Source organism: Artemia sp. Qi Xiang Cuo, chromosome 2 (genome assembly GCF_049724085.1).
Source record: "Artemia sp. Qi Xiang Cuo chromosome 2, ASM4972408v1, whole genome shotgun sequence".
In the NCBI taxonomy this organism is placed as follows: domain Eukaryota; kingdom Metazoa; phylum Arthropoda; class Branchiopoda; order Anostraca; family Artemiidae; genus Artemia; species Artemia sp. Qi Xiang Cuo.
In genome coordinates, this window is record NC_142795.1 from 51,808,872 (window position 1) to 51,936,566 (window position 127,695).

At 36.4% G+C, this 127,695-nt stretch overlaps 1 protein-coding gene across 1 annotated transcript; it reads right to left on the reverse strand.

Annotated features, from left to right (window-relative positions):
• Positions 1–50,116: 50,116 nt before the first annotated feature.
• On the reverse strand, positions 50,117–119,334 carry LOC148955357 (sodium- and chloride-dependent glycine transporter 2-like). The gene is made up of 9 exons (XM_089107077.1): positions 119,274–119,334; positions 115,191–115,347; positions 98,993–99,125; positions 96,555–96,689; positions 66,796–67,024; positions 62,889–63,075; positions 54,103–54,227; positions 52,083–52,225; positions 50,117–50,436 (listed from the first exon to the last, which is right to left on the reverse strand). Exons 1-9 carry the CDS (start codon positions 119,332–119,334, stop codon positions 50,140–50,142), a joined length of 1,467 nt encoding a protein of 488 aa, XP_088963203.1. The 3' UTR covers positions 50,117–50,139.
• Positions 119,335–127,695: the final 8,361 nt, after the last annotated feature.

Consider the following 127,695-nt stretch of genomic DNA (forward strand, 5'->3'; position numbering starts at 1 on the left):
TGTATAATGTTAAAGAGATTCTCAATTTTTATTCTTCCGGAGTGACAAACTTATTTTGTCTGTTTTTCTCACTTTCTGCTTTCTTCCTTCTTTTCCAAAATATATCTAGAAGCAACAAATAAATAAAATGTTCTGTTATGCCACCATTATTGAAAAAAATAAATATTATGGATTTTTGACATAGCTGGAAATTCGAACATTTTCTTCTTGGTTTCTTCTTGGTTTGCAGTTAATATGGGCCGTACATAGTAAGATAGGGGGGGGTAAAGACTAGCAGTAAAATTGATAGTTTTTTAACAGAAATAATTTTTTTCTTCAGAAAACCGAACTAGTTGACTTGAGAAAATTTAGTTAAAGCGACACTATTATCTTCTTAAAAGTGACCTGAAATAACTGTTTTTCATGGAGAAGTAGAGGTGGAGATCTAAGGCATTGCATTGTGGTAGGCACTTTGACTTCTCTTGTATTTCGAAAGGAAAGATAAAATACGAATTAATCAAGATTGGCAATGTTCAAAGGAGAAAGTACTTTTTATGTCTCCAGTTTGGAAAATCCAAAATTATAACGTATTTGGTAAATATAAACTTCTCACCCTACCCTAATTTTTCTCATTTTTATAACTCAATCTCTGCCAAATCTAGGATGTCCTAGTATTCTCTTTACATTCTGCAAGAATGCGGACCCCATAAACAACATTGTATATTACGATAGATTACGGTCTGGGCGAAGAGATGTGAGTAGCCCACATCCGAGGCCAGCCTTCTTCTTTCATAGATCCTTCCTCTATGCCCAAATTATTGTGCTCGTAGAGTTACTTCGGGTGCCTCATTTTTCTTAATTTTTTAGAGTACAACGTTCCAGTTATTTTTATGAACTCATCTTTTCTTCTTGTTTTTTCTTTTTAGCGCTTTATTGAACAGGTAAATGAAAAAATAAGTGAATAATAAGTTGATTGTATTACCCGTCAGCCCGACGAGACGAAAAGTCCTTAGGATTAAAAAGAAGAAAAATAATGTTTTACTTGTCCGCTTTTCAAGCCCTCGCGGCAATGCTCGTTAACATTTTTGGCAACACATGACACTAATCTTACCAGAAAAACGAGTCTGGTTCTCTTACTCTTAATTTGTGTCAGTATAAATCCTGACACAATATTCGTCCTCTACGAATTAAAAAAACAACAACTTTGCGATAGAGAATTCCTTGTCTATAACGGGGTAAACCATAAGTAAACTACTTACATGTCATTAATCTCAAGTCTAAAGACAATATTTGGATCCTTCTGCTCTAGCATGAATTTCTGATTTGAGCCAAAAGTTCTGATTTGAAATTTTATAATGGTTTTCTTATGGCATCAATGTAGCGTCTAAAGGCTGCTTCTAGCTTGAGTCATGGGCACTATTGCCCAAAGAAAGAAAACTGCTACTTCGATCGTTTGGTCATCTATCTATATAACACCTTGCGTGACTTCTCAAATGCTTTATCTTAGGCAGCGCAATATCGCTGCCTAAGTAAAGAACAATGTTGGCACCAATGCATTGTTTATTACGGCCCGTGCCATAGGAGGCACGGACCAAGGGGGGATCTTGTCCCTTGGGGTCCATTTTAGAAACTGGGACACCCTTGCCTGGGGCCTGAATACAGATGGAGGAGGAAGAAGCTCCCTCATATGTACACTCAAAGGGACCCACCGGCGTGTGCACACGTTCCGTGAGCTACAAACCTTCTTCCAGTAATGGTTTAAATTGCACGGTGATGCAGAAATCCATCGTGGGAGGATTCTCTATTCCCACACCATCGTGGGAATAGAGATGCGCTCATCTCTATTCCCACTTGAGGAGTGGTGCCCCTCGAGGAATTTATAGCCTAGTAAACGACACAGCATTCGCACAGTATTTTGATTAATGGATAATTCTTCTGGGCATGATCTGTTTTGGTAGACGTTTTCGGGCTGAGTAGCATAATATTTATAGGCATGAATGTATAATGAGTTGAAGGTAGTAGGCTTGAGACTATTTGTGCAGGATTTCGACTCTTGTTGATAGAAGAGCATCGCCAAGTGCTGAAAACCATGTTGTGACCAAGATGGGCCCAGGATTGCACAAAGCCTCCATTCATACTGGAGGTCCCAGGGACTTCTTGCTGTCCGGTTCTAAGCGGTTAAGCGTTTCGGTGTTGACTTGAGGAGACGTGTTGGTCCCCTCCTGAACTGGCATCCGGGAGCATTGTTTTTCCTGTGGGCAATTTTGCGATGAAGAATTAGTGACAATACTAAAAGGATTAAAAAATAATAAGGCTCCAGGTGCTGATAGTGTGGTAAATGAGTTTCTTAAATATGGCGGTTCTGAGGTTAGAAATAAGTTACTGAAGATTATGAACATAGTTGTTGAAAAAATGGAAGTACCTCGTGATTTTAGAGAAACCTTAATTAAACCATTGTGTAAGAAAAGTGATAAGAGCGTGGTAATTATCAAGGCATTATAGTCTGGTCTCTGTAGGTAGCAAATTACTTAGTAATATGAAACTTTTTAGACTGAGAGATGCTGTAGACAAAGATTTAAGACAAGAACAGTGCGGTTTTAGAAAAAGTAGAAGATGAGTCGACCAAATTTTCACTCTTAGGTTAATAATTGAGAAGTGCCTTAGTTATCAAACATCTTTGGTCCTCAGTTGCATATATGAGCAAGCGTTCGATGTTGTTGATAGAAGAGTTCTAGCAAAGGTTTTATACTTGTATGGTATACCAGACAAATACATTAAAGTGATTAGTGCTATATACGAGAATAACACTGCTGTAGTTAAGGTAGGACATGAGGTTAGCAGCTGGTTCCATATTAAATAAGGAGTTAAGCAGGATTGTGTTCTATCTCCCTTAATATGAATCATTTTTGATGGATTTTGTCTTAAGAAGCACAGGAAAGGCAATGGGAGACCACGAATTCAAATCGGGAGGAAAAACTCTCCTGGACTTAGGTTATGCTGATATTTGAGCATCCTAGATGAAAGTGTGAGCAAAATGAATGAACTTTTAGAGATTTTGCGAGTTTATGGTGCTAAAATAGGTTTGAAAATAAACATTGAGAAGATTAAGTCACTAAGGCTAGGAATAAGTAAAGATTAAATGGTTACATTGGGCAACGAAATGAATAATCAGGTGGACAGTTTCACTTACTTGGTAGTATTATTAGTAAAGAAGGTGGGATCAGTGAAGATGTTAAAAGTGGAATAGCCAAGTCTAAGGGTGTTTTTTCACAGTTGAAAGGGCTATTGAAAGGGCTAGTGCTTTTTTTAATAGTCAAAACTGATTAGAGGGCAACTAACCCTACTCCAACGCCCACCATTTCCCCAAACACAGCCAATCTAATTTTGAGATAGCTTTTTTGTTCAGCGTCATTAAAAGGTCCGGGAATTATGTCTTTGAGGATGACAACCCCACACAGACCTCAGGGCAAAGGTTGTAAGCTATGCCCTGGGAGAATATAAGGTTTTTATAGAAAGTACTGTCGTAGAAACTTCAAAAAGTGATCATTCGATTGGAAATTGAGAGCTAGTGCCCTTTTTAATAGTCGAAAGCGATCGGAGGGCAAAAGGCCCCCCCACTCCCATCATTTCCCCAGACACTCCCGATCAAAATTTTGATATAGCCATTTTTTCAACGTATTTGAAAGGTCCGGAGATTATGTCTTTGAGGATGACAACCCCCCCCCGCCAGTCCTCAGGGCAAGGATTGTAAGTTAGGTCCTGGGGGCTTACAAGGTTTTTTTTTTATAGAAAGCGTTGTCACAAAAACTTCAAAAAGGGCTCATTCGATTGGAAATTGAAAGAACTAGTTGCCTTTTTAATAGTCAAAAGTGGTAGCAGGGCGAATACCCCCCCCCCCCCCCTCGCCCATCGTTTCCCCAAACACTTCCAGTCAAAATTTTGAGATAGCCATTTTGTTCAACGTAGTTGAAAGGTCAAAAATTATGTCCTTGAGGATGACGACCCCCACAGCCCCCAAGGGAAGGGTTGTAAGTTGTGCTCTGGGGGCATATAAGCTTTTTTTGGTAGAAATTGTGGTGATATAAACTTCAGAGAGGTCTCATTATACTGGTAATCAGGAACTCTAGTGCCCTTTTTAAGAGTCAAAGTGATTGGAGGGCAGCTAACCCCCCCCCCCAACACGCACACGTCGTATTGTCCTGAAATGCATCTAATAGAAATTTTGAGATAGCCATTTTATTTAAAGTAGTCCAAATATCGTATAACATGGTTTTTGGGGTTGAAACAAACCCCTCAGAGCCGGGGCAAAGTTTGTAAGTTATGCCCCCGGGGGCATTTAAGGTCTTCATGGAAGGGATGGTTGTCTAAACTTTTGAGGAGGCTCATTTGGTTGAAAACTGGAAGTTGTAGTTCCATTTTAAGGGTCAAAAGTGATAGAGGGCAGGTAGCTCCCATTACCCCTCTTTTCACCAAATAAATCTGATTGAAATTGTGAGATATCGATTTTGCTCAAAATAGCTCAAAGAATATATAACAATGCCTCTAGGGTTGAGACAACCCTTAGTGCCCTGACGATAGGGTTGTAAGTCATACCCTGGGAGCATATAAAAACTCAGCTCTAAAAACATAAATATCGCGCAAAGTGGAGTTAGTTAAGTAAAACTCAGGTAAAACAGGGGGTGAGCCGCTTCCAATTTATCTTGCTTCCCCCATATCACTATCATTTTTCCGGGGTGTACTTTTTCGACCTCGCTTGCTGCTAGCTGGTCAACCCATTCATGGTCCTTATCGAGGCCAAGATCCCACACGAAACTACCTAAATCAAACATAGGGGGAGCTACGTTATCTGGGCTCACCCCCACAATTAAAACCCCCTCGTGTTCACAAGCCACGGGGCCCATACTTAGACTGTCACAGAATTCCGAAGGTGGCGACAATACATTAGTAGAAGGGCCTTATTGACTCCCACGAGTACACCACCCCTTCGAATCCCGATCCGGACACATTTTTTTAAAACTCCCACGATCACCACGTGGTTTATGGTCCTAATAAGGGCATAGCCTCCCTAGGGAGAATGATTGCGTAATCGGTCAATGACCTCTTTTTCCCAGGTCGATTTATTTGATGTTTCTATGCTGACGGGACATAATTTATTCAAGGATTATCGATCGAGTCTAATGGGGGTTAAGGTCAATCGATCTGTTGTTGTTGTTTGGCCACGTGTAATGGCATGAGGGGTGTTTTACATAATCGATGGGGGAATTATTGATTCACGTCTGGGTGGAATTATGAAACAATATGGTCATAGAGTCCCTAGGGAGAAAGATTACGTAATCGCTCAATGACCTCTTTTTCCAAGGTCGATTTATTTGATGTTTTTCTCGGATGTCAACATCAAATTATGGATGTTTTATGGTTTTTTTCAGTGATAATTTGAAAAACATGAACTTTCTCACTTGGAAAACCATAAACCACGTGGTCCTGTCACGAGTAGCACCTGTGAATTTGATTTACATAATCGCTAGGGGAAATTATTGATTCACGAAGGGGAGAATTAAGAAACATTAAGGCTTCTTTAATCTTAGGTCTGAGGGATAAACATTCTTTAGGTCAGAGAGAAAAATTAATATTCTATTTTTAAATAGGGCTTGATTGATCTTTAGTTTCATGAATTATAATTTACATCAATTGTTATATTGTAATAATGAGTTATTATAAAGAGATATAAATTATATTTTTAAATACGTCTTCACGGAGCTTTAAGTCTTAGAGATAAATTTATATTCTAACTAAACCCTAATAGTTTAGCTAGTAAAATTTATGATATGAAGAGATTTACGTAGGAAAGGGTTTCCTAGAAATTTGAAATGCGTTAGCGCAGAGATGCCAAACAAAAGGAACACGCTGAAATTACGTTTAGGGATTATTTGGGCGAAACCGTTTTATCCATTTTATGGGATTATTTCGGCGAAACAGTTTGAGACATTTTGAAAGAAGATTTTAGGAAAGGTTTTTGAAGAGAATTTGAGGGTGAAACTCTGTGGTCGTTATAATACACAAGTTCCATTTGAACAGTGTTGTGAGGTCTTCTACCCCAATCCCAAAGGGTTCCGATCCCCCACCCCAACCCCGAAGGAAGCCCCCGGTACTCAAAGGTCCCCCAAGCTCCCAAAGAGCCCCAGCCCCCCAAACGCCCTCCTCAGACCCTCAAAGGCCCTCCTCTGGTCCTCAAAGGGCCCCGGACCCCCAAAGGGCCCCCGGACCCCAGAGGCCCTCCCCCGGTCCTCAATGGTCCCCCGGGCTCCCAAAGAGCCACCGGCGCCCCAAAGGCCCACCCAGACCCCCAAAGGCCATCCCCGGGCCCCCAAAGGCCCATCGAGCTCCCAAAGGACCAACGGGGTCCCAAAGGCCCTACACCGGTCCCCAAATGTCCCCCAGGCCACCAACTGTCCCCCCGGACCCCCAAAGGCCCCCCCGGCCCCCAAAGGGCCAACCGGCTCCCAAAGGACCACCGGGGTCCCAAAGGCCTTCACCCGGTCTCCAAATGTCCACCAGGCTCTCAACCGGCCCCCAGGACCCCCAAAGGCCCTCCACCGGCACCCAAAGGTCCCCCAGGCTCCCAAAGGGCCCCCACCCTCCCTCTCCTCCCCACTCCTCACCGTCACCTCCCCCTCCCCAAACCCTCCTCCCCCCAACCCCCTCCCCCCAACCCCCTCCCCTCCTCCTCCCTCCTCCTCCTCCCCTCTCCTCCCTCCTCCCCTCCCCCTCCCCTCCTCCTCCCCTCCCCTCCCCTCCCCATTTTTTAAATATTTTTTGTGCATTGAGACACAGAAGGGACACCCTCCCCCAAGGGTCCCCCAAACACCCTCCCCCGGCCCCCCCCAAACAGTCCCCGCTCCAATTTTTTAATACTTTTTTATGGCTTTATTATATCTTCTGAACAAGTTCCAATAATAATGTCATTCCTAAACCCAATTTACAACCACAAAGAGTCCCCTCCCCAATTTGTAAATACTTTCTTGAATTTTTTAACATGGTATTTTTTAACTTTTTGCGTTCCGACCTGTCTCAAAGAGTCAAATTTAAAGTTCTATTCCAAATATTTTCCCGGAACAAGAAAAGTCCCAAGACATAAAAAATTTAAAGTTCACTTCTAAATTTTTCCGTAGAAGATAGGAAAAGTTATACTATGATTGTGATTATTTTCTATGAAGATAAAAAGTTCTAGTTCAATTTAAAATTTTCTCAATGAAGTGAAGAAGAATTCAAGTTCTCTTCTGAATTTTACCAAAGAACACAATTCATTTCTAATTTCCCCAGAGAAAATTAAAATCTTCCACTTCAGTTTTAAGTTTACCAAGACATAAAGAAATTTAAAGTTCAATTCTAAATTTTTCTGTAGAAGATAGAAAAAGTAATACTATACTAGTGAATATTTTCATGGAAGATAAAAAGTTCTAGTTCAATTTAAAATTTTCTCATCGAAGTGAAGGAAAATTCAAGTTCTCTTCTGAATTTTCTCAATGAAAAAGAAATTAGTCATTGATCATTTCTATTTTTCCAAATAATATAAAAATTTTCCACTTTAGTTCAGATCTGACTCGAAGAGATGAAAAATATAAAATACTGTTCCAAATTTTTCACTGAAGATATAAAAAAGTTCAATCTGGCTCGAAGAGATGAAAAATTTAAAATACTGTTCCAAATTTTTCACTGAAGATAAAAAAGTTCAAGTTCTCTTCGGAATTTTACCAAAGAACACAATTCAATTCTAATTTCTCCAGAAAAAATAAAAATCTTCCACTTCAGTTCTTTATTTCATAAGGACAAAGAAATTTAAAGTTCTTTTCTAAATTTTTCGGTGGAAGATAGAAAAAGTAATACCATACTTGTGAATATTTTCACGGAAGATAAAAAGTTCTAGTTCAATTTAAAATTTTCTCAAAGAAGTGAAGAAAAGTTCAAGTTCTCTTCTGAACTTTACCAAAGAACACACTTCGATTCTAATTTCTCCAGAGAAAACAAAAATCTTCCACTTCAGTTCTTTATTTCACAAAGACGTGAAGAAATTTAAAGTTCAATTCTAATTTTTCGGTGGAAGATAGAAAAAGTAATACCATACTTGTGAATATTTTCACGGATGATAAAAAGTTCTAGTTCAATTTAAAATTTTCTCAACGATGTCAAGGAAAGTTCAAGTTCTCTTCTGAACTTTACCAAAGAACACACTTCAATTCTAATTTCTCCAGAGAAAACAAAAATCTTCCACTTCAGTTCTTTATTTCACAAAGACATAAAGAAATTTAAAGTTCAATTCTAAATTTTTCGGTGGAAGTTAGAAAAATTAATACCATACTTGTGAATGTTTTCACAGAAGATAAAAAGTTCTAGTTCAATTTAAAATTTTCTCAACGATGTCAAGGAAAGTTCAAGTTCTCTTCTGAACTTTACCAAAGAACACACTTCAATTTTAATTTCTCCAGAGAAAACAAAAAGCTGCCACTTCAGTTCTTTATTTCACAAAGACATAAAGAAATTTAAAGTTCAATTCTAAATTTTTCGGTGGGAGATAGAAAAATTAATACCATACTTGTGAGACTAAAAATGAAGATATTTATGCAGAGTTTCAACTAGCTATGGCTAAGTTTGCTAAAGACAAGCTATTTTCTTGTGAAAACACACAAACTCAGAAAAAATGTTCAATGTTCCTTTAGTACCTACGCAATTAGACTAAAAAGGAAGAAATTATGCAGAGTTTCAACTAGCTATGGCTAAGTTTGCTAAAGACAAGCTATTTTCGTGCGAAAACACACAAAATCAGAAAAAATGTTCAATGTTCCTTTAGTACCTATGCAATTAGGCTTAAATGAAGATATATATTCAGAGCTTCAACTACCTATGGATATGTTTGCTAAGGACAATCCATTTTCGCCCGCAAAAAAACACACTCATACGTAATCTGTTCATTTGTACTTCCGGACCTACTTAATTAGGGATAATGGATTTTGTATATGCAGAATTCAAACTACATATTTCTCAGTTTGATAAAAAAAAACTATTTTCTTGAAAAAACACACAAACTCAGAACAAATTTTCAATGTTCCTTTAGTACCTACACAATTATACTAAAAATGAAGATATTTATGCAGAGTTTCAACTAGCTATGGCTAAGTTTGCTAAAGACAAGCTATTTTCGTGCGAAAACACACAAAATCAGAAAAAATGTTCAATGTTCCTTTAGTACCTATTCAATTAGGATTAAATGAAGATATTTATGGAGAGTTTCAACTAGCTATGGCTATGTTTGCTAAAGACAAGCCATTTTCGTGCAAAAACACACAACATCAGAAGTAAAATGTTCTATGTTCCTATATTACCTACGCAATTAGTCTTAAATTAAGATATTTATGATGAGTTTCAACTATCTATAGATAAGTTTGATAAAGACAAGCTATTTTCTTGCGAAAACACACAAAATCACAAAAAATGTTCAATGTTCCTTTAGTACCTACGCAATTGGACTTAAATGAAGATATTTAAGCAGAGTTTCAACTAGCTATGGCTAAGTTTTCTAAAGACAATCTATTTTCTTGCGAAAACACACACAAAATCAGAAAAAAGTTCAATGTTCCATGAGTACCTACTCAATTAGACTATAAATGAAGATATTTATGCAGAGTTTCAACTATCTATGGCTAAGTTTTCTAAAGACAAGCTATTTTCTTGCGAAAACACAAACAAAATCAGAAAAAATTTTCAATGTTCATTTAGTACCTACGAAATTAGGTTCAAATTTTTTATATTTATGCAGAGTTTCAACTAGATATGGCTAAGTTTGCTAAAGACAAGCTATTTTCTTGCGAAAACACACAAAATCAAAAAAAAATATTCAATTTTCCTTTAGTACCTACGAAATTAGGATGAAATGAATATATTTATGCAGAATTTCAACTATCTATGGCTAAGTTTGCTAAAGCCAAAGCTATTTTCTTGCGAAAACACACAAAATCATAACAAATGTTCAATGTTCCTTTAGTACCTACACAATTAGGCTTAAATGAAGATATTTATGCAGAGTTTCAACTAGCTATGGCTAAGTTTGCTAAAGACAATCTATTTTCTTGCGAAAACATACAAAATCAGAAAAAATGTTCATTGTTCCTTTAGTACATACACAATTAGGCTAAAAATGAAGATATTTATGCACAGTTTCAACTAGCTATGGTTAAGTTTGCTAAAGATAAGCTATTTTCTTGCGAAAACACACAAAATCAGAAAAAATGTTCAATGTTCCTTTAGTACCTACGCAATTAGGCTGAAATGAAGATATTTATGCAGAGTTTCAACTATCTATGGTTAAGTTTGCTAAAGACAAGCTATTTTCTTGCGAAAACACACAAAATCAGAAAAAATGTTCAATGTTCCTTTAGTACCTACGCAATAAGGCTTAAATGAAGATATTTATGCAGAGTTTCAACTAACTATGGCTAAGTTTGCTAAAGACAAGCTATTTTCTTGCGAAAACACAAACAAAATCAGAAAAAATGTTCAATGTTCCTTTATTAACTACGCAATTAGGATAAAAATTAAGATATTTATGCAGATTTTCAACTAGCTATGGCTAAGTTTGCTAAATACAAGCTATTTTCTTGCAAAAACACAAACAAAATCAGAAAAAATGTTCAATGTTCCTTTAGTACCTACGCAATTAGGATAAAAATGAAGATATTTATGCACTGTTTCAACTAGCTATGGCTAAGTTTGCTAACCTAACCTATATGCCCGTGTACGTAGGTTAACCTAACCTAATCTAACTTAACCTAACCTAACAATATTTTTTCTGATTTTGTGTGTTTTCGCAAGAAAATAGCTTGTCTTTAGCAAACTTAGCCATACCTAGTTGAAACAGTGCATAAATATCTTCATTTTTATCCTAATTGCGTAGGTACTAAAGGTACATTGAACATTTTTTCTGATTTTGTTTGTTTTCGCCAGAAAAAGAGCTTGTCTTTAGCAAACTTAGCCATAGCTAGTTGAAACTCTGCATAAATATCTTCATTTTTATACTAATTGCGTAGGTACTAAAGTATCATTGAACATTTTTTCTGATTTTGTTTGTGTTTTCGCGAGAAAATAGCTTGTCTTTAGCAAACTTAGCCATAGTTAGTTGAAACTCTGCATAAATATCTTCATTTAAGCCTAATTGCGTAGGTACTAAAGGAACATTGAACATTTTTTCTGATTTTGTGTGTTTTCGCAAGAAAATAGCTTGTCTTTAGCAAACCTAACCATAGATAGTTGAAACTCTGCATAAATATCTTCATTTCAGCCTAATTGCGTAGGTACTAAAGGAACATTGAACATTTTTTCTGATTTTGTGTGTTTTCGCAAGAAAATAGCTTGTCTTTAGCAAACTTAGCCATAGCTAGTTGAAACTGTGCATAAATATCTTAATTTTTAGCCTAATTGTGTATGTACTAAAGGAACATTGAACATTTTTTCTGATTTTGTGTGTTTTCGCAAGAAAATAGCTTGTCTTTAGCAAACTTAGCCATAGCTAGTTGAAACTGCATAAATATCTTCATTTAAGCCTAATTGCGTAGGTACTAAAGGAACATTGAACTTTTTTTCTGATTTTGTGTGTTTTCGCAAGAAAATAGCTTGTCTTTAGCAAACTTAGCCATAGATAGTTGAAACCCTTCATAAATATCTTCATTTAAGCCTAATTGTGTATGTACTAAAGGAAAATTGAACATTTTTTTAAGATTTTGTTTGTTTTCGCTAGAAAATAGCTTGTCTTTAGAAAACTTAGCCATAGCTAGTTGACACTGTTCATAAATATATTCATTTTTAGAATATTTGTGTTGGGAATACAGTAACACTTATCTTTTTTTCTTATTTTGTGTGTTTTCGCAAGAAAATAGCTTGTCTTTAGCAAACTTAGCCATAGCTAGTTGAAACTCTGCTTAAATATCTTCATTTTTAGTCTAATTGAGTAGTTACTAAAGGAACAGTGAACATATTTTCTGTTTTTGTTTGTGTTTTCGCAAGAAAATAGCTTGTCTTTAGCAAACTTAGCCATAGCTAGTTGAAACTCTGTATAAATATCTTCATTTAAGTCTAATTGCGTAGGTACTAAAGGAACATTGAACCTTTTTTCTGATTTTGTGTGTTTTCGCAAGAAAATAGCTCGTCTTTAGCAAACTTAGCCATAGATAGTTGAAACTCTGCATAAATATCTTCATTTAATCCTAATTTCGTATGTACTAGATGAACATTGAACATTTTACTTCTGATTTTGTGTTTTTTTGGAAGAAAATAGCTTGTCTTTAGCAAACTTAGCCATAGATAGTTGAAACTCTGCATATATATCTTAATTTTAGTCTAATTGCATAGGTACTAAAGGAACATTGAACATTTTTTCTGATTTTGTGTGTTTTCGCACGAAAATAGCTTGTCTTTAGCAAACTTAGCCATAGCTAGTTGAAACTCTGCATAAATATCTTCATTTTGAGTCTAATTGCGTAGTTACTAAAGGAACATTGAACATTTTTTCTGAGTTTGTGTGTTTTCGCAAGAAAATAGCTTGTCTTTAGCAAACTTAGCCATAGATAGTTGAAACTCTGCATAAATATCTTCATTTAAGCCTAATTACGTAGGTACTATAGGAACACTGAACATTTTACTTATGAGTTTGTGTGTTTTCGCAAGAAAATAGCTTGTGTTTAGCAAACTTAGCCATAGTTAGTTGAAACTCTGCATAAATATCTTCATTTAAGCCTAATTGCGTAGGTACTAAAGGAACATTGAACATTTTTTCTGATTTTGTGTATTTTCGGAAGAAAATAGCTTGTCTTTAGCAAACTTAGCCATAGCTAGTTGAAACTCTGCATAAATATCTTCATTTTTAGTCTAATTGCGTAGGTACTAAAGGAACATTGAACATTTTTTCTGAGTTTGTGTGTTTTGACAAGAAAATAGCTTGTCTTTAGCAAACTTAGCCATAGCTAGTTGAAACTCTGCATAAATATCTTCATTTTTAGTCTCACAAGTATGGTATTAATTTTTCTATCTCCCACCTAAAAATTTAGAATTGAACTTTAAATTTCTTTATGTCTTTGTGAAATAAAGAACTGAAGTGGCAGCTTTTTGTTTTCTCTGGAGAAATTAGAATTGAAGTGTGTTCTTTGGTAAAGTTCAGAAGAGAACTTGAACTTTCCTTCACATCGTTGAGAAAATTTTAAATTGAACTAGAACTTTTTATATTCTGTGAAAATATTCACAAGTATGGTATTACTTTTTCTAACTTCCACCGAAAAATTTAGAATTGAACTTTAAATTTCTTTATGTGTTTGTGATATAAAGAACTGAAGTTGAAGATTTCTGTTTTCTCTAGAGAAATTAGAATTGAAGTGTGTACTTTGGTGAAGTTCAGAAGAGAACTTGAATTTTCCTTGACTTCGTTGAGAAAATTTTAAATTGAACTAGAACTTTTTATCTTCCGTGAAAATATTCACAAGTATGGTATTACTTTTTCTATCTTCCACCGAAAAATTAGAATTGAACTTTAAATTTCTTTACGTCTTTGTGAAATAAAGAACTGAAGTGGAAGATTTTTGTTTTCTCTGGAGAAATTAGAATCGAAGTGTGTTCTTTGGTAAAGTTCAGAAGAGAACTTGAACTTTTCTTCACTTCGTTGAGAAAATTTTAAATTGAACTAGAACTTTTTATCTTCCGAGAAAATATTCACAAGTATGTTATTAATTTTTCTATCTTCCACAGAAAAATTTAGAAATGAACTTTAAATTTCTTTGTCTTTGTGAAATAAAGAACTGAAGTGGAAGATTTTTATTTTCTCTGGAGAAATTAGAATTGAATTGTGTTCTTTGGTAAAATTCCGAAGAGAACTTGAACTTTTTTATCTTCATTGAAAAATTTGTAACAGTATTTTAAATTTTTCATCTCTTCGAGCCAGATTGAACTTTTTTATCTTCAGTGAAAAATTTGGAACAGTATTTTAAATTTTTCATCTCTTCGAGTCAGATCTGAACTATAGTGGAAAATTTTTATATTATTTGGAAAAATAGAAATGATCAATGACTAATTTCTTTTTCTTTGAGAAAATTCAGAAGAGAACTTGAACTTTTCTTCACTTCGTTGAGAAAATTTTAAATTGAACTAGAACTTTTTATCTTCCATGAAAATATTCACAAGTATGGTATTACTTTTTCTATCTTCCACCGAAAAATTTAGAATTGAACTTTAAATTTCTTTATGTCTTGGTAAACTTAAAACTGAAGTGGAATATTTTAATTTTCTCTGGGGAAATTAGAAATGAATTGTGTTCTTTGGTAAAATTCAGAAGAGAACTTGAATTCTTCTTCACTTCATTGAGAAAATTTTAAATTGAACTAGAACTTTTTATCTTCATAGAAAATAATCACAATCATAGTATAACTTTTCCTATCTTCTACGGAAAAATTTAGAAGTGAACTTTAAATTTTTTATGTCTTGGGACTTTTCTTGTTCCGGGAAAATATTTGGAATAGAACTTTAAATTTGACTCTTTGAGAAAGGTCGGAACGTAAAAAGTTAAAAAATACCATGTTAAAAAATTCAAGAAAGTATTTACAAATTGGGGAGGGGACTCTTTGAGGTTGGAAAATGGGTTTAGTAATGACATTATTAATGGAACTTGTTCAGAAGATATAATAACGCAATAAAAAAGTATTAAAAAAATGGCGCGGGGACTGTTTGGGGGGGCCCGGGGCGGGTGTTTGGGGGACCCTTGGGGGAGGGTGTCCCTTCTGTGTCTCAATGCACAAAAAATATTAAAAAAATTGGGAGGGGAGGGGGAGGGGAGGGGGGAGGGGAGGGGGAGGAGGGGGAGAGGGGGAGGGGGTTGGGGGGAGGGGGTTGGGGGGAGGGGTGTTGGGGGAGGGGGAGGTGACGGTGAGGAGTGGGGAGGAGAGGGAGGGTGGGGGCCCTTTGGGAGCCTGGGGGACCTTTGGGTGCCGGTGGAGGGCCTTTGAAGGTCCTGGGGGCCGGTTGAGAGCCTGGTGGACATTTGGAGACCGGGTGAAGGCCTTTGGGACCCCGGTGGTCCTTTGGGAGCCGGTTGGCCCTTTGGGGGCCGGGGGGGCCTTTGCGGGGCCGGGGGGACAGTTGGTGGCCTGGGGGACATTTGGGGACCGGTGTAGGGCCTTTGGGACCCCGTTGGTCCTTTGGGAGCTCGATGGGCCTTTGGGGGCCCGGGGATGGCCTTTGGGGGTCTGGGTGGGCCTTTGGGGCGCCGGTGGCTCTTTGGGAGCCCGGGGGAACATTGAGGACCGGGGGGAGGGCCTCTGGGGTCCGGGGGGCCGTTTGGGGGTCGGGGGGACCTTTGGGGACCTGAGGTGGGCCTTTGAGGGTCTGAGGTGGGCGTTTGGGGGGCTGGGGCTCTTTGGGAGCTTGGGGGACCTTTGAGTACCGGGGGCTTCCTTCGGGGTTGGGGTGGGGGATCGGAACCCTTTGGGGTTGGGGTAGAGGACCTCACAACACTCTTCAAATGGAACTTGTGTATTATAACGACCACAGAGTTTCACCCTCAAATTCTCTTCTAAAACCTTTCCTAAAATCTTCTTTCAAAATGTCTCAAACTGTTTCGCCGAAATAATCCCATAAAATGGATAAAACGGTTTCGCCCAAATAATCCCTAAACGTAATTTCAGCGTGTTCCTTTTGTTTGGCATCTCTGCGCTAACGCATTTCAAATTTCTAGGAAACCCTTTCCTACGTTAATCTCTTCATCTCATAAATTTTCCTAGCTAAACTATTAGGGTTTCGTTAGAATATCAATTTATCTCTCCGACTTAAAGCTCCGTGAAGCCGTATTTAAAAATATAATTTCTATCTCTTTAGACTCCCGCATAAGTCCAAGATAACAAGTGATGTCAATTATAATTCCTGACACTAAAGATCAATGAAGCCCTATTTGAAAATAGAATATTAATTTTTCTCTCTGACCTAAAGAATGTTTATCCCTCAGACCTAAGATTAAAGAAGCCTTAATGTTTCTTAATTCTCCCCTTCATGAATCAATAATTTCCCCTAGCGATTATGTAAATCAAGTTCACAGGTGCTACTCGTGACAGGACCACGTGGTTTATGGTTTTCCAAGTGAGAAAGTTCCTGTTTTTCAAATTCTCACTGACAAAAACCATAAAACATCCATAATTTTATGTTGACATCCGAGAAAAACATCAAATAAATCGACCTTGGAAAAAGAGGTCATTGAGCGATTACGTAATCTTTCTCCCTAGGGACTCTATGACCATATTGTTTCATAATTCCACCCAGACGTGAATCAATAATTCCCCCATCGATTATGTAAAACACCCCTCATGCCATTACACGTGGCCAAACAACAACAACAGATCGATTGACCTTGACCCCCATTAGACTCGATCGATAATCCTTGAATAAATTATGTCCCGTCAGCATAGAAACATCAAATAAATCGACCTTGGAAAAAGAGGTCATTGACCGATTACGCAATCATTCTCCCTAGGGAGGCTATGCCCTTATTAGGACCATAAACCACGTGGTGATCGTGGGAGTTTTAAAAATAAGTGTCCGGATCGGGATTCGAAGGGGTGGTGTAATCGTGGGAGTCAATAAGGCCCTTCTACTTACATTGTTAATCTAGGGCCCTGGTGTACCTGGTAATGCTTGTATGTGAACCTAGAAAATAATAAGAGCTTATTAGCCCATTGAAACACACTTGATTTCATTTTGTGAAATAAAGTATAATAGGCTGAAAGAGCACAGAATATTAGTCTGAAATTTTTTTGAGTGGGAAATGTGGCCTTTTGAATGTATTGAGACCACGCTACCACTTAAAGGTTTAATGACCATACATGGACCCTCAAAGTGACCCTTCGGGTACGTAGGTCCCACACCACAAGTTGACCCCCTGTTTACGTTTCAGGTATTACAATGTTCTAAATAATCTTAAAATTTACGGAGGCGATATTGACATCCATTGGTGAAGCTTCTTCGCCACAGAAATCCGTCAGCAGATCCTTTAATCCATGCAGGCATTTCTGGCCCGGCCTGAAAAAGTACAAAATGTTTGTTCCCTTGAAGTACTTATGATTTTAAGCTGTGAAAAGAGGATGCTATTATGCTGAAAAAGAAAGTTAATCTAAGGACCAGAGGCTCCTCGAATCCCCCTTCTTAGAGGGAACAGTAAAACGCTAAGTTTTCATCACTAGAATGCATTATTTTTAGAAGTATGAAGATCATATTTATCTTTCTTTTATTAACCCGAAAAGAATGTCTTAGTTTTAGATATTGTTCTTTAAGGGGGTCTTCAACCCCCTCAAAACTATCGACAGGGGCCCCTATAGTACACTAAAAGGAATTTGTTATTAATCTGAGGAGCAGTGGCTCCTCAAAGCCCTCAGAACTAATGAATAAGGCCCTAGATAGCCCCTTTTTTAACCTGAAAAGAATACAAGGGTCAGAAGCCTTTGTTTAGGATGGGGCAATGCCTCTCCTCCCCCTCTAATAGGCATTGAGCATGGTCCCCTACATGCTACTTATTTTCCCTTTGTTAACCTCTAAAAGAATGGATTCATCGTGCTGAAAAAACATTACATTTTTAGCGCTAATAAATATTTTTTTCGAAAAATATCGATGATTTGTCAAAGAATTTACACTTACTTGTAGGCTGATATTATCGGTGTCGCCTTGCGCAGAAGGTCCGGGACACAGAAGGTCATGGAACATAGGTCTCGATGGGCTGGCAACTTCACTGCCATGGGGCTTGGGGGCTGAAGGGGTAGCATCATGGCCTTGCATGGGGAGCACAGGCCCCGATGGGGTGGCAGCTTCACTGGCATGGGGCTTGAGGGGCACAGATGGGTCCAAATCTTCGCCTTGCATAGGTAGATAAACCACCGTCCTCGTCTTCGTTTGGGAGGGGGGCTTCTTGCTCTAAATTTTCCTTAAAAAGAAATAAAATTATACTTTTTCATGTTGAAAAAATGTATCTTATTTGATCATTTAGGAAAATTAGTTTTTATAAAAAGAACATATATGCCTAAAATGTATCTTACTTTTTTTTATCCTTCAGAAATAACCCCATTGCTTATGGGGCTAAGCTACAAATATGGTACTCAACAGAATTAGCAAATTATGGTACTTAGCAGAATTAGTGAATTAGCGAATATTACAGACCGCAATTAAATTTTCGCGTTTTTATTCTTTCTATAATACAGTAAAAAGAAAACACTATTCACATTTGAGCTACAAATGTTTTATACAAGTGTGTTTAAATGAAACAGAAGAAAATTAAGAAGAAAATAAATCCCCCCCCCCTTTGCCCTCATACCCCAGGTGTCTGGTTACTTTCCCTCCTCCCCTTCTTTATCATTGTCAGAAACCTATATTTAAATCTGTATCTGCTCTCCAGCTTAAATTTCCAACTTTATATGCAAGTATCTAAGCTTAGAAGTAGTTTGGACGCCGTGCGAGAATAAAAGAAACTTTTCAAAGAAAAGTATAGAAAATGGGTTTAAAAAATTTGCCATCATCCGCTGCCTGAGAATTTTAGTGCTTCAATTCCAGGCCAAGAATTCGAAATCTGTACCACAATACGGCAATCAATTGAGGATACAGGGCTTCGCACTTATTTATTTAAAGAGATGATAAAATAGGTTGGGTACATGCCTCAAAGTACCCACCCAGGCCATACGTTACCCAGTAGACTCGTCTCATTTTCCTAACCTAACCCCTTTCTAAGATACGAAAAGACGTCGAAACTTGAATTTTTGGGGGGATATAGACAACTCTTTGTGTGAAATATGTATAATAATAGGGCACTCTAGAGGAAACAAAAGGCAGAGAATCACTGAACTTTTGTCCTAGTTTAACCGAGGATTACATCTGACCTTATGAAGGGTGAGGGGGCTCACATAATAACTCGTGATTGTAGTCATATTTTCCCTGATTTACCTATTTTGATTTAGTATAAGGAAAGAATATTATCCGCGCCCTCATTTAATACCTAAATAAGTTACATTTATGTAAACGTTTTGCACTAGAATTCAAGTTGTTTAGGCGGATATTTTCCAGTTGAACGGCAATGCATCAGTTTTACATCTGGAACGAATTGTTTTCACAATGTGTGTCACCAAGGCATGACTTACAAAAAGAAATACACAATATTCATGTACTGTTGTAATGAATGTAATCAAGGACCTAAAATATAAAAGTTAAACAAAAAGTATTTCCATCATCACAAAATACAAATAGGTATTATACATAAGATGCAATTTTGGAAATGTGTCAAGAATACTGGTAAACAAACAACTTTGACCCTCTTTTTCTTCTCTGTTATTATTATTCATATTGAAACTAATCAAGTATCAAGCCATGCGCTATTCATCCTATTTTTAGTCCATACGTTTAGCGAAATTTAACATCAAGATTCAATCCCTTAATCTGTGGATTTAGTCAATCCTGACAACGCTAAAAAAAAAAAAAAATCCTAATATACGTTGAAATGCACATCTAGCGAACCTCGCCTCACTGAAGCCGACAATTAAAAAACGGATTTTTAAAACTGTAAAAATTGTAAAAGAATCATCACTTTGACACTGATTCAGAAAGGGCTACTAATATCCATGATAAACTTGAGAGTGAATAGTGTTGCCTGAGAGTGGCAGCGCAATAGTGTTGCCTAAGAAAAGAGCGATGTATGCACAATGTAATATTTATTTTCATTTTTGTTTTAGACCAGAGAACTTTGTGTAGAAAGAGTTTTCGTAGAAACTTCAAAAGGGGCTAATTCGATTGGAAATCGAAAGGGCTAGTACCCTTTTTAATACTCGAAAGTGATTGGAGGACAACCAGCCGCCCCCATGCCCATCATTTCCTCAAACACATCCGATCAAAATTTTGAGATAGCCATTTTGTTCAGCGTAGTTGAAAAATACAGAAATTATGTCTTTGAGGATGACAACACCCCTACAGCCCTGAGAGTAAGGATTGTAATTTTTGCCCTGGGGGCATACAAGGTCCTTATAAGAAAAGGTGGTCGTGTAAACTTCGTGGGGGGCTCATTGGACTGGTAATCAGGAATTCAAGGGCTGTTTTTAAGATTTAAAGTGATTGAAGAGCAGCTAGCCCCCCCCCCCCCCGCTTCTTTTGGTTTTAGACCAGGGCACTTCGCATAGAAGGAGGTGTCGTAGAAACTGCAAAAGGGGCTCATTCGATTAGAAATTGCAATGTCTAGTGCCCTTTTTAACAGTAGAAATCGATTGGAGGGCAACCAGCCCCCCTTCCCCCGCTACGCCTATCATTTCTTCAAATACATCCAATCAAAATTTTGAGACATTCATTTTGGTCAGCAAAGTTGAAAGGTCCAGTAATTATGTCTTTGAAGGTGACAACCCTCTCACAGCTTTAAAGGGCAAGGGTTGTAAGTTATACCCCGGGGACATATAACGTTTTTACGCAAAGGATGGCCTTTTAAACTTTGGAGGGGGCTCATTGGATTGGAAAATCAGAAGTTCTTGTGTCCATTTTAAGAGTCAAAGTGTTGGAGGGCAACTACCCCTCCTTTCTAACGGTCTATTTTCCCCAAATGCATCTGATAGAAATTTTAGATAGCCTTTTGTTTAAAAACAGTCCAAAGATCTCATAATAAGGCCTTTGGGATTGACACAGCCCCCCCCCCCAGAGCCTGGAGCAAGGATTTTAAGTTGTGCCCTGGGGGCACCTTTTTATGGACACCTTTTACAACCTTTTTATGGAAGAAGTGGCTGTTGGAACTTCAGAGGAGGCTTATTTGATTTAAATTTTAAAGCTCTAGGTCTCTTTTAAGAGTCGAAAGTGTCGAGGGGCACATAGCCTCCACCCTTACGGTCCATTTTCCCCATATGAATCCGATGAAAATTTTGAGATAGCCATTTGTTCGTTCAAAAACAGTCCGTAGATCACATAACAAGGCCTCTGGGGTTGAAGCAACCCTTCAGAGTCTGAGGGCAAGGATTATATGTTGTACCATGGGGACATATCAGTTTCTTTTATGGAAGGGGTGGTTGTGTGAACTTTAGAGGAGGCTCATTTGATTGGAATTTTAAAGTTCTAGTTCCCCTTTAAGAGTTAAAAGTGATGGAGGGGCCCTTTTCCCCAAACGCATCCGATCAAAACTGTGAGATATCCATTTTGTTCACAATAGTCCAAAGAACATATAACAATGCCTTCAGGGTGGGCACAACCCTCCAAGGCTTAGAATCAAGGGTTGTAAGCTATGCCCCGGGCATATAAGTTTTTTTTGGGGAACGGATGGTCGCATACATTTCGAATCTGATTGGGCTTATTTGATTGGAAGTCGGAAGATCTAGTGCCCTTTTTATGTGCCAAAAGTTAATGGAGGGTGATCAGCCGCTCCCCTACAAGCCTATCATTCCCTAAAACACATCCTATCAAAATTTTAAGAGAACTATTTTGTTCAGCAGTGTTGAAAGGTCCAGTAATTATGTCCTTGGGGATGTCAACCTCCTGCAGTCCTCAGGTTAAGATCTGTAAGTTAGACAATTTGTTCATTGTTTATATATAATATATGTTATTGAGAAAGGTATGTATGTTTCAACTTTATTTTCCAAAAAGACGAAGGGAATTTTGGTAAGCCTTTCACAGAATATTGAGGGGAGTGTTGAACTAAATCAAAATACGTAATGTGTATACGGATTGTCAAAAGAGCGTAACTCATGAATGACGGGATTCATTAATTTGGAACTTTCAGGAAATGATAAGGAAGATGATCAAAAAGGGAATATTTGCACGCTATCACTGGTACTACAACTACCACCACTACTACTACTACCACTACTACTACCAGACTACTCAGTTAACAATATTGAGGGAAAGCTTAAACTAAACCAAAAGACGCTATGTGCATGTACTTCGTCTAAAAAGCGTATCTCAAGAATTGATTTGGTTATTAAGTTAGAACTTTCATAGAATGAAAAAGGGGAAAATCCTCTGACGAAAAAGGATTATGTGCACGCTACTACAAATATCTCTATCACTACTAAATTTACTAATACTACTACTTCAACTACTAGTTCTGTTGCAACTCCTTGTAAAGGCAAAACATTAATACTACTGCTGCTACAATTACTACAGCTATTACTATTAATACTATAACTAGTCACACTAATACTACTACTATGACTACTATTAAAACTACGCCTAAGGGTATGAAGATGAAATTTTCAAGGGTATTTTTTTTGGGGGGCGGGAGGTGAACTAAATTACAACACTCCGTCTGAATGCAGGTTGTCAAAAGGGCTTAAGTGCAATATATTAGGAACAGTTTGGTTTGTGAAGTTGAAACTAACATGGCTTGTTGTGGGGGATGTTGAACTAATCAAAAGAAAATGTTTGCATCCTATTGCTACTGCTTCTATTCATACAACTACTACTGCTACTATTATTACTGATTCTACTACTACTACTGCCACTAAAGCTAAGGCTACTACTGTTGATTCTGTGGCTGCTACTACTACTACTGCTACTAATACTAAGGGCAAAAAGGCGAAAAATTTGGGGAAAATTGAAACTGTATGGAACTAAATTGAAACACACTATGCCCACTCCCACACAAGTTGTTAAGGGGACGCATCAGAAATGCTTCAGGAACAGTTCAAGGTATTAAGGTTTAACTTTCAGCGTGTGTTGAAGGGGATCTTGAAGAAACCAAAGGTGCTATGCTTATCCTTTTACTAATACTACTACAACTATTGCTACTACGCAAGCTAAGAGTATTAAGGTGAAGCTTTTAAGGAGTATTTAGGCGGGTGTTGAACTAAATCAAAAAGTCATAGTGCTAAAAAAGGTTCCAAAAAGCTATAGTGCCAGAAGAGTCAAAAGAGATCGGAGGGCAAGCAGCCCTCCTCCCAAGCTCATTCATTTTCCAAGCACATCCATTCAAAATTTTTAGACAGTCATTTTGTTCAGCATAGTAGAATTGTCCAGTAACTATGTCTTTAGGGATATTGGGTATGTCAGCCCCCCACAATTATGTAATCGGCCCATTTCAGATGGAGGGCTGAATAAACCAGTTTAGACTTTACAATAATAAAATAATTTGCGCTTTACTGAAAACAGAATACATTTGAATATTTTATCTTTTTTTACTTTAATAAATAAAAAAATCTTGAAACTTTAAGGAATAAATATTAGTACATTTATATCAAACTGACAATCCACGGTCATTTGTTTTTGTTTTCAGTAAAGCGCATATTATGTTCTAGTCTTGAGAAGGCATAGGGGTTGTCAGCACTACTCATATTAGATTTTTCTCGTTTTGAGTTTGACTCGGTTATTTATTGTAATTTTCATTTGTTTTGGGTGTCGTTGATTTATCTATGGTGGTTTGTGGTATTTTTACGCTTGGAAAATTATTTGACTTCATTCTTGCTCGCTTTTGGTTTAATGGAGCTCTTTACTTTTCATTAAAAAAATTTGTTTTGTGGAAAAAGTTTTTTTAATTAATTCCTGTTTGTTTTTAACTGAAATAGTCTTTTCGTGGAAAAAAATATTTTATATCTTTACGGTTTTTTCTATAAGAATCCATAGTTTGGCTTGCTATTTGCATATTGGAGAAACTTTTTCACCAGTGTTTAATCCTGACACAAATAGTACTGTTTAATTTAATTTTATTTCTCCTCAAGTAGACCAGAAAAATAAAACATAATATCATTCCCAAAAAATCTTTTTATACTCTTTGACAACTTGGATACTTTTACGCTCTTTTGATTAGTTAAATCGTAAGAGCAGAGGTAGCAATAGTAGTACCCCGAAAGTTTCAAATTAATATCCCCAGTCGTTCTTAATATACACAGTGCCTTTTTATTAAGTTTCAAACCAACATTTAGTTTGAAGCATGAATATTGAAGTTGGAATATTTCAGCAGTGTTTTGTTGGGGTTTACCTTGTCACAGTTACATTCTCTTGATTTTTCAAAGTTCATTTTGAATTTCTTTCATTGAAATGCAAGAGTTGGAATATTTCAGTAGTTTTTTGTCATGTTTTACCTTGTCACAGTTACATTTTCTTGATTTTTCAAAGTTCATTTGGAGTTTCTTTCATTGAAATGAAAGAGTTGGAATATTTCAGTAGTGTTTTGTTGTGGTTTACCTTATCACAGTTACATTCTCTTGATTTTTCAAAGTTCATTTTGAATTTCTTTCATTGTAATGCAAGAGTTGGACTATTTCAGTAGTGTTTTGTTGTGCTTTACATTGTCACCGCTACATTCTCTTGATTTTTCAAAGTTCATTTTGGATTTCTTTTGTTGAAATGCAAGAGTTGGAATATTTCAATAGTGTTTTGTCGTGGTTTACTTTGGCACAGTTACATTCTCTTGATTTTTTCAAAGTTCATTTGGATTTCTTTCATTGAAATGCAAGAGTTGGGATATTTCAGTAGTGTTTTGTTGTGGTTTACCTTGTCACACTTACAGTTTCTTGATTTTTCTAAGTTAATTTTGGATTTATTTCGTTGAAATGCAAGAGTTGGAATATTTCAGTAGTGTTCTGTTGTGGTTTATCTTATCACATTTACATTCTCTTAATTTTTCAAAGTTCATTTTGAATTTCTTTCGTTGAAATGCAAGAGTTGGAATATTTCAGTAGTGTTTTGATGTGGTTTACCTAGTCCCAGTTACATTCTCTTGTTTTTTTCAATGTTCATTTTAGATTTCTTTAATTGAAATGCAAGAGTTGGAATATTTCAGTAGTGTTTTGTTGTGCTTTACCTTGTCACCGCTACATTCTCTTGATTTTTCAAAGTTCATTTTGGATTTCTTTTGTTGAAATGCAAGAGTTGGAATATTTCAATAGTGTTTTGTCGTGGTTTACTTTGGCACAGTTACATTCTCTTGATTTTTTCAAAGTTCATTTGGATTTCTTTCATTGAAATGCAAGAGTTGGGATATTTCAGTAGTGTTTTGTTGTGGTTTACCTTGTCACACTTACAGTTTCTTGATTTTTCTAAGTTTATTTTGGATTTACTTCGTTGAAATGCAAGAGTTGGAATATTTCAGTAGTGTTTTCTCGTGGTTTACCTTGTCACACTTACATTCTCTTGATTTTTCAAAGATCATTTTGGATTTCTTTCGTTGAAATGCAAGAGTTGGAATATTTCAGTAGTGTTTTGATGTGGTTTCCCTAGTCACAGTTACATTCTCTTGAATTTTTCAAAGTTCATTTTAGATTTCTTTCGTTGAAATGCAAGAGTTGGAATATTTCAGTAGTGTTTCGTTGTGGTTTACCTTGTCACTGTTACATTCTCTTGATTTTTCAAAGTTCATTTTGAATTTCTTTCGTTGAAATGTAAGAGTTGGAAATATTTCAATAGTGTTTTGTTGTGGTTTACCTTGTCACTGTTACATTCTCTTGATTTTTCAAAAATCATTTTGAATTTCTTTCGTTGAAATGCAAGAGTTGGAATATTTCAGTAGTGTTTTGTCGTGGTTTTACCTTGTCACAGTTACATTCTCTTGATTTTTCAAAGTTCATTTGGAATGTCTTTCGTGAAATGCATGAGTTGGAATATTTCAGTAGTGTTTCGTCGTGGTTTTACCCTGTCACAGTTACATTCTCTTGATTTTTCAAAGTTCATTTTGAATTTCTTTCGTTGAAATGCAAGAGTTGGAATATTAAAGTAGTGTTTTGTCGTGGTTTACTTTGTCACAGTTACATTCCCATGATTTTTCAAAGTTTATTTTAGATTTCTTTCGTTGAAATGCAAGAGTTGGAATATTTCAGTAGTGTTTTGTCGTGGTTAACGTGTCACAGTTACATTCTCTTGATTTTTCAAAGTTCATTGTGGATTTCTTTCGTTGAAATATGTTTTGCTGTGCTTTACCTTGACAATTTAACATTTCTTGATTTTTCAAAGTTCATTTGGATTTCTTTTGTTGAAATGCAAGAGTTGGAATATTTCAGTAGTGTTTTGATGTGGTTTACCTTGTCTAACTTACATTCTCTTGATTTTTCAAAGTTCATTTTGGATTTCTGTCGTTAAAATGCAAGAGTTGGAATATTTCATAAGTGTTTCGTCGTGGTTTACGTTGTAACAATTACATTCTATTGATTTTTAAGAGTTCATTTTGTATTTGTTTCGTTGAAATACAAGAGTTGGATTATTTCAGTAGTGTTTGGTCGTGTTTTACCATGACACATTTACATTCTCTTGATTTTTCAAAGTTAATTTTCGATTTCATTCGTTGAAATGCAAGAGTTGGAATATTTCAGTAGTGTTTTATCATGGTTTACCTTGTCACAGTTACATTCTCTTAATTTCTCAAAGTTTATTTTGAATTTATATCATTGAAATGCAAGAGTTGGAATATTTCAGTAGTGTTTTGTTGTGGTTTACCTTGTCAGAGTTACATTATCTTGATTTTTCAAAGTTCATTTTGAATTTCTTTTCATGAAATACAAGAGTTGGAATATTTCAGTAGTGTTTTGTTGCGGTTTACCTTGTCACAGTTACATTCTCTTGATTTTTCTAAGTTCATTTTGGATTTCTTTCATTGAAATGCAAGAGTTGGAATATTTCAGTAGTGTTTTCTCGTGGTTTACCTTGTCACACTTACATTCTCTTGATTTTTCAAAGATCATTTTGGATTTCTTTCGTTGAAATGCAAGAGTTGGAATATTTCAGTAGTGTTTTGATGTGGTTTCCCTAGTCACAGTTACATTCTCTTGAATTTTTCAAAGTTCATTTTAGATTTCTTTCGTTGAAATGCAAGAGTTGGAATATTTCAGTAGTGTTTTGTTGTGGTTTACCTTGTCACTGTTAAATTCTCTTGATTTTTCAAAGTTCATTATGAATTTCATTCGTTGAAATGTAAGAGTTGGAAATATTTCAATAGTGTTTTGTTGTGGTTTACCTTGTCACTGTTACATTCTTTTGATTTTTCAAAAATCATTTTGAATTTCTTTCGTTGAAATGCAAGAGTTGGAATATTTCAGTAGTGTTTTGTCGTGGTTTTACCTTGTCACAGTTACATTCTCTTGATTTTTCAAAGTTCATTTGGAATGTCTTTCGTGAAATGCATGAGTTGGAATATTTCAGTAGTGTTTCGTCGTGGTTTTACCCTGTCACAGTTACATTCTCTTGATTTTTCAAAGTTCATTTTGAATTTCTTTCGTTGAAATGCAAGAGTTGGAATATTAAAGTAGTGTTTTGTCGTGGTTTACTTTGTCACAGTTACATTCCCATGATTTTTCAAAGTTTATATTAGATTTCTTTCGTTGAAATGCAAGAGTTGGAATATTTCAGTAGTGTTTTGTCGTGGTTAACGTGTCACAGTTACATTCTCTTGATTTTTCAAAGTTCATTGTGGATTTCTTTCGTTGAAATATGTTTTGCTGTGCTTTACCTTGACAATTTTACATTTCTTGATTTTTCAAAGTTCATTTGGATTTCTTTTGTTGAAATGCAAGAGTTGGAATATTTCAGTAGTGTTTTGATGTGGTTTACCTTGTCACAGTTACATTCTCTTGATTTTTCAAAGTTCATTTTGGAATTTCTTTCGTTGAAATGCATGAGTTGGAATATTTCAGTAGTGTTTTTTCGTGGTTTAAATTGTAACAGTTACATTCTCTTGATTTTTCAAAGTTCATTTTGAATTTCTTTCTTTGAAATGCAAGAGTTGGATTATTTCAGTAGTGTTTGGTCGTGGTTTACCATGACACAGTTACATTCTCTTGATTTTTCAAAGTTAATTTTCGATTTCATTCGTTGAAATGCAAGAGTTGGAATATTTCAGTAGTGTTTTATCATGGTTTACCTTGTCACAGTTACATTCTCTTAGTTTCTCAAAGTTCATTTTGAATTTATATCATTGAAATGCAAGAGTTGGAATATTTCAGTAGTGTTTTGTTATGGTTTACCTTGTCACAGTTACATTTTCTTGATATTTCAAAGTTCATTTTGAATTTCTTTCGTTGAAATGCAAGAGTTGGAATATTTCAGTAGTGTTTTGTTAGGGTTTACCTTGTCACAGTTACATTCTCATAATTTTTCAAAGTTCATTTTGAATTTCTTTCATTGAAATGCAAGAGTTGGAATATTTCAGTAGTTTTTTGTCATGGTTTACCTTGTCACAGTTACATTCTCTTGATTTTTCAAAGTTAGTTTTGGAATTTCCTTCATTGAAATGCAAGAGTTGGAATATTTTAGTAGTGTTTTGTTGTGGTTTATCTTGTCACAGTTACATTCTCTGGATTTTGCAAAGTTCATTTTGAATTTCTTTCATTGAAATGCAAGAGTTGGAATATTTCAGTAGTGTTTTGTTGTGCTTTACCTTGTCACAGCTACATTCTCTATATTTTTCAAAGTTCATTTTGAATTTCTTTCGTTGAAATGTAAGAGTTGGAAATATTTCAATAGTGTTTTGTTGTGTTTTACCTTGTCACTGTTACATTCTCTTGATTTTTCAAAGTTCATTTTAAATTTCTTTCGTTGAAATGCAAGAGTTGGAATATTTCAGTAGTGTTTTGTCGTGGTTTACCTTGTCACAGTTACATTCTCTTTATTTTTAAAAGTACATTTTGAATTTCTTTCATTAAAATGCAAGAGTTGGAATATTTTAGTAGTGTTTTGTTATGGTTTACCTAGTCACTGTTACATTCTCTTGATTTTTCAAATTTTATTTTGGATTTCTTTCATTGAAATGCAAGACTTGGATTATTTCAGTAGTGTTTGGTCGTGGTTTACCATGACACAGTTACATTCTCTTGATTTTTCAAAGTTCATTTTCGATTTCATTCGTTGAAATGCAAGAGTTGGAATATTTCAGTAGTGTTTTGTCATGGTTTACCTTGTCAAAGTTACATTCTCTTAATTTTTCAAAGTTTATTTTGAATTTCTATCATTGAAATGCAAGAGTTGGAATATTTGAGTAGTGTTTTGTCGTGGTTTACCTTGTCACTGTTAAATTCTCTTGATTTTTCCAAGTTCATTTTGGATTTCTTTCGTTCAAATGCAAGAGTTGGAATATTTCAGTAGTGTTTTGTTGGGGTTTACCTTGTCACAGTTACATTCTCTTGATTTTTCAAAGTTCATTTTGAATTTCTTTCATTGAAATGCAAGAGTTGGAATATTTCAGTAGTTTTTTGTCATGTTTTACCTTGTCACAGTTACATTCTCTTGATTTTTCAAAGTTCATTTGGAATTTCCTTCATTGAAATGCAAGAGTTGGAATATTTCAGTAGTGTATTTTTGTGCTTTACCTTGTCACAGCTACATTCTCTTGATTTTTCAAAGTTCATTTTGGATTTCTTTCGTTGAAATGCAAGAGTTGGAATATTTCAATAGTGTTTTGTCGTGGTTTACTTTGGCACAGTAACATTCTCTTGATTTTTTAAAGTTCATTTGGATTTGTTTCATTGAAATGCAAGAGTTGGGATATTTCAGTAGTGTTTTGTTGTGGTTTACCTTGTCACACTTACATTTTATTGATTTTTCTAAGTTCATTTTGGATTTCTTTAATTGAAATGCAAGAGTTGGAATTTTTCAGTAGTGTTTTGTTGTGGTTTACTTAGTCATAGTTACATTTTCTTGATTTTTCAAAGTTCATTATGGATTTCTTTCGTTGAAATGCAAGAATTGGAATATTTCAGTCGTGTTTTGTCCTGGTTTACATTGTCGCACTTACAATCTCTTGATTTTTCGATGTTCATTTTGGATTTCTTTCATTGAAATGCAAGAGTTGGAATATTTCAGTAGTGTTTTCTCATGGTTTACCTTGTCACACTTACATCCTCTTGATTTTTCAAAGTCCATTTTGGATTTCTTTCAACGAAATAGATAAAGACATGCACTTTAGACATTCAAACCAACAAAGACAAATTCTTAGACTTGTAAAAAACCAACCCAGATACAAAACACTAGTGAAATATTCCAACTTTTGCATTTCAACGAAAAAAATCCAAAATCAAATTCAAAAATTCACTAGAATGTAACTGTGACAAGGTAAACCATGACAAACACTACTGAAATATTCCAACTCTTGCATTTCAATGAAAGAAATCCAAAATAAACTTTGAAAAATCAAGAGAATGTAACAGTGACTAGGTAAACCATAACAAAACACTACTGAAATATTCCAAATCTTGCATTTCAATGAAAGAAATTCAAATGTACTTTTAAAAATAAAGAGAATGTAACTGTGACAAGGTAAACCACGACAGAACACTACTGAAATATTCCAACTCTTGCATTTCAACGAAAGAAATTAAAAATGAACTTTGAAAAATCAAGAGAATGTAACAGTGACAAGGTAAATTAACAACAAAACACTATTGAAATATTTCCAACTCTTACATTTCAACGAAAGAAATTCAAAATGAACTTTGAAAAATCAAGAGAATGTAACAGTGACAAGGTTAACCACAACAAAACACTACTGAAATATTCCAACTCTTGCATTTCAATGAAATAAATCCAAAATGAACTTTGAAAAAATCAAGAGAATATAACTGTGACTAGGTAAACCACATTAGCAGGTTCTCTTGATTGGAAGTCAAGTATAATATCAAAACACTACTGAAATATTCCAACTCTTGCATTTCAACGAAATAAATCCAAAATGATCTTTGAAAAATCAAGAGAATGTAAGTGTTAGAAGGTAAACCACAACAAAACACTACTGAAATATTCCAACTCTTGCATGTCAATGAAAGAAATCCAAAATGGACTTTGAAAACTCAAGAGAATGTAACTGTGACAAGGTAAACCATCACAAAACACTACTGAAATATTCCAACTCTTGCATTTCAACAAAATAAATCCAAAATGATCTTTGAAAAATCAAGAGAATGTAACTTTGACAAGGTAAACCACGACAAAACACCACTGAAAAATTCCAACTCTTGCATTTCAATGTTCATTTTGGAATTTCTATCGTTGAAATGCTCTTGCATTTCAACGAAAGAAATTCAAAATGAACTTTAAAAAATCAAGAAAATGTAACTGTGACAAGGTAAACCACGACAAAACGCTACTGAAATAATCCAACTCTTGCATTTCAATGAAAGAAATCCAAAATGAACTTTGAAAATCATGAGAATGTAACTGTGACAAGGTAAACCACGACAAAACACTACTGAAATATTCCAACTCTTGCATTTCAATGAAAGAAATTCAAAATGAACTTTTAAAAATCAAGGAAATGTCAGTGTGAAAAGGTAAACCTCAACAAAACACTACTGAAATATTCCAACTCTTGCATTTCAAAGAAAGAAATCCAAATGAACTTTGAAAAATCAAGAAAATGTAAATGTGTCAAGGTAAAGCACAACAAAACACATTTCAACGAAATAAATCCACAATGAACTTTGAAAAATCAAGAGAATGTAACTGTGACACGGTAAACCACGACGAAACACTAGTGAAATATTCCAACTCTTGCATTTCAATGAAAGAAATCCAAAATAAACTTTGAAAAATCAAGAGAATGTAACTGTGACAAGGTAAACAACAACAAAACACTACTTAAATATACCAAATCTTGCATTTCAATGAAAGAAATTCAAAATGAACTTTGAAAAATCAAGAGAATGTAACTGTGACAAGGTAAAACCACGACAAAACACTACTGAAATATTCCAACTCATGCATCTCACGAAAGAAATTCAAAATGAACTTTGAAAAACCAAATGAATATAAGTATTACATGATAAACCACAACAAAACACTACTGAAAGATTTCAACTCTTTCATTTAAACGCAAGAAATTCAAAAGGAACTTTGAAAAAACAAGAGAATTTAACTGTGACATGGTAAACAATGATACAACACTACTGAAATATTCCAACTCTTGCATTTCAACGCAAGAAATTCAAAATGAAATTTGAAAAAACAAGAGAATGTAACTGTGACACGGTAAACCACCACAAAACACTATTGAAATATTCCAACTCTTGCATTTCAAGGAAAGAAATCCAAAATGAACTTTGAAAAATCATGAGAATGTAAGTGTGACAAGGTAAACCACGACAAAACACTACTGAAATATTCCAACTCTTGCATTTCAACGAAAGAAATTCAAAATGAACTTTGAAAAATCAAGAGAATGTAACTGTGACAAGGTAAACCACGACAAAACACTTGAAATAATCCAACTCTTGCATTTCAACGAAAAAAATTCAAAATGAACTTTGAAAAATCAAGAGAATGTAACTCTGACAAGGTAAACCACAACAAAACACTACTGAAATGTTCCAACTCTTGCATTTCAACGAAAGAAATTCAAAACGAACTTTGAAAAATTAAGAGAATGTAACTGTGACAAGGTAAACCACAACAAAACACTACGGAAATATTCAAACTCTTACATTTCAACGAAAGAAATTCAAAATGAACTTTGAAAAATCACGAGAATGTAATTGTGACAAGGTAAACCACAACAAAACCCTACTGAAATAATCCAACTCTTGCATTTCAACGAAAGAAATCCAAAATGAACTTTGAAACATCAAGGGAATGTATCTGTGACAAGGTAAACCACAACAAAACACTAATGGTGGGATGGGGAGCCAAAAGTGGGGGGGGGGATGGGGCCCTTCTGTGTCTCAAATGCGCAAATAAAAAAGTATTAAAAAAAGGGGGGCAAAAAAGTTGGGGGGCTCTTTGGGGCCACGGTGGGCCTTTGGGGGCCCAGGGGCCCTTTTGAGGCCCGGGGGGCCATAAGGGGACCGGGGGCCTTTGGGGGGCTGGGGGATTCCTTCGGGGTTGGGGTAGGGGGTCGGGGCCCTTTGGGGTTGGGTTATGGGGGGTTGTTGAGGTAGGGGACCTCACAACACTGTTCAAATGGAACTTGTGTATTATAATGACCACAGAGTTTCACACTCAAATCATCTTCTAATTCATCTTCTAAAATCATCTTCTAAAATACCTCAAACAGTTTCGCTTAAATCATATTCTAAAATGTCTCAAAATGGTTTTGCCCAAATAATCCCTAAACGTAATTTCTGCGTGTTCCTTTTGTTTTGGCATCCCTGCGCTGTCACATTTGAAATTCCTAGGAAACCATTTCCCGCGTTAATCTCTTCATCTCTAAGATGTTCTTGGTTACACTATTATGGCTTCGATAGAATACCAATTTATCGGTAAGTCTAATGACCTGAGAAGCCGTATTTAAAAACAGAATATGAATTTATCTCTTTAGAGTTCCGCATAATTCCTAGGAAACAAGTGATGTCATTTCTAATTCCCTTTCGTGAATCAATAATTCCCCTTAGAAACAACAAATAAATTCCCCTTTCTTGAATCAATAATTCCCCTTAGAAACAACAAATAAATTCTCCTTTCATGGATCAATAATTCCCCTTAGAAACAACAAATAAATTCCCCTCGAGTCGATCAATACATTCCCCTCGATTATGCAAATCAAGTTCTCAGAAATTCTCTCCCCTTCATGTCCTAGATCAATACATCTCTTCCCCTTAGTGCGCAAGTGCAAACTTTGTCCCGGAGACAATACACCTGGACGAACAACAACAACAAATCAATTGACCTTGAAAACACATCAAAATGAGAAAAATCATGTTTTTTCATTCTCAGTGACAAAAACCATAAAAACATGCATAAATTATGTACTGTCAGCGTTAGACTTAATTGTAGATGGCAGCACGCAGTGTTCTCTTGGGAGTCTATGCCCATATATGGTGTGGAGTCACAAGCTCATGAGGTTATGTTAGGTTACGCAATCAATTTCTCGGAAATCCTCTTTCCTTCGATTACGCAATCAATTTCACGGAAATCCTGTCCCCTCGAGGGATTCTATCCCCATATAAGGTGTGGGGTCACAAGTTAGACTAAATTGTAGATGGCAGCAGAGGTGCCCCGTCAGTATTCTATGCCCATATATGGTGCCCCATCACGAGTTATTGGGGCCTTTCTATTCCTGGACAATTACCCATAACAAATTCATCCGTAAAATTGAGTCGGTAAAAAGAAAGTAAGACAAAGTAAAAAGAATTTCACACAGGAATTCTGACCGATTTCCCTAGTGTAAAATTTCCCCTCCCGAAACTTTCCTCCCCATGAAAAATTCTCCCTGTAAAAAATCCATCCCAGCAGAAAATTTACCCCCCCCCCTCCACCCGAAAAATGCAGCCATATTTCCCAATAACAAATAATATACGTAAACAATGGGCAAATTTAGTAACTTAAAGACCTCTTCCCAGGGCCTATGGGGGGTCATCTTCAATGGCATAGTTATTTGGCCTATCAACTATGCTGAACAAAATGGCTATCTAGAAATTTTAATCGGATGATTTTGGAAAAAAAGGTGCGTCGGAGGGGGCCTAGTTGCCCTCCAATTTTTCGGTCACCTAAAAATGGCACTAGAGTTTTTAATATCCGTTTAAATGATACCTATCCCGATACTATAGGATCATTGGGTCGATACGATCATTCCTGGGAAAAAAAGAAGAAGAAGAAACAAATAAACACACATTCGTGATATTTCTTCTGGCAAACAATACAAAATTTCACATTTTGCAGATAGGAGCTTGAAACCACTATAGTACGGTTCTTTGATACCCTGAATTTGATTGTTATTTTCATTAGGATTTTTTACTTTTAGGGGTGTTTCTCGCCTTTTTCGAAAAATAATTAAAAAAACTTTCCGAAAAATAAGTTTTTCAAAGAAAATTGAAGGCCATTTTAAACTTAAGCTCAGTAGATACAAATATCGGTTAAAATTCAAACTCAAAACGACCAGAAATTACTATTAAAGAAAAAATGAAACCCAAAACGAACAGAAATTAAATAAACAATCATAGCAAAAAACATGCAACAAGTAATAATATTAATGAATAAATAGATCTTAAAGCGAGTAATTCTTAGATTGAATATGAAAATCAAGCTTAAAACGGAAACAAATATTTTGCTATTAAATTATAAATGGAACTTAAAACGAACAGAAAATCAATAGACAATCAATGCGAACAAACATACAATATATATTAATGTAAATGAATATACAAATCTTAAAACAAGTGAAACTTAAATTGAATATGCAAATCAAGTTTGAATCTAATAAAAATAACTACAAACAAGAATTTTGGTGTCGCCTCACTACAGAATCCTAAAACCTACTGCGTCATCGGCACCTTACTGAAAACTATATGAGTCTTGAACTGTCTTGGAAAGTATAAACAAAATCAAATTGAATATTAGATATGTAATGATATTAATTGTTGAAAGATCCATCAGTTCAAGATTTTTTTTTTCACTGTAATTTTTATTTTCATTTTCAACGCTGTAAGAACTGGAAAAGAATAAATTTGGAATATACGAGTAATTCGTTTTCAGTGAAGCGCCAATGACGCAAAAGGCTTTAGGTTTTTATAGTTAAAGAAGGGTGCAGTATCCAAATTTTGTTTGTAATGAAACTATATTTGTCTTGACCAATCTTGGAAAGAACTAATAAATTAAACTGAATATTTTATGTATAAGGATATTAATTGCTGAAAGCTCATCAGTTCAAAATTTTACTGTAATTTCAATATTTATCTTCAATATTAAGTACAAAAGAAAACACTTGTAATATAATTCGTTTTCAGTAAAGCGCCAATGACGCAGTAGGTTTTAGGCTTTTGCAGTGAGGCGATACCCAAACTCTAGTTTGTAGTTATTTTTATTCGATTCAAACTTGATTTGCATACTCAATTTAAGTTTCACTTCTTTTAAGATTTATTTATTCATTTATATTAATATATATTGTATGTTTGTTTGCATTGATTGTTTATTTAATTTCTGTTCGTTTTAAGTTTCATTTATACTTTAATAGCAAACTATTTTTTTTCGTTTTAAGGTTGATTTTCATATTCAATCTAAGCATTACTCGCTTTAAGATCTATTTATTCATTTATATTATTACTTTTTGTAGTTTTTTCCTATGATTGTTTATTTAATTTCTGTTCGTTTTGGGTTTCATTTATTCTTTAATTGTAATTTCTGGTCGGGTTGAGTTTGAATTTTAACAGGTATTTGTATCTCCTGAGCTTAAGTTTAAAACTGCCTTTACTTTTTTTGGAAAAAAATTATTTTTTGGAAAGTTTTTTTAATTAATTTTTGTTCGTTTTTGATTGCAAAAAGTTTCTGATTGTAAGTTTTTATGATTGCAAGTTTTTATGGCATGGGGGGGGGGGGGGGTTTGCTTACTGTCCGATTATTCTTGACTTTAAAAACGGATCTAGAACCTTCAATTGAAATCGAATGAGTCTTTTTTCAAAGTCTATACGATTACCTCTTTGATAAAAACCTTATATATGAACAATAGACAGCTTGCATAACTTGTGAACAGCGATTGACAACAATGAATGGATTGAAAAAATAGCAAGTTTAATTAACGCAATCTTGCGTTAATTAAGTAAATTACATTAATTTAGATTACATTAGGGGGGGGCGCCCCCTTCGCCCCTCCCCTGGATACGCCACTGCCTTACACTCTCTGTTTCTTTCCTTGTTAGGGAGGAGAGCAGATGCCTAATAGGTGTGTGTTAATACCAAAACATTCTAACTCTCATTGGGCCTTCAGGTATAAACAGAATTAGTTCCAAGGAAGGGGGGGGTAATAAGGGCGTGGGGGGGGGGTATTTGCCCTTCGATCAATTTTGACTCTTAAGAGCTGGACTAGAACTTCCAATTTCCAATCAAATGAGCCCTCTCTGAAGTTTATACGAGAATCCCTTCCTGCCCCCGGGCCTGGGGGGGTTTGTCGACGCCAGAGTTTTGTTGCTTAACCTTCCAACTATTTTTAACAAAACGGTATTATTAACCCTTGCATATAAAGCAGCTCTGGGGGGAAAATAATAAAAAATATTGAAGCTATATAAGATTTATGCCTTTATTTATATTTGCACAGGTTATCTTTATATTTGTAAGATAGTTAATTTTAATTTCTGTTCGTTCGGGGTTTTCTTTATTCTTTAACAGTAATTTCTGGTCTACTTAAGTTTTAACTATAATAGGAATCAATTTCTGCTGATCCTGAGTTCAATATGGCTCTTTACTCTTCTTAGAAAACTTATTTATATGTAAGGTTTTTTTTTATTAATAATAATAAAAGATTGAAGTCTTATGGCCTCTGCTATAGATAGCTTAATTACATGCCTCTGAAAAATCAAACCTTATTTTTTCACGCAACAATGAATGGATCGAAATAATAGCTTCTAAAAACAGTAGCTAGGTTATTCCATTTGTCGATGCAGAAAGAACAGGATCATTTTGATTAGACCATTTTTCGGATTTTTTGTGCCACAATAATTTAGTATTTATCGCAAAGTATGTATTTTAACCTTATTTTAAGTATGGGTGTAATTTTTAGTATTTTTTAATAGATTTACTATGTGTTCTTTGCTTACAAAATTTTACCTTATTAAAGTCTTTGGAGCGGGGGCAGCGTAGCTGGCATAAAGAAGAGAACTTTAGCGTAGACAGTAGGAGAGGGGGAGGGTGATGTTGTAGAATCATCAAATACGGGGCGTAACTTCACTTACCTCCTCCGTTCCCGATTTAGAAGATTAGAGAGACTCTTTGGAATGTAGAATGTTGGACCGTTTGAGGTGTGGAAGACGTCAGAATACTCAAAAATAATTCATATTTTTAGTTATTGTAGGATTGCTTTCATAGAATGTGGAATGGTGATCCCCCTGGCCCAAGATTTGGGGAAGCCTCAACTCATAATATGCAATTTTGATTAATTGTTCCGTGTTATGTGCATATATTATTCTATATATATATTATTTTGAGTTATACTTTTATCGCATTACGTTCATTTTTAAGCCTTGAGATAAAAACTGAAACCTTGGCGTAAACAGTGGTGGGGGGAAGTCTCCCCCCTCACATGCATAATTGAGCAGCCACAGAGAAAGTAATACAAATGAAAATAATCTGTCTTTTAAAAATTTCTTTTTTCAAAAGACACGAAAATAATTGTCTAAAGGAACCTTGAAGTGCTGTCTCTGACATTTCCGTTGATTCTTTATTCCCGTTACTCTCAGATATAAAATTTAGAATATTATCGAATGGTTTTAGTCGTCCCCTCCCTGAATAATTCACATTTGGAAAACTCACCCCCTGGGAAATTCCTCCCCCCTCAGATATTCCACTCAGATAATTTCGGATATTCATAAAAATGGAAGCTGAAATTTCTACTCAACTTTTTAGGTCAGAAGCAATGCTATAGCGTTACCTAAGTAAAGAGCCATAAGGGTTCAATGAATTAATACTTATTTATTATTCCAGGGGCACTTTATGTGGAAGAGGTGGTCGCATAAAATTTGGAACGGGGTTCATTGAATTACAAATTAAAAATTATAGTGTCCTTACACCAGGGGCGGATCCCGGATTTTTTTAGGGGGGGGGGGGGGCAAAATAGGTTGGTCCGAAACTTACATTACTTTAGACTACGTTAGGGGGGTGGGGTTAGTTGCCCTCCAATCTCTTTTGACTCTTGAAAAGTGAACAAGAACTTTCAATTTTCAATCAAATGAGCCCTCTCTAAAGTTTATACGAGCATCCTTCCATAAGAAATAATATGAAGGATTTTGAGAATCCTTAAATTACAACCCTTGCCCTGAGGGCTTTGGGGGAGTTTTCATCCTCAAAGACCTAATGTCAAGAATTTAAAACTACGATTCATAAAATGGCTGTCTCAAGATTGGATGTGTTTGGGGAAAAGTGGGCGTTAGAGGGGGGTTAGTTGCTCTTAAATCACTTTCGACTATTAAAAAGCGCACTAGCCCTTTGAATTTCCAATCGAATGAGCCTTTTTTGAAGTTTCTATGACACCGCCTTCTATAAAAACCTTATATGCCCACAGGGCATAACTTAAAACCCTTGCCTTGAGCGTTTTGGGGGAGTGTCTCCTCAAAAACATATTTTCTATCTGAAAATCAACTACGCTGAACAAAATGGCTATCTCAAAGTTTTGATTGGATGTATTTGGGGGATTGCTGGGCGTGGGGGGAGGGGGCTAGGTGCCCTCCAATCACTTTCGACTATTAAAAAGGGCACTAGCTCTGTGTATGTCAAATCTAGTGAGCATGTTTTGATGTTTTTACGGCAACGCCTTCTATAAAAACCTTATATGTCCCAAGGAAATAACTTATAACCTTTACCCTGAAGACTGTGGGAGAGTGTCCTCCTCAAAAACACATTTTCTATCTGGAAATAAACTACGCTGAACAAAATGGCTATCTCAAAATTTTGATTGGACATGTTTGGAGAAATGATGGGCGTGGGAGGGGGGGGGGGCTAGTTGCCCTTCAATCACTTTCGACTATTAGAAAGGGCAGCAGCTATTTTAATATCCAATCGAATGAGCCTGTTTTGAAGTTTCTACGACAACGCCTTCTATAAAACCTTATATGCCCCCAGGGCATAATTTAAAACTCTTGCCCTGAGGGTTGTGGGAGAGTGTCCTCCTCAAAAGTATATTTTCTATCTGGAAATCAACTGCGCTGAACAAAATGGCTATCTCAAAATTTTGAGTGTTTGGGGGAATGATGGGCGTGGGGGGGGGGCTAGTTGTCCTCCAATCATTTTAGACTATTAAAAAGGGCACTAGAACTCTCGATTTCCAATCGAATGAGCCCCCTTTGAAGTTTCTACGACGACCCCTTCCGTATGAAGTGCCTCTGGGGAAAAAAATAAATAATAAATAAATAATAAAACATTGGAGCCGTATGGCCTTTACTATAGGCACGCTACAGCGTTGCCTCGATCAGGCAAGTTTTCTCAGTCTCGTAGCCTTTGATTGGTAACACTAAACTTAATGAATCTTATGTATTTGGAATCCGCATAATAAGCCAATTCTTTTGATATATCTCTTGGTACCAGAAGAAATGTTTCCTTCTTAATTGCCCCTACTCCAGACATTTACCTGGATAACGAATTTTGGTGACTATGTTGAAACATGACAGTCTGTGATGTTTTGACTAAACAGTCAAGATTTTGTACAAAATTATCATTAGAATCTAACATTTTCATTCTTAAACAGAAAATTTGAAGAATAGGACGCTACCAATTAATTTAAAATTATTAGTATATACAAATTAACGGCAAGAATTTGGGAGCTTACGGGCTGATAGCCCGTGTCATATTTGGGTTAGACCTAGGCATGGTTTTAAAAACTATCAAATATTTAATTAAAAAAAAAAGTTTTTTTCAACTGAAAGTAAAACTTAAAACGAACAGAAATTAATCTGTATATGAGGGGGATGTCCCCTTCACAATCCCTCACCCTTTACGCAAAAGTTTGACTTTTGTCCCGATTATTTTAGAACGACTCCTGAAACGGGTTTCAGTGCCCTTTTTAAGGCACTAAAAACTTTAGAGTAATGAGCAACGGATTTTGGAGGGGACGGCCCCTTTATTTACAGAATAATTTCTATTCGTTTTAAGTTTTATTGTTGCTCCTTACTTTCTGTTGAAAAATAGTTTTTCTTTTAATTTAGTTTGAATCCAAACTGGTTATCAGTTGCAAAACACACTGAATGTATCTCATCAATGACGACTAAGTACAATCAATTTCCATAGAGCCGGAGACATAGAATGGGTCGTTACGACCTTTATTCAGATTAAATAAAAAAAACGAGTTTTTTTAACTGAAAGTAAGGAGAAACATTATAACTTAAAACGAAGAGAAATTATACCGTATATGAAAGGGGCTGTTCCCTCCTCAACGCCTCGCCCTTTACGCTAAAGCTAGACTATTTATCACAACTGTATTTTTTAAAGCAATAAAAAACTTTAGCGCAAAGAGTGAGGCGTTGAGGAGGGGACAGCCCCTTTCATATACGGAATAATTTCTGTTCGTTTTAAGTTTTAATGTTGCTCCTTACTTTCAGTAAAAAAAACGTGTTTTTTTTATTTAATTTTTGAACGATTTTGAATTAATGGAGGTTTTGGTTTTGGCTCACCGTACATGAATAATAAAAAAAAATTTACATATTAATTTCACTTTATTTGGTTAAATGGCTTTCTCGAAAGTTGTTTAATTTTATTTACAAACGTTTTTATTAGTAATAAATATACGTAACTTACGAATTAACTTACGCAACGAACTTCTATATCCATATATTTGGCTTAAAGTGTATTGACTAGGTATTGACTGACTTAAAGTATTGACTAGGGGGCGAACCCAGTCATACACTTAATAATTTCTGTTCGTTTTAAGTTTTAATGTTACTCCTTACTTTCAGTTGAAAAACTTGTTTATTTTTTTTATTTAATTTCTGATCGTTTTTTTTTTTAAATAATGTAGTGAAATCTAGCACACCTTTCATGGCACTTTCTCTTTTGCCTAAGGAAATTTTCTCCATGGAAAAATCCTTCGATTTAACCCCCGACCCCACCCCCCGCACTACCAGAAAAAATCCCCCTTGAAAACGTCTGTATGCTTCCCAATAACCAAGATTATATGTAAACATTAGGTAAAGTTCATAACTTTCAGCCCTCCCCCCAGGGACTTTGGGGTATTAAGTCATCCTAAAAGACGTATTTATTATATTTTCGAACACAAAGGCTATCTCAAAATTTTGATCGGGTGACTTTGGGAAAAAAATGAGCGTGGGAGGGAGCCTAGTTGTCCTCCATTTTTTTGGTCATTTAAAAAGGGCACTATAACTTTTAATTTCCGTTCCAATGAGCCCTCCCACGATATTCTAGGACCACTGGGTCAATACGATCACCCCTGGGGGAAAAAAAAAATAAAAAAAAACAAAGCAAACGCGCATCCGTGATCTTTCTTCTGGCAAAAAAAAAAAAAAAATCCACATTTTTGCAGATAGGAGCTTGAAACCTCTACAGTAGGGTTCTCTGATACACTGAATCTGATGGTGTGATTTTCATTTAGGTTCTATAGCTTTTAGGAGGTCTTTCCCCCTTTTTTCGAAAATCAGCCAAATTTTCTCAGCCGCGTAACTTTTGATGGGTAGGACGAAACGTGATGAAACTTATATATTTGAAATCAGTATTAAAATCCGATCCTTTTGATGTATCTATTGGTATCGAAATCCTGTTTTTTAGAGTTTCAGTTCCTATTGAGCCGGGTCGCTCCTTACTTACAGTTCGTTACCACGAACTGTTTGATGATTTAGTCTTCTTAATGATGGGAGCTAATAAACCGATACAAAATGCACCTGGATTATTACTGCTGTTAAAAATAATTTTAAACAAAGCTTCTAAATTCCCCACTAGACGTGAGCTTTCATGGACAAGATGAAGCCCACAAAGATTATCAATACCTTGTAAATATTTATTGTTTAATTTTAAAATACCACCGTAGGAAACTAAGAGCTCTGCACATTTTAAACTTTCAAACATCGTTATGGTCTCTTTTCAGGGCCTTGCAACTATCATCAATTACTTTTGCCCTCTGCTTCAAAAGTCACTTGGAGGACTGGCTTTTTGTTAAGGGCTCAATATTATTGACGACACCATACCTAGGTGGACTACAACCAACCATAATTTATGCCAACATTTTAGAAACACTACAAGCTTTCACCAGGACATGATATTGGGACCACTAGAAAACTCCAGAACAATATAACACTTTTCGTGTTGACACAGCTACCGTTTCAACGCAACACAGACGCTACGTTACCTTGGAGGTATAAATGTGACCAAGGAGCTGCTTATTATCTTCAGGACACTCTGAGCTAAAATCACAGTATAAAGATAATAGCAGTAAGTTTACCGCAGATAATTTCTGGCTCTTCATTCTTGGTGCGAACAAACAGCTCCTCCCACTTCTTCTTGCATTAGCGCGTACTAACAGCTCTTCTCATTTGATCTGCCATCAGCGGTCCAATTACCCTGGAACACGTATTTTAGCAGAAGCTTTCTCAAAATGCCTTCAAAACCAACCTGAGACTTCGAAACCTACTTTTAATTCCTAAGAACATCGAATGATAACATTGCACAACTAATTACCAATTTTCATATATGTATTGGAATAAATTAATTTAAAGTTAGTTTCTTCAAAATTTAGTGTTCCAACGTTGAAGCCAAGTTTCGCGTTCAAAAGAAATCTGACTTGTCTACCCATGAAAAGATCTAATGTTGCTTATATTTCTACGTTCTCTGGAGCACTAGCACCGTGGTCCGGGTTTTTATAATGGGTGAGATAGGGAAAGATCATAGTGCCTATAATTTATATGATGTGGCTAAAATGTAACAATTGAGTGATATCTAAATCATACACAGGATGTTATCATGCACGAATTTTTACAGGGGCTCATCAATCTTATTCCATTTGGTCTTTATTATCCGTTTCTTCAGCTCTGGTTGTAGTCTGGGAATAATTAATCAAGATTAAAGGACACGAGTAAGGGAAAAATGGTTGGAAACAAAATCTAAAGATACTACTTCCGTTGGGCAAGGAGAGTGTCAGCTCCTCCAAACCTAAAAAAAAGATGATCTAGCACCAGAGTTATGAATATATGTGTACCAAGAGTCGTTCTGCAACAACCTCAAAGTAGAACACGGGACATGTAGCTTGTGATCGAGTGTTACTGTAAACTGATAATATGTAGTTCATGTTACCTGATATAATACACGAAAGCTTAACAATTAGCCCGCGTCTGACGCAGCTAGTTGAGATACCATACATGTGGTTAAATTTCTCTTCAGAAGTAATATCTCCACAGTCAGCAGGTACACTCTTTATATAGAGTGAAAAGAAAATGATTGCTTGAAAGCACTGTGACGCCGCCAGAAGGTCATCTTCTACTCTCAGACTTGGCGTGAGCACTGGAATTAATTTAGTTATTGGTCTGGAGAAGGTTTAATGATTCGCATGAAAGGAAGTGTTTTTGTAGTCTTAGCACATCACTACAATGCAAAAGACTCTAAATGTGTGGAATCTTTTTTATTACTCCCCTATTTATATTCGAAGACACATCATTGGTGTTTGAAATGATGGGCCATCATTGAATCAAAAGTTTCTGAGCTATTCAGCATTCAACACTGTAAAAGGGATAAGCGGCAGAAGCAAAAATAGTGTGTTTGTTTCCATGTTAATCACTGCAGCATGTGCAACTTGCACCATTTTCGCAAACTTTATCTGAGTGACCATATGCTTGATAATATTAACAGGGCATAGGTAGGTACTTAATTTGGAATTTCTGACCTTCTTGTAACCGAAGATAAATGGGGACTCCCAAGACTTCCTTTAAACGATTCCTCGTTTCCAACTTAGGCCTGTAAGAACGAACAGGGTGAATCTTCTCAGCTATTATTGAAGTAGTTTTTATTATCAGGGACGAACCGACACAACTAAGTCGAGACTTAAGCTACAAGGGCACATTGCCTCTACATCCCAAGGACAAATACATGTAGCACCAACAGCTTATATGCTATGGGTGCCCACTTGAGCGTAGCATTTAGGGATATGGCTTGCATATCTATTTCTCCACCTTTGTAGAAAAGCATTCCTTGGTAGTGTAAAGGTCTCCACCATTGTTTTTCTCTATCTTGACCAGCTTGTCCAGAAAATTCTCGTCCCTTAAAAGAAAGAGGAGAGTCACCAACCACTTGCCGGCCATCAACAGCATGCGGCATTTGATCTTCAGAACCAGTATTAGCAAGAGAACTTCATTCTCCCATCTCAGATTGATCTACAAGGAATATTTTTCTGTACCACGGCTATAACTTCATAATTCCATGAGAATTGACCCTTCCCTCCCTCCGGACATGTTTTTAGCAGCCAATGATGGCGTTGGACTGGCTCTCATTTATGAAAGCCGAAGGTCTAGGTACACAACAATGATTCTAAAACCGTTTGTTAAAATAATCTTGGAGTCAAAAGCATTTTGTTGGAAATAGAAATCTCCCAAAACCTTTACTGAAAAAATCTGGAAATTCCAACTCGGGGTGGCGCAATGCAAAATATCTGCAAAAAGACATCATATTATTATATCTAAAGAAAGAAATCATGGAAAAACAAAAAGAACTGACAGAGAAAAGTAAGATATTCATTTACCTAATATTCATTCGTTCCTAATTTACCTATATTTATTACCTAAAAAATGAAAATTTTATGGGAATTGCGCTTCGAATTAGAAACTTGTGGTCCAGTTTCTGAATCTAAAGATTCAGGTGCCGTTTTCCTGGTACTAAATAGGGACTCTTGGTACTAAATAGCGATAGTGATATGTTACACGGATGAGACTGTTGGACAGCGTTTTTCATCCTGTAAAAACTAATGCGAACGAGAATGACAACAACACTCGAAGGGACTGAAAATATGACATCATAGTAAAAGCTGCATTTGTATCAATTAAATTGCATAAATATTGCAACTATCTGCAAAAGATAAAGCTAGTTAGATAAAGAGTATTTTGTAAAGTTTATTGCGTATTAAAAAAAAAATACTTAAAAAACAAAGTTTTTCTGATGGAAAGGAAGAGCAAAATTGAAACCTTTGCTTCTCAGTCTGTGCAACATTTTCAAAAGACTAGTTCAATCAGTGGCATCAGCTCACGGTAATTGGGGTGAGAGGATGATATAACTATGTATTTTTCAATATCTAGCTCTTTTTCGATTTTAAATGAAAATATAAAAGAGCTATTTTCAATGAAAATGCCAAAAAAGCTATTGATCAAAATCTAGGAGGAGAATAAAATCTAAGGGAAAATGTCCCTGTTACCTCTCCCTCTTAATTAAAACCACTGGACTCGATAAACTGGCTTCTGATAATTATATATATTTGTAGAGTTCTCCAGACTAGTACTTTATTAATAACACAAAACAATACATAAAAATGATGGTGGATTGATAAATTTTCAAAGGTAAGAAAATTACCATGTGACATTGATTCTGTATTTTAATCTATTATCAATGTTAATCCCAAGACTAACAATAGTGACAAAAACAAATTCAATGGAAATTCAAAAAGAGGTTGAAAACTTTCGAAAGCTTGCGGCAGATCAAAATAAAAGTATTTCACTGAAATTCCTATATTCAAAGACCGTTAGATGGTGGTTTTCTGCCCTCTATATTAAAAATTGAAGAAAATTATATTCATAACCATGAATGGTTTGGTATTGGTATACTATCATCGGAATTTCTTTTATATTTGATCTGTAGATATGAATTACAAATTGTTGGATAATTTTGTTGTTTTTACTACGCAATAGCTTATCTTGCAAATTCTTTCACAAAATAAAGGTTGCGCTAATTCAAGCGTCATTATTTCCCCGGAACGTTCCTTATATTCCCAAAGAACCAATAATTCTGAGCTCTCATATGCCCTTTTTAAGAAAAATAATACATCGTGCTCTGCTCAAGAACGCCTAATGGGGCCTCTTTTATTGGTAATCAATGCAACATTCCTGTAATTATTAGCTGGCGATTTTCGAATAACAACGGAACTCACTATGGCATCCATGTCATACTCTAGAGTTTGATCCGCATACTGTAAAGCTGTTTTCCAAGATGGGAGGATCTATACCCCCTGATTAAGGTAAATTAGACCTCGGAAAAACGATTAGCTTAGCTATCTTAGAGTTACGTTTGCTGGCATTTTGACCCTTTTTAAAGTACGCAAATATCAAAACTGTAGTTTTTATAAGAAACTACATCTCACTTTAAACCCGCGATTCCAAGCTTGGGACGCAGGCCGCACTAGTGGGGCATGGCAATATTTTGGTGGGTCACGGGCGAGACGTGCACGCTTCCGCTGATTGTACCTTAGGGCCTCACTTAGACTACACCTGAAGCATTTTTCATGTGGATGACGTCACATTCATATGCATTTAAATAGTAAAATAGATACATGATAGTATTGGAATGACGTCATACACTGCATAAAATGTGCTGTCCTTCAGTTTTGTCCTTCAATTGTGAAACTTCCTTCAGGAAGCTTAAAAATCACATAACATAAAATTTTGAATAACAAAATCAAATATCCTGAGAGGGGCTTCAAGATTTTGTAGTCGAGAGACGTCGTCATGCATAGAATCAATAGACAAAAGTTGCAACCTAATAAAGACAAAGCTGCATCCCATAATATCGAAAATTTAATACATTATTTAAAATAAGCTATCTAGCGAGGGAATTTCTCGATAGAAGTTCATTTTTGAAATTTTATTTTCATCCATGTTCAACTGAACAGTAATTTTTTGTCATGAAGATAGATGTTAAAGAATTCCAAAAAAAATCTGAAACTCCTTAAGAATGAGATCAAATGTAAACAATTTTACGCATGAAAATGTACATAAAAAATGCGTTACTGAAATAACCGTTGTGGACAAACCCTACCCAGAGATTTGCAGTCACCCGTTTTGTAAAACAAAAAAAAATCACATGTTTACATTCAATTTACAATCAGTTGCTGAATACCTTCTTAGTAGGGGCCTGTCTCAAGCCACTCAGCATGCCCCCAGGTGACGGATAGGGTAATGTCCTTCAGATATGCAGATTACATCTTCAAAGGGAGGTGCATACAGAGGAAGAAACCGGTCTCTGGGGTCTATAAACATAGCTTGGGTCCCATGTTTGGGGGGGGGGTCATAAAAATAGGCGAAGGAGACAGAAGGCCCCTCTAATGCGAAATGGGCAGGGCCCATCTTCGTATTGATATCTCGCACCTTCCAAAAATTTACTCCCAGCAGTAGGTTAGATTGATGGTAGTACATGTGCCAGAAGGGCCCATCATCAATAGCAAATACAACCGGTCCCTGCTAAGGAAGGAGAGGAGTGGCTTACCGCTGTCTTGAAAGCAGCCAATAAACCTCATTTCTTTTTAAAACGAATTGGAATACAAACAACTAAGAATAAGAACCAGTGCTACCACGCCCCGGGTAACCACCAAAGGCCATACAATCTTAGGTACCGCATCCGGGACAGCAGGTGATTTGACGACCGAGTGTCTCGCGAATGGACCTCCTTTAACGACGCTGACTGCTCAGATACTCAAGGCTACTCTTTCCCCGAAATCGATTTTATCTATTGAAACAATAAACGTAAGGAAACTTTCCAAACGAGGTAAAATAGACTTTCTTCTTAAGCAGCTAAACCATTATAAAAGGGACATTGTGGGAGTTTTCGAAAAACACTTCCCTACCCCTGGTGAAGTCTGAAAGTGTCTTGAAGAATCGATGGTATCCATTACGAAGGAGCAGACTTTCTGATGTCTTGTAAAGCCCGAAGATCCTTGATTTCCGTGATCAGAGCGGTTGAATATGTTACGAATAAACGAATCACTGACCAATACCACAATTATCCAAGTCTACACTCCAGACTGCAGCATGCAGGAAGAAGAATCTGGAGACTTTTACCTTCAACTACAGAGCCTAGTTGACACAGCTTCTAAAAAAATCTTGTTGTTGCCATTCGCGACTTCAATTTTATTGTTGGAGCACTGCTGGAAACAAAGATATCACAGGTGAATTTGGCATTGGAAGACTTAACAATAGGGGAGAATTCCTCATTGAGTTCTGCAGAGATAAAGATCTGGCTTTTACTAACACTTTTTTTTAATCACAGAGAACGCCAAAAGGCACCATGGACTTTGCTGGGCGAGAAGACTCGCAATACTACTGATTACGTACTCGTCATTAGGTAGCAGAAATTGTGCGTGCTTGATACTTCTACTCTTACATTCAGGGTCAGTTGCTTGGGACTCAGGGGCCTTTTCAGCTATTTATCTTTTATTTTTTCATAGAAATTTCTCATACAAGGGAATACACTTTAAATAATCCCTTCCAGTGGGGATCTCTCGGGCCATTTCCTGGATCAGTTTTTTTCTTACTAAATAAGGATTCCCAGTCTATGGTGACAAGTTAAGTTATAAGGTGAAATAGCGTACAAGTGAGAAGCATTGACACGAAGAAGAAGAAAAAGTTTGGAAGGGTTGAGAAGTGACATGTGGAGAAGAAGTTTAGAATGATTTGGAAGGAACGATTATCATTGTTTCCTCTTATTCCAACTTTTTGTTAGACAAAAATGTTTTAAACCTTTGGAGTTTTTGGCTTGGAGCATTTATTTTACGTTTAGTCGGAGCTTATTTTGATTAGTGTGAAAAGTATATTAAATTTTCCTGATGATAAGATCGGTTTCGAGTTAGGGAGTTGTTAAATTCGGTTTTTTATTACTTAAAACTTGATCGTGTTTTCCAGAATATCATAGTTTTATGAAGGAGAAGACTTCGTCATCGCGAGATTTCCTGAGGAGTAGCAGATGTGTAACTGCTATTTTTGTATTTAACGTGGTCGATTACTTTTTAATCCACTATTGAACATCACATGACTTGCGAGTTATCAAGAAGTGATAGTTTTAATACACGAGTCCCTGACTATGCACATCTTCGCATCAAGGGGCATTGTCTCGTGGCAGAGTCCTCTTTGCACAAGTTGATCACTAGCTTTGTTTCCAAGTTAATTGTTGTACGTTGGAATGAATAAGATATGCTTAGAAAAGAACTTCTATTGGTTCGAACCATCTGTCAAGGACTGAGTAAGGGAGAAAACGTTCTTTTCCACGGAAACATAAATTTTGTTTGAAAAAAACTACTTTTGAACAAAAACTTAAATACGCTCTGAACGTCATGAATTGAACTTTAAATATTTGTAAGCCTCAAAAAAGCCGAACTTTCCTCGAAGGTCCTTTGATAAAAATCTCTCATTCTGATAGAAAATTCGCCTTTAAAAACTTAAAAATCATTAAACCCCTAGGATAAATTTTTGAACCGAAATATCTTTGAAAAATCCATATTTTACGGGGTCAAAAAGATGGACACCAGAAAATAGCAGGGATTCAATACAAGTCGTCGTCTTAAAAGTAATTTTATTTGTGATCCTTTATGTACTATTTAAAATCTGCAGCTAAATCCCAGAATCAGATGAATAACCTTCACACAGATGGGAATAGAGGAGATTGCATAGAAATTAAAAAAAAAAAAAAAAAAATGAAATGAAAAATACCGTTTTCACATACTGTCTTTACTAAGGATTTTTATTTATTTATAAGACAATCCTTTGCGTTTGTTCTAAGTACATAGCGATCTAAATTTAAAATTATCTCAAAGCATAAGATTAACGTCCGCAAGATTTATAATTTATTTATTTATCAACTATCTTCCATAAGGTGCAGTGCTAAAGGTATCCTTGAATCTACATGTTTCGGTTCATCGAGTACTTTCCTCTTCCTTGGTGCTGGACCCCATTCTTCAGACGGTCGTTTCAATTTCAAAATTCTTTGCCAAAAAGTACCTTCTGATTGGTAAATTTTCAACGCAGCAATACCAGGTATGAAAATTACTGGCAACGAAGAAATCACCCATCCTATGCCATTGATGTAAGGTGGAAAGACTACGCCACCATATGAGGAGGGTTTGAAGTCAATGATGCAGAATATTAGGAGACACTAAAAAAAAAGAAGAAAAAATAAGACACAAGTTACTTTTAATACTCTTTATTCTCTCTTTTCCTCCCTGTAAATCTCATTCATTCTCTTTTTTTACTTTTCTCTTTCTTTCGCATATTATTTACAGTTGCACATATAATAAAAAATGCTTCTTTTTATAAGACCTCTGTATGTTTCAAACGTTACTAAAACAAGTTTTGCTTGACAAAATGAATATTTCTTTGTTCCGACTAAATAAAAACAACTACAAGTTTTTCAACTGAAAGTGAGGAGCAATATTAAAACTTGAAACGGACAGAAATTATTAAGTATATGAGAGGGTTGCCCCTCCTCAATATCTCGCTCTTTACGCTTAAGTTTAACTTTTGGTTTCAATTAATTAGGATTAACTATTAGAATAATAGGTTTTTTTAAAGTTCTAAAAAAACCTTTACCGTAAAGAGCGATTGGTTTGATACAATCACAAAAAAAAAAAAAAAAAAAAAACACGCATGCGTTATCTTTATTCTGGTGAAAAATGGAAAATTCCATATTGTTGTATATAGAAGCTTGAAAGTTGAAACATCTACAGTATGGTTCTCTGATATGCTAAATCCGAAGTTGCGATTTTCTAATATCACTTGATGTTTTGGGGCCATTTCCCCTGTTTTCGAAAATTAGGTATATTTTCTTGAGCTCGTAACTTTTGATGGGTAATATTAAATTTCATGAATTTTATGTATTTTGAATAAGCATCAAAATGTCATTCTTTTGATGTATCTATTTTTTTTGTTTTATCAAGACTGTGTTTCTTAAGGATTCGGTTACTATTGAACCGCATCACTCCTTACTTACAGCTCGTTACCGCGAATTGTTTGATTGGTTTTTGTTCACTACAAACAAGCAAATAATTCTAGGTAACATAGAAAATTATATTTACTGTGGGAGAGCGTTCATGAATATTTTTAAAACGCCACAATTTTCCATATTTTTCCAAATTTACAAATAACATTCATAATATCCCCCTTTTTTTACTAGAATGGTACATCTCCAAATTCTCAGTCTTCCGAGTTTATAGATACTTTGACAATTTCTGGAAAATAAAACTTAACGGAATTGCTTTCCTGGCTAAATAGAAAACTTCACCCTATTACATAGTCAAAACCATCAGGATCGAAGGGTACGTGGTGTAGCATAACCAGAAGAAAAAATTAGAGGGCTGACACCCTTTTTTAATTTTTTATACAAAAGTTGGAATTTCCGTAGTAAGATCATCCAAGAAATATTCATTAGTAGCGGTGTGGTATTACTTAAGGACCCACAGTCCTAAATGATGTAAACATTTGTAAACACATCATTTTCAACATAATTTTCTTTGTAATTCAAAATTTATTTTCACTTTGGAGGTTTTTCGTTTATCATCTTTGGTTAATAAAAATTATTTGCAAAATATCTAAATTCTCCACCAATTATTTTTTTCCTAAGTAGAATATTTAGCTTATTAACAATTAGCAAAATAACGAAGAGGCAAACTCTGTTTTTCTATATTCGTCCAAAGACTATAAAATTATTCACCAATCAGAATACTCTACGGTTTACAGTGATTACTCTGGTGATTGAAAATGCCCATGTAGATTTGTCTATTCAAAGCGTAAATAAATACTTACGATTATCACAATAGGAGTAACAAATTTCCACATGAAGAACCAAAGTCCATAAGTTGTGGGATACTTGGACAGCATAAATCTTATATCATTTAAGAATCTGTCAGCACCGTACACCCAACTGAGTACCATGATCTCGCAAAATCCTAGAAAATCAAAGGTTAGAAGACAATTCATTTTATAGTTAGTCTAGTGTAAGTATTTATTGGCTATGGCCTATCTTCTGAACGGACAAAGCCTGTATGACTAGAATAGTTTGGCTACATATTTTGTAAGGTGATAAAAAGGCTGGAAACTCCACAATAGGCTGGCGCTAGATTTCCAAAATGGCATATAATTGGGATGTCTTGGAAATGACGACACAAGAATTCCCCAATTTCGATTGGATAGAGTAAAAGGTTCACCAATGACCTGGCCTTGGCTGACTTGAGGCTTGGACGAGTTTGTAGCAGCAGAAGCTCAGAATCGTTACTTTTTTTTAAAATAAACTAGTATATATGGCATTTATCGTCTTTTTTAAAACATGATTTCCTCCCTAATGAGTGTTCCGAAAGTGTGATCTTATTTTATAAAGTAGTCTATGTCAAACTAAACATGTTTTCTTCAACCCTTCATCGGCAAAATCATCTCTAGCTCCCAGAGAATAGCACTATTCGTTATAACACCCTTTTCATTGTTTGAGTCCACAAGAGCAGCGTTGCAAAATACTTAGCACAAACTCACTGGACATTGGAAATACTTGAGTAAAACTTCCGTAAAGTATTGAAGAGTGGAGAACAAAATAAAATAATATCAAACACATCCCAATCAACATAATGTTCGCTTAGTAAACAGTAATGAGCTGCTCGTAAAATATTTTGTCTTGTTTTCTCCCTGGAGTCCAGTAATTGTTTTCTTCCCACAGGAGATTGGGAGGGGTTCTTTCTGTCGTAAACCAAAATTTCTAGTGGCTATTCTTGGACCAAAACCAATCGGACGGCAACCTAATACCCTTCAACGCTCGAAGTTCCCCCGGCACCTCCAAATCCCCACATGATACCAGCATCATAAAATTTTTAAATAGCAATTCACTCAGAAGGATTAAAAGGTCCAACAAAATGTGGCTCTAGGATCAGCGATGGCACGACTTCTAGAGGGTATTGGCCCGTAATTATGATATTGACCATTCTTCCCATGTATGATAGGCAGTACAATAACGCTACCAAAGTAAAAGGGATTTAGCTTCAATGTATTATTATTTATTTTTCACCCGGCTACTTTGTCAGGAAAAGGTTGTAGTAGAACCCTTGTTTTCAAAATGCCGCATCTGCAATACCTCAGATACAGCTAAGGGTATTAAGTTGAAACCTTCCTGGTATGTTAAGCTAAATCAAAGGATACTATGTCCAGATTGTCAAAATGGCGTGCCTGCAGTATTTGACGAACGTGTAAGGGTATTAAGTTGAAACTTTCAGAGGATGTTCAACTAAATCAAAGGACACGATATACATCCAGGTTGTCAAACGGGGATATCTGCAATATCTCAGGAACCACTAAGGATATTAACTTGAAAATTTCAGAGAATGCTTAGGGAGGATGTTGAACTACATCAAAAGAGACTTATATGCATCCAGATAGCCAAAAGGACGTATCTTTAATATCTCAGAAATAAGGAAGGTTGTTAACTTGAAAATTTCAGGGAACGTTTAAGGGAATGTTGAAATTGACCAAAAGATACTTTGTATATCCAGGTAGTCAAAGACTGCATCTGCAATATCACAGGAACGACTAAGGGCATCACGCTGAAATGTTCAGATAATGCTGAGGTGTTGTTAAACTGAATCGAAAGACACTATGGGCATCCAGGTTGTCAACATGAGTAGCTATGACAACTCCGGAATGGCTAACGGTATCAAGTTAGAACTTCCAGCACAAAAATCAAGTGTATTTATGTTTGTTCAGCACAGTTTTTTTTGTAATTACAAAATAAAGAGCAGCCAGAGTACAAAAGTTTGACTACATTATTTACAAGTCATTTTCTTACCTACGATTAAAGAAGAAAATGTTGCAGCATGATTGTCAACCAGTTGAAGTATGTACATTCCATTTCGAGAGCACATGCTCAATCCCAAGAGGAACATGACACAGGAAGCACCAAGAACAACCCATCTAAAATACAAAGAGTAAATTTTAGTACAAAACCTTAAACATTGCTACCAATCGGAGAAAGGGTGCAGTCCTGACAAAAGTATATTTCTGCTAGTCTTTCCAGTTTTTTTGCAGCGCTTATTTATAATTATCTGCATTCTTCATTTGCAAAAATTAACTGACTTTGATGTAGGGAATACTACCAATGATTGTAGCGGTACGACTAGAGTCTATGTTTATAAGCAGCCATAGACTATGAAGAAATATCAAAAATAGAAACTCTTAGGGAGTTTCCTGTTCTTAGAGACGAGAATCGCTGATACTGTCTAGTGGATCTACGCTAGATGGATCCTAAGCCAGATCAGTAGCGGGACTATTTCATTAGATTATAGCAAATTTACGACAAAAATGTCCATTTTCTGGCAAACTAAAAAATAAACTTTATCTTTCATTGAAGGAACATTGTCTTTATTTAGCCTTAGGTAAACGTATTACGCAACTACGAAATTTTAGCCTTGGGTCATTCGATTAATTATTAAGTCATGTAAAAAAACAAGATTGTAAACATGATTGTAAAAATGAAATGATTGTATAAAAAGAGTAATTAATAAGAATTAAACGGTTTGGCCCTGTTGAATCTATACATATGTATTTTATTAGAGCCATGGAAAATTCAAAACAAAACATAAAAAAAACGAGTAAAACAAAACGAGTAAAAAAAAAAGCGGTGGTACATAAAAATACTTATAAACGTAAGTGATAAATAAAAGTTCAAATAGGGATAAAATCCTTTTAATAGACAGTGATGATGATAACAGTGATAGAAATTCACAAAAATACCAGATATTTTTGTCACATATACAGTGACCGTCATCAGTAGTAAAACTGTTTAAAAAAGTAGTAAAAAGTAGTAAAAAAGTTTTACTGCTGATGACGGTCACTGTATATGTGACCGAAATATCTGGTATTTTTGTAAATTTCTATCACTGTTTTCATCATCACTGTCTATTAAAAGGATTTTATCCCTATTTGAACTTTTATTTATCGTCATGGAAAGGCAGTGTGGTCTCCGAAATTATCTATATAAACGTAAGTGTTTAAAATTTTCTCATGAAAAACAATTTTTTTATGAATATTTACGGTTGTAGAGTCAAAACACGTATTTGATGGTGTTGTTGCCATGCGCTCGCTTTATATATTCGACGGCATGCTTGGATTAAACCAACCACCAAGTAAGAAGCATTTTCTGGGAAGTAAATTCATTTCCGAATTTTATGTTTATTAACAAAGCTCATCATGCCAATTCTAACACTTTATACTCTGCCTTACTAATAAAAAAATTATTTCAGTCAATAAAATATCTTTATCTGAAAACTTAGGCAAAAACATTTCTGACAACTGTCACAAAACCGTAGCTTTTCTAAGACACAGACATTTACGCATTTTAATACACATAGTCGTTACTCCGAATAGGCTCATGCGCATGCTCCGGTGTTGGAGCTATAAAATATTTTTCGCTCAATGATGCTAAATCAACTGAAAGTTTTTTATTCTTTCAGTATTGTATTTCAAAATAGCTTAGAAACTTTATTTCAGTGACGTTGACATACTCCATTGGTTCCAAAAAAGTTTGCACTTATTTTTGATAAGCCGTTTTTTAACGAGTCTACTGAGTGGAATTCACTTTATTTCTATACCTTTTGAGTACATGGATAAAACCAGAAGACTCAAGGGTGGGGGCGAAACGAAAGTCCCTGCATAATATTTAACTCCGATCGTACTAAAAATTACCGGAAAATATACACAAATTTATGTGACATGACCCTTTTCCAACGGAAACCTAAAAAACTTGAAACCCGATTTAAAAAAAGGAAAACTACCCCTCCCTAAAAAAAAAGACATCGTAAGAACAGAGCGCGAAAAATAATAATAAAATATGAAATTAAACAAACAAAAACCAAATTGGCACAATGAGGGCTCCACGCTGCAATAGAAAATGCCTGAGTAAATAAGGTATCGAATGCATACTAAGAGAGCCAATGATAAAATAGTTTTGGCCAAAAAAATACAATTATCTGTAGATTGTCATAATATTCTTTGTTTGTAATAATCCCGATCCATTTCTTGGTGTAAAACGATTTTGAGCGTCTACTAGAGAAATCCAGACCTTAGATGTGTTTATTTTTCACTGACAAAAAAAAATATCCTCACTTTTTCAATTTTTCTGTATATATTATGGAAAGACGGTGTGATCTTACAACGTATGTACAAAAATTGGAATAAGTTATATATTTCGAAAGTGGTTTTTGCTGTAGGTCAGCTTCAACTTTTTTATTCACCTAGCTCTACATAAAACCTTGTCACATATCAATTCTTCCTTGCTTCCTCATTTGCTGCCGACGGCCGTAATCGCAAACAGGGTTTCATGATATTGCGACCATTATCACTTCAACAGTTTGAACCCGTTCGGTAGTCATTAGGCTACGTAAAAAAACAGTTTAATGTTTATATTGATTAATTAAAAAAAACTTTCCACAAAATAAGTTTTTCAAAGAAAAGTAAAGAACTCCATTAAACAAAAAATGACCAAAACTAAAATCAAAAAATCTACCAAGCGTGAAACTACCACAAATCAGCATCAATAAATAAATGAAACCCCAAAACAAACAGAAATTACAATAAATAACCGAGTCAAACTCAAAACGAGCAGAAATCAACCTAAGCTGGGCTCAAAACCCCTATGCCTTCCCAAGGCCAGAAATTTTTTTTCACTTTGCTGAAAAAAATATCAATGTTTTTATTTTTATAACTTTAATGAATCAAATAATATTAACATTTTGATAACAAAATATCAGTATATGTAATTAAACTGACAATGCACATTCATTTGTATTTTTTTCAGTAAAGTGCAAATTATGTTCTGGCCTAGGGAAGGCATATGGGTTTTGAGCCCAACTTATGTTAATTTCTGCTCGTTTTGAGTTTGACTCAAAACGAGCTGTGGGTCAAGGGTTGTGGGGGAGTATCCTCCTCAAAAACATATTTTCTAGCTGGAAATCAACTACTCTGAACAAAATGGCTATCTCAAAATTTTGATTGAATGTGTTTGGGGAATTATGGGCGTGGGGGGGGGGGGAGGGCTAGTTGCCCTCCAATCACTTTCGACTATTAAAAAGGCCACTAGCCAATCAATTTCCAATCGAATAAGCCCCTTTCGAAGTTTCTACGACAACTTCTTCGATGCGAAGAGTCCGTGTATGGAAAAAAAAATAATGATATATTGTGCCAACATCGTTCTTTACTTAGGCCGCGCTATTGCACTGCCTATGAAAAGGTGTAAGTGAGAGGGGGGTTAGCTGCCCTCAAATCACTTTCGAATATCAAAAAGAGCACTAGCCAATTGAATTTCCAATCGAATGAGCCCTTTTTCAAGTTTCTACGACAGATATTTCAATAAAAACCTTATATACCCCCAGGGCATAACTTATAACCCTTGTCCTGAACACTGTGGGGGGAGTGTCCTGCTTAAAGCTAAAATTTCTTGAACTTTAAACTGCATGGAACAAAATGGCTATCTCAAAATTTTGATTGGATATGTTTGGGGAAATGGTGGGCGTGGAATGGGTGTTAGTTGCCTCCCAATCACTTTCAGCTATTAAAAAGGGCGCTAGCCATTTCAATTTCCAATTGAATGAGCCCTTTTTGAAGTTTCTACGACAACACGTTCTATAAAACCTTATATGCCCCCAGGGCATAACTTATAAACCTTGCCCTGAGGGCTGTGGGGGAGTGTCCTCCTCAAAAACATAATTTATATCTGGAAATCAACAACGCTGAACAAAATGGCTATCTAAAAAATTTGATTGAATGTGTTTGGGGAAAAGGTGGGCGAGAGAGGGGGGTTAGTTGCCCTAAAATCACTTTTGACTACTAAAAAGGGCAGTAGACCTTTGAATTTCCAATCGAATGAGCCCTTTTTCAAGTTTCTAATACAAAATTTCAATAAAAACTTATATGCCCCCAGGGTACAACTTATAACCCTTGCCCTGAAGACTTTGGGGGGAGTGTCCTGCTCAAAGGTATAATTTCCTGAACTTTAAACTGCGGGGAACAAAATGGCTATCTCAAAATTGTGATTGGATGTGTTTGGGGAAATGGTGGGGGTGGAAGGGGTGTTAGTTGTCTTCCAGTTACTCTCGACTATTAAAAAGGACACTAGCCATTTCAATTTCCAATCGAATGAACCTTTTTTGAAGTTTCTAGGACAACGCTTTCTATATAAACCTTATATGCCCCCAGGGCATAACTTACAACCCTTGCCCTGAGGGCTGTGATGGGTGTGTCATCCTCAAAGACCTAATTTCCAGAACTTAAAACTACGTCGAATAAAATGGCTATCTCAGAATTTTGATGGAATGTGTTTGGGGAAAAAGTGAGTGTGAGAGGGGGTTTAGTTGCCCTCCAATCACTTTCGACTATTAAAACAGGCACTAGTCCTTTGAATTTCCAATCGGATGAGCCTTTTTTGAAGTTTCTTCGACAATGCCTTCTACATAAACCTTATATGCCCCTAGGGCATAACCTACAGCCCTTGCCCTGAAGGCTTTGGGGGAGTGTCCTCCTCAAAAACATAATTTCTATCTGGAAATCAACTCCGCTGAACAAAATAACTATTTCAAAATTTTGTTTGGAGGTGTTTCGAGAATTTGTGGGCGTGGAAGGGGTGTTAGTTGCATTTCAATCAATTTCGACTGTTAAAAAGGTCACACGCCACTCCAATTTCCAATTGTATGAGCCCTTTTCGAAGTTTCTACGAAAGCTTCGTCGATACGAATTTCCCTGCTCTAAAGGAAAATAAATAATAAATAACACATTATACCAACATCGTTCTTATGTGCCCTTAGGGCATAACTTAAAACCCTTGCCCCGAGGGCTGTGGAGGAGTGTTTTCATCAATAACATGTTTTCTATCTGGAAATCTACTACGCTGAACAAAATGGCTTTCTCAAAATTTTGATTGGTTGTGTTTGGGGGAATTTTGGGTTTGGGCGGGGGGGCTATTTGCCCTCCAATCACTTTCGAATGGTTAAAAGGGCAATAGCCACTGCAATTTCCAATTGAATGAGCTCTTTTCAAAGTTTCTACGACAACTCCTTCGATACGAAGTGCCCGGGTATGAAAAAAAAATAATACATTGTGCCAACATTGTTCTTTACTTAGGCAGCGCTATTGCGCTGCCTATGATACCCCAAAAATAATAGCATTTAGCCGGCACGCCTTGCCGTGCCCAAATAATATGGGTCTTTATTAAAAACCTAGCAAATTGAATAATTTTACTATAGGCAAATTAATAGTGTAAATCAAATTTACAATAATTTTACTTATCGATCGAGGAGATTAATTACGGTACCTGAAAACTAAAATGACAATAAAACATAACATTAAAATAAAAATGTATAATAGTTTACACTGTGACAAACATAAAGTAATATGTTGGTGTATATGTTTATCAATTTTAATTTGCTCAAATTATTTTGGGTTAATGTCGAAAATATAGAAAAACAACACAACACATTATTAGATTAAAAAATAGCTTATACGGTGAGCTCTCTTTATTATAGTCGGTGGAATATTCAACAATTTATTAAAATACACAGGAGGTAACTTGGAGGAATTGTGTAACTATTTGAACTGTTTGAATTGAGCAATGACACTTAACAGTACAAAATTAAAGTTAATAGTTATGTAGAAAGTAAATGTTGAATTCATTATTATCTTAAACACATTTGCTTCATTTTGTTTTTAATCCAGTTATATTAAGAGAAAAAATTAAGTTGTATGTTTTCCGTTTCTCATATTAACGGCGGTTAATAATTTTTTAGATTGGGGACCCTGATCGGAAGAAATTGGCTAAGCCTGCCCTTGATGAACCTGATACCTCAGCCTCAAGCTCCAGCCATACACCGGACAATGGCAATATCGAATGCAGCAGTAAAATGGACATCTCGTAGTACAAAAATAAATGTCTATCAGACACAGAGAAGTTACATGTTTTGGAAAACTTGTGGGCTTCATCTTCCAGCTACAAGTTTCCAACGACGACTCATGGGAAGCAGGAGAGAAGGTTTTTGCATTCCTAGTTGCAAAATTATAAGTGGTTGTCATACTCTGAGATAGAAAACCGGGCTTAATGCACTTATTGTGTACTCTTTACTCCAACTCAAGTGGGTATGAGATCATCCCAAAAACAGGCCAGCTTGTCCAAGAAGGATTTCAAAGTTGAAAAAAAGGCTATTGAAAAATTTGAGTCACATTCTCATTTATAATACCACAAACGTACCATAACCGAATTCAACAATTTGAAAACAGTAGTGGAAGGAAAAATTAATCCCATTGACAAATCTTTAGATGTAGGCATAGCCAATCAGGCAAAAGAAAATGCGGAGAGGTTAAAACCCGTAGTAGAAACGGTAATTTTTTTGTGGGCGACAGGGAATAGTTCTTCGAGGCCACAGAGATTATAGAGACTTCAACTTAGACACAATGCCAGATGATAATGAGAGAAATTTCAGAGCCCTATTGCAGATGCTTATTGGAGCAGGTGACGAAAAATTAAGAGACCATTTCAAGTCATGTGGTAAAAATGTCACTTATATTAGCTGGAACATCCAAAATCAAACCATTGATGCTTGTGACAAAGTAATAAAAAATCCCATGGTCAAAAATATTAAAGATATTACTTTTTTCAGTGTGTTAGCTGATGGGACTACACACGTGTCGACTCAATAACAGTTTTCATTGTCTGTGAGGTATGTCTCTTATAACACGAAGAATGGTTATAAGATTAATGAAAAGTTTTTGCAGCTTGTGCCTCTAGAATCAACGACTGGCGTGGAGCTTGGAGAAACACTGTTGAAAGGACTTGAAGAGTGCAATCTTGAAATAAAAGATCTGAGAGAACAAGGATATGATGGCGGCATCAGCCATGACCGGAGAGGTCAAAGGTGCTCAGGCTGTTGTGCAGAAACTTTGCCCGAAGGCAGTATATGTACACTGCGCGTCACACATCCTTGACTTTGCCATTACAAATGCTGCAGATCAAAATTTTTTTTGGCACTACTGAAAAAGTATGGTCTTTTTTTAACCCACCGATGAGGCAAAATACTCTCCAGAGATAAATTGAAACCTTAGTACTATAAAGTATGAAACAAAACACAAACAGCTATGCCCAACCAGATGAGTTCAAAGGCATGATACTGTCCTCGTCATGAAGATGCTGTACATCCCTATTATTTCATCCTTAGAAGAAATCAAGTGTTGGGATGATAAGGACACATTTTCAGGAGCCGATGTCTTTTTGACAGTTCTATGTCAGTCAGAGTATATTGTACCTCTAGTATCAGCTGAGAATCTGCTCAGCTACGCTTTTTTGTATTGTGTCAGTGTAGTCAAGCCATAGTCAAGCGACGCGGATCTCTGGGCTGCTTTGAACTATGATGACTGTGTACATCAGAGTATGAATTTATAAGAGAAAAAGCTGACGAAGAATTTTCAGTCTTGTTTAAAGACTCAAAAAAATGGCCGAATTGAATGAAACTACAATTAGTGTTCTAAGTGTTGTTGGGAAGCGGACACACAGAAGCAATGTCTCAGCCGAAAGCACAGAACAATTCCCAGAACGTACTCATCCCCAGGATTGAAAGTTTTACTTCTTGCATTGGAGAATGTTTCTAAAAGCACAAGAACATTTTGAAAGAGTTTCACTGCTTGCTTCATACTTATCCAGAGAATAGTGAAGAAAGTAAAGAGATGGAAGAGGTGTTTTTGAAGTTGATTGAAATTTATGAAGAAGATTTGGAAAACAACAACTTAGCCAATCTCAATATCCACAGGGAAATTCCAGTTGACTTAGACAGTGTATTATCCATACTGACGAAGAACCAAAGAAGACTCAAATCTGTTTTATAAGACAGCTGATATAAAAAGATTTGATATAAAAGCTGATATAAAAGATGTTAAAATAAAACCTAAAATATTATTTAATCTGCTCAGTTTTATCATTCATTCCTATAGTCCCTACTCAAAGCTTGCATTCAAAGAGCTAAAACAAACTTCAACTAATGCATTAAAATACTGGCTTTTCAAAGGAATTAAAAAAAAACAAAAATTCCGATGGTTGAGCCCAGGGCCCCCGTTCAGCAACCCATAATTATTTTATGAGTTCACCACTGCCTTCAGTCTAACTTTCACCGTCATATCCTCCCTCCCTATCAAGACAACATGGCAACTAAATAACATACTAGACTAACTAGCAACAGGCAACAGAAAGCACACTCCAACAACAGCAAGATACCGTAGTTCCTTTTGGGGAACATTTCACTCGTCATTTTAACCGTGGATTTTATTGTTTTTCATCTTATTGAGGTGACTGTGAATTAGTGCTTGCTACTTTGTATTTTCATTTTTGCTATTTTCATTAGCCCCTTGTATTACTTAAGTTATCCTTTTTACATCTTAATGTTAGCTCAAAACGGTTAACAATTCGAAAATATATCGATATATCGACGCGCAATGTTTCGAAATATCGAACTTTGCCCATTAGTATCTTCAAAATGTCATAAAATAACGAAAAATTATAAGTTAACAGAAAAAATTATCGTAAACCCCGTAGACATGGCTCACTTATGATTACGTCCCCGAAACTTGTCTGGCCAAGAATCAACTATTGTTGTCACTACTGTCTCCAAGACGGTAAATTGTGTTCCGAGTCCAAGCGTGAGCAGCATAACGAAGAATAAAATTGACCAAAAGGGTGCGAATGGTAGCCTAGAAACAGCTTCGGGATAGGCAATGAACGCAAGACCAGCTCCTGAAAAATTAACAACGCATTACTTAATTAATAGGCCTCGCTGTTAGTGCTTAGTAAACAGCAGGGTGCTCACATGATGGTTGACAGCCAACCTAATTGATAATATTATTGTAAACTGAAGACTGACAGGATCGATACAAGATACTAGGTTTTATAGGAGTGATGTTATTGACGTTAAAAGTAAAGATCACCATCTAGTAGTGTATAGAGTTAATTTAAATCTGAAATTTAAGGAGATCATAAACAAGTGTTTGATTCAGCCTATAGAAGAGCTTTAGCGAAGGGCCTATCTTTACATGGTATACCAGATAAATACATTAAAGTGATCAGGATTATGCACGAAAACAATGTTGCTGTGGTTAAAGTAGGAATTGAGGCTAGTAGCTGGATTCATTTTGAATCAGGAGTTAAGCAGGGTTGGGTTCTACTCCATTTGCATGCATCATTTTGAAGGAATTTGTCCTAAGGAACTCGGCAAGGCTATGGGAGAGCAGGGAATCAAATGGGAAGGTAAATCTCTATTATACTTAAATTGTGTGGGGATTTGAGTGTCCTAGACTAAAATATTAGCGAAATGAATGATTTTTGGGAGAATTTGAAAATTCAGGGTTCAAGAATAGTTTTAAAATTAACATTCAGAAGACTAAGTCACTTAAGACTGGGACTAAATGAAGGTGAAGAGGCAATGCTGAGAAGGAAAAGATCGATCATTATGGACATGTTTTCTTACCCGAGTATTATTATTAAAGATGGTGGATGGAGTGAGAATAGGTAGATAAATCTGTGATCCAAGGTAAAATATTAGAAGCTACAGTAATCACAGTGCTAAAGTATGGTTCCAAAACTTAGGTGCTTCAAAAGACGGCGGAGGATTTGTTATATGTTTTCCAAAGGAACTGTCTACATATTCTTTTGAGTACTCGTTTGAGTGACCGTATTTCAAACAGTAAGCTGTAGGAAAAATATGGTTCAACTCCTTTTCCTAGGGCTATAATGAGACGAAGGTTGAGATGGCTACTACATGTTTTTCGGATGAAGGATGACAGATTGCCAAAGATTGTTTGTCCTTTTCGGCAAACTATCTAGGACCAAGCGAAAAGCAGGTCATCCCCAAATGGGTTTGGAAGAGGCTGTAAGAAAAGATTTGAAAAGAATTGGGACTTCTGCAGAGTGTATAAAGAGGCTTTTAATAGTTAGGGATGGAGGAGCCAAAGTTGGCTTGTTGCTGCGGACTGCGGTTAGTTGTTAGCTGTAGCAGCATTAGTAGCAATATATCACCTTATACTGCACAAAACGTAAAAATTTAGAGTAAAGTGCACGAACTAATACTCCAGCCATATTTAAAGACGTTTTACGTACAACAAAGAAACTCATTCATATCTTCAAAAAGCTTTTACATCATAAGAAGACTTTAAAGTTACGAATATATATTAGTTTAAATAAAAAAAGACGGGTTGTAATAAAAGCCTGATCATCTTAAAATTTCATGGCATTCTCCAAAAACGGTTAATATAGATGTCATTTTAGGTAAAAACCATTTCTAACACTGCCTATAACTGGTACTTGAAGCAGAAAAAATTTGGAATTTGCTCTGTCGTAAAAGTACAGTTGGAAATATCAATGACAAAAAGCAGTTATTTAGAAATGATTATTACTCTGGTGAATTCTTCAAAAAAACAAACTTTGAAATCCTGCTTAAGTAAAAATTTTCTGGAATAATGGATGCTCACAGAAAAGCAAAAATAAAAGCAACTGAAGAAACACTCCTTCAGAGAAATTTCAAATCAATAGAATCGTAAGCAATTGCTGCTATTTTGTAAAATTGCTCTACTGACTTAAACATGAGCTTTATTGTGCGATTGTGACTAAAATCATAAAATTTCCATATTCATATTCTTTCATAAAATTTCTCTCCTTCCAAAACGGAGTCTAGAAATAAAGTTTAAATATCGGGTAGTTCTTCCATCCCCTAAAGATAAATTACTTTAGTTTCTAATTTATATTACACTAAAATTGAAAGACAAAAACATCTGGTGTGCCAAACATCACTGTGGGAGAGCATAGGTCAATCGCTACGGCCCCCAATCCTATGTATAGGATAGCTAATCTTCTTTTTATATCTCTATGATTTATTATAAACAAGTTAGTATAGAGTCATGCAAGGCACATAGCTGGTCTACTGATCAACATTCCATACGTGTCAAACAGTTCGTGGTAACGAACTGTTTAAACAGTTTTACAACATCTTTCATATTCTTTCATACAATTTCTCTCCTTCCAAAACGGAGTCTAGAAATAAAGTTTAAATATCGGGTAGTTCTTCCATCCCCTAAAGATAAATTACTTTAGTTTCTAATTTATATTACACTAAAATTGAAAGACAAAAACATCTGGTGTGCCAAACATCACTGTGGGAGAGCATAGGTCAATCGCTACGGCCCCCAATCCTATGTATAGGATAGCTAATCTTCTTTTTATATCTCTATGATTTATTATAAACAAGTTAGTATAGAGTTATGTAAGGCACATAGCTGGTCTACTGATCAACATTCCATACGTGTCAAACAGTTCGTGGTAACGAACTGTTTAAACAGTTTTACAACATCAGTTTTATAACAGCAGAACGAACAAGCAGTTTTACAACGAAAAGTATCAAATAAAAAATAAACTACAGGAATCAGGCAGCAGTCACTCAAATATTTCGTTAAAAGATGCGCTTTAATTTATTTATCAGATTTGCAGCAAGAATGATTGCCTGGAATTGAACATCTTTGCTTTTTGGGTCTTCAGCCCATGGAATTTTCTAAAGGTCGACAATGAGAAATTTAACGTTTTCTTAACTCACCAATCGCTGCTATTTTTAAATCTCAAGTTTTTTATCAGCACAATACCCCTTCTATGAAAAGGTTCAACTTTACAAAATTCTAAAAGTGAGAAAAATCGCTCTAATCTCTTTTTTATTTAGCTTTTTAAACCTATAATGAGGACTCATTATACTTTATTCGTATCATAAAATTTTAGACAGATGTTAAAGATACTTATTTGAAACGTTGAAGGTTATAAAAACATGAGAAGCACGATGATATTTTAAGTGTAATTATGTACGCACACAAGTATAAATAAAACCTTCAATATCACAATGTGTATCACATAGTTTTGTTTACACAGGGAGGGGAGGGGGAGTAACAACAAATTTACTATTTCACAATAACGCTAGATGGATGATACTTCTGGACCCAACCCTGAAAAGTTCTCAGGATTGATTTTATGGAAAAAAACTTCCAAATTAAATTTTTTTTTTTTTTTTTTTTTTTACTGATTTACTTTCACTTATATTGTTTGATTTCGAGCAGCTATATGTTAAATTTCCGGGTAATATTTCAGTAGTTTCTTTTCCAGTTTTCAAAACTGTTCGACAGATTTCCTCAAAGAGGTCACTGCAATTATTGATATTGTTTTCCACCAATGATACTTTAGTAAGTATGTAATGGTAATTTTTGACTGGCCCAGGCCATAAATTACTCTGGTTGAACTCGTCAAAAATAATACAAATAGTATAACTGGAATTGGAAATGTAGTATCTTCCTTAGAAGTAAAGTTTATAATGCTTTGAAGCTTTGACTATTCTAGAATTCCAGTTTCAATAGAAAACTGTATTTTTTACAAGTCAACTAGAATAGGCAAGCCATGTAAGTATTTGTTAAATTTTGGATGAAATACCTTCTGTTGCAACAGTGTCCACTGGTTTACCAAGTTCATGAGCCATGAAACCCATGATGCCAAAAATGACGAATCCAGCAAAAAAAGCTGTTAAAACATTACCAGTAGCTATGATCAGAGAATCTCTGAAACAGTTGTTATGGAATTTGTTGTAGCTGGCCAACGTGATCAATCCTCCCCAGCAAGGTGAAAGAGCAAAGAAGATTTGCATAGCAGCATCGCCCCATACCTTTAAAAATAAGTAATAACTAAGTTATGGTTTGAAAAATGATTTTAATTTATAAAATTCTTACATTAGTCTGTGAAGATGTGACAAAAATACAGTAAAAAATGACTTTGGGTGTATAACTTGAAAGAATGGAATAATTGGCAGGAAACCTTGTGGTTATGTCATGTGGAACCCCTCGTTTTTCGTTTTTTGGAAAATAGCATCAATGGGTTGTGACATCCAGGAGTATTATGTCATTGAGTGCACATTTTGCTGTTAAATACCTATCGTGACAAATAAAGAAAGAATCAATACCAAGTTTCTTCTGGTATTTAAAAAAGCTGCTATATTCATATTTGAAACGCGAATCAAGTTTTATGGAAACTATACTTTATTTAAAGCATGCGTTTTTTAGTAGCGGAAATGATTTTCGAAGGGAAAATCGAAGGGAAAATGATTTTCGAAGGGAAAAGGGCTCATTCGATTGGAAATTGGAGTGGCTAGTTCCCTTTTTAAAAGTCGAAAGTAATTGGAGGGCAACTAGCCCCCCGCAACACGCCCATCATTCCTCCAAACACATCCAATCAAAATTTTGAGATAGCCATTTTGTTCAGCGCAGTTGATTTCCAGATAGAAAACATGTTTTTGAGGAGGACACTCCCCCACAACCTTCAGGGCAAGGGTTTTAAGTTATGCCCTGGGGGGATATAAGAACGATGTTGGCACAATGTCTTATTTATTAGTTTTTTTCCTTTAGAACAGACACTTCGTATCGAAGAAGTTGTCGCAAAAACTTCGAAAATGACTCATTCAATGGAAAGTTAGAGTGGCTCGCGTCCTTTTTAATAGTCGAAAGTGACTGGAAGGCAACTAACACCCCTTCCACGCCCACCATTTCCCGAAACACATCCAATCAAATTTTTAGATAGCCATTTTGTTCAGCGTAGTTGATTTCCCGATATAAATTATGTTTTTGAGGAGGTCCCACTGCCTTCAGGGCAAGGGTTATAAGTTATGCCCTGGGGGGATGTAAGGTTTTTATAGAAGGCGTTGTCGTAGAAACTTCAAAAAAAGGCTCATTCGATTGGAAATTCAAAGGGCTAGTGCCTAGTAGTGCCCTTTTTAATAGTCTAAAGTGATTGGAGGGCAAGTAGCCCCCCTCTCACGCCCATTTTTTCCCCAAACACATCCAATCAAAATTTTGATATAGCCAGTTTATTCAACGTAGTTTAAGTTCTGAAAATTAGGTCTTTGAGGATGACAACCCCCCCCCCTCCACAACCCTCCGGTTAAGGGTTGTAATTTATGCCCTGGGGGCATATAAGGTTTTTATAGAACGTGTTGTCGTAGAAACTTCAAAAAGGGCTCATTCGATTGGAAATTGAAATGACTAGTGCCCTTTTTAATAGTCGAAAGTGATTAGAAGGCAACTAACACCCCTTACACGCCCAAAGTTTCCCCAAACACATCCATTCAAAATTTTGAGATAGCCATTTTGTTCCACGCAGTTTAAAGTTCATAAAATTATACCCTTTGAGGAGGACACTCCTCCAACAGTCTTCAGGGCAAGGGTTATAAGTTGTGTCCTGAGGGCATATAAGGTTTTAAATTGAAATCTTTGTCGTAGAAACTCGGAAAAGGGCTTATTCGATTGGAGATTCAAAGGGCTAGTGCCCTTTTTAATTGTCGAAAGTGATTTGAGGGCAACTAACCTCCCTCTCAAGCCCACATTTTCCCCAAACACATCCAATAAAAATTTTGAGATAGCCATTTTATTCAACGCAGTTGAAAGTTTTAGAAATTAGGTCTTTAAGAATGACAACCCCCCCCCCCAGAACTCAGGACAAGGGTTGTAAGTTATGCCCTGGGGGCATATAAGGTTTTTATTGAAAGCGTTGTCGTAGACACTTCAATAGGGCTAATTCAATTGGAAATTGAGAGGGCTAGTGCCTTTTTTAATAGTTGAAAGTGGTTAGAGTGCGACTAACGCCCCTCTCACGCCCACCATTTTCCCAAACACATCCAATCAAAATTTTGAGACATCCATTTTATTCAACGTAGTTGAAAATTCTGGAAATTAGATTTTTTTTAGGAGGATAACCCCCTCAGAACCCTCAGTGCAAGGGTTGTAAGTTACGCCCTGGGGGCATATAAGGTCATATAGAAAGTTGTTGTAGAAATTTCAAAAAGGGTCATTTGATTGGTATTGAAATTGCCCTTTTTAATAGTCGAAAGTGAGTGGAGAGTAATTAACCCCCCCCCTCACACCCACCATTTCCCAAAAAACTTTCAATCATAGTAAAGAACGATGTTGGAACAATGTATTATTTATTTGTTTATTTATTTTTTTCCCATACCTGGGCACTTTGTATCGAAGATGCTGTCCTAAAGACTTTAAAAAGAACTCATTCGATTGAAAAATGAAGCGGGTAGTGCCCTTTTTAATAGTTCAAAGAGATTGGTCGAAAACTAGCCCTCCCCCACGTGTATCATTCTCCCAAAAACGTCCCATCAAAAGTGTGAGATAGCTGGTTTGTTCAGCGTGGTTGATTTTCAAATAGAAAATATGTTTTTGAGGAGGACACTCCCCCACAACCCTCCAGGCAAGAATTTTAAGTTATGCCCTGGGGGCATATAAGAACGATGTTGGCACAATGCATTAGTTATTATTTTTTCTTCTAGAGAAGGGCACTTCGTATCGAAGAAGTTGTCGTAGAAACTTCGAAAAGGGATCATTCAATTGGAAATTGGAGTGGCTTGTGCCCTTTTTAATAGTCGAAAGTGATTGGAAGGCAACTAACACCTCTTCCACGCCCACCATCTCCCGAAACACATCCAATTAAAATTTTGAGATAGCCATTTTGTTCCACGCAGTTTAAAGTTCAGGAAATTATACCTTTGAGCAGGAAACTCCCCCCAGGGGTAGTCTTCAGGGGTAAAGGTTCTAAGATAAGCCCTGGGGGCATATAAGTTTTTATTGAAATTTTTGTCATAGAAACTTGAAAAAATGCTCATTCGATCGGAAATTCAAAGGGCTAGTGCCCTTTTTAATAGTCGAAAGTGATTTGAGGGCAACTAATCCCCCTCTCACGCCCACCTTTTCCTCAAACACGTCCAATCAAAATTTTTAGATAGCCATTTTGTTCAGCGTAGTTGATTTCCAGACAGAAATTATGTTTTTGAGGAGGAAACTACCACACAACCCTCAGGGCAAGGGTTGTAAGATATGTCCTGGGGGCACATAAGGTTTTTTTTTAGAAATCGTTGTCGTAGAAACTTCAAAAGGGGCTCATTCAAATGGAAATTAAGAGGGCTAGCGCCCTTTTTAATAGTCAAAAATAATTGGAGGGTAGCTAACCCCCTCTCACGCCCACAATTCCCCCAAACACATCCAATCAAAATTTTCAGATAGCTATTTTGTTCAACGTTGTAGAAAGTTCTGGAAATTAGGTATTTGAGGATGACAACGCCCCCTCCCCCGGACCTCAGGGCAAGGGTTGTAAGTTGTGTCCTGGGGGCAAATAAGGTTTTTATTGAAAGTATTGTCGTATAAACTTCAAAAGGGCTCATTTAATAGGAAATTGAAAGGGCTAGGGCCTTTTTAATAGTTGAAAGGGATTGGAGAGCGACTAACGCCCTCTCACGCCCTCTCACACCCACCATTTCCCCAAACACATCCAATAAAAATTTTGAGATAGCCATTTTGTTTAACGTAGTTGAAAGTTCTGGGAATTATGTCGTAGAGGATGACAACCACCCTCAGAGCCCTTAGGGTAAGGGTTGTAATTTATGCCCTGGGGCATATAAGGTGTTTATAGAAAGCGTTGTCGTAGAATCTTAAAAGGGGCTTCTTCCATTGTAAATCGAAAGGTCTAGTGCCCTTTTGAATAGTCAAAAGTGATAGGAAGGCTTGAAATTTTCCGGGTTGCAGCGGTAGCTAGCAACCTAGTAAGAGACGTCACGTCCAATGTTAAGAAATATAAAAACCCATAACTCCTAAAAAAAGCGTCAGATCAAAGCTAAAAGTACACCATGTGAACCGCCTCTTCCGAAACCCCTGTATAGGAAACTTTCTGTCCCTTGGCTTGAACAGCAAGGGAAATATATTGGCTTGAAAATCAAGAAAAGTGGCAGCTACTACAACATTCTGCCTAAACGGCATATTTTTGTTTTTTGTTTTTTTTTCTTTCTTTTCCACAGATAGCTTGGCACTGGAACATCGTAGAGAGTTGTTCAATGGTTCATTTAAAGTTAATTAATTGGGTTAAAAATCTTTTGTAGCTAAAATTAATTATTTCTAAAAGAGAATAAATTTTCCCACTAAAAACTGCATTTTTGATGTCTTTTCATACTGCAGTCTTTTCAAAGATATTTGATTTTTTTACATAAATCATAATACCAGCGGTAAGATTTGAACCTACGCCTCCGAAGAGACTGGTGGCAAACACTAGCGCCTTGGACCACTCGACCACGCTGCCTCTCATAGCTATATATATGAATCTGGTTTGCAGCAGTAGCTAGCAACCTAGTAAGAGACGATCAGTCCAATGCTAAGAAATATAAAAACCCAGAACTCCTAAAAATACAGTCAGATCATTAAATTAAAAGACGATCATTGGAATAACAAACAATTGCATACAGTGGAATTAGTTAGCTACTTGATTGTTTGAGGTTCGTCTCTAACAATTTCAAAGAAGGAAAAGCCGTAGGCTTTTTCCTGTTTGTAATCAGTTTATTATCCGGGTTGCAGCGGTAGCTAGCAACTTACATAAAGGACCGATATAGTTCATCATAAATGGTATTTTTCAATTAGATTTTTTATATATGATCCGGGTTGCAGCGATAGCTAGTAACCTAGTAAGATACGATCATGCCCCATAGTAATTTATAGTAAAGAACGACATCTAGCCAATGTTAACTGGAAAATAAATGGGGATTATGTAATTTTCATCGGTATCATAAACCTAATAAAGAACAAGCCATGGGACATATTAGACTTAGTTTGATTTACAATTATATTAAAAGACGATCATTAGAAGAACAAACCATTGCATACACTGGACTTAGTTTGCTGACTGATTCTTTGAGAGTCGTCTCTTACTACTCCAAAGAAGAAAAAGCCGTAGGCCTTCTCCTGTTTGTAATCAGGGTTTACATAATCTGGGTTGTCAATCCAGGTTGCAGTGGTTCCGGGTTACAGCGGTAGCTAGCAACCTAGTAAGAGACGATCACGCCCCATACACAAAGGATCAATATGGCTCATTATAAATTGGGACTATGTAAAATCTGTGTCGCAGCTGTAGCTAGCAACCTAGTAAGAGACGATCATGTCCAATATTAAGAAATAAAATAACCCATCAATCCTAAAAATAAGAGTCAGATAAAAAAAAGTACACTTTTTAGTATCTGAACTAAAAGGAACTAACTTATGAACCTAATCGGATTATCTCTGTACTGTACTGTGTTAGATTGCGCAATTAAATTGTGGATTTAATTGTGAGGGATTGTTCACTTCACACAAAGTGAGTTATTATTTATCATAGTGAATAAATTAGTTCCATAACTAAATATTTACTTTTGGTCACGTAACCTTAAATTAAGACTGATTAACAGTTCGTGAATCTGTAGTGTCTCGTCAGAATAAATGTCGGGAAAAAAGCAGCCCCCAAGGCTACCACCCGAGAAGGATACTCCCACCGAAACCCTTGGCCAGTCGCCCTTCCTACCTACTTCTAAACCTCTTTCTAGAACCCCCCCCCCAACTTCGCGGTCGAAAACAGTTAGCCACTTGTCAGGAATTCAGGCATTAGCCACAACTAACTCTAATGAAAGAGGGGAGACGCCTGGAAAAAGAGGAAAAAGGATGAAACTCGTTCGCCAGTGATAGTGCAACCCCTTCGTTCAAGTGTCCCAGAAACTAGTAGTACAGATTACCCCAATTATTATTCTGTCTCAATCAAGAAAATCAATGGCCAACCCTTTTCATAAGATCGAATAATGCAAATTAGGAAAGCTGTTTTTCTGATCGCCAAGGTAAATTTGACCTTGTTTTGAAGCAGGACGAGTCTATTGATATGTACTTTACGTCTTCTCAGGTGGCGGACCATGTCCTGTCAAAATCCAAAGAAATAATCCTTGATGGCTCGAAAATTTTAGCCACAAAAAAAAAATGTGGAAAAGTTACACAAGTATGTGCTTTATGGTGTTGATACCAGTGTAAAAGTGGAGGAAATAAAAACTGAACTAATAGATTCTTCCGGCATTCTCATAAATCCTTCAACTGCAATAAGGCTAAGTTTAAACAAAGAAGGAGTCCTTCACCCAAGCCGTTCAATCCTCATTTCCTGCAAAGTCGAGCTAAACAGAGAAATATTTTTGTACGGTATGTCCCTTTTTTATAAGATTTATAAGCCTAAGCCCCTACAATGCTCTACTTGTCTGGCCCACGGTCACAGCGAAAAACAATGCAAACAGTCCCATCCGTCTTTCCTTAAGTGTGGGAAAACAGGCCACGCAATTAGTGAATGCCATGAGTCAGACCCTTTCTGCAGAAATTGTAACCGTAAGGGACACACAACCCTCCAAAAACAATCTTGCCCGGCTCACCAAAAGCGAGTCATAATCCTTAGCACATCGGATAAAAGGAACCTACCCTACTCAGTTGTAGCTTCAAGAATCCCTCGGCAACCCACACCCCATCGGCCCAGTAGAAGCCAAGCAACAGTTGTTGTAGAAGATGCAAATACATCATCAGGTCTTACAGAATCACAAACGGTTCTGTTCAAATGCGTTAGTCAGTCCCCCTATGCCGGACCACAGGGGCCGTAAAGATCCTGCCTCCCAAAAGATGCAGACGCCATTTGCCAAGAATGGCAAAGAGGTACCCCTGAGGGAACCAGTCGGCACTGCCTGGAGGTGCTTCAAGAACCAGGAAATCAAAAATATTCTAAAAAAGAAAGCTATCACCAAACTCCTAGGTGATGACATCTTGCAAACAGCTATAGCTCAACTATCTTCCATCAAAAAGGACATAAATTCCAAATCGAAGCTAGTTAAGCCTTTTGACTCAACTGCAAATCGAATCGGTGCCATTGCCCTAGTCAAAGGCAAGAAATCTAAGAAAAAAAAAAAACGGCAAACTTTCCATCCCAGTCCAAAATTATCACCAATGATAATTCGTCGGCTGAAGAAGAATTTCAATATTCAAATCAAGCAAATGATGAAACTTTGACCACAATGGATATTTAAATGTATACTATGCAAGATTTTACGTTTCTCACAAAATTATCACTGTGCAATAATGTTGTTTTTAACTATTACGATGACCAAAATAGTTTGCGCAACAACCCCTTAGCTAGCCCTGATAGCCCCTTAAGCCATATTAACTATGAATATCTCGACACTTTTGATTTTGTAAAAAATGTAAAACCTAAGCTAATGGAAGAGACCAAACTTAATATAATCTGCTTTAACATCAGAAGCATAAGAGATAAGTGGACTAATTTTAAAGATTTAATTTTAATTAACGGTTACTGCCCTTTCGACGTAATTGGAATAACGGAGACGTGGCTTTCAGAAATTGATGATACTAATGAATTTTCCCTCCCTGGCTTTCAAGCTATTCATATTGGAAGAAAATTAACCAAGTCCTCTGGTGGCATTTCTCTTTACATCCGGTCAAGTCTAAAATTCCCCAGGCTATTACACTGTGAATCCTTATTCTCGCAACCTATAAATAATAGATACATTTATTCCATAATTGTTGATATAAGTGTTGACGACAATTCTTTTATTTTTTCATTGTTTTATAAACCTCCCTCATTTCCGAGACCTTTCTTTTGTAATCTTTTTGATGACTTTTCTAGTTTTATTAATTTACAAAAGAAGGCAATAGTTTTTGGGGACTTCAATTGTAATTTACTAAATGTTAGCAATAATAATGATTGTGATAACTTCTTTGAAACATTTACCTCAAGCGGCCTTCTTCCAACAATCCTTTTTCCTACTAGAGTTGATCCTATGAGGTCTACCGCTACTGTAATTGATAACATTTTTGTATCCACTTCCCTGGGAAACCACCTGTCCTCCAAAGTAATATTCTCTGACCTGTCAGACCACTTTCCAATCTATCTCTCCCTACCCTTCCAACCAACTACTAAACACCCTAGAACTAATACCCCTACGTCTAATAGAATATATAATATTATGAATATGAACCGGTTCATGGATCGTTTGAAATTCTTTGACTGGTCCAAGGTTTTGGATTGTCAGGATGTTAATTCAGCCACAAATGGTTTTACAGCGAGACTGAGTGATCTTATCAGTTCAACCTTTCCAGTCTGTAAATCAAACCGAAAAATTACCTATATACACCCCTGGATGTCCAATAGCCTGATAATCTCTTCATACTGTAAAAATGACCTGTATAAGTTAGCTTGCAAAACCAGTAGCGTTATTGACCTAACTAATTATAAAAAATACAAAAACTTATATACCAAACTCATCCGTGAAGCAAAAAAAAAAATATTATTCAAAAATCACTCACTGCAAAGGGAACTTGCAAAAAATTTGGTCAACAATAAATGAAATTCTTTAAAAAAAAAGGAATTCAAGATCTATACCTATAAACCTTAAGGACATCAGTACCTATAAACCTTAAGTACCTATGTACCTTAAGTACCAGTTGTATCCATCAGTACCAATATACCTATAAACCTTAAGGACATCAGTTCCCCCTCCGAGTTAGTACACCCTAGCAAGAATCCCAGATCCATGGTTTTCTCTCCAACTGATAGCAATGAGGTGCTTCAAGTTATCGAATCTCTCTCTAATAGTAGTACACCTGACTTCCTTGGGATAAGTAATAAGCTTCTTAGAACTGCATCTTCCTATGTTTGTGAACCCATTGTGCATATAGCAAACCTGTCTATGATCTATGGAGTCTTCCCAGAAATATTTAAGTCAGCAATTGTTATCCCGATTCATAAAAAAGTCGATCCGTCTGAGATAAGTAATTATCGTCCAATCTCACTTCTTCCAATTGTATCCAAAGTGCTCGGAAATTATCTTCCGACGTCTTTCTTCCTTTTTATTTGGGATTAATCCTTCAGATTCGTTGATTTCTTCTCATCAATATGGCTTCCGTTCCAAATTTTCAACTGCTCATGTACTAATCGACACCACACAGTTCATCCGTTCCCAACTTGACCTTAAAAATACTGTAATTGGCTTATTACTGGATTTTTCTAAGGCCATTGACATGGTTGATCCCAGTGTTTTATTAAGTAAACTCAAGAACATAGGGATTCGTGGAATTCCTTTCTCATGGTTCGGCTCTTATCTCTCTGGTAGAGTACAGAGTGTGAGTCTGGGCGGCATGGCCTCGCATCCCCTACCTGTCCGGAGGGGCGTCCCGCAGGGCTCTGTTCCTGGTCCAATACTTTTCCTCTTTTATATTAATGATTTGGTTACAGGCCTGGGTCCATCAGTGCACCCAGCACTTTTTGCTGACGATAGCAACTTTTTCATCACCGGCCCTAATTTACCATCCGTCGTCACCTCTGCTCAAATCCTTCTGAATAGAGTACAGGAATGGTCTCTCGTTAACTGCATGACCATTAACAGCAAGAAAAGTCAGGTTGTGTTATTTCGAACCCCTTACACAAAAATGAAGCTCAGCAAGCACTTGGCCTAAAATATTCCACCAATCTCCTCCCGCAGGTCGAAGTTGCCAAGTTTCTTGGTGTCCACATAGACTCCTCCCTATCATTTGCACCGCATTTTTCCTACATAAGAGCCATAATCTTGCGACAGGTAATTATAATTTATCGTGTGAATAATTTTCTTCCCCCTGATATCCTTGTCACCCTTTATTACTCTTTTATTTACCCATATATCTCATACTGCAGATCTGTTTGGGGCAAAACTTATCCTTCAGTTACCAATAAAATTAAAATCTGCCCAAAACCGTGCCATCAAAGCAGTTTTTCGGCTGCCCCGACTATATACCACCCAGGACTTGTTCTCCGATTTTGGTATTATCCATTTTGAACAAATCATTCAAAAATTAAATTTATCCCTTGAATACTCCGCTTACCATAAAAACCTTCCTCCCCAATTATTATCTTATTTTAATTGTAATAATTCTGAAGGCTTATGTCTACGTTCCTCCAACCATTCCTTTGTCGTCCGCAAGTGTGTCTCTTGCTCCACCAAGCGATCTTTTATATATAAATCTATACTTCAGTGGAATATGATACCCTCCAGTATCGAACTATCCATCAGTATCCGCACGTTGTATAACAATGTTACTATACTTTGATATTATAATTCTCTAAATTTTTAATCAACCTGCTTAAATTTACCCGTGTTTTCTCTTTTTTTTCTGTTTTTTCTTTTTTTTCTCTCTTGTTCATTTTCAGTTTTTTGTTGTTATGGTCCTTAACAAGTTCGCTTCCAGGATCCATATTATTATTGGTGTTATGTTTCATCTTTTTTTATTAAAATAAATTGAATTGAATTGAAAACCACCTTGTCCATAAGCCCTATATGGGAAACTTACAATCCCTTTGATTGAACAACAAGGAAAATATATTGGTTTTAAAATAAAAAAAAGTGACTACAACCACGATATTCTGCATAAACGGTATCTTTTTTTCTTTTTTTTTATGAAGAAGAAGCGATGGGTCATTTTCTCGGCGGGGAGAGGGGTTGTCAGAAGCCTAAAAGAGTGCATTTCAATGCCCAGATTGTCTAAGTAGTAGAGTAGTACCTACCATTTCTATAGAAGCTATACGAATTACCATGTTATTCTATAGAAGCTCTACACCTTTTCAAAGAGAGTGAGTAGCCCCATGCATATAGGTAATACTTCTATAGAAGCTCTACACCTTTTCAAAGAGAGTCAGAACTCCCTCACACAGTTTGACGTAGACATTTTTTTTTAATTCCTGTGCTATTTTGGGGACCTTTACGTTCCTTGAGCACCTTTCCAAGCAACGTGATTAAACACGCTTTTGCAATCGGAATTATGTGATTGACATTTGCAAAAAGGGATAAGGAATTCGCAAATTGGACACTATGAACGATATTAATTAATGTTTAAATAATTCTAGGAGGAATTGAGTTTTGTGGGTGGCGTGGAAAAATGGTACGTGTTGAATATTCGGGTAAACATACAAGTAGAAAAAATGCTTCACTATAGATAAGGCTATAATGTTGTTTTTTTAATCGAAAACTAGAGATTGTCAAATTGCGTATTTAGGAATGGTTTTGTAGGGAAAGCTGTCTATCACTCATCTGTTATCCACAGTTCCATTTCTTTGAAGTCTGTGCTATCAAGAGCGGTTTCTGATTTGTTTTGGACAATTGCCTTTAGCCAACAATAGTTTGATATGAATGTGTCGGCAGATAGGATTTGCGAATTTGATCCTATTAAGGTGGAGAAAAAAAAGAAAAGGGTTTAGCATTTGCGAATACTCTTAGAGTACTTATAGTGCTGTACGGTGGGGGCCGAGCTGGGTTTTCGCCGAGCGAAAACCCCGTCTAGATGAGTTGAAATAAAAAATTTAACAAGTGTTTTGGGGGAGATGGGTTGATTGTGTACTGTATAATACACAAGTGATGTTTGGACAGTGTTGTCAATTTAAAATAGTTTAACGTTATACTATACGAAGAAGTTGATGCTAAGAGGGGTGTAGATGACAAGAAAAGAATTGAAATAACGGATAGCTTTACTTCTTCGATGTGTTCCGTATAATACATAAGTGGTGTGGTGATGGCAGAAGGATCTCTTAGAGTACTTATAGTGCCGTACTGTGGTACGAATTGCTTGTGAAAAACCCAAATGAATGACTTGAAATAAAAATTTTTAACAAGAAATGTCTGAAAAGTATTTTTTGGGGGATTTCTAGTTGAAAATGCTTATTTTTTAATTTAATTGGGATGATAAGTCAAAGTCTAACATAAAGAACAAGGTATTTCGGAGGGGGTAGCTCACTTCATATACGGGATAATTTCCCTTCGTCTTAGTTTTTAACAATACTCCTTATTTCTGGTTGAAAATGCTTATTTCTTAATTTAATTGGGATGGAAAGTCAAACTCTAACATAAAGAACAAGGTATTTCGGATGGGGCAGCTAACTTCATATACGGGATAATTTCCATTCGTCTTAGTTTCTAACGATGCTCCTTATTTCTAGTTGAAAATGCTTATTTTTTAATTTAATTGGGATAAAAATTCAAAGTCTAACATAAAGAACAAGGTATTTCGGAGGGGGTAGCTCACTTCATATAAGGGATAATTTACATTCGTCTTAGTTTTTAACGATTCTCCTTATTTCTGGTTTAACATACTTATTTTATATTTTAATTTGGATTAATAGTCAAAGTCTAACATAAAGAAAAAGGTATTTCGGAGGGGGTAGCTCAATTCATATACGGGATAATTTCCATTCGTCTTAGTTTTTAACTATACTCCTTATTTCTAGTTGAACATGCTTATTTTTTAATTTAATTGGGATGAAAAGTCAAAGTTTAACATAAAGAACAAGGTATTTCGGAGGGGGTAGCTCACTTCATATACGGGATAATTTCCATTCGTCTTAGTTTTTAACGATGCTCCTTTTTTCTAGTTGAAAATGTTTATTTTTTAATTTAATTGTGATGGAAAGTCAGTCTAACATAAAGAGCAAGGTATTTCGGAGGGGGCAGCCCACTTCATATACGGGATAATTTACATTCTTCTTAGTTTTTAAAGATGCCCATTATTTCCAGTGTAAAATTCTTATTTTTTAATTTCATTGGGATGAAAAGTCAAAGTATAGCATAAAGAACAAGGTATTTCGGAGAAGGTAGCTCACTTCATATATGGGATAATTTCCATTCGTCTTAGTTTTTAACAATGCTCCTTATTTCTGGTTGAAAATGCTTATTTCTTAATTTAATTGGGATGGAAAGTCAAACTCTAACATAAAGAACAAGGTAATTCGGAGGGGGTAGCTCACTTCATATACGGGATAATTTACATTCGTCTTAGTTTTTAACGATGCTCCTCATTTCTGGTTGAAAATGCTTATTTTTTAATTTAATTGGAATGAAAAGTCAAAGTCTAACATAAAGAACAAGGTATTTCTGAGGTGGCAGCTCACTTCATATACGGGATAATTTACATTCGTCTTAGTTTTTAACGATGCTCATTATTTCTAGTTGAAAATGCTTATTTTTTAATTTAATTGGGATGAAAAGTCAAAGTCTAACATAAAGAACAAGGTATTTCGGAGGGGGCAGCTCACTTCATATACGGGATAATTTCCATTCGTCATAGTTTTTAACAATGCTCCTTATTTCTGGTTAAAAATGCTTATTTTTTAATATAATTGGGATGAAAAGTCAAAATCTAACATAAAGAACAATGTATTTCGGAGGGGGTAGCTCACTTCATATACGGGATAATTTGCATTCGTCTTAGTTTTTAACGATGCGCCTTATTTCTGGTTGAAAATGCTTATTTTTTAATTTAATTGGGATGAAAAGTCAAAGTCTAACATAAAGAGCAAGGTATTTCGGAGGGGGCTCGTTACTGATATTGATATTAGTGCGTAAACTACAAACTGACAATAATATCCAGAACTTTTTATTTTCTTATAGCCTTGACTTTGAAGACATTTCTTCATCTTAATTGGCTTTAGAAATATTATGCAAAACAAACTAGCCTAACCGTCGTTGCTGTGTCGAATTTTGAGCAAACAAAAGGATTGTAACACCTGATTGGCCCGTTTTCCAACTTTTACCTTGAGAATCGAAGTTGTTAGCAGAATTTCAAAAGGATCGTTTATGAGTGCTGGCGTATCTGATGAAATAATTTAGGTCGTATGATAAATTTAAATTTTTTTTTTTAATGCAGTAGTTTTTCAGTAAGGACGCTCAATATCCTAAAAGTATTTGATTCAAACTTTTACCTTGAGAATCGATGTTGTTAGCAGAATTTCAAAAGGAACGTTTATGAGTGCTGGCGTATCTGATGAAATAATTTAGGTCGTATGATAATTTTTTTTTTTTTAATGCAGTAGTTTTTCAGTAAGGACACACACTCGGTATGCTAAAAGTGTTTGATTCAAACTTTTACCTTGAGCATCGATGTTCACACACACACACACACACGCACACACACACAAACAGACGACACACATATAGCGATGACACACGCACAGAAACAAAACACATACAGAGACGACACACACACAAACACACACATACTCACACACACACACAGAGAGAGAGAAGATACACGCACAGAGAAAACACACGCACACAGAGAGGACACATACACACAGATGAAACACAAACAGAGACAACAAACTCAAAGTGACGACTTACACATAGAGACGACAAACACACAGACACGACATACATAGAGAGACGACACACACACAGAGAGACGACAAACACACAGAGACAACACACACACAAAGAGACGACACACACACAGATACGAAACACACAAAGAGATGACACACGCACAGAGACGACACACACACAGAGTCGACTCACACACAGAGAGGACAAACACACAGAGACGACAGACACAAAGAGACGAATCACACACAGAGAGGACACACACACAGAAACGACACACACACACACACACACACACACACACACACACACACACATATACACATACATATACATATACATATACATATACACACACACACACACACACATACACACACACACACACACACACACACACACACACACACACACACACACACACACACACACACAAACACACACACACACACACACACACACACACACACACACACACACACACACACACACACACACACACACACACACACACACACACACACACACACACACACACACACACACACACACACACACACACACACACACACACACACACACACACACACACACACACACACACACACACACACACACACACACACACACACACACACACACACACACACACACACACACACACACACACACACACACACACACACACACACACACACACACACACACACACACACACACACACACACACACACACACACACACACACACACACACACACACACACACACACACACACACACACACACACACACACACACACACACACACACACACACACACACACACACACACACACACACACACACACACACACACACACACACACACACACACACACACACACACACACACACACACACACACACACACACACACACACACACACACACACACACACACACACACACACACACACACACACACACACACACACACACACACACACACACACACACACACACACACACACACACACACACACACACACACACACACACTCTGTTTTTGTGTCTTCTCTGTATGTGAGTCCTCTCTGTGTGTGTGTCGCCTCTGTGTATGTCTCGTGTGTGTGTGTGTGTGTGTGTGTGTCGTTTCTGTGTGTTTGTCCTCTCTGTGTGTGAGTCGTCTCTTTGTGTTTGTCGTCTCTGTGTGTGAGTCGACTCTGTGTGTGTGTCGTCTCTGTGGGTGTGTCGTCTCTTTGTGTGTTTCGTATCTGTGTGTGTGTCGTCTCTTTTTGTGCGTGTTGTCTCTGTGTGTTTGTCGTCTCTCCGAGTGTGTGTCGTCTCTGTGTGTTTGTCGTCTCTGTGTGTGTGTCATCTCTATGTGTAAGTCGTCACTTTGAGTGTGTCGTCTCTGTGTGTGTGTCGTCTCTCTCTCTCTCTCTGTGTGTGTGTGTGTCGTCTCGTGTAAGTCGTCACTTTGAGTGTGTTGTCTCTGTGTGTGTGTGTGTCGTCTCTGTGCATGTGTCTTCTCTCTGTGTGTTGTCTCTGTGCGTGTGTCGTCACTATATGTGTGTGTCGTCTCTGTGTGTGTGTGTGTCGTCTCTCTGTGTGTGTGTGTGTCGTCTCTGTGTGTGTGTGTCATTTCTGTGTGTGTGTGTGTCGTCTGTGTGTGTGTGTGTGTGTGTGTCGTCTCTGTGCGTGTGTCTTCTCTCTCTCTGTGTGTGTTTGTGTGTGTCGTCTCTGTGTATGTGTCCTCGCTATGTGTGTGTCGTCTGTGTGTGTGTGTGTGTGTGTGTGTGTGTGTGAACATCGATGCTCAAGGTAAAAGTTTGAATCAAACACTTTTAGCATATCGAGTGTGTGTCCTTACTGAAAAACTACGGCATTAAAAAAAAAAATTATCATACGACCTAAATTATTTCATCAGATATGCCAGCACTCATAAAAGTTCCTTTTTAAATTCTGCTAACAACATCGATTCTCAAGGTAAAAGTTTGAATCAAATACTTTTAGGATTTTGAGCGTCCTTACTGAAAAACTACTTCATTAAAAAAAAAAAAATTAAATTTATCATACGACCTAAATTATTTCATCAGATACGACAGCACTCATAAACGATCCTTTTGAAATTCTGCTAACAACATCGATTCTCAAGGTAAAAGTTGGAAAACGGGCCAATCAGGAGTTACAATCCTTTTGTTTGCTCAAAATTCGACAAAGCAACGACGGTTAGGCTAGTTTATTTTGCATGATATTTCTAAAGCCAATTAAGATGAATAAATGTCTTCAAAGTCAAGGCTATAAGAAAAAAAAAGTTCTGGATGCTTTTGTCAGTTTGTAGTTTACGTACTAATATCAATATCAGTAACAAGCCCCCTCCGAAATACCTTGCTCTTTATGCTAGACTTTGACTTTTCATCCCAATTAAATTAAAAAATAAGCATTTTCAACCAGAAATAAGGAGCATCCTTAAAAACTAAGACAAATGCAAATTATCCCGTATATGAAGTGAGCTACCCCCTCCGAAATACCTTGTTCTTTATGTTAGACTTTGACTTTTCATCCCAATTAAATTTAAAAATAAGCATTTTCAACTAGAAATAAGGAGCATCATTAAAAACTATGACGAATGGAAATTATCCCGTATATAAAGTGAGCTGCCCCCTCCGAAATACCTTGTTCTTTATGTTAGACTTTGACTTTTCATCCCAATTAAATAAAAAAATAAGCATTTTCAACTAGAAATAAGGAGCACCGTTAAAAACTAAGACAAATGGAAATTATCCCGTATATGAAGTGAGCTACCCCCTCCGAAATACCTTGTTCTTTATGTTAGACTTTGACTTTTCATCCCAATTAAATTAAAAAATAAGCATTTTCAACTAGAAATAAGGAGCATCGTTTAAAAATTAAGACGAATGGAAATTATCCCGTATATGAAGTGAGCTACCCCCTACGAAATACCTTGTTCTTTATGTTAGACTTTGACTTTTCATCCCAATTAAATTAAAAAATAATCATTTTCAACCAGAAATAAGGAGCATCGTTAAAAACTAAGACGAATGGAAATTATCCCGAATATGAAGTGAGCTACCCCCTCTGAAATATCTTGTTCTTTATGTTAGACTTTGACTTTTCATCCCAATTAAATTAAAAAATAAGCATTTTCAACTAGAAATAAGGAGCATCGTTAAAAACTAAGACGAATGGAAATTATCCCGTATATGAAGTGAGCTGCCCCTCCGAAATACCTTGTTCTTTATGTTAGACTTTGACTTTTCATCCCAATTAATTTAAAAAATAAGCATTTTCAACTAGAAATAAGGAGCATCGTTAAAAACTAAGACGAATGGAAATTATCCCGTATATGAAGTGAGCTGCCCCCTCCGAAATACCTTGTTCTTTATGTTAGACTTTGACTTTTCATCCCAATTAAATTAAAAAATAAGCATTTTCAACTAGAAATAAGGAGAATCGTTAAAAACTAAGACGAATGGAAATTACCCCGTATATGAAGTGAGCTACCCCCTCCGAAATACCTTGTTCTTTATGTTAGAATTTGAAATTTCCTCACAATTAATTTTAAAAATAAGCATTTTCAAATAGAAATGAGGAGCATCGTTCAAAACTAAGACGAATGGAAATTATCCCCTATATGAAGTGAGCTACCCCCTCCGAAATACCTTGCTCTTTCTGTTAGACTTTGGCTTTTCATACCAATTAAATAAAATTTAAGCATTTTTAACTATAATTAAGGATCATCGCTAAAAACTAAGACGAATGGAAATTATCCCGTATATGAAGTGAGCTGCCCCCCTCCGAAATACCTTGCTCTGTTTGTTAGAGTTTGACTTTTCATACCAATTAAATTAAGAAATAAGCATTTTCAACTAGAAATAAGGAGCATCGTTAAAAACAAAGACGAATGGAAATTATCCCGTATATGAAGTGAGCTGCCCCCTCCGAGATACCTTGTTCTTTATGTTAGACTTTGACTTTTCATCCCAATTAAATTAAAAAATAAGCATTTTCAACCAGAAATAAGGAGCATCGTTAAAAACTAAGACGAATGGAAATTATCCCGAATATGAAGTGAGCTACCCCCTCTGAAATATCTTGTTCTTTATGTTAGACTTTGACTTTTCATCCCAATTAAATTTAAAAATAAGCATTTTCAACTAGAAATAAGGAGCATCGTTAAAAACTAAGACGAATAAAAATTATCCCGTATATGAATTGAGCTGCCCCATCCGAAATATCATGCTCTATGTTAGACTTTGACTTTTCATCCCAATTAAATTAAAAAATAAGCATTTTCAACTAGAAAAAAGGAGCATCGTTAAAAACTAAGACGAATGGAAATTATCCCGTATATGAAGTGAGCTACCCCCTCCGAAATACCTTGTTCTTTATGTTAGAATTTGACTTATCATCCCAATTAAATTAAAAAATAAGCATTTTCAACTAGAAATAAGGAGCATCGTTAAAAACTAAGACGAATGGAAATTATCCCGTATATGAAGTGAGCTACCCTCTCCAAAATACCTTGTTCTTGATGTTAGACTTTGACTCTTCATCCCAATTAAATTAAAAAAATAAGCATTTTCAACTAGAAATAAGGAACATCGTTAAAAACTAAGACGAATGGAAATTATCCCGTATATGAAGTGAGCTGCCCCCTCCGAAATACCTTTTTCATTATGTTAGACTTTGACATTTCATCCAAATTAAATTAAAAAATAAGAATTTTGAACTAGAAATAAGGATCATCGTTAAAAACTAAGATGAATGGAAATTATCCCGTATATGAAGTGAGCTACCCCCTCCGAAATACCTTGTTCTTTATGTTAGTCTTTGACTTTTCATCCCAATTAAATTAAAAAAATAAGCATTTTCAACTAGAAATAAGGAGCATCGTTAAAAACTAAGACGAATGGAAATTATCCCGTATATGAAGTGAGCTACCCCCTCCGAAATACCTTGTTCTTTATGTTAGACTTTGACTTTTCATCCCAATTAAATTAAAAATAAGCATTTTCAACTAGAAATAAGGAGCATCGTTAAAAACTAAGACGAATGGAAATTATCCCGTATATGAAGTGAGCTACCCCCTCCGAAATACCTTGTTCTTTATGTTAGACTTTAACTTTTTATTCCAATTAAATTAAAAAATAAGCATTTTCAACTAGAAATAAGGAGCATCGTTAAAAACTAAGACGAATGGCAATTATCCCGTATATGAAGTGAGCTACCACCTCCGAAATACCTTGTTCTTTATGTTAGACTTTGACTTTTCATCCCAATTAAATTAAAGAATAAGCATTTTCAACTAGAAATAAGGAGCATCGTTAAAAACTAAGACGAATGGAAATTATCTCGTATATGAAGTGAGCTACCCCCTCCGAAATACCTTGTTCTTTATGTTAAACTTTGACTTTTCATCCCAATCAAATTAAAAAATAAGCATTTTCAACTAGAAATCCTCCAAAAATACTTTTCAGACATTTCTTGTTAAAATTTTTTATTTCAAGTCATTCATTTGGGTTTTTCACAAGCAATTCGTACCACAGTATGGCTCTATAAGTACTCTAAGAGATCCTTCTGCCATCGCCCCACCACTTGTGTATTATACGGAGCACATCGAAGAAGTAAAGCTATCCGTTATTACAATTCTTTTCTTGTCATCTACATCCCTCTTAGTATCAACTTCTTCGAATAGTATAACGTTAAACTATTTTAAATTGACAGCACTGTCCAAACATCACTTGTGTGTTATACATTAAACAATCAACCCATCCCCCCCCCAAAACACTTTTCAGTCATTTCTTGTTAAATTTTTTTATTTCAACTCATCCAGACGGGGTTTTCGCTAGCAGCTCGGCCCCCATCGTACAGCACTATAAGTACTCTAAGAGTATTCGCAAATGCTAAACCCTTTTCTTTTTTTTCTCCACCTTAATAGGATCAAATTCGCAAATCCTATCTACCGACACATTCATATCAAACTATTGTTGGCTAAAGGCAATTGTCCAAAACAAATCAGAAACCGCTCTTGATAGCACAGACTTCAAAGAAATGGAACTGTGGATAACACATGAGTGATAGACAGCTTTCCCTACAAAACCATTCCTAAATACGCAATTTGACAATCTCTAGTTTTCGATTTAAAAAAACAACAACATAATAGCCTTATCTATAGTGAAGCATTTTTTCTACTCGTATGTTTACCCAAATATTCAACACGTACCATTTTTCCACACCAGCCACAAAACTCAGTTCCTCCTAGAATTATTTAAACATTAATTAATATCGTTCATAGTGTCCAATTTGCGAATTCCTTATCCCTTTTTGCAAATGTCAATCAAATAATTCCGATTGCAAAAGCGTGTTTAATCACGTTGCTTGGAAAGGTGCTCAAGGAACGTAAAGGCACAAAATAGCACAGGAATTAAAAAAAAATATCAACGTCAAACTGTGTGAGGGAATACTGACTCTCTTTGAAAAGGTGTAGAGCTGCTATAGAAGTATTACCTATATGCATGGGGATACTCACTCTCTTTGAAAAGGAGTAGAGCTGCTATAGAATAACATGGTAATTCGTATAGCTTCTATAGAAATGGTAGGTACTACTCTACTCTAAGTCTCCAAGAGCCTTCAGATAAACATAGGAAGGGATATGGGAGGGTAGGAGTTAATCTCTCATCTCCCTTCATTTAGACTGAATTAGGGTGCTGCAGGGTAATACCTCGCTTCTTAATGCAGAATAATGTTTCTGACATTTACTTTTTAAGCTTTATTTAACTAAACTAATTTGCTTTGATTTCTTAAAACTACATGCAATGATGTGTAAGTGCGCATCAGCTATTATGAAGGAGGATCATTTTGTAGGCGAGGGGGAGGCACAAACTTCATTTAGGAATTTGACCCTTCAGATAAATATAGAATTAGTTCTAGAGAAGGGGGGCGGTAGAAATAGATATATAATCCCTCTTGATATCCGTAAGTATTTCTGGTCTTCGTCTTTATTAGGAAAGTAAAGAGCCACATTAAACCCTAAAACGAGAAGGAATTTATCCCGGATACGAGGTGGAGAATTAATATCTCATCTCCCGTCGTTTAGACTAAGCCTGAATAAGGGATATTTCCTGTAAGGGGATATTTCCATTCTTATTGCAGAAAAATGTTTCTAACATTAGTTTTTTAACTTTATTTAACTAAACTAATTTGCTTCGTGTTTCATAAAATTACATGCAATGATGCGCAAGTGAGCATCAATATTATGAAGGGGAATTATTTTTTTTAGGCGGGGGGGGGGGGGGCGCAGATAACTCATTTGGGCTTTTGAGCCTTCAGATAAATATAGAAGTGGCTCTAGGGAAGAGGGGGGGGGTGGAAACAGATATATAACCCCTCTTGATTTCTGTAAATATTTCTGGTCTACGCCTTTATCATGAAAGTAAAGAGCAACACTAAACCCTAGAAAGAGAAGAAGTTTATCCCGTTTCATAGTGCTAGCCCTCCTCCTCAATCCCCTCGTGGTCATAGAATCTTTGGAGGGTGCTAATTCGATTGTACTTGAGAGTTCTAGTGCCTTTTTTAGAAGTCAAAAGTGATTAGAGAGTAACTAGCCCCTGTCCTAGAATCCTTTTTGATAATTCTACTTTTGCAACCCCTTAGGTCATCTGATCAACATTTCAAGGTACCCATTTTATCTAGAATAAATGAAAATATAAAAAAATTGCCCCCAAGGACGACATAACCCTCAGAGCCCCCTAGGATAAGGGCCGTAAATATGCTCACTGTCAATTCTTCCCAGATATATTTCAAAGTGGAAAAAAGAGGGATATTTTTGATTTTGGGAGTCCAGTGGTGTGAAACTTTCAGGGATTACTTTCTTGGTCAAAAAGATCATCTAACTTTTGCCATGGGATGGGGGAGAGGTTAAGGTATTAGAAATCAGCCGCTTTAGCCCCCTTGGACCGAGGGGGCTAATGTACAAAAGATTGTTCGAAGGATTGGTTCCTTTGAAATTTGTACCTCCTCTGACAAAGGGGCCACAAAAAGCGCAAAAAGGTGTCAAAATTTTCCGATTAGCCTGAAACTTAGATGAAACTTTGATCTAAGGGAACTCCAAAGCAGTAGGAAAATAATTAAAATAAATTGTTGCTTCCCCTCAAATTGCAGTCCAAATAAAGGCCAAGAAAGTGCTAAGAACTTTTCTCACCCGCTTCAAATGGAAAGGGCTATTTTAGAAACTTGGAAGATTGACCATGCGATTGAGGGCAGGAGGTCTCCTCTTGGAGGAAATTTCGAGGGAGGAATTTTCTAAGGTGGGAATTAAACGGGGAGAATAAGCACCGAGTAAGGGTAACGCGTTTCCTGTGTTTTAATTTTTATTATCCGCACAGTTTGTATAAAAATGATGGTCGTAAAAACTTAAGAGAGGTATTATTCGATCGGAAACTGACAGTTGTTGGGTCCTTTCTAAGGATTAGAAGTGACTGGAGGGTAGCACATCCCCCTCCCACGACCGTTTCTCTTCAGTCACTATCATTAAAGTCAGATTAAAGTCAGATCACTATCATATTTAAACGCTCTAAATGATAAGCTTTGAGTCTTCTAAATAGCAATTGTTGAGTGACGGACAAACAATAAAGAATTTTAAATATATCTTTTCTATTATAATACTAATCAAAACATTAGACACCAAAATCTGTAGCCCCAAATAATCAAATTATTTTGCTCTTTTTAACTTTTTGTCTTAATTAAAATAAAAAGATAATTTTAGAAAAACCTGCGCCAAGAGAAAAATAATGACGTAATTTTTCAATCGATGTTGTCAATGACGTTTGACTAAGCATAATGAAATCGAGTTTCAACAGGCTGGTGAAAAAAATTAAGATCCCCTAATCAAGAATTAAATTCACCAAAGATGGTTTCATAATTCTCCTATCTTGTTATCATGTCGAAGAATTTAACAATACTCGTTATAAGACACATCTTAAATAATACTAAAAAATAGTTACCATTTCTGAATCAGTGTTACGTGGCAATTTTTTTCACTAGGTATTTTTTTTCAAAACACATTTTTAAACTTTCTGTCATTCTGGGATGTGGTTCGCTCTTTACTAGGTTGTAGCTATCGCTGCAACCCTGATTAAAATAATCTACCAAGATAAAACCTATTAGAGAATACAAGAACTGGGTATTAAGAACTGTTATGAAACTGAAACACTGAGTTAATTAAAGTTTCTATTGTAAAGAGTGAGAGCATTAAGCTATGTTTTATGAAGTTGAGCTTTTGCGAACAGGAGGAAGGGGAGGGTGGTACGACAAGGAATAGTCATCGAGAATTTCATAATCCAAATATTTGTCACTCGGTAAATTTCTTTCTCTCGACAGCATTCGATCACTTAGATATCATTTTGTGAGCTTCTTGTCGGCTGACCGTATTAAAGACAAAAATTTCATTGCAAATTATAACAAGGAACTAGCTAACATAGAAATCTAATATGTATTTGTAAAAACCTAGTAGATATGAGCAATAGCTTTTGATTGAGCAATTAAACATCTTTCTATGATGGTGTGGTAGCCTGCTAATAGTGCAGCAGCTTCCTGGTGAGAAGACGGTTTATGATACTTACTAATGGGCATGGGAGGGGAGGGTGAATGGGAGGGCTTCTTGTAAACCTCCAGGGAAGAGTTTCGAAACATAATTATTACGATGGTACCGTTTTATGCTTCCAAGTTATTCAAGCTAAGAAGTGGCACCAAACGTGCTATTTTTAGTGCTATATCGCACTTACAGATGATGGAATTGATAAAAACACGTAGATATGAGTAATAGCTCTAAAATGAGCCATTAAGCACCTCTCTAAAAAGTTCTCGCAGCCAACGGGCTCCAGCTTCTGCACTTTAGACATGCTACCAAAAGTGCCATTTGGTACTTGCAGATGAGGAAATTTATATAAAGAACGTAGACATGAGTGATATTAGCTATTGAATATCGGTCTACGATGTTCTGCTAGCCCGATAGCCCCAACCCTTGAGAAATGGAACAAAAAGGGCCAATTTTAGTGCCATGTGGCACTTGCAGAGTATACGGGAGGGATTCTTGGAAATCTCCAGATAAGGGTTTTGGACCATAATTGTTACAATGGTACCGTTTTATACTTCGAAGCATTTCCACTTAAGAAGTGCCACAAAAGGTGCCGTTTTAGTGCTATTTGGCACTTACGGATGGCAAAACTGATTAAAAGCACGTAGATATGAGCAATAGCTTTCAAATCAGTCATTAAACATCTCTCTAAGAAGTTCTGGCAACCCACTAGCCCCTAGCTTTTCAACTTGAGACCTGGCGTCAATAGTGCCATTTTTAGTGCCATTTAGCACTTGCAGTTGGTGGAATTTATAAAGAAAATGTAGATATGAAAAATAGCTCTGATGTGAGCTATTAAACATCTGTCTTTTGTAGCCCGCTAGCCCCTCCCCTTCAGAAATGGCATAAAATGTGCCATTTTTATGCCATATGCCAAAAATTACGTCATTATTTTTCTCTTGGCGCAGGTTTTTCTAAAATTATCTTTTTAGTTTAATTAAGACAAAAAGTTAAAAAGAGCAAAATAATTTGATTATTTGGGGCTACAGATTTTGGTGTCTAATGTTTTGATTAGTATTATAATAGAAAAGATATATTTAAAATTCTTTATTGTTTGTCCGTCACTCAACAATTGCTATTTAGAAGACTCAAAGCTTATCATTTAGAGCGTTTAAATATGGAATTTGAAGCAACTAGTATTTTGAAGGAGGCCAAACGCGATGCCACTGTTCTTAGTAAAGAAACAGTAGATAGGGGAGGAGCACAAAGAGGCTCTGAAGAGGATATAAATACTCTTGGCGAACAAATAGCAGTAACTAAAATGCAAAATTCTGAGAATGTTGACAAACAACGCAATGACGTAAGCCAGTCTTCAGCAAAAGATGGCGAAAATACAGAAAGAACCACTGATCTTTGCACAGAAACAGTACATAAGGAAGGAGCAAAAAGTGTCACTGAACAGGATATAAACACTCTTGGCGAACAAATAGCAGTAACTAATATGCAAAAGTCTGAGAATGTTGACAAACAACGCAACGACGTAAGACAGTTTGCAGCAAAAGATGGTGAAAATACAGAAAGAAGAAAGAGCATCTCTCCTGAAAATGCCAGTGACCTATACAGAGGCAGAAGGGGTACAAATAGTGACAATTGTGATTATGAGTATGAGGATTATGATAGTTATGAGTATGGTTGTGGATATCTGAGTAATGAGGCAGTAATAGATAGAAATAGAGGCAGTACGGATGATGGAGGTAGAGGCAGAGGAGGTCCGAACTTTAAAGGAGGTAGAGAAATATATGACTCTAACAGAAGTCATGGAAGGTTTTCTAACAGAAGTCGAAGAGGTTCAGATTTTAAAAGAGGCCAAGAAGGGTCAGATTTTCAAAATAGCCGAGATGAGTCAAATAATAACAGAGGAGGAGGAAGGTCAGATTTTAATAGTGAACAAGTAAGTTCAAATGTTAAAAGAGGCCGAGGAGGAACAGATTTTCAAAGAGGCCGAGGAGGGTCTGGTAATAACAGAGGGAGAGAAAGGTTAGATTATAATAGAGGCGGAGGGAGGTCAGATATTCAAAGGCAACGAGGACAGTCACACTTTCAAAATGGCCGAGAAGGGTCAGATAATGACGGAGGAAGAGAAAGGTTAGATTTTACCAGAGGTCGAGGAAGGTCAGATGTTAACAGATTTTCAAAAGATTTTCAAAATGGCCGAGAAGGGTATTATTTTCAAAATAGCCGAGAAGGGTCAGATAATAACAGAGGAGAACAAAGGTTAGATTTTAATAGGGGTCAAGAAAGGTCAAATGTTAACAGAGGTCAAGGAAGGTCAGATTTTCAAAGAGGCCGAGTAGGATCGGATTTTCAAAGAGGCCAAGAAGGGTCAGATAATAATAGAGGAAGAGGAAGGTTAGATTTTAACAAAGGCCGGGGAAGGTCAGATTTTCGAAGCGACCGAGGAGAGTCATATTTTCAAAATGATCGAGAAGGGTCAAATTATCAAAATGGCCAAGAAGGGTCAGATAATAACAGAGGAAGAGGACGGTTAGATTTTAACAGAGGCCAAAGAACGTCAGATTTTCAAAGAGGCCGAGGAGGCTCTGTTTTTCAAAGAGGCCGAGAAGGGTCAGATAATAACAGAGTAAGAGGAAGGTTAGATTTTAACAAAGGCCGAGGAAGGTCAGATTTTCGAAGTGACCGAGGAGAGTCAGATTTTGAAAATGACCGAGAAGGGTCAAGTTTTCAAAATAGCCGAGAAGGGTCAGATAATAACAGAGGAAGAGGATGGTTAGATTTTAACAGAAGTCGAGGAAGGTCAAATGTTAACAGATGCCAAGGAAGGTCAGATTTTCAAAGAGGCCAAGTAGGCTCGGATTTTCAAAGAGGCCCAGAAGGGTCAGATAATAACAGAGGAAGAGGAAGGTTAGATTTTAAAAAAGGCCGAGGAAGGTCAGATTTTCGAAGCGACCGAGGAGAGTCAGATTTTCAAAATGACCGAGAAGGGTCACTTTTTCAAAATGGCCGAGAAGGGTTAGATAATGACAGAGGAAGAGAACAGTTAGCTTTTAACAGAGGCCAAGGAAGGTCAGATTTTCAAAGAGGCCGAGGAGGATCAGGTTTTCAAAGAGGCCGACGAGGTTCAGATTTTCAAAATAGCCGAGTAGGGTTAGATAATGACAGAGGAAGAGGAAGGTTAGATTTTAACAGAGATCGAGGAAGTTCACATTTTCAAAATGGCCGAGAAGTGAGATGCAGTTAGGACATTTGTCTCGGACACACAAAATTTTAGGGGTTACAAAATTTCAAATGAATAATCTAACGGTGATAATTATTTTGTAATTTTGGATTTTATTTTTATTGAATAAAGTAGAGGGCACAGGAAATAAAATAAATGAAAAATCCACCCCGCAATGAGAGAATAATAAACTTCCCCTAGTAGATGGTGTTGATTTTGAGATAAGAACTTTCTTCGTACTTATCTCAACTTTGTTCAACTTTTTTTTTATGTTTTTACAAAGGCACTAATTAAGGTCTATTTGCTTATACCGAGTACAAACAACATGACATGATTTAATTTTCAACGGTTGGAAAAGATACATCATTTGAAAAACAAGAAGAAATTTATGTTCCGCAGACCGGACCATCAATTTGACAAGACGTTTCCAAAAAGCTAAATCAAAGGGTATGGAAAAAACGTTTGAGATGCTGCTTAATATAGTTTGTTATATGTTTTAATGTTGCTCCTTACTTTTAGTTGAAATTATATTAAAGATCGATGTGGGTATAATGTATGATTTTGTTGTTGTTTAGACCAGGGCACTTCGTATCGACGGAGTTGTAGCAATTTCGAAAAGTGCTCATTCGATTAAAAATAGAAAGGGCTGATGCCCTTTTTAATAGTCGAAATTGATTGGAGGGAAACTAATCCCCCTCCCACGCCCACCCTCCTATTTGCCTTTATGTTTAAAAACTAAATTATTCCTTAAGATTAAATCAAAATGCACTGTGTTAATGCTAATTCCCAATAAGGCATCTCAGCAGTATCCCAAGAACGACTGAGGGTATTATGTTCAAACTTTCGGGGCTAATTCTGCTCTTAAAATTTAACTAACTCAAAATAGCGTAAGTGTATCCAAGCTATCAAAGAAAGTAAGCCGATTTTTTTTTCCGAATGGTATCACGTTTTTCATGTCAGGTCAACTAGAGGAGATACGGCACGAAATTAAACACTACTATTTATGTCAAGATGTTTAAAAAGGTGTATTTTGTTAAAAATTGCTTAGAAATTTTTTCCAGCATAGAAATAACAGATTAAATTGTAACGTCCTAAAAAAACGAAACGATTTGAACCATAATTATATTTTTCTCTGAAAAGACTATCTCAATATACAATGAACTGAAATTAATATAAAAAAAACTTTTCACAAAATTAGTTTTTCAAAGAAAAGTAAAGAACTCTAATAAACAAAAATGAGCAAAAATAAAATCAAATAATCTACCAAGCGTGGAACTACCACAAATCAGCATCGATAAACAATGAAACCCTAAACGAGCAGAAATTACAAAAAATAACCGAATCAAACTCAAAACGAGCAGAAATTAACATGATTAGGGCTCAAAACCCCTATGCCTTCCCAAGGCCAGAACATAATTTGCACTTTCCTGCAAAAAATACAAATGAATGTGCATTGTCAGTTTAATATACATATACTGATACTTATTAATCAAAATGTTAATATTATTTGGTTTATCAAAGTTATAAAATTAAAAAATTTATATTTTTTTCAGTAAAGTGCAAATTATGTTCTGGCCTTGGGAAGGCATAGGGGTTTTGAACCCAAACCATGTTAATTTCTGCTCGTTTTGAGTTTGACTCGGCTATTTGTTGTAATTTCTGTTCGTTTTGATTTATTTATCAATGCAGATTTGTGGTAGTTTCACACTTTGTAGATTATTTGATTTTATTTTTGCTCATTTTTAGTTTAATGGAGTTATTTATTTTTCTTTGGAAAAAACTTATTTTGCGGAAAGGTTTTTTTAATTAATTAAGAACAAGAATAATCTTCCTTCTACGGCACCTTAAAGAATCTATTCAATTTTTCGCAAACAAAAGCTTATTAAAGAATTTATTCTGATTTAAGTCCATTTCAACGAGAGAACACAAATTTTGTCTCCAATTTCCTATGTTTAGAGTTAGTTTAAGCTTGGATAAGAAATTAAACTAAAAATTAAGAAGGAGAAGAAAAGAAATAAAAGAAAGAAATAACTGCTTATCACTATAACATCGCATATGAAACAGCTTGTATCTCAAAATAAAAGTTTTTTAGATATGGAATCAACTACGAGTGAAAATGAGTTTTCGCAGGGAAGAGTTGGCATAATTAGTAGCAGTAAAAAAATTAAGGAGCTAAACAAGATTTATATAAACAAAAAAATTAAGGAGCTAAACAAGATTTATATAAACAAAAAAATTAAGGAGCTAAACAGAAATCAAGTTCTTAATTTTCTCGAAGAAGAGAATTTTGCTTTTAGGGTTTGTTTATCTTCTGAGAAAAAGTTGTTAGAAATCATTTGAACTAAGGTTGTGCTGGCGAGTTATGTTGTGTAGTCTTACCTTGGCTTCAGTGAGACGTTCCCATCTTGGTACCAGATAAAATAAAACACCATCCGTGTAACCGGGTAATGTGACAGCTCTGGCCAATAAAACGAACAGAATCAGGTACGGAAATAGAGCAGTGAAATAGACAACCTAAAATTCAGACGAATTAGCTTCTAAATAATACAACAGAACCAGCGGATTGAAACTGAGAAAAAAACAGCTGAAAAACTGCTGAAAAGTTTAAAAACAAAACATAAAAACGACTGCAAGTAACAGCTGAAAATCGGATACTCTCGATTGGAAACGAAAATTGGAGGTACCTACCTATAACTCACAAATAGCACATTTAGACGTTTTCTGAATACGAAAAAAAAATCATATATTGAATGACTGTGAAAACATCATTCTGTCTTATTTTTGAGTAGAAAGTACGAGTTTTATTCGTGGTTTGTTAATTACACCTGTTTTTTTTTGTTTTTGTTTGACTTTTGACGACTAGGGAATCTCTTTTAGCCTTTCATGATTTTTTTTTCTCGGAGGGGGGGGGGACTAAAGAATTTTGTGTTTCAGTGAAATAGTTTTTATTTTATTTTATGTCTGACAGACTCTTTGGGTAGTACGGTAGAATAGGTTGAAAAACAGAATGCATACAACAGTGTCATAAGAAAATCTTTTTTAATTTTTGTTTTAACAGAGACACAGATTTATTGTAAAAATAACCTCCTTTGCAAAAAAGAAAAAAAAATTCATGTAAAAACTGAGTCAAACAGTTTGTCGTAACGAGCTGTAAGTAAGGAGTAACTCGGGTCAATAGTAGCCAAAACTCTAAAAAATGTATTTCGGTATTAACTAATGCATCAAAAGAATTAGCTTTTATGCTGATTTCAAACATATAAAATACATTGAGTTTAATGTTAACCATCCAAAGCAGAATCTTATTGTGGAGGTCTCAGTGGCTTCAGCTGCATAGATGACCAAAAGCCACCTAGAATTTCCATCTCTGTCCACACAAAATTCTGTAGTAATAATATTGTTGACCAATTTACAATTACTGATAACAGCAAGAAATCAAGGGTTTATAAAGCTGGTAACCACATCTTATCTTGGTTAGGCCTGGGGAAAATTTAAAAAACGATCAGAAATTAAAATAGGAAAAATGATGTTTTTCAATTGAAAGTAAGGAGCAACATTAAAGCTTAAAACAGACATAAATTATTTTGAACATAAGAGGAGCTACCCCCTTTCTCAACACCTCACTCTTTTTTGCCAAAGTTTGACTTCTGTCCCATTTCATTAAGAACGACTGACGAAACACAAGGGTCATTGAATCGAAATAAGAAACTATTTTAAAGCACAAAAAAAAAACTTTAACGCAAAGAGCAAGGAGTTGAGGAGTGAGAAGCTTCCCTCATACGTGGGATAATTTCTGCTCGTTTCAAGTTTTAATGTTACTTTATATTTTAGTGAAAAAAACTTGTTTTTCTTCATTTAATGTCAAGAGAAGATGAATTCTCTGTTGTTTCTCTTTCTGAAGAAATTAGTTCCGCTTTGTTCCACCAAATCTCAATCAACCTTTACTTGATTCCCCTTTTGTCGTCATGACAACTTGTAATTATCAAAACAAAATGTTTACCTATGTCTTTAGCATTACCAAACACAATTAGTCAGTTCCAAGACAAGCGACGAAAAATTACCAATAATAACATGGCAATGCGCCTTTAGCAGATAATAGGACCTAATATGAAAAGCTATAAAAAAAGATTTTTTTTGCACGCCTGCCTGGGACAGATACAAATTTTATTCTTGCTATTAAACCAAAATTCACAAGAATGGAATTTTAATCATTAAAAAAATAGTACCTCGAACCATATCATTTCCTCATTCACAATCATTTCCTAGCATTAGTCAATAAATTAAACGATACAACTTTCTATCAAATAAATCAGCGAATCTTCAGTTTTTTTTCAATCAGTGACTCTTCGCAGCCTCGCCTCCCCTCACTTCCTTTTTACGTCATAATTTTTAATTTTAATGTTACTTTTGCAAATTTGGAGGTTTTTATTTTTTTATTCACATTACTAACTTACGTTTTTGTTTTAATTTTTTTTATCCCCTGTTCGATTTTATGAATTTTAATTTTTTTGGCATTTTTGCTGATTTGGCATTGATCTTTTAATTTTATGGGTTTAGCCTAATTTGTTTTTTTTGTAACATTTTTACGTATTTGACATTGACCCTTTTATAATTTTCTGTTGTTGTTTCTTTGTTTGTTTTTGGTTCTTTTTTCGTTCTATTGACGCTAAAATATGAATTCAGCCCATTTGGGCCTGTGATAGCCGTTTTTCAGCAATAAATCTTATCTTATCTTAGGTATGCTCTATATGGTAAAATGCCCTGATACTCTGCTTAAATAGTATTGAAAAGAAGTAAAAAATAACAACTAGATAACTTACTTTTCCAAATGACTTAACTCCTTTAACCAGAGCCAAAAATACCAAAATCCAAGCAAATAACAAACAGAGAGCCAACTTCCATTGGATACCTCCCACTTCTTCGATATCATTGCTTATAGTCAGAACATTATGACTAAAATAAAAACAAGAAGTAGAAGAAAAACAAGAAATATTAGCACATAAATGAAATGTATGAATTTTTTCCATCTATCAAAGGCAGCGCAATCGCGCTGCCTAAGTAAAGAACGATGTTAGCACAATGTATTATTTATTTATTTATTTTTCCATAACAGGGCATTTCATATCGAAGGAGTTGTCGTAGAAACTTCAAAAAGGGTTCATTCGATTGGAAATTCGAATGGCTAGTGCCCTTTTTGATAGTCGAAAGTGATTGGAAGGCAACTAATCCCCCTCTTAAGCCCACCGTTTCTCAAGACAGATCCAACTAAAGTGTTGAGATAGACATTTTCTTCAGCCTGACTGATTTCCAGACAAAAATTATGTTTTCGTCGAGGTAACTTCCTCTGTAGTCTTCAATGCAATGTTTTTTAGTTATGCCCTGCGAGCATATAAGATTTCTTATAGAGAGCATTGTCGTAGAGACTTCAGAACGAGCTCATTCAATTGGAAATTCAAAGGTCTTGTTCTCTTTTTATTAGTCAAAAGTGATTGGAGGGCAACTAACCCCCCTCTCACGCCAACCTTTTCCCCAAACACATCCAATAAAATTTTTGAGATAGCCATTTTGTTCAACGTAGTTGAAAGTTCTGAAAATTAGGTCTTTGAGGATGACAACCCCCCATCACAGCCCTCAGGGCAAGGGTTATAAGTTATGCCCTGGGGGCATATAAGTTTTCATAGAAAGCGTTTTTGTAGAAACTTCAAAAAGGGCTCATTCGATTGGAAATTGAAATGGCTAGTGCTCTTTTTAATAGTCGAAAGTGATTGGAAGGCAACTAACATCCCTTCTACGCCCACCATTTATCCAAACACATCCAATCTAAATTTAGATAGCCATTTTGTGCAACGTAGTTGAAAGTTCTGGAAATTAGGTCTTTAAGGATGATAACCCCCCCTCAGAACCCTCAGGGCAAGGGTTATAAGTTATGCCCTAGGGGCATATACGGTTTTTATTGAAATCTTTGTCGTCAAAACTTGAAAAAGGGCACATTCGATTGGAAATTCAAAGGGCTAGTGCACTTTTTAAGAGTCGAAAGTGATTGGAGGGCAACTATCTCTCCTCTGACGCCCACCTTTTCCCCAAAAACATACAATCGAAATTTTTAAATAGCCATTTTATTCAACGTAGTTGAAAGTCTTGGAAATTTTGTCCTTAGGGATGACAACCCCCCCCCCCCCAACATCCCTCAGAGTAAGGGTTGTAATTTATGCCCTGGGGCATATAAGGTTTTTATAGAAAGCGTTGTCGTAGAAATCTCAAAAACGGCTCATTCGATCGGAAATTGAAATTGATAGTGGCCTTTTTAATAGTCGTAAGTCATTGGAGGGCAACTAAACCCCCTCTCACGCCCACCATTTTCCGAAACATATCCAGTTAAATTTTCGAGATAACCATTTTTTTCAACGTAGTTGAAAGTTCTGGAAATTATGTCTTTGAGGATGACAACCCCCCACAGCCATCAGGGCAAGGGTTGTAAGTTATGCCCTGGAGGCATATGAGGTTTTTATAGAAGGCGTTGTGGTAAAACGTCTAAAAAGGTTCATTCGATTGTAAAATGAAAGGGCTAGCGCCCTTTTTAATAATTGAAAGTAATTGAAGGGCAACTAATACCCCTCTCACGCGCACCATTTCCCCACACATTTGCAATCAAAGTTCTGAGATGACCATTTTGTTCAACGTAGTTAAAAGTTCTGGAAATTAGATCTTTTAGGATGACAACCCCCTCAGAGCCCTCAGGGCAAGGGCTGTAAATTATGCCAATGGGCAATATAAGGTTTTTATAGAAAATTTTGTTGTCATCTCGTATAAAAGGGCTCAATCGGTTGAAAAATGTGAAGATTTATGTCCTTTTTAATAGCCGGAAGGTGTCGTAGAGCAACTAACCCTTATATCATATCTACGAGTTTTCCAAAACCATTCAATCAGAAGCTGGAAATGGCCAGGGCGTTCATCGTAGTTGGACGTTTTGGAAACTATGTTTTTGAAGCTGACAAACCCCCCAAACCCCTCAGGGGAAGGGTTATGAACTTGTCCCGGGGGCAGATATGGTTTTTATAGAAAGCAATTTAGTAGAAACTAAGAAAAGTGCTCATTCGGTTGTGGTAAAAAATAACTAATACCCTTTTTAATAATCAAAAATTTTAGGAGAGCATCTAACCTCCTTCTCATACTCACCATTTCCCCAAACACAGCCAATCAAAATTTTAAGATAGTCATTTTGTTCAACGTATATGAAAGTTCTGGAAACTAGGTCTTTGAGGATGAAACTCCCCCCAGAGCCCTCAGGGCTAAGGTTGTAAGTTAAGGTTGTAAGTATAAGGTTTTTTTTTATAGGAAATGTTGTCGTAGAAACTTGAAAAAAGGCTCATTCAGTTGGAAATTGAAAGGGCTAGTTCCCTTTCAAACGAGGTCCAGGCCGAAGGCCTCGACCGAGTTCGTTGATTTTCAATTGAAGTTATCAAGTATTTTGCAGTAGGTTGCATCAAAACATGGCCAATTGTAGACAGAGAAAAGGCTAGTCGAAACTGATTGGGTGGCAACTAACCCCCCTCTCACGCCCACCATTTCCCCAAACACAAGCAATCAAAATTTTGAGATAGCAATTTTTTTCAACGTAGTTGAAAGTTCTGGAAATCAGTTCTTTGAGGATGATAAACTCCCCCCCCACCCATCAGGTTAAGGGCTGTTATTTATGCCCTGGGGGCATATAAGGTTGTTACAGAGCGCTGTAACAGAAACTTCGAAAACTTCGAAGGGTTGGTGCCCGTTTTATTTTTCGAAAGTGGTCGGAGGAAAATTAACACCCCTCAAAAAACCACTCTTTTCCCAAAAACATCCAATAAAAATTTCGAGATACCTATTTTGTTGAATGTAACTGAAAATTCAAAAAACCGTGTCTTTGAAGAATACAATCTCCCCAAGGCCCTCAACGCAAGGGTTGTAAGTTATGCCCTGGGGGCATATAGGGGGCATAGTCTAGAGATTATGATTTTGAGGATGACAAACCCCCCAAAACCCTCAGGGGAAGGGTTGTGAGCTATGCCCTGGGGGCATATAAGGTTTTTATAGAAAACGTTTTCGTAGAGACTACAAAAAGGGCTTATTCGATTGGAAATAGAAAGGACTAGTGCCATTTTTAATAGTCAAAAGTGATTGGAGGGCAACTAACGCCCCTCTCACGCCTACCATTTCCCCAAACACATCCAATCAAAAATTTAGTTCAACGTAGTTGAAAGTTCTGAAAATTAGGGGTTTGCCAGCGTTGTCGTAGAAACTTCAAAAAGGACTCATTCAATTGGGAATTGAGAGGGCTAGTGCCCTTATTGATCGTCGAAAGTGATCGGAGGGTGAATGCCTCCCCCCCATACTCATCATTTCCCCAAACACTTCCGATCAAGTTTTTGAAACAGCAATTTTGTTGAGTATAGTTGATGGGTTCGAAAATTATACTTTTCATTTTAACAACCCACAACAGCCCTTAAGTATAAGGTTGAAAGTTATAACTATGTGGCAATTATTGTAACATAGACAGCGTTTCTATAAAACTTCAACAATGGCTTTATTAATGGAATTGAGAGGGCTATTGTCCTTTTTAATAGTCGAAAATAATCAGAGGGAGAATCACCCACCCCCACGCCCATTACATCCCCAAACATTTCCGACCAGCATTTTGATATGACCATTTTGTTAAACGTAGTTGAAAGGTCTGGAAATTATGTCTTTGAGGATAGCAACCCTCCCCCCATAGCCCTCATGACAAGGGTTATAAGCTATGCCCTTGGGGCAAATAGCATTTTTATAAAAAAAAATTTGTCGCAGAAGCTTCGGAAAGGGTTAATTCGATCGGAAACTGAGAGGACTTGTGCCCTTTTTATTAGTCGAAAGTGATCAGAGGGCAAATGACTCCCTCCACCCTATCATTTCCCCAAACACTTCCAATCAAAAATTTTGATATATCCATTTTGTTAAGCCTATCAGAAAGGCCTGGAAATTATGTCTTTGAGGATAACAAATCCCCCAGCCCTCAGGGCAAGGGTTGGAAGTTATGCCCTGGGGACTCATAGGGTTTTTATAGAAAGTCTGGTCATACAAAATTCAAAGGGGGCTTATTGGATTGGTAGTCAGACGCTTTAGTGCTCTTTTTAAGAGTCAAAGTGATCAGAGGACAGCTACCCTGTCCCCCCTACACACACGTCATATTGTCCCGAAATATGTTTGATAGAAATTTTGAGACAGGCATTCTATTCAAAATAGTATAAATATCATATAACAAGGCTTTTGGGGTTGAAACTAACCCCAGAGACTAGGGACAAAGGTTTTAAGTTGTGCCCAGGGGGTATTAAAAGGTTTTTCTAGAAGGCATAGCTGTTTAAATTCAGAAGAGGCTTAGTCATTCTCTCTGAAAAGGACTATGTCAATATAAAACGAAAGGAGATTAATCAAAAAAACTTTTTGCACAAAATAAGTTTTTCAAAAAAAAAGGTAAGGAGAGAGAGAAAAAGGTTTTATTAAAAAAAAATACACACATTAACAACAAAACCCGAAGTTTATTAAACTTGTATGGGTACACATCACCTTTTACAAAACCCTACCTACACAATTACTCCCAGCCAGCCTTAGACCCCCCCCCCCCAAAAAAGTACAAAAAATAATAATAATAAGAAGAAAATAAATAAATAAAAATAAACGAAATAAATTAATTTCTAATAATTTCACGACCTAATTGGATACCGAAGACACAAAACTAAAAAGCATTCTTCTATTCTACCTCCTCGTCGCCCTCCCCAAAAAAAAGTGTCACAATCACTTGAGAGAAAATTCGCCCAGCAAGGATTAAAACTCATATGTAGACAAACACTGTCCTTTTAATTTACTGCGAAATTCATTTAGCTCATCAATTGTTGAAATTGCCTGCGTTAATGGTTCCCATACCCGAGGGCCAACATGTCTTATGGAAAAAACAGATCGCTTTGTAATAACCTGGGGTCGCCGAACTACTGTTGATGTTCTAGTCGAGTAATTATGAAAATTAACACCACTTGTAAACATTTCCCTAAAACACTCAGGTAATAACGCGTGCGTATATTTAAACATAAAAAGAGCATTATAAAAACGGAATAATCCAGCCATCGTTAATATATTTACTTGATTATATCTATGTTTAACAGACATATTATGCTTATCTCCAGTTAAAACACGTAGGGCATTATTTTGTAAACTTCTAAGGGGACGAAGGTGAATTAAAAACGTGCTTGACCACACAAAACAACCATATAGAAGGTATGGGTGAACAAAAGAAAAATAAAGCAATCTCATAATGTCTTTCGGAAAAAAGTGCTTCAGTTTCCTCATCATCCCAACATTTCTTGCGACTTTGCCACTAACACATGAAATGTGCTCTTTGAAGTTAAGGCACTCATCAACAATCACCCCTAGATACTTTGTCGAAACTTCCCGAGGCAGAATATTTTCACCGAACTATATTTTGTCAATCCAAGGGCAGTAATTGCTACTTCTCCCATACATCACAAAATGGGATTTTGTATGGTTTAGCTGATGTCTGTTAACCCTCATCAATTTCTCAATGTTTAACATACCAGTCTGAAGATTCTGTATAAGCATTTTCCCGGTTTTTGTAGCAACAGTTAGATGCGTGTCATCAGAAAAATAAGGCAAAATAGATTTTGATGCTCCAGTATCACTACATTTTAAATCAAAAGACAGTCCATTGTTAGCATTTCGCATGTCATCAATATATATAAGAAACAATAGTGGTCCCAAAACAGAACCTTGAGGGACACCGAATTCAATACTTTTAACTTGCGATTTAATTTCACCAGCACTGACAAACTGCTTTCTATCTTGGAGAAAAGATTCGAAAAGACGATAAAATATACCTCGAAAACCACAAGTCCTCAGCTTCACCAGAATAATTCCATGGTCCACTGCATCAAAGGCTTTCACAAGGCTGTCCAAAAAAACAGATGCAACTTTCCACCCTTGGTCCAGAGCATCGTTCACAAAAGTCGTGAGAAAAAGAAGAGCTTGATCTGTCGACATTGCTTTACGGAATCCAAACTGAGTTTTACTAAAATACTTTTTTAGTATTCTTTAATGGAATTCTTTTTAAAAAGAATTCCATTAGCCAAAAATGAACAAAAATCAAATCAAATGTAAGCTTACAACTACCAAAAATCAGTATCAATACATAAATGGAACCCAAAACAAACAGAAATTAGAATAAGTCAAACTCAAAACGAGCAGAAATTAATCTGAATAGGGTTCTAAATCCTAAGCTTTCTAAAATCCAGAATGTAATTTGCACTTTAAAAATTTGTATAACTTTAAACTTGTATAGCTTTAAAAAAAAACAAATTAACTAAGATTTTAAGGAATGAATATCAGCATATGTATATTAAACTGATAATACATATTTTTTTCATTAAATTCACTTGAATTTTTCTCAGTAAAGAACAAATTATATTCTGGCTTTTAGAAAGTATAGGGTTTAGAACCCTACTCAGATTAATTTCTATTCGTTTTGAGTTTGACTTATTTTAATTTTGTTTGTTTTGGGTTTCATTTATTTATTGTTACTGATCTGTGGAAGTTCCATGCTTGGTAGATTATTTGATTCTATTTTTGTTCATTTTTGGCTTAATGGAGTTCTTTACCTTTTTTTGAAAAACTTATTTTTTGCAAAAAGTTTTTTTGATTAATTAGAAAAGAGAGACACCTTTACACATACATAAAAAGCAAAAAAAGTAATTAACAGAAAAGAAAGAATGAAAAACACGTAAAGGAAAACAAGAACAGCGTGATAGACATACAGATAGATAGATAAGCAGAAAACGAGAGAGAGAAAGAGAGAAGGAGGGACAGAAAGAGAAGAGAAAAGACAGTTGAGAGGGAGTTTTCGTTATATTTCATTGAATTATCTAATTTCGTGTTTCAACAATGTTGCTTTTTTCGCATAACTACCGGCCAAAATGAGAGCTTGTGAAACCAGCTATTAGGCTATTAGAACAAACATGACAGCCAACCAAAGATTTTCAATCTTGTCTTGCTTTTTGAAGCACGGTTTTAATATTTTCTGTAATTGCAGTAAATATTTTATAACTTTTGAAAATAATAGTTCTTAATAAATTGGACTGTTTGCATGAAGTATTTCTGCATAAAGTTCTAAGTTCTAAGATCAAATAAGGATTTTAAGAAATAAATACTCAAATAAAAGTTCAATTTTTCAGTCAATAACAATGTTTTTTTTAGCTTTTTTCTTACTATTAAATAAAAAAAAAGTTTTTTTTAACTGAAAGTAAGGAGCGACATTAAAACTTAAAACGAACAGAAATTATTCCGTATATGAAAGGGGCTGCGCCTCCTCAACTCCTCGCTCTTTACGTTAAAGTTTTTTTTATTGTTTTAAAAAGTAAAGTTGTGAGACAGAGTCAAACTTTAGCTTAAAGAGCGAGGCGTTGTGGAGGGGACAGCCCCTTTCGATATGCGGAATATTTTCTGTTCGTTTTAAGTTTTAGCGTCGCTCCTTACTTTCAGTTAAAAATAAAACATTGTTTTTTTTGTTTAATTTCTGAACGTTTTTGAATTAATGCAGCTTTAATTTTGGCTCACCGTACATGAACAATTAAAACGTAATGTGTATTTTAATTTTACTTCTTTTTGGTTAAATGGCTTTCTCGAAATTTTGTTCTGACGTACCTTTAACTTACGTAACGAACTTCTATATTCGTATATTTTTATTACGTATATTAGGAGGTTTGCCCCCTAGTCAGTACCACGCTCTTTGCGCTAAAGTACAAATTTTGTTCCAATTCCTTAAGAATGACCCCTTAATCACAAAGGCCGTTAATTAGAATTAATTTAAAAAACTTGTTCCTCAAAAAAGTTTTTCAAAGAAAAGTAAAGAACTCCATTAAACAAAAAATGAATAAAAATAAAATCAAATAATCTACCAAGCGTGGAATTACAACAAATCAACATCGATAAATAAATGAAACCCAAAACGAACAGAAATTACAATAATTAACCGAGTCAAACTCAAAAAGAGCAGAAATTAACATAAGTTGGGCGCAAAACCCCTATGCCTTCCAAATGTCTTAACAAAATTTGCACTTTACTGAAAAAATATAAATGTTTTTACTTTTATAACTTTAATAGATCAAATAATATTAACATTTTGATCACTAAATATCAGTATATTTATATTAAACTGACAATGCACATTCATTTGTATTTTTTCAGTAAAGTGCAAATTTTGTTCTGACCTTGGGTAGGCATAGGGGTTTTGCGCCCAACTTATGTTAATTTCTGCTCGTTTTGAGTTTGATTCGGTTTATTATTGTAATTCATGTTCGTTTTGGGTTTTATTTATTTATCGATGCTGATTTGTGATAGTTTCACGCTTGGTAGATTATTTGATTTTATTTTTGCTCATTTTTTGTTTAATGGAGTTCTTTACTTTTTCTTTGAAAAACGCATTTTGTGGAAATTTTTTTTTAATTAATTTCTGTTCGTTTTATATTAACATAGTCTTTTCAGGGACAAAGAAAATAATACTTTAAATCTTTTCGTTTTTTAAGACTTTATAGATTGGCCTGCTATTTGATATGCTGGAGAAAAATTTTCAGCAATTTCTAACAGCACACACCCTTTTTAAAATCTGGACACAAATAGTACTGTTTAATTTAGTTTCATCCCTCCTCTAGTTGACCTGAAATGGAAAACTTGACACCATTCGCAAAAAAATCTGTTTACTTTCTTTGATAGCTTGGACACACTTGCGCTATTTTGATTAGGTTAAATTTTAAGAGCAGAAATGGGAGGGTTGGCGTTGGAGGGCAGGAGTGGAAGGGGGATTAGTTGCCCTCAAATCACTTTCGACTATTAAAAAGGGTATTAGCCCTTTCTATTTTCAATTGAATGAGCCCTTTTCGAAGTTCCCACGACAATTCCTTCGATACGAAGTGCCCAGGTCTAAACAACAACAACAACAAAAAATAATACATTATACTCACTTCGATCTTTACTATAAAAATGTCAAGCCTTCCAATCACTTTCGACTATTAAAAAGGGCACTAGGCCTTTCGATTTACAATCGAATGAGCCCTTTTGAAAACGACAACGCTTTCTATTAACACCTTATATGCCCCCAGGGCATATATTACAACCCTTACCCTCGGGTCCGTTAGGGTGGGTATCATCCTTTAAGACTAAATTTCTACAACTTTCAACTGCGTTCACCAAAATGGCTAACTCAACATTTTGATTGGACGTGTTTGGGGATATGGTTGGCGTGAGAGGGACGACAGTCGCTCTCCAATCACTTCCAACTATTAAAAGTTGCCCTAGCTCTTTCAAATTGAAATGAAGTGAGCCATTTTGAAGTTTCTACGACAAATCTTTCAATAAAAATCTTATATGCCCCCAGGGCATAACTTACAACCTTTGCCATGAGTACTGGGGGGGGGGGTTGTCATTCTCAAAGACCTTATTTCCAGAATTTTCTACTACGTTGAACAAAATGGCTATCTGAAAATTTTGATTGGATGTGTTTGGAGGTATGGTGGGCGTGAGAGGGGGGTTAGTTACCCTCCAATAACTTTCGACTGTTATAAAGGGCACTAGTCCTCTCAATTTCGAATTGAATGAGCCCATTTTGAAGTTTTACGACAACTCTATCTATAAAAACCTCATATGCCCCAGGGCTGAACTTACAACCTTTGCCCTTGGGGCTCTGGGGGGTTTGTCATCCTTAAATACATAATTTCCAGAACTTTCAACCACGTTAAAAAAAATGGATATCTCAAATTTTTGATTGGATGTGTTTGGGAAAATGGTGGGCGTGAGAGGGGCGTTAGTCGCTCTCCAATCACTTTCAACTATTAATAAAGGCACTAGCACTTTCAATTTCCAATTGAATGAGCCTTTTTGAAATTTCTACGCTTTCAATAACAACCTTAGATGCCCCCCGGACATTAAGGACCACCCTTGCCCGGTGCACCTTGGGGGGGGGGAGGGGTTGTCACCCCCAAATACCTAATACAAAAAACTTTCAACTACGTTGAATAAAATGGCTACCTAAAATATTGATTGGATGTGTTTGGAGAAAAGATGGGCGTGAGAGGGGGGTTAGTTGCCTTCAAATCACTTTCGACTATATATGCCCCCTGGGCATAATTTACAACCCTTGCCTTGAGGGCTGTGTGGGGTTGTCATCCTCAAAGACCTAATTTCCAGAACTTAAAACTACGGTGAATAAAATGGCTTTCTCAAAGTTTTGATTAGATGTGTTTGGGGAAGAAGTCGACGTGAGAGACGGGTTAGTTGCCCTCTAATCACTTTTGACTATTAAAAAGGGCACTAGCCCTTTGAATTTTCATTCGAATGAGCCTTTTTTGAAGTTTCTACGGCAACGCTTTCTATAAAAAACCCCATTTGCTCCCTGAGCATAATTTACAACCCTTGCCCTAAGGGCTGTGGGGAACTGTCCTCTAGAACATAATTTATATCTGGAAATCAACTACGCTTAACAAAACTGCTATCTTAAAATTTTGATTGGACATGTTTCGGGAAATGGTGGCCGTGAAAGGGGTGTTAGTCGCCTTCCAATCACTTTCGACTATTAAAAAGGGCAAAAGCCACACCACTTTCAAGTTGAAAGAGTGCATTTCGAAGTTTTTATGACAACATCTTCAATACGAAGTGCCCTGCTTTACAGGAAAAAATTAATAAATAATACATTGTTCCAACATCGTTCTTATATGCCCCCAGGGCATAATTTAAAACCCTTGCCCGGAGGGTTGTGGGGGAGTGTCCTCCTCCTTACTTAGTCCCCGTTTCTTGACTTGTTCTCGAGTGTCCCCGCTCTTTACTTAGGCAGGGCGATCGCGGTGCCTATGATATATACAACAACTTTCTATATAAACCTTATATGCCCCCAGGGCATAACTTACAACCCTTGCACTGAAGGCTCTGAGGGGGTTATCATCCTAAAAGACCTAATTTCCAGAACGTTCAACTACGTTGAACAAAATCAGTAACTATGTCTTTTATCATAGTATTTATTTGATCAGAAATCAAATAAATTTTTTTTTCAACAGAAAATATTTTTTTGAGGCGGAAACTCCCCCACAGCCCTCATGGCAAGGGTTGTAAGTTATGCCCTGAGGGCATATAAGGTTTTAAAGGAAGGCATGGTCGTAGAAATTTCAATAAAATCTTATTCGACTTGAGATTCAAAGGGCTAGTGCCCTTTTTAATAGTTGAAAGTGATTGGAGGGCTACTAGCCCCCCCCCAACGCCCATCATTCCCCCAAACATATCCAATAAAAATCTAGAGATAGCCATTTTGTTCAGCGTAGTTGATTTCCAGATCGAAAATATATTTTTGAGGAGGACACTCCCCCACAACCCTCAGGGCAAGGATTATAAGTTATGCCCTGGGGGCATATAGGTGGGCGTGAGAGGGGGGTTAGTTGCCCTTAAATCACTTTCGAATCACTATTAAAATGGGTACTATCCCTTTGAATTTCAAATTGAATGAGCCCTTTTTCAAGTTTCTACGACAAAGTTTTCAATAAAACCTTATATGCCCCCAGGGCATAACTTATAATCCTTGCCCTGAGGGTCGTGGGGGAGCGTCGTCCTTAAAAATATATTTTCTATCTGGAAATCAACTACGCTGAACAAAATTGCTATCTGAAAATTTTTATTGGATGTGTTTTGGTGAATGACAGGCGTGGGGGGGGGCTAGTTGTCCTCCAATCACATTCGACTATTAAAAAGGGTACTGGCCCTTTGTATTTCCAATCGAATGAGCTGTTTTTGAAGTTTCTACGACAACGCCTTCTTTATAAACCTTATATGCCCCCAGGGCATAACTTATAATCCTTGCCCTGTGGGTTGTGGGGGAGTGTCACCCTCAAAAATATATTTTCTATCTGGAAATCAACTACACTGAACAAAATGGCTATCTCAAGATTTATATTGGACGTGTTTGGGGGAATGATGGGCGTGGGGGGGGGCTAGTTGCCCTCCAATCACTTTCGACTATTAAAAAAGGCACTAGCCCTTTGAATTTCCAATCGAATGAGCTTTTTTTGAAGTTTCTACGACAACGCCTTCTTCAAAAACCTTATTTGCCCCCAGGGCATAACTTAAAACCCTTGCCCTGATGGCTGTAGGGGATTGTCCTCCTCAAAAACATATTGTCTATGTGAAAATCAACTATGCTGAACAAAATGACTATCTCAAAATTTTGATTGGATGTGCTTGGGGAAATGATGGGCGTGGGGGGTATATTTGCCCTCCAATCACTTTCGACTATCAAAAAGGGCACTAGCCCTTTGAATTTCCAATCGAATGAGCCTTTTTTGAAGTTTCTACGACAATACCTTTTATAAAAACCTTATACGGACCCACGGCATAACTTAAAACCCTTGCTTTGAGGGTTTTGGGGTAGTGTCCTCCTCAAAAACATATTTTCTATCTGGAAATCAGCTACGCTGAACAAAATGGCTATCTCAAAATTTTGATTGGATGTGTTTGGGGGGAATGATGGGCGTGGGGGGGCCTAGTTGCCCTCCAATCACTTTTGACTATTAAAAAGGGTACTAGCCCTTCGAATTTCCAATTGAATGAGCCTGTTTTGAAGTTTCTACAACCACGTCTTCTATAAAAACCTTAACCTTCTATATAATTGCCCCCAGGGAATAACTTAAAACCCTTGCCCTGAGTGTTGTGGGGGAGTATCCTCCTCAAAAACACACTTTCTATCTGGAAATCAAGTACGCTGAACAAAATACCCTAAGTGCTGTGAGGGTGGTTGTCATCCTCTACGACATAATTCCCAGAACTTTCAACTACGTTAAACAAAATGGCTATCTCATAATTTTTTTTGGATGTGTTTGGGGGAAGGAGGGGCGTGGTGGGGGGGGGCTAGTTGCCCTCCAATCACTTTCGACTATTAAAGAGGGTACTAGCCCTTCGAATTTCCAATCGAATGAGCCTGTTTTGAAGTTTCTACGACAACGCCTTCTATAAAAACCTTATATGACCCCAGGGTATAACTTAAAACCCTTGCCCTGAGGGTTTTAGGGGAGTGTCCTCCTCAAAACATATTTTCTATCTGGAAATCAACTACGCTGAAAAAAATGGCTATATCAAAATTTTGATTGGATGGGTTTGGGGGAATGATGGGCGTGGGGGGGCACTCGAACTCTCAATTTCCAATCGAATGAGCCCCTTTTGAAGTTTCTACGACGAGCCCTTCTATATGAAGTGCCCTGCTCTAAAGAAAAAAAAAATACATAGTACATTGTGCCAACACCATGCTTACATGCCCTCATGGCATAACTTAAAACCCTTACCCCGAAGGTTGTGGGGGAGTGTCCTCCTCAAAAACATATTTTCTATCTGGAAATCAACTACGCTGAACAAAATGGCTATTTGAAAATTTTTATTGGATATGTTTTGGGGAATGATGGGCGTGGGGGGGGGGCTAATTGCCCTCCAATCACTTTCGACTATGAAAAAGGGCACTGGCCTTTTGAATTTCCAATCGAATAAGCTTTTATTGAAGTTTCTACGACAACGCCTTCTTTATAAACTTTATATGCCACCAGGGCATAACTTATAATCCTTGCACTGAGGGTTGTGGGGAAGTGTCCTCCTCAAAAACATATTTTCTATCTGGAAATCACCTACGCTGAACAAAATGGCTATCTCAAAATTTTGATTGGATGTGTTTGGGGGAATGATGGGCGTGGGGGGGGGGGCACTCGAACTCTCAATTTCCAATCGAATGAGCCCCTTTTGAAGTTTCTACGACGAGCCCTTCCATATGAAGTGCCCTGCTCTAAAGGAAAAAATAAATAATACATAGTACATTGTGCCAACATCGTGCTTATATGCCCTCATGGCATAACTTAAAACCCTTGACCCGAGCGTTGTGGGGGAGTGTCCTCCTCAAAAACATATTTTGTATCTGAAAATCAACTACGCTGAACAAAATGGCTATTTCAAAATTTTGATTGGATGTGTTTGGGGGAATGATGGGCGGGGGGGGGGGGCGAGTTGCCCTCCAATCACTTTTGACTATTAAAAAGGGCATTAGCCACACTAATTTCCAATCGAATGAGCCTTTTTTGAAGTTTCTACGATAACTCCTTCGATACGAAGTGACCGGGTGAAGAAGAAGAAGAAAAAAAACACATTGTGCCCACATCGTTCTTTACTTAGGCAGCGCTAGCGCGCTGCCTATTATAGACTATTAAAAAGCTAAGGGCCTGATCTTGAGCTTTATCAAGTAATTTTCTTTTCAAAGCAACGAGTGACATTAAAGCTAAACACAGAAAGGAAATATCCTACAAATGACGGGGGCCAAAACCTACTTTGTATGCTATAGACTATTAGAAAGCTACAGGTTGTCAAAAGGGTTTATCGGCAATGTCTTAGGAACAGCTTAGAGTATTAAGTTGAAACTTTCAGGGGATGTTGAGCGGGAAGTTGAACTAACCAAAAGGCACCATGTACATACTACCAGTATTGCTACTACTACTACTACTACTACTACTACTACTACTACTACCACTAATACTATTACTGCTACTGCTACTACTACTACTACTACTGCTGCTGCTTTAAGCTGAACTAGATTGAAAGTTGAAGAACATCCTGGTTATAAAAATGGCATAGATGTAATATCTTAGGAATAGTACAGGGTATTAAGTTGAAGCTTTCAGGGAAAGTTGAGGGGATTTAAAATTAAATCAAAATAAACTATTTGTATCCAGATTGTCCAGAGATTGTCTGTGCAATATCTCTGGAAAAACTCAGGACATTACATTGGAACTTCACGGCATGTTTTGAGGGATGTTAAACCAAATAAAAAAAAAACCATGTGCATCCAATTTTGACAAAAGGGCATATCTGTGATATCGAAAAAAAAGGTTAAGGGAATTAAGTTGAAACTTTTAGGGCAAGTCAAGGAGAATAGTTGATTAATAATTGTCTACACTCAAGGCTGTAACATGATGTGGGTTAGAATCCTGTCTGCTCTACAGGACCCTAATGATTATGCAGAATTTCAACTCATGCATGGGAATATTTTCCTCCGTACCCATCAATCAAAGCATTACAATACAACTACAATTAAAAATTGTTGTAAATTTTGTCCAATATATAAATGGTGAGCCAAAATCTGGATTCTTATAGAGAAAAACCGAAACGATTTAAAAATATTCTGTTCTTAACCAATGGAATAGATGATGTGAATTACAGATTCACATGGATTAATTAAAAAAAATTTTAAAAAGAAGTTTTTCAAAGAAAAGCAATGGGTTAAAGCTTTATATCAAAGATAAGCAGAAATAAAGTCAAGTAATTTTTAAGCGTAAAACTGACATATATTACCATCGTTGAATAAATGAAATCCAAAACGAGCAGAGATTACAATAAATAACCGAGTCAAACTCAAAACAAGCAGAAACTACCACAAAGATGAGTAGGGCTAATACCCCCCGTGACTTCTAAAGACCAGAAAATAATGGGTAGTTTACTGAAAACAAAATACATTTTAAACGTTTTCTCTTTTATAATTTTAATAATTCTAAAATTATTAAAGGATTCCAAGAATGAAGTCCAGTATATATTAAACTGTCAATTAACATATATTTGTTCTTTCCGGTAATCTCGGTTATGATGGTTATTTTTTTCCTTTCTTTGGATATTATAAAAAAAAAAACATAATTCGAAATAAAGACTGTATTCAGTAAAGTGCAGGTGTTCCATATTTATATTCCTTTTCAAAAGTTCGAAAGTTTATTATATAATTTCCAGGTGAAAAAGAAGAACTAAGATGAATTGCCACTAAAAAGCAAAACTAGAACTGTTTCTAGTTATTGTTGTTTCTTATTCCATGGCATAAGTTGCAATTAGGAAGCTTAAATTATAGGCCATTTTTATAATTCAAATTAAACCACCATTTACAGGAATGCTTACTGAAAATATTCATCGGCAGGCATCTTAGCTGCCTTAGCGAAATTCGTCAAGACATCCCAATCTTCTTGAGAAGTTTCATTTTGGAAAATGCAAGCACCAGTAGAATTCAAAAGACCTCCAAGCAATGTACAATTTCTTCCATCGAACCTCGCACAAGCTGAAAAAAAATCAAAATTTTGTATTCTTATCGTCTACTGCACATTGTACTAGACCTATTCTCATGGCATAAAAGGCAGTAGCAAGCTGATTTTAATCAGGGTTGCCTCAACAACAAAATAAAAAGTATCATCGGTTTAAAAGAAATCACCGAGTCATAAACAAATTGAACCAGACCCAAAGCCTCCCTCCTCTTTATTCAAAAATTCAACTGAAAGTAAGAAGCAATTTAATTTCTATTTGAAACAAATAGAAATTATTCCGTATGAGAGGGGGGTTTCGCCCTCCTTAATACCCCGCTCTTTACGCTAAAGTTTTTTTTTAGAAATTTAAAATAAACTTCTTATTCTAAGTAAACATCCATTGTGTTTAAGAGGTCGTTCTTAAAGAATTGGGACGAAAAATCAAACTTTAGCCTAAAGAAACAAGGTATTGAAGAGGGGGCAACCCCTTCATAGACAGAACAGTTTCTGTTTGTTTTAAGTTTTAATTTTGCTCCTTACTTTCAGTTGAAAAAAGTTGTTTTTTTTAATTTAATTTCTAACCATTTTTCAAATCATACCAGGAAGTCCCGTTTCATCCCTCCTCCCATGTAAAATTTAATGGATGATTTCAATCCATAGATTCCAAGCCATGACTGGAATCCGTGCCCTCTTTAGTATACTTTCATTTGAAAAAGACTTTAATTCCAGATTATTTTTCAAATCATGCCGGAAATCCCCCCTCTGTGGAAATTTTTTCTCGAAAATCTCCCCACCCTCAGTTTACTCCCACGGAAAATTCCCCCATGGAGAATTTCCCCTGCGGAACTCCCCGATGGAGAGTTTATCAAGCAGAAAATTCCCCCTCCCCCAAGCAGAAACCCTCCAGACGAATCCAACTCTGTTGAAAGTTTCCCCAGAAAATCCCCAGATGTAAAATTGAGTCGGCAAAGACAAAATAAAACAAATAAAAATAATTTCGTATAGGAATTCGGGCAAATTCCCCAGTGTAAAATTTCCCCTGGAAAGTTTAAACCCGCAACCCCCCTCCCACACAAAATTCTCACTGTAGAAAGCCCCCCTCCCCCCGCCAAAAATAAGTCTTACAACCCTTGCCCGATAGGGCTGTGGAGGGTTGTCATCCTTAAAGACATAATTTTTGGACCTTTTAACTACGCTGAACAAAATGGCTATCTCAAAATTTCGGATGGTTTTGGGGAAAAGGTGGGCGTGGCAGGGGGGTTGGTTGCCCCCCAATCACTTTCGACTTTCAATTTCCAATCAAATGAACCCTGTTCGAAGTTTCTGCGACAACAAATGGCCATCGCAAAATCTTTATCAGATGCATTTCGGGAAAATACGAGGTATGGGGGGAAAGTGGTCAAACGCCCTCCGATCAAATTGAATCTTAAAAAGGGCACTGGAGCTTCTGAGAACTTCTGGGTAAATTGTGGGCGTGGAAGGGTTAGTTGCCCTCCAATCACTTTCGACTATTAAACAGGGCACTAGCCCTGTCAGTTTCCAATCGAATGAACTCTTTTCGAAGTTTCTACGACAACTCGTTCAATACGAAGTGACCTGGTCTAAAACAGACAAACCAAAAAAAAAGCTATAAATGCTCACATGACTCTTTATTTGGCAGCGCTATTGCGCTGCCTATAATGTGTATGTTTATAATTCACATTTGGTTTGCTCAGCTAAATACTTTTTTTGTGTGAGTTTAATTGCTTAATAAATTGATTCATTCATCCTTGTAGTAATCTGATAAGCGTAGACATTGGATTCATTTGAGTTGGAATGAATCAGCATATTTCTATCAACGAAGCGCTTTGAAAATTTAGGTTTCCTTGCCTTAAAAGTTGTATAAGATTTCAAGTCCAGAGATTGTATATTTGTGTTTGCTATTTCGTCCTTGGGAATAGCGATAAAACGATACGCAACAGGAATAACAATAGGTCAAAATGTACTACAATCATAGCATCAAATTCACATTCACAAGTAGCCGAGAAAAAATAAAAGACTTATATGGCTCTCAATTGTCTACTACCGGCCAGGAAAACAATAATTTTACTATACAATTTTAACTGTCTAAAAACTCAAGCATGCCCAATTTTCAGCAAAGCGCTAGTTCTTTATAATTCTACAAATACTAGGAAACAGAAATTATTCCATGCATGGGGGATACCCCCTCCTCCATCCCTCACTCTTTACGCTGAAGTTTGACTTTTTTGTCACAATTGTTTAAAAACACACAGACAAGGGCCGTCAGACTTAGCGCTAAAAAACTGTAGCTAACCACCGAGGGATTGAGGAGGGGGCAGTCCCCCTCATGTACGGAATAATTTTTGTTTGTTTTAAGTCTTAATGTTGCTCCTTACTTTCTGCTGAAAAAACTTTTTTTACTTAATTTCTAACCGTTTTTCAAATCATGCCAGGAAATCCCGTCCCACCCCCCCCCCCCCCGTGTAAAATTAAATGGATTATTTCAATCGATAGATTCCAAGCCATGACTGGAATCCGAGAAATTGATATATAATCCCCAGGACTGTATCCAAACCTTTGGTCTGGGAGGGGTTATTTTTTAGGGAAGGGGGGGGGGGACCAAACAACTTTAAAAAAACTCTTCAAAAATGTGAAATTGACATTTGATCTCTCTTGACTTCTGATAATATTTCTGGTGTACACTGTTATTATGAAAGCAAAGAGTAACATTAGACCCCAAAATGAGCAGATTTTACATCTTAGAGGAGGGGAACTGCCTCTTCCTTATCCCCATTTCTACCTCATGGTCACAAAAACTTCGGAGGTTGCTCTTTTCATCAGAAATTGAGTTCTAGTCTTTATTTTATAAATCGAAAGTGATTTGAGACCAGCCAGCCACGAGAGGGGTGTTTTCCAGTTTTTTTTCCGGGAGGGGGGGTGTATTTTCTGTAAAGGGTATTTTCTGAAGAGCATTTTTCTGAGGGTATTTTCCCGGGATATTTTCTGAAGGGGTATTTTTCGGGAGGGAGGGGGGGGTAAATGCCGGCTCTCAGCTTTTAGTAGCAAAGGCGACTGTGTTTATTTTGGTTATCCGATCAGCCAGGATCTCCTAGGGATCGATTGCTAGGCCAAGACTCCTACAATTTTCCAAAGGTGCACTATGGAAACCACAGGTTCATATGGAAAAATCGATGCACGGTTATGTAGCGAGGTAAACTGAAAGACACTACGCGTTTTGCAACGGTGCAGAAAAGTAGGTTTTGTGGGGGGGTATAATAAAGGGTAGTTAAACCTTGCCCTTGGAGGAAATATGACGTACGATCCTAAGGTGATTAAAACTCAAGTAGCGTGCCCTTTGGTTCGGTCTGACTAATTGTCTGAAGCGTAGCTACTGCGTATTGACGAGAAGCTTAAATAATGTTATCTAGAGAGGTGTGGTATAATATGACAACTGTTATTAAACTTTACAGCCGGCAACGGTACAGGGCATAAAATCCCAATTCGTAATAATTAGTACATAAGATATATAATAAAATCATGCAGCATTTACTATATCAAAACGATCCAAAATCCAATCGTAATTGAAAATAGTTCAGAGATTACCACCGCGTTATCGCAAAAAAACAGGCATTTATGTACTTTATGCCCTGACCGCACGTGCAGTTTCAAACAAGGAAGCGGTTATTACAAAATCCCTTATCTCCACAGAAATTCCGCCAGCTCCTAGTTTGGTGGTCAATTTCAAAACTTCTTATCTAGAACCCATTATTTCCAAACTTCTTTATAACTTATAATTTGCGATGATGCATTTTTAATTGCTTTTATTTAAATAATTTTTTGACTTAATTGGTCAGGTTACTGGAGAGGGATGAAAAAACAAAAGAAGAAAAGTAACCTTATAAGGTCGAAAACAATGTTGTTTAGCAGAAGTCACTGAAGGAAGCGAAAAAAAAAGAATTGTTACCCAGCTGAGAAAGGTAGCCTGAATAAGGCTCACGAAATTCGGAGAGGAAACCGATAATCATATAAAATGGAGGCACAGGGATAGGTCTTATAAGGGCCCCCTTTCCTTACAGAGAGGACCCTCCTCTAAATAATTGTGTTTGAAAAAGTTCAAATTCTGAACTAGCCGCACGAAATGCGTCAGAAAAAAGTTCTAATTTGAATTTTAAACCATAGCTGCTTTTGAGCCATGTAGATGTAAAGCAAGCCTGTTTATGGAAACTGTTATGCTTCTTTACATATAACATAAGCCCATATTAGAACAAACAGATAACGCAATGCATCGTTTTGGGATAGCTAATATTGATAATTCTGGCCCGCTCTTACTGTAACTCGATGAAGAACCACCCTCACGTCTAGTCTAATTATAAATCAGTACAGTTTAGTCGAATAGATAAAATAGTAAAAATAAGAAAAAAAAGAAGAAAAATGGGAATTTCGAACCCTGAAGAACTTCAGTGAACTGATATAGGGAGAGCAAACAGCTCCCTGACATTTAATAATTGCTTAAACTAGTATAGCTAAAAAGGAAGAATTTTTTTTTTGAAAAAATCGAAAGTATTCAGTTTTAACTTGGAAAATGTTTCTACACTACTATCTTAATAATCTTACAGTTTTCTTGACCTTACGTGTTAATAACGTCAGTTTTTTTTTATAATATGTATTTACTATAGAGTAAAACTAATAGTCCCTGTGTATTAAAATTAGGCTACATGTAATATTGCCTCCGGCACAAAAGAGAAACTTGTAACGCAAAAAACACCAAATGACATCACGTTTCGTTGCAGTGGTTATTAATTAGGCTAGTAGCTTTTGATGGGTTTAGTTAAATTTAATAAATTATACATATTCAAAATCAGTATTACAAGACAATTCGTTTAATATGTATATTGGAAAGAATTACATCACCTCGACCAAACATTAAACATAAAGTAAAAATGAATATAGGCATATCATGGTTACGAGTAAAAAATTAAGAAGAAAGAAGTAGGGAGGATGGACAGGTATAATTGGGAGTAGTAAGCGCCCAATTCGTTGAAACCGTGCTTTTGAACCGTGCTTTTGAACCGTGCTTTTCAAGCCTACATTCACGCCTATTTGGATATGTGTGCAGTCTAACCGGTATATTGGCTTGTCAGGGTCAGTCACCTATTACTATGAACGGTACTTGTCTTAGCAGACGGGTTTTTATGAGGTAACACGCATTTTTTGGGTCAAACGGTGAGAGAGAGGTGGTTAGTCTATATAGAGTAAGTTGAATAGTAGGTTTTTTTTTCTAAACCAGTATTGCCTATAGCTTAATATATTCAAATATTTTTTGATATCTCTAATAGTGTATGTGTCTTCCGTGTCAGAAAACCAGTGGTAAATCCCGTATCAGAAAACCGGTGTGTCCTGTTTAGCTGCCGATAAATATATCAATTATTTTTTTTTATATATTCAGGTTTCAGATTATAATTTTCTACAGTTTGAATAGTTCATTCAACTTATCAGTATCGGTATTTTTGCGATCATTTACGTAGATATGGAATATTCTAAGCAGCTTCTGGTAAATAAAATTTTCTCGTTATAATAATAAAAAAAAATTGTCTCTCCATTAAGTTAAGGAAGAGATTCCTTCCTTACGCTCTTGTTTTTTTTCACCATTTTGTTACCTCTTTTAAAAAGCTTCCTTCTTTTAAATATTAAACAGTCCATGTGTTTCAATTTTAGTAAATATTCAAAAAGAGAGAGGCAGATTCACTTTGATTTTGGCTCATTATATATGAAAAATTAAAATAGAATTTGCATATTAGTTTCGGCCATATATTCACGCCATCTATAGTATATTCAAGGCTGTTGTGTCTGAGTTTGCATCTTGGCTGGTAACTTGGAAAAAGTTTCTGAATTATTTTGAGGTCTTTTCTTGTTGTTGTTTACACTCTAAAATTAGTCTTTTTGTCAATTAGTATTTGTATGACCTTCTCCAATTGATAGAATAAGCCCTCTTCACTGGGTATTCTCACCAGCGCCATCTTTTTTCTCGGGTAGATTGGCACGCCATCTACAGTTTCAATTTTATATTGTGCCATTTTTGATTCTTTATCGGTAAGAAGTGTACTGGGAACTAGCAGAAGAGGGGAAGGAACCTCCCGCAAGCGACGTATTGTACCGGCCGGTATTAAGTTACCCGTAAATTGCGGGGAACAGTTGAGGGGGTCCTTACACTTCCCTTGTTCCTAGGTTCCTTCGTTGCCGAGCTGTATTTCATTTCGTACGAAGATGCCGCCCGATCGACTAGTCCTGAATGTGGTTTTAAATTTTGCTGTACGGGCAAGGAGTACAGGAAATACGTCTGCTGACATTATCCAAACTGGTTGCGGATTTTTTCCTGAAGAGAAAATTAATGAAGCAAAGAAGTTTATTTGGTCCGAGGGACAGATGTCTACCCGCCAAACGGATAGGCAGAAGAAAGCGGATACGTTTGCGGACATTCTGAAAGTGTTGGATTACTGTGATAAGAATAATGTCCAGCTACCGAAGTTCGTCATATATGAGCCGGATGAAGTACCCTCTATTCCTGGCGAAGTTACAGCGACTCTTTCGCGTAAAGTAAATGACTTGTGCCTAGAGTTCCGGAATTTCGTCTCAGCCCAAAGCTACGCTGTTCCGAGTATGTCTGCAACTACTGAAGTTTCTATCAACAGTGTCTCTATCAATAATGGTCATGCTCATGTCAGTACTAAGCCATCCTATGCCGTTGTACTGAAAGACCTACCAGAGACTCTAGACAACCCAAGTGCTCGTAAGGGTTTCGTGGATAGTTTATGTCCAAATTCTGACGACATTAGCGAACTTCGCAAGACTAAACAGGACTGGAAGCTCTACGTCAAGTCGAAGGCGACTGCAGAGAAGATTATGGAAAATATGAGGTCTAGGACACCCACGGTTACAGCGTCACTGAAGGAGCGCTTGTTCATCGGAGTTCTAAAACGAGTCCCAAATAGTATGTCCCACACGGATGATGAAACTATTGTCCCAAATGCCGTAAAAGCAGTGGAAATAGGAAAATACGAACATTCGAAAGTATTCAAGGTGTACTTTGAATCCAGAAAGAATCTAGACCGTTTTCTCGCGGACTCCGTCCGCGTTGGCTACGAGAAGCTGCCTGCCGAGGAATTTAATTTCCTACCGAAACGTTGCTACTCCTGTCATGGACTCGGTCATGTGGCGGCAGATTGCGCCGCATCTCCCATCTGTGGCCGCTGTGGTGGCACTGACCACGTATCTAGTAAGGACAATAAGTACAACAACGATATGTTCTGTATCACATGTAAAAAAAGAGGTCATACATGTTACAGTGTTCGGTGCCCTTCAAATAGACCTACCCCAGCGAAGAAATGAATCGAGGACCCTTAGCCTCTTATGCGATTGCCTCGTGGAATATAAATGGAAATCTGTTAAGTCGGTCTGTGTTTTTGAAGGACTTTTTATCGAAGTGTGACATAGTTTGTATTCAAGAACATTTTGCAAACACTTTGAGCCTGAGCCTTTTGGAACTATCAACTAATCACAAAGTGTTCTCGGTTGCTGCGCGCCGCTCTCAGTCTCATGGCCGGCCATGTGGTGGTCTAGCGACTTACGTGAAGGCATGTTTTACTTCTTCTGTCTTTGATTCAGCAAGTGACTTTTTAGCGGTTAGAATCCAGAATGTGGTTGTGCTGAATGTATACTTACCCACGAACTATCGCGATGACCGTTCTGAGAGACTTTTTGCCATTAGTGTCGCTCGTTTATCTAAATGCTTGGGAAAAATAAAAGAGCAGGGCTTATGCTGCATCGTGACTGGTGACTTTAATTGTGACCTAACTGACTCACTTAATTCTTCTGGTGATTCTGTTCGTCCAAGTATTATCTTCGGTCTGTTTGATGATGATTACTTGGTTGCGCCGAAGAATAAAAGTTTTACTTACGTCCATAATTCGGGTAGCACATCTAATTTAGACCATGTTTGTCACACGCGATCTGTAACTATTGTGGAAGTTGGTGTTAGTGATTCTAGTTTTACGTCAGATCATTTTCCTCTGTTTTTTAGTGCTCGGTTTGATGATGTCGGTCCTTCTTTTATCCCGTTTGCTAAAAAGCGATCTGTGTTTTATATTAGTGATTGGGATAGGGCGTCATCTGATCTCTTCCAGAATGCGTGTAATGATATTCTGGCGAAAATTCGCGTACCGTTTGATTTATTAATGCGGAGTTCAAAACAGAATATACGGGATTCTCGAATTCGGCTGAATCTATATTGTAGTGAACTTACTCATGCCCTATCCCTTGCAGAAAAATCGGCGGTACCCATTAGGCGAGTAAAATCTGGAACCGAAGAGCCCGGTTGGTCAACTAATAGTAACTTGCGCAATGCTTGCTTTTCTGCTAAATTTTGGCTCTCGGTCTGGATTGAAGCAGATAAGCCGCGGGATGGGTGGCTGAGAAAACTGTACATCTATACGAAACGTCAGTTTGCAAAGCAGCTCTCTTTGCATCGGAATTCGATTATTTCGTCTTGTTCGGAAGAAGTTCGGTCGCGGCCTAATAAGCTGTGGTCTAGTCTTGTGAAAGAATCGCCAAGTCAAACCCCGTATCTTATACCACTTTCTTTATGGATTGAGCATTATAAAAAAGAATTTTCTGCTCCGGATCCCCATCTTCAAAATAGTTATAAAGCAAGACTCCAAGATTTCTTTGAGCATGCATCTAGTCCGGGACCGATTATTACAAAGAGTCTGATTATTTCTGCAATTGGGAAACTGAAGAAAAAAAAATCTAGAGGATATGATGGGATTTCTGCACAACATTTATCGTTGTGTGGGGGTATGTTTATTGAGCATTTGGTCCTCCTTTACCAAATGATATTTAATTTGGGAATTGTGCCCGAGTCTTTTTCAATTGGATGTCTGACTCCTATCCCAAAGAAAAATAAACCTCCTTCCGATTGTTCGTCTTTTCGCCCAATAACGGTTTCAACTGTTTTTTGTAAAATATTTGAAAATCTGATTATTGAGGAGCTTTGTACTAAATGTACAGTTCAGGCCCATCAGTTCGGTTTTCAGTCTCGCCTCGGGTGCGGCCATGCTCTTTCTGCTTTAGTATCCGCTTTAGTTGACGCAGAAGACCGCGGTGAAAGCATAGCTTTAGCCACTCATGATGTAAGGCGCGCGTTTGATTCGCTTCTCCACGAGGAGATTATACTGGATATGGGTTTGGCCGGTGTTGATCCCTGCTCTCTAGCCCCACTGGCTGACATGTATGAAAATCTAAAAGCGGAACTTAAACTTCCTTTACCAGCGAGTGAGTGCACTAGCCTGTTGAATGATGTTGCTGTTTCTCCGCATGGTAATCCCCTTCTCCCGGTAAAGAAGGGGGTAAGACAAGGTGCCATTTCGTCACCGACAGCATTTAATAACAGTATCGTAAAGCCGCAATCGAAGTCACTTATGACTTACATTCTGCGCGGTGTTGATTTATCTTTGATTGGTTATGCGGACGATGTACTGAACCTGAGCTGCTTTCTGCAAGGACTAGAAGATAATTTTACTCGACTACAACAAGAGTATGCTCAGATTGGACTTCAGTTTAATGCCGACAAGTCTGAAGTACTGCTGTTTAATTCGAAATCTGATGCTGGTCGAAGCATCACACTTGGTGTTTCTACTGTTGGGCTCGCCGGTGGCATTGTATATCTGGGCCTTCCTATTGGACGGTCAATACTAGAGACGCGGCGGTTACTGCTTTCTCATTTTCAGAAGCGGGTTTCATTTACGTATAGCCGTATTGTGGCAAATAAGCGGAAGTTTGACCGGCGTCTGCTGGCCCGGGTGTACAATGCTATGGTTTTGCCCCATTATTTGTACCTCAGCCCATTCTGGCGTATATTTACGGCTACAGATAGACTGAAATTGCGTTCAGTGTACTACAAGTATGCAAAGTTTTTGTTGCGTTTACCACCATGGACAAGCAATCGATATGTTTCGCATCGGTACGGCATCATGAATCCTGAAGAAGCTATCCTAGCGCATATTACTCTATATAATTTGTCACTTAAGTCCCTGCCAGGGGGTTTTATTCTCCATCATTTTTTGTCTTTAGGTTTTGTTTTTTTTTTTTGGTTTTTTTTTTTTTTTTTTTTTTTTTGTTTGTTTCAGAAGAATTAGTGTTTTTGGGTTTTTTGTTGTGCTTTGTTGTGCTCCATATGTTTTATATTTGATGGGTAATAAATGCATTTATTTATTTATTTATTTAAAGCTGTTAGCGCTTTCAAAAAAGCTTCCTATTTTAATTAAAAAGTCCCTGTTTTTTTTTTCATCAAATTTCGGCAAATATTCAAAAACAGGGCCAGTCAGTTTCGCTATAAAAATAATCAAATCGTTTTCATCCTTTCCACCTGAAAAAAGGTGTTAATATTCAAACAGGACGGGTAGTTTCACCAATAAAATAATCAAATCACTACGTTCTTCTACCTGTAAAGGGATGTTTTCTCACTATCTGATTAAGAAGAGCATGTTTACAAATTTGTTGGCTAAAAATGGCTTTCTCAAAATTGAGTTATGAATTAACTTACAAATTAAATTACATAACAAAACTTCTATATTTATATGTCTTTATCACATGTATTAAGGGGTTTACCCCCTAGTCAATACCTCGCTCTTTACGCTAAAGTTCGAATTTCGTTCGAGTCACAAAGGTTGGTCTTCCTTTTTTTTCTGTGATTTTAAGTATTTCGTAATTTAAGTATATAACTTTTAAAAGCTTTGCATATAATTGTCAACTTTTTTTTATGTGTTTCGATACTATGGAATTGAAGATCCAATGCCCTCTGTTAATATTTTGAATAAGTAAGAATTGAGCTAGCTAATTAAATTTTGGCATTTTTTTTTATTTCAAATTTTGACGGTTTAGTACCATGATATTCGTAATTTAGGTATATAAGTTTTTAAAAAAAAAACTTTGCATATAAAAAAAAAAATATATATAATTGTCAACATTTCGTGTTTGACACTATGGAATTGAAGGCCTAATGCCTCCCCCGTTTTGTATTTACGCGAAGGAACATTTGAGCAGAAAAATATTGATTTATAAAAAGTAGCAGGCATTCTAAAGCACTAATAGATTGAGCGCTACGAGTTTCAGAATCGACTTTATAGGTCAAATTATATCACGGGAAGAGGGTTTTAAAATCCTCCTTCCCTACAAACTCAAAATTTTCAAAAATTTTATTTTAAAAAGCTTTTTAATTATTTCTAAAGCACTAATAGATTGAGCACTACTAGTTTCAGAATCGACTTTATAGGTCAAATATATCACGGGAAGAGGGTTTTAAAATCCCCCTTCCCTCCAAACTCAAAATTTTCAAAATTTTTATTTTAAAAGCTTTTTAAACATTTATAAAGTGTTAATAGTTATAGCACTACAAACATCAGAATTGACTTTATGGGTCAAATTATTTTATGGGGAGATGTTTTTGAAATCCACCTTCCCTTCAAACTCAAAATTTTCAAAAAATTTTATTTTAAAAAGCTTTTTAAATATTTCTAAAGCACTAATAGATTGAGCGCTACAAGTTTCAGAATTGACTTTATAGGTCAAATAATATCACGGGAAGAGGGTTTTAAAATCCTCCTTCCCTCCAAACTCAAAATTTTCAAAAATTTTATTTTAAAAGCTTTTTAAATATTTCTAAAGTGTTAATAATTAAAGCACTACAAACATCAGAATCGACTTTATGGGTCAAATTATATTATGGGGAGATGTTTTTGAAATCCCCCTTCCCTCCAAACTCAAAATTTTCCAAAATTCTACTTCAGAAGCTTTTTTAAATATTTGTAAAGCTTTAAGACATAGAGCACTACAAACATCAGAATTGACTTTATAGGTCAAATTATATTATGGGGATATGTTTTTGAAATCACCCTTCCCTCCGTCCCCTCCCAGCAAACTCAAAATTTTCAAAATTTTTATTTTAAAAGATTTTTAAATATTTATAAATTTCTAAAAAAACCAGAAAAAAAATTATAGAGAAATTTATATGTGAAAGAGGTCTTATTACGAAATTTTTCTTTTTTTTAAGGATGTTGAGATGGATTCATGCCCTCCCTCTGAAAAAAGACCAGGATGGGATGATATCACATCAATGCAAGCTGCAAGACCATCATTCATCAGATTTGCTAGTTCCAATGCACGTTCGTTGGACCGAGCAGGACTCTCTAGGCACCCTAACAAGAAATTCAAGTCAGTCTCGTCTGCTCAAGATGGAGGGAATACTCCTCTTCATGCCTTGCCAAGGACTTCTGATGTTCAAATGCAGCCAGAATTTGTAAATGTATATATTTTTTCCCGTATTTTCAAAAATA

Excerpts from the sequence above, each read along its gene's own strand:
- LOC148955357 (XM_089107077.1), bottom strand. The coding sequence starts at position 119,334 with ATGATTATCGGTTTCCTCTCCGAATTTCGTGAGCCTTATTCAGGCTAC. Across the intron at positions 54,228-62,888 it reads TTTCGGGGACGTAATCATAA|ATGGGTTGTTCTTGGTGCTT; the intron begins GTGAGCCATGTC and ends TTTGTATTTTAG. Across the intron at positions 50,437-52,082 it reads TTACTCCTATTGTGATAATC|TGTCTCCTAATATTCTGCAT; the intron begins GTAAGTATTTAT and ends CTTTTTTTTTAG.